A 144179-nucleotide genomic window follows, 5' to 3' on the forward strand; every position below is an offset into this window, starting at 1 on the left:
GGAGTTTGCATGTTCTCCCCATGTCTGCGTGGGTTTGCTCCGGTTTCCCCCACAGTCCAAAGACATGCAGGTTAGGTTAACTGGTGACTCTAAATTGACCGTAGGTGTGAATGTGAGTGTGAATGGTTGTCTGTGTCTATGTGTCAGCCCTGTGATGACCTGGCGACTTGTCCAGGGTGTACCCCGCCTTTCGCCCGTAGTCAGCTGGGATAGGCTCCAGCTTGCCTGCGACCCTGTAGAACAGGATAAAGCGGCTACAGATAATGAGATGAGATGAGATGAGAAACCGACCGTACAGTAGGTGTGAATGTGAGTGTGAATGGTTGTCTGTCTCTATGTGTCAGCCCTGTGATAACCTGGCGACTTGTCCAGGGTGTACCCCCGCCTCTCGCCCACCTCAACTAGGATAGGCTCCAGCTTTCCCACGACCCTCTAGAACAGGATAAGCGGCTACAGGTAATGGATGGATGGAGATGCAAATCCAGAAACTTATGTGGATAACGTAATTCCCAACATAACTCAAAAAGTAATGAACGGATCTGGATGAAAATTGGGGAACAGCTTTAGTATTATGTACACCAAAGTGGGCGTGGCATGTAACGGCTTGTGTCTGGTGTACTAGTAGACCTACTTGACTCTCGTGGGCAGATGTATTCGGGCATGCGCACTAAACGGACCCTCTTTTTTTTTTTTTTTTCAACCACGCTGCCAAATCCGCGCATGCTCAATAAAGCATCTGTCCAATCTGGCGTTTGGTAAATCTGCGCATGCGCAGTTACCGTCTCCTATTGTCTACTAGCAACAGCGGCGCCACGGCGGAGAGCAGCGCACCTGGACATAACCGCCAGCGGACGCGCGCGCCCTGACGCGCATTCACGCGCATGTTGACGGACACGCGCTTCCTCATGACATGTCATGGCCTGATATTCCGAGATCATTGGACTTGAAATGAACGGAAAGGGAGATTCCTGCGCTGTCAGTGTGCTGCGGACTCGTCCTCAGCGCTGCGGGATTTCTCATCGTTTCTGTCGTGATTTTGCTCAAACTGTCCTGTCAGTCACTTGACGAGGGCGTGCGTTGGTGTTTCTGCTCCGTTACATCTCCACTGGCCTTCCGTCTCTGAGTTATTTCCTATTTATAAGGCAGGGAGGTGAATTCTGTCCGACTCCATGATCCGACCGAGAGAACGGGCTCTCATGTCTCCCGGATCCAGCTGCTGCTCCAGACAGACTTGACAACCCGGATTATTATTATTATTTTATTTTTTTTAATTATTATTATTCACTCTGATCAATCTGTCATTGTTTTTTTTTTTTTCGGTAGAAAAATCCCCCTCGTTCGAGGGGCGACTCGACCCCTTTTATTTCGGTCGCATCCCCATCCCCTGTTCCCACCCCCGGTTTTTCCCAGCGCCCCATTTTCATATGGGGGGTAAGCAGAGCACGGCGGCCCGCCCGCGGCCCCCGTTTCCCGGTGTGTCCACAGACGACAGCGCGGTGCCGCCATCGGCCCACTTCAGCCACTTCCGGACGGCGGGGACGATGGGTCTCCGCAGCCGCTCGGTGAGCTCCGTGGCCGGTATGGGCATGGAACATAACGGCGCCGTGCCTTTCGGGTTTTACACCACTACTACCACTACTACTACCGCAGGCACACAGGCCGCCCCGCCCAGAGCCACAGAACCGGACCGGGCCGCGGCAGGACAGGGCTCCGGCTCGGGTTCGGACTCGGTGCGCGCTCACGGCTACCGTGAAACAGGCGGGGACGGGCGGCACGCGGACGGTGTGCTGTATCTGGGCTCGCGGGGATCACTGGCGGACACTCTGCCTCTGCACATCGCGCCCCGCTGGTTCAGCGCACACAGCGGTAAGCAGAATTCTTCATCATCATCATCATCATCATCACGCCGCTATGGCAACATGGCTGTCAAATACATGACCTCATCTCGAAATGATACAATTAGTTAAAATGTTTCCATCCTGGGCGGTGTAGTGGTTAGCACTGACGCCTCACAGCAAGAAGGTCCTGGGTTCGAGCTCAGCAGCCAGAGAGGGCCTTTCTGTGCGGAGTTTGCATGTTCTCCCCGTGTCTGCGTGGGTTTCCTCCGGGTGCTCCGGTTTCCCCCACAGTCCAAAGACATGCAGGTTAGGTTAACTGGCGACTCTAAATTGACCGTAGGTGTGAATGTGAGTGTGAATGGTTGTCTGTGTCTATGTGTCAGCCCTGTGATGACCTGGCGACTTGTCCAGGGTGTACCCCGCCTTTCGCCCGTAGTCAGCTGGGATAGGCTCCAGCTTGCCTGCGACCCTGTAGAAGGATAAAGCGGCTGGAAATAATGAGACGAGATGAGTTAAAATGTTTCCATCCTGGGCGGTGTAGTGGTTAGCACTGTCGCCTCACAGCAAGAAGGTCCTGGGTTCGAGCCCAGCAGCCAGAGAGGGCCTTTCTGTGTGGAGTTTGCATGTTCTCCCCGTGTCCGCGTGGGTTTCCTCCGGGTGCTCCGGTTTCCCCCACAGTCCAAAGACATGCAGGTTAGGTTAACTGGCGACTCTAAATTGACCGTGGGTGTGAATGTGAGTGTGAATGGTTGTCTGTGTCTATGTGTCAGCCCTGTGATGGCCTGGCGACTTGTCCAGGGTGTACCCCGCCTTTCCCCCGTAGTCAGCTGGGATAGGCTCCAGCTTGCCTGCGACCCTGTAGAAGGATAAAGCGGCTAGAGATAATGAGACGAGATGAGTTAAAATGTTTTCATCCTGGGCGGTGTAGTGGTTAGCACTGTCGCCTCACAGCAAGAAGGTCCTGGGTTCGAGCCCAGCAGCCAGAGAGGGCCTTTCTGTGTGGAGTTTGCATGTTCTCCCCGTGTCCGCATGGGTTTCCTCCAGGTGTTCCGACATGCAGGTTAGGTTAATTGGTGGTTCTAAATTGACCGTCGTTTGTCTCTGTGATGACCTGGCGACTTGTCCAGGGTGTCTCCCGCCTCTCACCCATAGTCAGCTGGGATAGGCTCCAGCCCGCCTGCGACCCTGTAGAACAGGATAAGCGGCTACAGATAATGGATGGATGGTTTCCATCCTGATCACTTAATCTTTCCTGCAAAGACACCTGTACACGACATCAGCTCATTTTCTCTTTCTCTCTCTCACACACACACACACACACACACACCAGGTTAAACCTGGTCTATCAGAACTGGATCAGTACTAAAATCTGCACTGCATTCACCTGCTTTTTCTCGCTCATCAAGTGTCTTAAACTGGCTTAACGCTAAAGCATATATTTGACATGCTCAAACTGACCCAGTTTTGCCTGCATATCCAGTTCGTAATATTAGGAGTGTACTGCTGATGACTGTATTTGTATAACAAACAGGACCAAGTCATTTATTTGTATATTAAGATCCGTTTTTGAATCAGGCATTCAGACTTCCGCTTGTTCATCCTGCCTGCAAAGGGTTTCATCTGGGTTCTCTGGTTTCCTTCCAGTTCAGAAAAATATGCATGGTGGTGGATTAGCTACATTAAATTGCTACTAGGGGGCGGCACGGTGGTGTAGTGGTTAGCACTGTCGCCTCACAGCAAGAAGGTCCTGGGTTTGAGCCCAGCGGCCGATGAGGGCCTTTCTGTGTGGACTTTGCATGTTCTCCCCATATCTGCGCAGGATTTATCTGGGTGCTCCGGTTTCCCCGACAGTCCAAACATGCAGGTTAGGCTAATTGGTGGCTCTAAATTGACCGTAGGTGTGAATGTGAACGTGAATGGTTGTCTGTGTCTATGTGTCAGCCTTGTGATGACCTGGCGACTTGTCCAGGGTGTACCCCGCCTCTCGCCCACCTCAGCTGGGATAGGATCCAGTTTGCCTGCGACCCTGCAGGACAGGATAAGCGGCTACAGATAATGGATGGATGGATGGATGGATGGATGGATGGAAATTGCTACTAGGTGTGTGTGTGTGTGTGTGTGTGTGTGTGTGAATGCACGCATGCACTTGTATGGTGCTCTGCAGTGTACTGGTATCCCATCTAGGGTGTATTCCTAGTTTTTATACCCAGCTTCAGCATTCCCCGGGATAGGATCTAGCACCACCGGAACCGTTACTAGGATAAAGCAGTTGTTGGAGAGCAATGAATGAATGAAGAACGCAGCTGTCTTGTTATAAACTAAATATTGTGATACATATTATATATCGTGCAAAAGACTTTAATGGTTGTGTTATATTTTTCCCACATAATTGTAGTTATGTTTTTCACTTTATTTTTTTTTTATTTTGAAAGATCTTCTAACATTTCTTACTGGTGTGTATATATTCTAATAAAATAATACAACATTAATATAACCAGATTTCCCAACCATCAAATGCAGAGACCATTTCTTTCATCATAATAAGAGTAACTTGGATTCAAATGGGGGGCGGCACGGTGGTGTCGTGGTTAGCACTGTTGCCTCACAGCAAGAAGGTCCTGGGTTCGAGTCCAGCAGCTGATGAGGGCCTTTCTGTGTGGAGTTTGCATGTTCTCCCCGTGTCTGCGTGGGTTTCCTCCAGGTGCTCTGGTTTCCCCAACAGTCCAAAGAAACGCAGGTTAGGCTAATTGGTGGCTCTAAATTGACCGTAGGTGTGAATGTGAGTTTGTCTCTATGTGTCAGCCCTGTGATGACCTGGCGACTTGTCTAGGGTGTACCCTGCCTCTTGCCCATAGTCAGCTGGGATAGGCTCCAGTTTGCCCATGACCCTGCACAGGACAAGCGGCTACAGATAATGGACAGATTCAAATGGCTTCAAAATTGTCAAACAGACATGAATTCCATCCATCCATTATCTGTAGCCGCTTATCCTGTTCTACAGGGTCACAGGCAAGCTGGAGCCTATCCCAGCTGACGATGGGCGAGAGGTGGGGTACACCCTGGACAAGTCGGCAGATCATCTCAGGGCTGACACAGAGACAAACAACTATTCATACTCATAGTCAATTTAGAGCCATCAATTAGCCTAACTTTGGACATGGGGAGAACATGCAAACTCCACACAGAAAGGCCCTCGCCGGCCACTGGGCTCAAACCCAGGACCTTCTTGCTGTGAGGCGACAGTGCTAACCACTACACCACCGTGCTACCCAGACGTAAATTCAGCTTTTTTTTCTGGTCAGGATGTCATATAAAGGCAAGTAGACACTGAGTCAGGTAAAAATAAATAAATAAATATGAGGACAAAAAGAATAAAGAAGCAGGACTGTGCAACACGAGCATAACTATACGGTTATAAGCAGTTTATGAGCATTGCAACCCACTTCCTGTATTTCACTGTTTCCGAGTTCTGGTCCTTGAGTTCCCTGAATTGTAGATTGAAGTGGGTTTTTTTTCCCTTTCTGCTTTAACCTCATGATTGGCTAATGACTTGAGTCAGGTGTCATAACAGCAGGGTTAAAAGATCAGGATTGGGCAACATGTTTGTACCAGACATACAGTCATGTGGCACTTAAGTGAATGAACATGGCTTACTGCTCGAATCCACATTTTAGTTTGTCCTGCTTTAACAGGGCTCCTGTACACCATGCAGGAGAGCAATGATTCAGTGCATGCAAATCCCAGGCGTTTACTTATTTTTTCTTTCTCCCTCTCTTTTCTTCACTGCCTAAATAAAAATATGGCATCTTAACTAGTCGTATTGCTTACAACATAATTCTACAGGTGCTCACTTGCTTTCTAGATATCGAGCACAGTCGGTTTTAGTTTCCAAAATCGAGTATTGCGGAATGTGATTAGACAGTCTAAGGTACGTAGGATTCTTATCTGCAGAAGATCGTAGTTAAGTGTGCCTTTTTTTTCTTCTCACCACCCAGTGTGTGGAGATGTCAACAAGGGCTTCATTGTGGTGGCGCAGACGAGCACGAAAAAGCTGTAAAATTAGCAACAGACAAGAAAATTCCTGCTTGCTAACCTGTTAAGGGTTGGTTGCTAGCGTGCTAACTGAGATGCCATCGATAAAAAACACAATGTTTTTGTAATTTTTGGGAAATCTCATGCCTGCACACGTACAGGTGTCCCATCCTGGATATATTCCCTGCTACACACCCAGCGTTCCTGGGACAAGCTCCAGATCCACCATGACCTTGAAGATAAAATGGATATCGATGATGAAATGAACCTGAAGTTCTGCTTAGGGGCAACCTTTAATCTTCGTGAAATCCTTTGAACGTTTCCCTGAAAAAGGCTAGAGGTACATCAAGTGCGTTTTGACTTGAGTGATGTCTGGAAAGCATGGAAAGTTGTGGTTTCTGTTTATCTTTGAACATCACTTGGTCTTTCCCTGTCAGTCTGTCACATCTGAACTCACTCCTCTGCTCCTTAAGAAGCTCTTCTTGCAGTCAAAACGAGCATGCTAAAACAGCAAAACCACTAATCAGTGATTTTCCTACTCTAACACGCCTGCTAAACCTGGCCCTTGATTGATGACTTGATTCTGGCATGTAGGAGCAAGAAAAGACAAAAATATTCAGAAGACGACGAAAGGATCAAGCTTCAGAAACACTAACTTGATTAGGGAGTAAAGCAGTCAGGGACAGATTCTTATCCTTTGGTTAATCTCACATGATGGAACATCGATGGGATGGTTTCCAAACCCTTATCCTTCTGTTCCCCTACACTGCACATACTCATGTTTTCTTGCTCTAACACGCTTGACTTGTCATCAGTTCGTCAGCACGTCTTCTGTAAGGTTAACACACCTTTTGGGTGTGTTAAAACAGGAAAGACACTAAACTGTGCAGCACACAGAGATGCCAGGATCAGGTTTGAGAACTGCTGGGTTTCCTGTGGTTCAAGCTAAGCCACAGCTCCCTTCGGTGCTCGTTAGCGGAAACCAAACGAGCTCTCCAGAGAGAGAGAGAGAGAGAGAGAGAGAGACACGAGTCAGATGTCAACATCTCCGAGTTTGTTTTTTTGACACTTCGTCAAAGGTCACACGTTGCCCCGTTCAGAAGAGCTTGAGCTCGGTTGATCAGTAATAGGTGAAGCTGCAGGTGAGGTAGTCATCCCTCGAACTGTTGCTCTGTCGAGAACAGCTTTTTGTAAGTGTTGGAGGTTAATGAGGGTTAACACACCCTGTGGGGTGAGATGGTGTACAGGGAGGAGTTCAAAACTCAGGCATGGAAGATGCTCTTATTTACTTAAATGCAAATTATGAAAGGAACCGATTCCTCTGTGTGTGTGTGTGTGTGTGTGTGTTTTTCATTTAGATGTTTCTTCAATTGGCCAAATTTATTATATAATCCGAACACGCATGATGTCAGCTCAGACCAGTCAAACCACAATTTGTTGCTTGTTCTTTGAATTCGTTAGAGATTAAAGGGGAACTGAAGGCAAAAAATTTTTTTATCATCAAAATTCTATTCAGGGTTTTTTCTAGAAATTTAGTATGAGGGCGCTCACCATGGCGAGGGAGCGAAGCGGGGGATGGTGCCGGTTGTCCCCCCCGCCGTGCAAAGCCTTTGAAAAATGCTCCAATGGGACATTCTGAGGCTATCTGAGAGGGAAATTGTAACAAATTGTCTGTCAACATTGAAAAAGAAAGAAGTAATCTTCTTCTGCCCCGGACAGTCTTTGGCTTTCTTCCGCTTCATGCCGCGGGATGACATCTTTAAATGCCCAAGTGTCAACAAAAACAACTCGCAAACAACTTCTGTCAAAAGCTCCTGCGCCGGTGGGTGAAAGGTCATTCAGTCTCGAGAAATCTCGCTCTACAAGTCAGCTGACCTTGTATGTAACCCATGTCAAATCTCGCGAGAGCAGCCGTGACAAGTAAACAACATGGCGCCTCGGTCTGGAAAACGCCAATTCGGATTGTTTTTGCACCGTCTGGCGGTGTATCTACTATGATTGGAATATTTTTGGAGCAATTATAATGTATTTGATGATCAGACGCATTGTCATGTAGTGTTGCTGGGATGTTTTCACGGAGTCGGTAAGGGGGCGCACGCCGAGAGTAAGAGGGCGCAGCGCCCCTGTTCCCCCGTTTAGACGAAAGCCTGCTATTTATCTCATTTTATTACCTCCACCAAGGAGGTTATGTTTTCGGTAGCGTTGGTTTATTTGTTGGTTTGTCTGTTAGCAACATTACGGAAAAAGTTATGAACGGATTGCTCTGAAATTTTTTCCAGAGGTGTGACTGGGCACAAGTAACAATCCATTACATTTTGGCGGTGATCCGGATCACAATCTGGATCCCGGAATTTTTTAAAGGATTCTTGGTGGAGGTCTGCGCTCTCCGAGTGCTTTTCTAGTTAAATATAGGAATGTATTTCTGACAGCTATTTTGTCACTGCTATAGCAAGTTCTGAGTGTTTGAAATATGCTCTGTAATATATCAGTCCATATGTCAAAGCAATGGCCGTAAACGAGATTCGCTGAGACCTGTGCGAGACATTGTAGGATGGAAGTAAAATGTACAGCGGAAATCAAAGTGACCAACATCTTCCAATGTTGTCAAAAGACGCGCACGCCCTCTTTTGAATGCTGACGTAATCAAGCCGGAAGTTTTCCCTGTGTCCGAAATCATTCCCTACTCACTATATAGGGCACTATATAGTGGGGACGCCATTTTGTAGTGCTGTCCGAAACCTTAATGAGGATTATGTGGGAAATGTGCTCAGTATAATGTATTTATCACAAAAATACATGCATGTATTTATTATTTTGAAAACCCACCAGCCGCCTGATCTTGCACGTTTTAATTGTGCGACAGTAATGATGTAAATACCAGCGCAACGGACTCGTCCTTATCCTGTCGTCTTTCCAACTCTTCTCTACTCCACGTTGGTTTGAAGTCGTATGGAATAATCTCTATCGCTGATGAAGCTGGCAAATCTCGAAATTAATCTAAATTGGAATGATATGGCGATCTGGCCACTGTGTAAACAGTTTTCAAAATGGCGGCGCTGACACTTCACGTTTGAAGTCTTGCACAAGTCTCGTGAAGATCGCACGGAGAAGCGATGCCTGTTGTGGACCAAACGAACTACATTCAACATGGCTAAAAACCGAAAAGGCCGATAAGTGTAATATAATATGCCAATACGAGTCACGATATAAGGTTAATAAAACCGAAAACGTAATTGAATAACACATTAATTAAGAAATAAAGCAAGTTTAAAAATGACGTCAGTTCCCCTTTAATACTGTTAATTTAATCAGTTTTGTGTCTTACCAGATCTCATCTCATCTCATTATCTCTAGCCGCTTTATCCTTCTACAGGGTTGCAGGCAAGCTGGAGCCTATCCCAGCTGACTACGGGCGAAAGGCGGGGTACACCCTGGACAAGTCGCCAGGTCATCACAGGGCTGAGACACAGACAACCATTCACACTCACATTCACACCTACGGTCAATTTAGAGTCACCAGTTAACCTAACCTGCATGTCTTTGGACTGTGGGGGAAACCGGAGCACCCGGAGGAAACCCACGCGGACACGGGGAGAACATGCAAACTCCGCACAGAAAGGCCCTCGCCGGCCCCGGGGCTCGAACCCGGACCTTCTTGCTGTGAGGCGACAGCGCTAACCACTACACCACCGTGCCGCCCGTCTTACCAGATGCTTTGTTTATATAAGGTTTACATATCCTGTTACTGTGAGTCGGCCTAGTAGTTCGCATGTCCGCCTCTCGACTGGGAGAACATGAGTTCTACTCATGGTCAGGCCATACCAGAGACCATCATAAAAATGGTACCTACTACCATTTGAGGACGTTGACAAAAAGTCACCAAGTCGATGACGAACATTGGCATTGCACTCCCATGAAAGCACATTATGTTTAGACATGGCTACCAAAATTGAATAAAAAGTTTTGTTTTTTTTTCCCCTCCGGCTGTTGAACCTACTTGTCCACCAGGTGACCATGATTACAATAAAATAGGAGCCTGGACACACAATCTGCCTGTTGGGCTCCAGGTTACTGTTTTATTCCCCCATGATATGGTATAGCCCAGATATTCCCAACATGTACTATTGTGGAAAGTAATACTGTGGAAAATGCAAGGTCTTCCCTGAAAGAGACGTCGTCTGGATGGGAGCATATGTTGCTCTAGAACCTGGATATACCTTTCAGCATTGATGGTGTCTTTCCAGATGTGTAAGCTGCCCATGCCACACACACTAATGCAACCCCATACCATCAGAGATGCAGGCTTCTGAACTGAGCGCTGATAACAACTTGGGTCGTCCTTCTCCTCTTTAGTCCGAATGACACGGCGTCCCTGATTTCCATAAAGAACTTCAAATTTTGATTCGTCTGACCACAGAACAGTTTTCCACTTTGCCACAGTCCATTTCAAATGAGCCTTGGCCCAGAGAAGACATCTGCGCTTCTGGATCATGTTTAGATACGGCTTCTTTGAGCTATAGAGTTTTAGCTGGCAATGGCGGATGGCACGGTGAATTGTGTTCACAGATAATGTTCTCTGGAAATATTCCTGAGCCCATTGTGATTTCCAATACAGAAGCATGCCTGTATGTGATGCAGTGCCGTCTAAGGGCCCGAAGATCACGGGCACCCAGTATGGTTTTCCGGCCTTGACCCTTACGCACAGAGATTCTTCCAGATTCTCTGAATCTTTTGATGATATTATGCACTGTAGATGATGATATGTTCAAACTCTTTGCAATTTTACACTGTCGAACTCCTTTCTGATATTGCTCCACTATTTGTCGGCGCAGAATTAGGGGGATTGGTGATCCTCTTCCCATCTTTACTTCTGAGAGCCGCTGCCACTCCAAGATGCTCTTTTTATACCCAGTCATGTTAATGACCTATTGCCAATTGACCTAATGAGTTGCAATTTGGTCCTCCAGCTGTTCCTTTTTTGTACCTTTAACTTTTCCAGCCTCTTATTGCCCCTGTCCCAACTTTTTTGAGATGTGTTGCTGTCATGAAATTTCAAATGAGCCAATATTTGGCATGAAATTTCAAAATGTCTCACTTTCGACATTTGATATGTTGTCTATGTTCTATTGTGAATACAATATCAGTTTTTGAGATTTGTAAATTATTGCATTCCATTTTTATTTACAATTTGTACTTTGTCCCAACTTTTTTGGAATCGGGGTTGTAGAGCCATGGTAGTTTTAGATTATTTACAACTAAGGAAAGGTGCTCCTTAATTGTATAGGGGTGGGTTTACCAAAAGCTTCTTAATGCTAAGAGCATCTTAACTAGTCGTTGTGATGCTTGCTCTACCATTTAACTATGATCTTTGTGCTACAACGCTTTTGGGAAACTCATCCTAGTTCGGTAGCAGTTATGTTTACACAAGTGTGCAGAGTAAGATATCATTCAGGTAAAAAAGCATACAATGCAAAGATACATTGCTCACGATGGAAAAAATACCACAGTAGGATAAAAACCTTCTGGAAAACATCCTCCTCGACCGAATGCAGCGTCTGAGTGCTGAGGGTTTGAGCTGCAATCTTGATATCTCAAACTTGATGTCAAACTGTTGTCTGATTATAACTGCCAACTGTCCGACAAGCTACTGGATTAATAAAACTGTTTGAACTAGTTTTATATGAAACTGTGGTAAGTATTTTCTGTAAAATGTGTTAGTAAATAATCCCACATTATTTTTTTAAGAAGCAAATTAAAAATAAGCGCCGGATAAAAGCCATCTATCTTATGTAAATATAGATAGAAATTTTGTTGTCAGGTGGTCAAGTGTTTGAGATGCGTTGCTTTGCACTTACAACTGGGTCCCTGATGGTAGTACATACATGTACATCGTTTTTATATATGTACCGACGTCATACAGTCACAAAAGCCATCAAAAGTCAGGTTGATGCATGCATTACTATATTTATCCCCCACCCAAACAAAGTTTGGCGAGGGATATAGAAACGGGTTCTGTCCGTCCGGTCATGCTTTCGTTTCTGGGCCATATCTTTAAAACTACTGAAGATATCTTCATGAAACTTTGTATACATCTCAGGCAACATGTGAACTGGTGCCTTTTGCTATTTTGGATTTTTGAAAAAAAAAAAAAGTATTTTTAAAATTTTTACATAAAAAATCGATTTCGACTCAGTTTCTAAGAGCAATGTTCGTTTCCGGAGCATATATCCAAAACTATTCACGATACGGATTTGAAACTTGGTATCCATGTTAACAAGGTGATGTAGATGTGCCTTTTCATACTAAGAAATTTGAGAAATTTAAATTTTTCATGTTTCCATAGAAACAATTTCAGACTCAGGTTAATCTTAGGGGTAGGTTTTGTTTCCGGAGCAGAACTTGAAAATTATGAGTGGTATGGTCTTGAAAGTTAGTATATGTGTTGATTAAGTAATGTATATGTGCCTTTCGATCCTAAGAAATGTGCAAAATTTTAATTTTTAGCTCACCTGGACCAAAGGTCCGGTGGGTTTATGCCATGGGCTGCTGAGGTCAGTGTAAAGAGGTAGGGTTGGTTTCCTGCAGCAGAACTTGAAAAATGTGACAAATAATATCTTGAAACTTGGTATATAGGGCGGGGGATATAGAGGACTCTGTCTTCTTGTCTTTTAAGTATGGAGCTTCGTTCTGCGTGCTTTGTGCGTAGGGAACTCCACTATAACACTTGAAGCCATGTTAAATGATGCACAAACTGTATCTAGGTTTGTGCAGGTTTTGCTAAGAAGTTGAACAACAGGAGGAAACAGTACAACATTAGTGCTACATTTAACTAAAGTGCTTGTTAAATGTGCCTGAGAGTCAGTTTAACGCTACGTTCCTGAGGTTCTTTTAAAAGTAAGCCATGTGGTTGGAATACAAAACGGCAGACTTTCCAAACCAGCCAATGGCATTTAAGATGCACTTTGCACACACACACACGCCACGCTTAAATAAACCTGAAGGTAATTTAACAGTAATTAAGCTAGTTAAGTGCAGAAAATAACAGACAATTTGAGATGAGTTAAAGGTAGACTGCCTTTCAGATTTTAAGTGTAGGTCATAAAAAGAATTTTCCCTGACATCCAATTATTTTTGTTTAGTGGACTGAAAGATACTGAATTCGAATCACAGACTTCCAATTTTATTTGTTTTGTTTTTTTTAAATAGAACAATTAATGAATTTGGGGCCATGTGACCCTAAATTCTCCGCTATTATTTCTTGCTTCACTGTGACGCAATACAAGATACTACGTCATGCATCACGTGGTAGGCTTTCCCCGTTCACGCAAGGCATTGTGGGATGCAAATTTGAAACAGGAGAGGAAAATGGAGGACGAGAGTGTGCGAATGAAACGTGAAAGACCGACTACAGTAACGGAAAGCGAGAAGAAAAGACGTTATGTTATATACGAAGGAAAGGAAACGCAGGACCAAACTAATAAATATCGGCGCTCAGCGAGCACCTCGGTGTGATCAGCTGTTCGTTTAGCGACAGAATGATGGAACTGTCAGTGCACGGTCAAAGGTAAACCTGTAGATGGCAGTAATGCAACACTGTGGATGCCAGCTGCTGTAAAACCCAAAAGAAGAAGAAGAAGGTAAACCTGTGCATGCGCACACGGACTTCCTCTGTCTGCCTGATTACACGAAGCGAGCGATTTCATGCACATTATTTGCTTTAATCCCTTCAAATTAAATCACTTCCCAGCCACAGAATGGTCTGGGTTTTTTTGAGATATTACAGAAATAAACCTATCACAATGACCAAATTTCAGAGAGAACTAAATTTCACCGATCTTATGAAAGCAAAAGGCCGTCTAGCTTTAATCTTCAAGTGTGGAGAATTTTTACACCTCCACCTTTGTCTACGCCTGTTAAATAAGTATTCTAGATGACAAGGACGCGTTTTTGGAGTGAAGCCATAGCTGCGAGAGTTTGTTTATGGCCTGAGCACAGAATGATTCAGCAAAAAATAACTTTTTTCCAGGAAATGAGGGAAAAAAAAGTGAAATTAATATGTCTATCTATGAAACAAAATTTTCAGTTCTTTGGGAGGTATGTGTGTGTCCACCGTTTGAAGAGATGGGTCTAAAACATCAGTTTTGTTTTTTGGTCGGTGCTTCAACATGGAACAAAACTAAAGTTATTTAAAATGGCTACTTGTTGACTTGACGAGGCTCACAGGCTCGCAATATGATCTTTGATCTGGAGTGATCCTCAGCTCCAGCTTTCTCACTAAAATCAATGCAAGAGCTGTTTATCTACATTATTTTTATAGAAACAAGTAACATGAAAACAATTTGAGAGAAAGATTGGTTTGGGAGATGTGGGTAGCGGGCTTGTAGTACTCGAGTCTGACTTGTGCCCTAATTTTAAGGACTTGTGACTCGACTTGGACTTGAGCACTGATGACTCGCATACATGTCAACCTATACGGAATGTCCGTATTTTATACGGATTTGATTCAATAAACGTAGTATACGGGCGTACAAATAAAGTTATACGGATTCTTTAAAAAAACTTCAATATTTATTTAGAGCTATAATCAATTCCCACGATGATAAAAGAGCGCATAACATTTACAAACGTACTGTACACCACACAAAGCACAGACAGCCAGTAAAGAGTCTTATGAAATCGCGCGTTATCTTGTGGTAGCGAGACTTCGTTCCACTTCTGATCATGCGCACACCGCATTGCGAGAATCCCGCCAACCGGGAAGTAACATTTTGTTTGAAAAGCGTATTTCCACCTGGGCGACTTTCACTAGCGACTGAAAAGATTCTGAATGGGCACTCCGGCAAGATCAACACAGACACTTGCTGTGACATGCAGCCTAGTGAGGTATTGGTGCAGACTGCTAAAAAAAGCTGTCATGGAGTACAATTCAGAACATTAGAGTGACACTTTGTGTTTTTGTCAAACATTGGAGCTTTGTATTCATTCTGAAGGTTTATTGTTATTAATATTGAATAAAAAGTAACTTGGATATATCATTGTTAATTATCATTCAAATTTTAGGTAAATTATTTTAATTTGCATCTTATAAGGATTTTATAAGGGAAATACGGATTTTGGAGGTTGGTTATACAGGTTTGATTGACCAAAGGTTGACATGTATGGACTCTGACTGGTGCATTAACTGCATTAGGACTCGTAAATTGAAGACGAGGACTCTGATTTTTTCTTTATTTTTTGTAACATGCCATAATAATTTGGCATAAGATATTTATATCTCCAGTAATTTTTGTACTAATTTCGTGCAAGAGTGTCACACCTGCGCGCCTTGGCGCGTGCATCAGATAGACTCTCAGGCGCACTCCGGACAGCGCACGTGCCAAGCAGACTCTCGCGCTCATGCCGTAAATGACTCGCACCTGCACAGTATTAAGGCGCAATCATCGCGCCTATATAAAAACTGTGAAAACGCACTTACTTTGCGAAGTATTGAGTTGCATTGCTGACACATGACCAAGCCTTATTTCCTTGTTTGGTTTCCTGATCCCTGATTTCCTGTTTCTCGTTTTTGATTCTGCCGAGTCTACGATAGCCTGTTTGTGTCTCGCTCGACCTATTGCCTGTTATACGATTTTGTCTGCCGTTCTGGATTGTTTTCGTGTCTTCACTTTTATTAATAAACACACCTTCTGCACTTACATCCGTCTCCCAACCATCTCTGACAGAATACTTCACACTCCCTGTATTCACCTGTTCATACGTCATGTTCAGGAACAAACTAATGTTAATGGTGCTAAAACAGCCACCGTCAAATGGTGCAGTTGGAGTCTTGTTCTTGGACTCGACTCGAATTTTTTTTTTAACGACTTGGACTTGAACACTGGGGACTCGAGACTGGACTCGAGATTTAGTGACTCAACTACGACACCTGTAGGTAGGAAAGATTATCTGCCTGTTCTGCAAAGAGAACTGGAGGTATACTGCAAAGAAACATAGCTGTTTTATACTGTGAGCCATCAGGAATTGTGTTTTTTATTTATAATTAGTCTGCAACAAAGAAATCGGTGCGAAAATCATGTAGTATGTATTCGGTATTAGAGAACTGTCTTATGAAACAAATGATTGAGTTAAGTGTCCTGTCCTAACATCCATTCCACTCCTAAATACTGCCGTTCATGAAATTTTTCATCACATCATATGTAGTGTAATGAGAGCATAAGAAATTAATATGGATATCGTGATATGAAATTCATTTTCTTTTATGCCTATTGTGTGCTTTAATATATTCCATGCTCGTCTACTTAGTATGGATGGTGCCTGAGAGAATACAGTAGTTTTATTGTTCAAAAGGTCTTTCGACTGTGAAGTCGAGCCAGCGCCTTGAGCCGGCGTCTCGCTGTTCCCCTTCGTCATGTGCAAAGTAAACACTGTCTCGCCAGTGACCATGCTTGGTAAAGCTCAGGTTCATCTCTTCAATATATCACAGATGCAACTTGATTTTTCTGTCTGGCGTGTGTTAACATGCCTCTCCTGCTCTTGAGGCTCACTGAGCTGTGTCTTTATTCTGCCTTCTGAATTGGGCAGCTTTTATCTCTGGAGCACAAAAACTGTCCAAAAGCGCAGCAACCTATAATACTGGCATTGATCTGTATATATTTTTAAGTGTCCACCATGAGCTACATTTTTGGCTCTTGTGTAATGAACATGTGTATCATTCTAAAGTTGTGTAGGCAGCCAAAGTAGGTACAGTCTCCAAAGGTTCCTGTGTCGCTGGGTGGCATTTTACTTGAATATTTACTTTAGTAGGCATCGTGTTCAGGATGGTCATGAGGTTGGTGGTGTTGTCAAAACCACCTAAACCAAGACCAAGTCACGACCGAGACTAGAGTGTATCAAGATCGAGACCTTGACGAGACCAAGACTTTGAGGGGTTGAGACCAAGTCAAGACCAAGATCAGATCAGTGGGTGTGAAAGGGGGTGGTGCGGGGTGATGGCTGTCAACGGTAATGAAAATTTCAAAGTAGCAATAAGTCACGTCATTGGTCGCATTTGAAGCAGGAAGTTTTGCATCCAATCAGAGTAACAATGTTAACAGATAAATCAGACAATGCATAGGCAATTTAGTGAAATCCCCATCGCTGTGGTCTTGGAAATAAAATCCTGAGTCTCTTTGTCTGAGACCGAGACAAGACTGAGTAAAAATGCGGTCAATTCCGAGAATTTCAAAAAGTGGTCTTGAGACCAGTCTCAAATACTACATGAGGGGCACATACTCAACTGTAGTAACAGGCACTCCGTCACACCAGGAAGCAGTTACAGGATTGGTACCTTGCTCAAGGGCACTTCAGCCATGATACAGAGGGAGGGGTAAGTGCTGTTCATTCACTCAACTCCCCTCATGTTTTTCCTGCCGGTCCCAGGACTTGAACCAGCAACCCTTTGGGCCTAAGGCTGCTTCTCTAACCTTCAGGCCATGGGATGTCTATTAGTTGGGGTCATGGAAAAAAACAGTGGTTGCACTGCACTATTCTCCAGTCCCACTCGGGTCACTCTTGAATGTGGCGGTCACAGCTTCTTTAGAGCTTGCCAGTGGTGCTTGCGAGCTGATCGAGGCCAATCCCAATATGGAGATGACCCAACTTCTGGGTTATTCTCAGCCTGCAAAAACCTGCTTGATGCTGCTATAGATATACTCCACTGAAGAAAGACTGGTTCTTGACGGACATGAGTTTTCATGCTGCATGCTCTCATTGGCAGAATCAACGCTTTCAGCTGAGTCACATCTGCCAGGTCATGTCCATGAGAACTTTAATATCTGATACATCCTTTAAACAGTGTAACATGATCAGCAAATTAAGATTAGTTTGCGCTTTTATTGCAATGATTTAATTATTGTTATTAATAGTGTAGTCTAAAAAGCCTTGTAGCCTCTGTAGAGCTTTTCATTACCTCTGCCAACAACTGTGTTGGAGGAGGTTATGATTTTGCTTCTGTTTCTTCCTGTTCCCAACATAACTCAAAAAGTAATTAACGGATTTGGATGAAATTTGGTAGACAGCTTTAGTATTATCCCAGGTTCAAGTGATTTGATTTCGATGTTGATAGTGTGTGGCTTGACAGAGATATGCACTCTACCCAAGTTTGGTTTGATGCCTTCTTCGCTGTTGTTTATTCACGTTGACTGCACTAATAGAATAGTCTAAAATTAGTGATGTCCTGAATCAGAATTGCTTTAGCTATGAAAGACCTAACTAATTAAATATTGTTTTACATTACTTGTCAACTAGTGGAAATTAAGTCGTGCAACCCGTGTTATAACCTTGAGCAAGATACACTGTTAAAAATAGGGGTCCAGTAGGAGTCAATTTCTGTCCCCCAACGTACAGTCGACCCTAATGTACCCCCTAGGGTTTATTATTGGACCTCAAGGTAACTATGTGTACCTTTTTAGGGCAAAAAGGTACATATATTTTCCCTAGTAGTATATAAAGGGTACAAATAAGTACCTTAGAGGGGACTACCCCAGTGACAAGCTGTTGTAGCCCTAAAGGTACAACGATGTACTGTACTTTGTTTTCTGAGAGTGTATGAAGGTGGATTATTATTATTATTATTATTATTATTTTGTTTATTCAGTACTGCTTGCCAGATTATCAGGTTAGATCCCAAATTTACAGCAGCTAATTTTCTTCTGCTTAAGACAAGATGAATAATGTGTGCTGAATATCATAATAATGTGTCTTGGAAAAGTCATGGAAAATTACATTTCATGTCCCGGATGTTGAAGTTTTGCAGTATTACAAAATATCTATTCAGGTTTGGAAAAAGTCAAAGAACTTTTTCATTAACTCCAATATTTTCATCAAGCTTGAAAGTAGTGTATTTTGGTCTAATGTTAAAAAGAGAACTGTGCAGCACAGGGGCCCAAGGAGACAATAATATCTCAGTTCTAAATCATGCAGAAAAAAATATTTTATTGTCAGAAAACTTTTGTCATTGGATCTTCACATGAGCTCTGACGTGTGACGTCTTGTCTCGACAACGTGCAATATTGTGACAATACTGAACACTCATTCTCCATTGGGTAGAGCGATAAGTGATATGATAATATTGCATGCCATCAATAAACCCGCTAGAAGGGAATAGAATACATGTTTTTATTCCATGGAAAAAGTGGCCTGTATGTATAATACTTAAATAATATTGGCTGGTGTTGAGTGGTATTTCAGATATATTCCATTCAGCTAGCATGATAATAATAAATGGACAAATTTATATACCGCCATATCTATGACTCTATGGCGCTTTACAATAATGATCAAAATTGACTGTGTACAATTAAAATAAATGTCTAAAAATTATATATACTTATGTAAAATCATAAGTTATTCATAAGCCATTCTAAAGAAATATGTTTTAAGTTCTTGTTTTGAACTGTTTGAGATTGGTTATGTTTTTTAAGTTCTTTGGAAGTGCATTCCATAGTTTAGGGCCAGCATACATAGAGTCGAAGATGAGTTCAGTATCATGCTTGCTGAATGGAATATATCTGCTAGACCATGAAAAAAAGCCTGCCAATATTATTATTTTTATTATTATTATATACACATTCCTTTCGGGTGTTCATCACGTCTTTCTCTTTCAAAATTCTCTCAAAATCTTCCATTTTTAACGAAGCAAACCTGGCGGCCATGTTTGTTTACAAATTGTCACAGTCGCTCGCTAGCACGGAAGTTTTACGTCTCCGACGTGTGACATGTTGTCTTGACAACCGTGCAATATCGTAAACCATATTCAACGCTCATTCCCCATTGAGTAGAGTGACGTAATACACGTAGAATAAATGATATGCTAACAATGTTGCATGCTATCGAACCAAATGAATGAAACTTGCTAGAAGGGAATAGAACACGTTTTTATTCCATCGAAAAAGTGTCCTGTATATATGCTAATTATATTTAAAGGGGGGATGAAATGAAACATTAGACCCAAATGGATAAGACGCATTTAAAACCCTTGTTAGCTTGTTTTCATAATTAAATTCTTCCCATTCGACAGCAGAAGAAAGAACAGTGCTGGGTTTTCCAGTTCGATTTCAGATTTTGTTCTGCCGCTACATGACAGAGCTTTAGTCGAAGCAGGTCACATCAGATAATTAGCAATTTGCTTGTCTGCTCCCAGCTTTTACCCTACCCAAGAACCTGAAGTGACTTCCTTTCCTTATGAGCAGTGATGAGGGAAATTGCATGTAGCTAGTATTGTAGCATTAAAAGAAACATTAGAGCAGAGAAAGACATGGGAATTAGCAGACTGACTGGTTTCTGGTGAGATAATTGCAGTTCTGGGCAGTCGCCCCAGACGTCTGCTCCGAGTGTCGGAAAAGGTTGGCCTGTAGTTAATTAGCACACAGCCGCCACAGAGCCATCAGCGTGATAAGACAGTAAAATGTGAGCGCATGTGAAAGGATATTTATTCAGGATTTAGACGTTAATGACAGGATTTAGTTGACATCAGTTATTTATATACGTTTTTGCTACATTAGTTTAGTTTGGCTGAGGCAGTGTATATACGTAGTTCTGTTTGTTATCCGGTAACCCACGTGTGCATTTCAGGTGGATGTTTTATATCTTTGAATTATTTATGCTGTGTGTTTTGAAATTGGAGACACCGAACTCATTCATGTGCATGACCGTGATGCGCCTAGTGCAAACATACAGTGTCTTGCAAAAGTATTCATCCCCCTTGGTGTTTGTCCTGTTTTGTCGCAGTACAAGCTGGAATTAAAATGGATTCTTAGAAGGTTAGCACCATTTGATTTACACAACATGCCTACCACTTTAAAGGTGCAAACTGCTGTTTTACTGTGACACAAACAATAATTAAAATAAAAAAACAGAAATCTGGAGTGTGCATAGGTATTCACCCCCAAAGTCAATACTTTGTAGAGCCACCTTTTGCAGCAATTACAGCTGCAAGTCTCTTGGGGTATGTCTCTATTAGCTTAGCATGTCTAGCCACTGGGAATTTTGCCCATTCCTCAAGGCAAAACTGCTCCAGCTCCTTTAAGTTAGATGGGTTGCGTTGGTGTACAACAATCTTCAAGTTATGCCACAGATTCTCAATTGGATTGAGGTCTGGGCTTTGATTAGGCCATTCCAAGACATTTAAATGTTTCCCTTTAAACCACTCCAGTGTTGCTTTAGCAGTATGTTTAGGGTCATCGTCCTGCTGGAGCATGAACCTTTGACCCAGTCTCAAAACTCTGGCTGACTCAAACAGGTTTTCCTCCAGAATTGCCCTGTATTTAGTGACATCCATCTTTCCTTCAGTCCTGACCAGCTTTCCTGTCCCTGCAGATGAAAAATATCCCCACAGCATGATGCTGCCACCACCATGCTTCACTGTAGGAATGGTGTTCTCAGGGTGTTGGGTTTGCACCACACATGGCATTTCCCATGATGGCCAAAAAGATCAATTTTTGTCTCATTTGACCAGAGAATCTTCTTCCATGTGTTTGGAGAGTCTGCCACATGCTGTTGGGTAAACTCCAAATGTATTTTCTTAAGCAATGACTTTTTTTCTGGCCACTCTTCCATAAAGCCCCACTCTTTGGAGTGTACAGCTTAAAGTGGTCCTATGGACAGATACTTCCATCTCCACTGTGGATCTTTGCAGCTCCTTCAGTATTAACTTTGCTGTCTTTGTTGCATCTCTGATTAATGCCCTCCTTGCCCGGTCTGTGAGTTTTGGTGGGCAGCTTTCTCTTGTCAGGTTTGTCATGGTTCTTTCCATCTTGCTATAATGGATTTAATGGTGCTCCGTAGGATATTCAAAGTTTGGGATATTTTTTTATAACCCAACCCTGATCTATACTTCTCCACAGCTTTGTCTCTGACCTGTTTGGATGCTCTTTGGTTTTCATGTTGCTTGTTTAGTAGTATTGCAGAGTCAGGGTCCTTCCAGAGCAGGTTGATTAATACAGACATCATGTGACAGATCATGTGACACTTTGATTGCACACAGGTGGCTCTTAATCAGCTAATTATGTGACTTATGAAGTGAATTGGTTGGACCAGCTCTTATTTAGGGGTTTCATGTGAAGGGGGGTGAATACTTATGCACACTCCAGATTTCTGGGTTTTTTTTCATCTTAATTATTGTTTGTGTCACAATGAAACAACAGTTTGCACCTTTAAAGTGGTAGGCATGTTGTGTAAATCAAATGGTGCTAACCCTGCAAAAATCCATTTTAATTCCAGCTTGTAATGCAGCAAAACAGGACAAACACCAAGGGGGACGAATACTTTTGCAAGACATTGTATATAAGGCACGTTGTCTGCAATCACACTTCACTTGGTGTTTGTTTTCCAGCAGGAGTGTTTGTAGGAGAGGTATACAGTGTATAGTTGCATGTCATTTCTGGTTTTAAGTGCTACGAAGGAACCCCAGTGGCCCAATTCACTGCTGTAGACGAGTGCAGCTCGGCGAGGGATCGCAAGAAGATCGCAGCCGATGGTTCTCATACGCTGCACCAGTTTTTTGGACTGTGCAGAGCAGCAGAGTTGAAAGTGTGACAGCAGCAGAAGAACAAATTAGGCAGGCTGTGTGGAAGCTTGTGTAACACTAGAGTTTCTCAAGTGATCTCAAGAGACCCATGCGATTAGATTTGGTCATCGTCAGTGAAAAGGCAGCTTCAGGGATTCAAACCGCCTTTTAAGTGACACGCTCCTGAGGTGCTCCTGCTGAAAGGTTGTCCACGGTGATGGAATAGGAATTACTAATAAGGAGGTGAATGGCAGATGGTGGCAGTCAATCAGTGTAGAAATTTACACACATCTTGTTTTTCTTTTTACGAGGGATGACAACGTGAAGCATCTGCTCTGATGTGTGGCAGCACAGTTCAGAAATATAGGTCACTTCCATTTACTTGCTTCCTCTTCATTTCTCCATCTCTCTTTCTCTCTCTCTTTTCCTTTAGCGCAGCACAGTATGTGAAACATTTATGCAAAGCCACACACATTCACATTCAAGCAGCCTGGGATGCACAACAGACTCGACCGACTTAATGAAGCAGCAGATCATATCTTCAGCCTCCCAGATACAGATGTTCACATGGGCATTATGTGCACATGATGTAAACAAACACACACAAGGCACACCAGGAAACACCCGTGACACACACGCACTGCAGGACTGAATAAGGTCAGATGTTGCTGTGACAACGTTGTCGATTGTTGTGTCGTTTTTCCGAGATGCTGAACCCTCAACTGGCATACGTATGGAGAAAGATAAAATAAGGGGTGATGGGGAATCAAGGGAAAACAAACGAGTGTCTCAGATCAGAGCAAAATGAAAAGGAGAAAGGAGAAGAGAAAGAAGGGGGAAAATACAGAGGAGTAGAAGGAGGGACAGTCTGAAATCGGAAAGAGAGCGACAGACAGAGAGAGAGAGAGAGAGTCTAAGATGAGAAAAAGAGATGAACAAAGAGAAAACTGGAGTATAAGTGAGTCTGAGATAAGTGAGAGAGAGAGAACCTGGGGAAAATGAGAGCATCTGAGATGATAGCGAGAGAGAGAGAGTCTAAGATGAGAAAAAGAGATGGATAAAGAAAACTGGAGTATGAGTGAGTCTGAGATAAGCGAGAGAGAGAGAACCTCGGGAAAATGAGAGCATCTGAGATGAGAGAGAGAAAAAAGAGAGTCTAAAATGAGAAAAAGAGATGGACAAAGAGAAAACTGGAGTATAAGTGAGTCTGGGATAAGCAAGAGAGAGAGAACCTGGGGAAAATGAGAGCGTCTGAGATGAGAGAGAGCGAGAGAGAGAGAGAGTCTAAGATGAGAAAAAGAGATGGACAAAGAGAAAACTGGAGTATAAGTGAGTCTAGGATAAGCAAGAGAGAGAGAGAACCTGGGGAAAATGAGAGCGTCTGAGATGAGAGAGTGAGTAGATGAGAAAAAGAGATGGACAAAGAGAAAACTGGAGTATAAGTGAGTCTGAGATAAGCAAGAAAGAGAACCTGGGGAAAATGAGAGCATCTGAGATGATTGAGAGAGAGAGAGAGAGAGAGAGAGATGGACAGAGAGGAACCAGGACACTGAGAGTTTGAAATGAAACAGACAGGTAAAACAGGATGATGAAAGAATTTTATAGGAGAGTGAGACAGACAGAAGGGGAAAATGAGAAAGGAGAGCGAGAGAGAGAGAGAGAGAAACAGACTGCCAGGGATGAGTGAGGATTAGAGACAGAGAAACAAACAGGGAACAAAAGACTTTCAGGGTCTTGGTGTCTCAGGATGCTCAGGGAAACAGGAAGTGGGATAAATGGTCTGGGATTTGAGAGAGAGAGATACAAGCTCTTTTCACACTGCCTGTTCGAAGCGGGAATGCTGCGCCTTTATTCCGACTCAGCAGTTGGGGTAAAATGGGTGGCACGGTGGTGTAGTGGTTAGCAGTGTTGCCTCACAGCAAGAAGGTTCTTGGCTCAAGACCAGTGGCCAGCACTGGCCTTTCTGTGTGGAGTTTGCCCCGTGTCTGCGTGGGTTTCCTCCGGGTGCTTCGGTTTCCCCCATGCAGTTAGGTTAACTGGCTCCACTAAATTGCCCATAGGTGTGACTGTTTTTTTCCCCAAGTCCAGAAATGGGAAGGTTACAGCAGATAGGGCATCCGGCGTAAACCAATGCTTCAATTAATATGACGTGTGGATCAGTAGGGTCCACATGGCACCAACCCCACACACCACACGTAAGTGGGACAAGCTGGAAGGAGTGAGTGAGCATTAGGGGTAAAATATATGGAATGGGGGCTCGTTTTGTCCCGCCTCTGAGCAGGAACAGTTGAGCCGGAATCAGTGTGTCTGTAAACAGGACAGCCGGCATGGCGGGACAGGGTGTGACGTTTTTGACATCAGCGTTCTTCTTTCTGAGACCAGCGCAAATTCAATACTCCGTCGAAGGTCCCTGTGCTTTTCTTTCTCCAATAGATTCCCCCTTCTCTTCAATTTCTCCTCCAGTATAATCCTGATCACACAAACATGTTGCCCAGCAACTTTGCTTGCTTTTGAAGAGCGGTATAAATGATAAATGTGCATGACTAGCAAAAGCACCTCAACACTCATTTCACCCACCGTTATTGTCTCCAAAACTACGTAAATCTACGTGTGCTCTGTAAAAACACACACCTGGGCAGCTTTATTACTGCGTTGTTTGGTTCAGTGTAAGCAACCAAAGCCGGTATGTTGAAGTGTCATCTTAACATCAATATTGCAGGATCTCTGTGTAAAAGGGACTACAGACACCCCGAAATCAGAGAAACGCGTGCAGACTGTGTGGAACTGTCTGAGATGAGGAAGAGAGAGTCAGGACATACAGAGAGAAATAAAAAGGGAGGATTAAAAAAATATGGATGACAAACAGGGGGAAGACGAGAGAGTCTGGAATAATACAAAAGTGGCAAGGAAAATGGATAAAGATGTGGGAGAGAGACAGTCTGAGATTAGAGTGCGAGAAAGAGTCGGAGATCAGGGTGAGGGACGAGAAGAAGCAAAAAGGATCTGAGACAAACATGGAAGTGAACGAGACTCTTGGGGATGAGTGGGACAGACATGGAAGCAAGTGAGACAGTTGGAGATGAGTGGGAGAGACAAGAAGAAAAAGGAGGGGGGACAGATGAATGGGAGGCAAGGCAGACAGTTGGAGATGAGAGACTGATGGAAGAGAGCGATGAATGCGAGACGGATTGTCAGAGATGATAGTGAGAGACGAGAAGAAGAAGATGCTGTCAGTGTTTCCCACAGACCAGGTAGCAATTTGTGGTGCTCCACTGTGCCGATGATGGAATCGTGCGCGGTGGTGTTGTGGAGTCGGTCATTGGGGTGTATGCAAAGTGTTTACAGCGGGCGGTGTTCAAACACACAGTATTTTTCTTCAGAGTCACCTGTTGGGACTATTTTAAAGCTACAAGAAGCATTTGAGATTATTCAGTTCAATCTAAATTTTTTTAAGTTCTTTAAGAGAAGACAGCTAAAACAATTTTTACCAGAACCCTGCCTGGTTTCATTCCTCGACCCAACTTTACAGTACAGGGCAGGCCATTAGTTTGCTGGGCTTGATGTTGGTGGAAAACCTGTCTTTTAAATTTATGAAAATTACTCACCAAAATTGAAGTTAAAGTTTAGTTTTTACCTTAGTTTTTTGCCTTTTTGGTGGCAATCTTTCAATCATTCTTTAGTTGACATTCAAGGAATAAATTGCAAAAAACAAGCTGGAGGTTTTTATTTGAACTCAACACTTACCTCAACCAATACTAAAATGAAATAAATAGTATAATGTAACAAAATAATAATAATAAAATTAGGCTAGTGGGAAATCCTTATTTACTGTGAATGTCAAGCCATTATTAATAACTTGCATGAATGCTGAAGCGGGATAAACGGGATAATGCAATAAGGCCGGTTCCTCGCGTCAAGCTGCTACTGTATGCATCAAAATTGGTTTATAGCCTGACTCAGGGATGTCCGTTTCATGTAAGCCAAGAAGGCTATGATAAAGCTCATCACGAGCACGACGTAGGCTACCTTTTAAAATAAGGGGTCGGAAGGCGAATCGGGAAGGCTGCGTTATTTTTAATTAACCTAACAGGCCTACTTGCAGTCCGGGTATATGCGCAACGGCAGGCCTGTGTACACGCCTCTCCGTCTCTCTCTCTCTCTCTCTCTCTCTCTCTCTCTCTCTCTCTGTGGGTGTGTGTGCGCGCGCGCGTGAACGAGAAGAAAGAGCACTATGAATGAACGGAACGATATGCAACGGATTTTTTTTTTTTCAAAATCGCAAGTCTGATTGTGTGGCGATAGGAATCCATTGTGTGGCGCTGCGCCACACAATGGTCTATGTATGGGAAACCCTGGCTGTGAGATGAATGTGAGAGAGACAGTTGGAGACGAGCGTGAGAGATGAAATGAAACAGAGAGGATATGAGCTGGATGAAAGTGAAAGACAGTTAGAGATGAAGGTGAGAGACAGATGGAAAGAAACGGGGAGGATGAGAGTCAGTCAAAGGTGTTGGAGAGACAGACAGTCTGAGATGAAGATGCAAGAGAGAAACTGCACTGAACTTCCTGTGTGTGTGTGTGTGTGTGTGTGTGTGTGTGTGAGGGCCACCAGAATTCCCGCCGTTACTGCAAACGAGCGGCCAATTAGGCAAGCCGAGCTCTGAGCGAGAGGCCATGACAACTGTTGCCATAGAGCTCATGGAGACTAAAGCTAAAGATAACGCATTGAGACACGCATACACAGAACAAGACTCGCTCTTTCATTCCGTAACATCTCCGCGTTTCCCACAATCCTTTGTGACGGCATCGTTACGGCTTCGTTTATGCTTCTGTCTGGAAGCTGAACGACAAAGACAGCAATCATCACAACAGCAGCGTCCTCGTACGGAGGAGAAACAATGAGGCCGTGTGCTGCTGTCATTGTCACCCAGCCCCCACCTTACACACACACACACACACACACACACACACACCCTGCTTTTCCTCTCCATGTCATTACCTCGCTCTCTCGTTCAGCTGTTGCCATGGAAACAGCTGTTCTTTTCCAGCTGAAGGTAAAAGATGCAGCAGAGAGAGAGAGAGAGGTGCTGTGATGTCATGGGAAGATCTATGTTTGGGCTGATTTTGCTCTTCCAGCTTGCGAAGTGGGCGGGGTTATATGACAAGTACATGATTGGCTGGGAAGGAGTGATCCAGAATGCAATAGCGTTACCCACCAAATCACACACAGCACGACACGAAGCATCACGCTGTCTATCCCAAATTCAATCTCAGCATGACCCACATTGTCACAAACATCACACACAGCTTGAAATATCGCAGCAGATTTAGCAGTGAGGCCAATTTTTACCGGTGTTGATTGATAGCACCAAATCGAATCTCCTCCCTTTTCACCATGTTGTATGTCGTCTACGTAACTGAAATACACGAGTCTACGTGTCCAGCTGATCTACAGTTCTGCTCTGCGTGTTAAAATCTCAATACTATCAAATTCTACACTTCCTCTTCCTGTACACTGTGAACTTTAAGATTGTGATCGACCACGATGTCATTTTTGTGCACCCTGTAGTGAAGTGTGTAGCGACATACTTCATGGTAATGACACTTACTGAGAACTGACACATACACATTCAAACATGTTGTAACTTTGATGGTCAACCTCAAATGTGACACAGGGTTTCGTCAATGTTTCCACATAACCATGTGTTTTTGATTCTGAAAGTCATTTTTCCCTGTTTGAACATGCATATTAATTTAAAACTTTTGTTCTGCGAAAGTCAGTAAGGTTTATTTTATTTATTTAGTTCTCCAAACCTACTTGTCCATGAGAAAACTGGGACCAAAAAACGAATAACCCAAACACTTTTTTGTGAGATGCTTTTCTGCTCACCATGGTTGTACAGTGGTTAATTGAGTTACTATCGCCTTCCTGTCAGCTGAAAACAAACTGGCCTGAGTTTCCCAAAAGCATCGCAGCACAAAGATCATCGTTAAATGATAGAACAAGCAAAACAACAAAGGCTCTCTTTCCAAGTTAAGATGCTCTTAGTGTTAAGAGGCTTTTGGGAAACCCATCACTGGCCGTTCTCCATTGTCTGTAGCCTAGCCGCTTATCCTGTGCAAGGTCGCAGGCAAGCTGGAGCCTACCCCAGCTGACTATGGACAAGAGGTAGGGTACACCCTGGACAAGTCGCCAGATCATTGTAGAGCTGACACATACAGGCAAACAACCATTCACACTCACATTCACACCTACGGTCAATTTAGAGCCACCAATTAGCCTAACCTGCATGTTTTTGGACTGTGGGGGAAACCAGAGCACTCATGCCCCTTTTCCACCAAAGCAGTTCCAGGGCTGGTTCGGGGCCAGTGCTTAGTTTGGAACCGGGTTTTCTGTTTCCACTGACAAAGAACTGGCTCTGGGGCCAGAAAAAACGGTTCCAGGCTAGCACCAACTCTTTGCTGGGCCAGAAGAAAGAACCGCTTACGTCAGCGGGGGGGCGGAGTTGTTAAGACCAACAACAATAACAAGATCGCAAAAGATCGCCATTTTTAAGCGACGAGAAGCAGCAGCTGTACAAACGTGAAGTCATCCATTATTATTATTGTTGTTGTTGCTGCTGCTGCTTCTTCCATGTTGTTTTTGCTTTGATATTCGCGCCAAGGTTTATGCAAACATAGCCACGTAACTGACGTATACAACGACGTAATGACGTGGCTTCCCTTAGCACCGCGAGCTATGGAAAAGCAAACTGGTTCTCAGCTGGCTTGCAAGTTGAACGAGTTGTGAACCAGCACCGGCCCAGAACCAGCCCTGGAACTGATTTAGTGGAAAAGGGGTACCAGAGGAAACCCACACAGACACGGGGAGAACATGCAAACTTTACACAGAAAGGCCCCCGTCAGCCACTGGGCTCAAACCCACGACCTTCTTGCTGTGAGGGGACAGAGCTAACCACTACACCACCATGCCACCATTTTTCAAACCATTCTGTGTAAACTCTGTTTGTGAAACATGAATACACAGGTATACATATATGTTCCTATTACAGTGGCTGGTGAGTGTTTTGGGTAAATGTTAATCGTCAGCGTATTGGTGACTCGTCTCTGCGATGGGCCAAATGTACCGGTACTAGGCCTTAATAATTTGTCAGCTTTGATGAATTAGCACAATTTCATGCATCTCTTTTTCAGTTTCAGCTGGGAAGAACTGTTCAAGAGTCAAAAAAAGTCAAAGTCCTTCCCGCACCATTTATGGCACGTTTGGCACTGCCGATCTCCATTTTGTAGCCCTCAGCTTCTCACCTATATTACATAGCTAGGGTTACAGTGGGGGGCTGGTCCTCTGGTAACTGCGAGAGTTTGACTCCCCACTCGCATCTGTATTGCAGCGTGCCTTGCCAGATGGCACCATTTTTATGATGGTCTTTGGTATGGCCCAACCATGAGTAGAACTCACAATCTCCTGAGTGAGAGGTGGACACGCTAACCACTAGGCCACTCGCCAGTTCAAGAGGGCATTTGGAAATAATTCAGCATCAGTGTTTCTTTCAAAACTATTTAACCCCTTCAATGCCCTTGGATGAGTCATGTACGTCATGAAATCTTTTACCACTGTGCCTTATGACGGAAGAATGTTTTAGGCATTGACTGTAATTCATATGTGCCACTGTGAAGTAAAAGTAATGTGCCATGTAATGTACATAAAAGGAGGTGTTTATGACGAGTAGCATACATCATAAGGCACAGCGGTAAAAGATTTCATGACGTACATGACTCGTCCAAGGGCATTGAAGGGGTTAAAAATGCCTTCAGGCAAATTGGTGCCATCCAAATTCATGTTTGTGTCTTAAATCCAAATGTCTGAGTCTTCTACCAGTTATTTACTAAACAAAGTTAAAGTCCATCCTGTGCCAGGACCTGGTCTTCCCAGATGGTCTCCTGTCCTAGTACTAACCAGGCCCTTATGGCGCGTTGGGCAGTGCCGATCTCTGTTTCTATAGTCCTCGGTCTCTTGCCTGTTACATAGCTGGGGTTACAGTGGGGGGCTGGTCCTCTGGTAGCCACAGGAGTTTGACTCCCTACTCACATCTGTATTGTGGCGTGCCTCGTCAGATGGCAGTAGGTACCTGTAGCGCGGACAATGCGTGGGTGGAGCACAGAGGACGGCAGGACAACGTTTGGAGGTAGTAACAGCGTATTTTATTCATAAACTTTTCAGTCTAAAAAGAACTCGCAGCACACAGACACACTCTCAGCCTCCACTCCCGGGTCGCGCTCCCTCTGCTCTCTCTCAGCCTCTTAAAATAGGGAGCGGTTTACTGGGAAAACACACACAAAACACAGGTTAATTACCGTCAGGTGTAGCGAATCTGCCACTCACCTTCCCCGGCTCCACCCTCCTGTCACAGACCGATGCTTGACCACGCCCCCGCTGCCACATACCCCCACCGCCCGACTCAGGCCGGGCGCCCGTCCGGCCCGCAGCCGACTCCCCCCCCCCTTGACGGGAGAGGAAGTCCGCCACGACCATCTGCGCCCCCGGCCTGTGGACCACCTTGAAGTTGAAGGGTTGGAGTGCCAGATACCAACGGGTGATCCGCGCGTTGGCATCCTTCATGCGGTGGAGCCACTGGAGGGGCACGTGGTCCGAACAGAGGGTGAAAGAGCGCCCCAGCAGGTAGTAACGGAGGGCGAGGACCGCCCACTTGATCGCCAGGCACTCCTTCTCAATGGTGCTGTAGCGCCCCTCACGCACTGACAGCTTGCGGCTGATGTATAGGACTGGGCGGTCCTCCCCCTCCACCTGCTGGGACAAAACGGCCCCCAGCCCTCTGTCCGACGCATCCGTCTGCAACAAAAAAGGGAGAGAGAAGTCAGGGGAGTGTAAGAGTGGCCCCCCACACAGTGCAGCCTTTACCTCAGAGAAAGCCCGCTGGCACTGCTCCGTCCACTGGACCAGATCTGGTGCCCCCTTTTTAGTGAGGTCAGTCAGCGGGCTGGTGACGTCCGAATAATTAGGTATAAACCTACGATAGTAGCCAGCCAGCCCCAGGAACTGTCTCACCCCCTTTTTGGTCTTGGGCCTCGGGCAGGCCGCAATCGCTGCAGTCTTATTAATTTGGGGACGCACCTGCCCGTTGCCCAAGTGGAAGCCCAGATACCGTACTTCCACCCGCCCAATCGCACACTTCTTCGGGTTGGCAGTGAGTCCCGCCCGCCTCAGCGACCTAAGGACGGCCCTCAGGTGTTGCAGGTGCCGCTGCCAGTCATTGCTATAAATGATGATGTCGTCTAGGTACGCGGCCGCATAGGTGGCGTGCGGCCGGAGGACCCGGTCCATCAGCCGCTGAAACGTAGCGGGCGCCCCAAACAGCCCAAATGGAAGTGTGACGAACTGGTGTAAGCCGAACGGTGTGGAAAAGGCCGTTTTCTCTCGGGATAATGGAGTCAAGGGGATCTGCCAATATCCCTTCGTCAAATCCAGTGTCGAGTAAAAGCGAGCCGTGCCTAGTCGATCGAGCAGCTCATCAATACGAGGCATTGGGTATGCGTCGAATTTAGACACCGCGTTGACTTTTCTATAGTCCGCACAGAACCGGACCGACCCGTCGGCCTTGGGAACCAAGACCACTGGGCTGCTCCAGTCACTGTGGGACTCCTCGACGATGCCCATTTCGAGCATGGCCTGAAGTTCTTCCCGAACCACCTTTTTTTTGTGTTCGGGTAGTCTATAAGGGCGGCTACGCACTACCACCCCCGGGGGCGTCTCTATGTGGTGTTCTATGAGGTTCGTGCGACCGGGCAGGGGCGAGAACACATCCGAAAACTCGGCCTGCAACTGGGCGACCTCCGCGAGTTGGGTCGGGGAGAGGTGGTCTCCACAGGGGACCGGAGAGGTACGTGATGCCAATGACCCTTTGGGGACCTCCGGCCCCAGCTCCGCCTTCTCCGGAACTACCGACACCAACGCCACGGGGACCTCCTCATTCCAGAGTTTCAGCAGATTGAGGTGGTAGATCTGTAGCGCCCCCTCCCTGTCCGTTCGCCTAACCTCGTAGTCGACGTCCCCGACTCGCCGTGTGACCTCAAAGGGTCCTTGCCACTTGGCGATTAATTTGGAGCTCGACGTGGGCAACAGGACGAGTACCTTCTCTCCCGGAGTGAACTCTCTAAGGCGCGTGCCCTTGTTGTACAGGCGGACTTGCCGTTCCTGGGCCTGCCGCAAATTCTCCTGAGTTAGGTGGGTGAGCGTGTGGAGTTTTGCGCGCAGATCCATAACGTACTGAATTTCGTTTTTGCTCTGTGAAGGTCCCTCCTCCCAATTTTCCCACAGTACATCTAAGATGCCGCGCGGCTTACGCCCGTATAATAATTCAAACGGGGAAAACCCCGTGGAGGCTTGGGGGACCTCTCGCACTGCAAACAACAAGGGTTCGAGCCACTTATCCCAGTTACGTGCGTCCTCACTTACGAATTTTTTAATAATATTCTTGAGGGTGCGATTGAACCGTTCAACTAAACCGTCCGTCTGTGGGTGATAAACGCTGGTGCGGATCGGCTTAATACCTAGTAGCCCATACAGTTCGCTCAGTGTTCGTGACATAAACGAGGTGCCTTGGTCAGTCAGAATCTCTTTCGGGATTCCAACCCGGGAGATGACGTGGAAGAGGGCCTCTGCAATACTGCGTGCTGAGATATTGCGAAGAGGCACCGCTTCCGGGTATCGCGTTGCATAGTCCACCAGGACTAATATAAAGCGGTACCCTCGTGTTGACCGATCTAATGGCCCAACGAGATCCATCCCAATTCTTTCGAACGGGGTCTCGATTAATGGTAGGGGGCGCAAGGGCGCTTTTGGAATGGCCGCTGGATTTACTAACTGGCATTCGCGGCACGCCGTACACCACTTACGGACGTCGCCGCGAATCCCCGGCCAATAGAATCGGGCCATTATCCGGGCGAGTGTCTTATCCTGCCCGAGGTGTCCAGCCATGGGATTAAAGTGGGCCGCCTGGAATACCAATTCCCGGCGGCTCTTTGGAATTAATAACTGGGTGACTCGCTCTTTCGTCTGAGTGTCCTGCGTCACTCGATATAATCTATCCTTCAAAATGGAAAAATAGGGGAAGGACGGGGTGGCGTTCGGCTGGAGCGTTTGACCATCGATTACTCTCACTTGGTCAAACGCGTGTCGCAGAGTCTCGTCTCACGATTGTTCCAGTGGGAAATCCACGAGGGATTCCCCAATAGAAAGAGGAGGGGCCGGCGGCTCCTCCCCCTGTCGCGGAGGTGACGTAGACGGCTCTGCGACCGCCGCTCCAGCCAAAGCGACACCGGGACCCTCCCCCATCAACCGGCAGGACCCACTCTTTACTAGGCGTGCCATTAAACCCCGAAATCCCGGCCAATCGGTCCCCAAGATCAAAGAGTGGGTAAGGCGAGGATTAACCGCCGCCTTCACTATAGATTTTTCCCCTCTAAAATATATGTGGACTGACACCAACGGGTAGCTGTGAATATCCCCGTGCACACACAACACCTTCACCCCTTGTGCTCCCCCCAATGCCTCGTCTTGCACCAGGCTTTGGCGGATCGAGGTCTGATTGCAGCCTGAATCCACCAACGCCTGATATGTAGCCCCTTGTACACTTACCGGTATGCGATACGCTCCGGCCCGATCGAGGGCAGCCTCTGGCGCGTCGGGGATCCGCACCACCGCCCCCACCTCCATCGCTGCACATTGTTGCTGCAGGTGGCCCGGTTCCCCGCAGCGCCAGCAAACCGGCCCGGGCCTCCCCTCTGCAACTGTGTTCTGGGGCTCACTCACCTGAGGGGGGGGAGAGACAGACACAGAAGGGAGAAACGGGAGGGCACCACGGGTGCGGCGGGCCGGCTGGGGTGGGGCCGGCCCCCGCCTCCGTGGTGGGGGAATGGGGCGAGGACGGGACACGGGAGGAGGGGGGGAAGACAGAGAGAGAGAAGAGGAGACAGAAGACGATGTCATCCGTTGTCCTGCCGCCGGTACAGCCGCCAGATGATCCTCCGCCAGTCCTACGGCCTGATCCAGCGACGCCGGGCGGTGGCACTGGACCCACTCCGCGGTTCCGGCTGGTAAGCGGGCAACGAACTGTTCCAGCGCCACCTGGTCGATGATTCCCTCGGCGTCGCAATCTTCGGCCCTCAGCCACCGCCAGCAGGCGTCCCGGAGCTGCTGGCCAAACGCGAACGGGCTGCCGGCTTCCTCCATCCGCAGCGCGCGGAAGCGCTGGCGCTGCTGCTCCGGCGTGCGCCCCACGCGCTGGAGGACGGCCCGGCGAAGGTCAGCGTAGGCCAGCCGGCGGTCGGCGGGGAGCTGTAATGCGGCCAGCTGCGCCTCTCCAGTCAGGAGGGGGAGGAGGCGCGCCGCGCGCTGCTCCATCGGCCACCCCGAGGCTTCGGCGACCTGCTCGAACAAGGTGATGAAAGCCTCGGGGTCATCCTGCGGGCCCATCTTGGTCACAGTGAGGGGAGACGGGCCCGCGGCCGGGGCGCTGGTGGACCCCGCCGACGCGAGGAGCCGCCGGAACGCCTCTCGATCTTCCTGTTGAGCCAGCACCAGGGCTTCGAAGCGGCGCTCCTGCTCCGTTCGGAGCGTGACGAGTGCCTGGTGCTGGCTCTGCTGAGCCGTGGCGAGGGCGTGGACCAAGTCCGCGAACGGGGAGGATTCCATGGAGCTGTAGCACTGGTGCTCCACCTTTTCCCGGGTTTTGGCACCACTGTAGCGCGGACAATGCGTGGGTGGAGCACAGAGGACGGCAGGACAACGTTTGGAGGTAGTAACAGCGTATTTTATTCATAAACTTTTCAGTCTAAAAAGAACTCGCAGCACACAGACACACTCTCAGCCTCCACTCCCGGGTCGCGCTCCCTCTGCTCTCTCTCAGCCTCTTAAAATAGGGAGCGGTTTACTGGGAAAACACACACAAAACACAGGTTAATTACCGTCAGGTGTAGCGAATCTGCCACTCACCTTCCCCGGCTCCACCCTCCTGTCACAGACCGATGCTTGACCACGCCCCCGCTGCCACAGTACCATTTTTATGATGGTCTTTGGTGTGACCTGACCGTGAGTAGAACTTGCAATTTCCCAGTCGAGAGGTGAACACGCAAATCGCTTGGCCAACTTGCGGTTCTACCAAACATTTCTTCTATCAGCCACATTACCCTCTAAAAGTATTGGAACAGCAAGTCCAATTCTTTTGTTTCTGCTATGCACTGAAGACATTTGGGGTTGAGATCAAAAGATGAATGAGACAGCAGATCAGAGTTTCAGCTTTCATTTCCTGATATATTGCATCTAGATGTGTTAAACAACTTCAAAAATGGCACCTTTGGCAGCAGCCCACCTAGGGGTCCCCCCCCCCGTTTTTAAAAGCAAAAGTATTGGAACAGATAGTCTCAAAGTAAATAACACTTCTTATTGTTTTCGCGGTCCAAATCCTGCACTCTGATTGGCTGGTGAGCATATCCTACGGTACGGACCCTGGTTACGGACCTCTGGCGACTTGCTTGTTCACAACAACAACCATAGTAGAATTTTTTGTCAACATTTATCTTTTTTATAAGATTTATTTATAAGATTATCAAAAATCTTATAAATTTTTGCCAGCATTTCTCAGGAGAATAGCATTAATTTTACAGCATGGATAGCGATAACGACAGTGTTCACAGCGAAAGCGAGTTTTAGTACCCTGAGGAAGAAGAAATAAAATAAAACTTTTCAGGAGAAAGCTAAAAACCTGTAATTTGCTAACACCGAGCAAAAACATGGCTGAATCCTGAATGACTCCTATTTGTATAAATAGGGGACTACATAGGCGGCAAAATGTAGTTTTTTTCCTGACATGAAAGTGCACTTGTATACCGAGGAGGAAGCAATTTGTATTACAGCTGTGAATGAGGATTCAAAATGGCGCCTCGGCTCGGTTTTCCCTTTCGGGCGCTCTCGTTTTCTGTTAGAATTTGGTAAAGAAAAAAATAAATATATTATTTACCAGCTTAAGGTCGGTCCGTATGGTGAAGTGCCGTGACCTCGGCCTTGAATACTGACCTCGGCCCAGAGAGCCTCGGTCAGTACTTTCAAGACCTCAGTCACGGTATTTCACGATACGGACCTCCCAGCTGGTAAATGACATATTTATTTTGGAGATGAAATGCATGCTCAATTGGGTTAAGGTCTGGTGATTGACTTGGCCAGTCTAAAACCTTCCACTCTTTCCCCCCCGATGAAGTCCTTTGTTGTGTTGTGTCATTGTCTTGCTGCATGATGAAGTTCCTCGCAGTAGTATTGGATGCATTTCTCTGTAAATTGGCAGTCAGAATGTTTCTGTAGGCTTCTCAATTCATTCTGCTGCTACCATCATGAGTTGCATCATCAATAAAGATTAATGAGCCCATTCCAGAAGCAGCCATGCAAGCCCAAGCGATGATATTACCTCCACCGTGCCTGTTCCAGAGTAGTCAATTATAATCACCTATTCATGACAGTCCTGTCTCAAACCCAAATATATTCACTGTCTAGCAAAAACAAAAGAATGGGCCTTGCCTTTCCAATACTTTTGGAGGGGAATGTATATGATAAGATCTTCATATCAAAGATTCTAAAGAACGTTTCCACCACCGGAAACCCCTGACTGCAGGTGTAACTGCAGAACGATAGAGTGTATAGGCCCTAGGTGTTTCAGTTGTTAATCTTCTTAGTGTGTGTGTATGTTTGTGTTTCATAATGGCATCTTTCAGGAACTTGGCCTCCTTCCTGTAGCAGTGCATGCGCTGTCAGTGAGAAATTGCAAGAGCTGCTTATCATTTAATTTGCATATGCTTTTGCAGCACTGGGTCAGTAGGTTCACTGGTGTGATGAATCAAATCTCAGAACATCAACTCATCCAAGGGAAAGGCTGCACAATATGTAGTTTATCCATCATTATTGCAATATTGGGCTTGTTCGTACAAATAATTACAAAAGCAGAACTGCAACAAATGAGCCTGATAAACAACTTCAAAATGTTCATACTTTTGCATCCACATATTTGCAAACACTTGCGCAGGCAGTTGCATGCTTGCACATAATGTGAATGTGTTCACGAGGGGCAGAAAAAGAAGAACACAATGGAAGTCTTTGCAGAATGAATAAAGAAAAAAGTGGATCAATGCTACTTGGTGCCAGGTTCTAAATCGGAGATACTGTGCTATTATGGGTATTAGTCAGCCAGATGTGGAACAGTTTGGGGTTTTTCAGATTTTCTCCAACAGAAAAAAAAAAACCCAAAACGCAATACAGATGATCGTGGATATCGCACATCAAAGAGAGAGGGAGAATATATATACTAATCCCCAGCCACTGCATGCTGTCTGTTAAATGGACAGGCTTTTACCGAACGCGTTTTAGCTAGCTGACTAAAATGAACAGAAACGCTGTATTTAATTTTTTTAGATGCGTATACACTCACCGGCCACTTTAATCGGAATTTGGTCTTGATTCAAAGATTCCTGTTCTTGGCTGGCAGGAGCGGAACCCAATGTGGTCTTCTGCTGTTGCATGCTGAGATGCTTTTCTGCTCACCACGGTTGTAAAGAGTTGCTATGAGTTACTATGGCAGCTCGAACCAGTCTGGCCATTTTCCTCTGACCTCTCTTATCAACAAGGCGTTTGTTTCCATCCACAGAACTGTCACTCATTCAACTCAATGTTTTTTGTTTTTCGCACCATTCTGTGTAAACTCTAGAGACTGTTGTGTGTGAAAACCCCAGGAGATCAGCAGTTTCTGAAATACTCAAACCAGTCCATCTGACTCAAACCAACACCCAGGCCACAGTGAAAGAAAGTCACACTTTGAGATCGCAATTTTTCTTATTCTGATGTTTGAAGTGAACATTAAAGGTAGACTGACTGAGATTTTTCAGGTTTAGGTCATAAAAATAATTTTCCCCGACACCGAATTATTTTTGTTTAATGGACCAAAAGCTACTGAATTGGAATCGCAGACTTCAAATTTTATTAGAGTTTTTTTTTTTTTTGGTAAATGGAACAATTAATGAATTTAGGGCCACATGGCCCTAAATTCTCTGCTATTATTTCTTGCTTCACCATGATGCAATACAAGATACTACGTCATGCATCATGTGGTGGGCTTTCCCCGTCCACGCAAGGCATTGTGGGATACAAATTTTAAACAGGAGGGGAAAATGGAGGACGTGAGTGTGCGAATGAAACCTGAAAGACCGACTACAGTAACGGAAAGCGAGAAGAAAAGATATGTTATATACAAAGGAAAGGAAACACAGGACCAAACTAATAAATATCGGCGGTCAGCGAGCACCTCGGTGTGATCAGCTGTTCGTTTAGCGACAGAATGATGTACACAGTCAAGGTAAACCTGTAGATGGCAGTAATGCAACACTGTGGATGCCAGCTGCTGTAAAACCCAAAAGAAGAAGAAGGTAAACCTGCGCATGCGCACACGGACTTCCTCTGTCTGCTTGACTGCGCGAAGCGAGCGATTTCATGCGCATTATTTGCTCGGGAATCCCCTCAAATTAAATAACTTCCCAGCCACAGAATGGCTGGATATTTTGTGAGATATTACAGAAATAAACATATATCACAATGACCAAATTTCAGAAGGAACTAAATTTCACCGGTTTTATGAAATCGAAAGGCCGTCTACTTTTAAAAGAAGCTCTTGATTCGTATCTGCATGATTTTATGCATTGTGCTGCTGTCAAGGGATCGGCTGATGAGAGAACTGCAAAAAACTGCAGGTGGATGTATGGGTGTTCCTTATAAAGTGGCTGGTGAGTATGTCTACATATCAGCGTTGTGTTGTTATGAGCAGTCAGTTAATGCTGGCTATTAATGAAGCTTTTATGTTCGACGTGGTTTTGTGGTGTATAAACATGGAATGCCTTAAGTGTGATGCTCCATCATGAGACATCCCCATTGTTGACAGCGCAGTGAGAAGGTAAACAAATTAATTGCATCTTGAATCATTTCTTTGGCTTACTGACTATCGATCCTGACGCAAGCAGCAGCAGGAGCACAGCTGTAAAGAAGCCACTGTGGGGTGTGGTTTTATTTATTTATTTATTTATTTTTAAACAGTCGCACTTGTTCAATATTGATCACATCTCATGCGTGTCTGTGTATCCTCTGGTGTGTGATTGGCCATTTGGAATGTTTATGAAGCGCGGATTCTCATGGACCGCTGCAGGGAGCGAGACGGATCAATGCACTCGCTCTAATGACGGTGCGATAAAGCTGTGCTGGTTCCACTCTGACACAATCCCGTACAAGCAATCTGTATGCTTATCTCTCTCTCTCTTTAGATCATGTGCATGGAAGCTTCGTCTTTGTGTCCATTCAGATGTTAAAGTCTGTGACATTTAGTAAATTGAATTGTTGTATGTTTCGGTTAGACATGTGCCAAGCATAATATTTATTACGCGCGATATGAATGTTCCATATGAGAGAGAGCTTTTAAGAAACGTCTGGTCTCCCTGGATAGTTTGTCCTGTTGAAAGGTGGCATAAGGACGGTTGTCAGTGGACAATTGTGAGTACCATTGCAACAAGCTAGCCAGCTAACATTCGTGATAACTCTAATGTTAATGATTACCTTCTAAGTATGGTGATCAGAAGCGATTGGCATGGTCAAGGTTATAGATTGAACCAGGTTACAAGTCTGTATATTAGGCATGTAACAATTCAGCCAGTACATGATTTGATTCGATTCATAATATTAGGTTAATGATTCAATTTTCCCACCATATTTTTTAAAATAAAATTAAATGAAGAACATTTTACTACCAAAAAAAGCAACATTTCCTTTCCTATTTTTAATCAACTTAAAGCTAGACAGCCTTTCGATTTCATAAAATCGGCGAAATTTAGTTCCCTTTGAAATTTGGTCATTGTAATATACGTTTATTTCTGTAATATCTCACAAAATATCAGGCCGTTCTGTGGCTGGGAAGTTATTTAATTTGAGAGGATTCCTGAGCAAATACTGTGCATGAAATTGCTCACTTCGTGCAGTCAGGCAGACAGAGGAAGTCTGTGTGCACATGCGCAGGTTTACCTTGTTCTTCTTTTGGGTTTTACGGCAGCTGGCATCCACAGTGTCGCATTACTGCCATCTACAGGTTTACTTTGACCATGCACTGACAGTTCCATCATTCTGTTGCTAAACAAACAGCTGATCACACCGAGGTGCTCGCCGACCGCCGATATTTATTAGTTTCGTCTTGCATTTCCTTTCCTTCGCAGCATAACGTCTTCTCGCTTTCCGTTACTGTAGTCGGTCTTTCACGTTTCATTTGCACACTCATGCCTTCCATTTTCCTCTCCTGTTTCAAATTTGTATCCCACAATGCCTTGCGCAAACATGGAAAGCCCACCACGTGATGCATGATGTAGCATCTTGAATTGAGTCATGGTGAAGCAGGAAAAAATAGTCGAGAATTTAGGGCCATGTGGCCCTAAATTCATTAACTGTTCTATTTTAAAAAACCTAATAAAATTGGAAGTCTGTGATTTGAATTCAGTAGCTTTCGGTCCACTAAACAGAATAATTGGGTGTCGGGGAAAATTCTTTTTATGACCTAAACTTGAAAAATCCAAAAGTCAGTCTACCTTTAAATATTCCTTTTGTTAAATTTAAAAAAAAAACATTTTATTTAATTTTCTTAATAACCAACAATAATTATTTGCCCACATTTGTAAAGGTTGGAGTAAAATATAATAGCTTATTAACTTAAAATATTCCTTTTATGAAAAATGAAAGTTAATAACAATTAGGCCTTTTCTTTTATGAACATTTCTACTACCTCCATTTACTTCTCTTTTCTTTTTCATCAGTTTGTAAAAAGAGCACTCTGATTTTTCCTATTGAATCTATTTGTACAGCTCTTTCCCATCTTACATCAATTTGTTTTAGCGGCATTAGAGCTGTGTTACTTCTGCCTAAGGTGAAGTCACATGTATTGCCACTATTGTATGTTATTGCAGTTTCTGCTGTCTAAACAACACAATTACAGTTAGGAAAAACTAACATTACACAACCTGATAATAATCATGATTCATTTTTTATTTCATCCATTCGAATCGTCATACATTTCTATCGCGATTTATCGTCGCCCGATATATCGTTATATACCTAATGTGCATTAATTGATCTAAATCCAATACTGCTATAAACTAATTTAAAAGTAGAGAAAGGGGACTTTACACTGTTCAGTGTGCGTGGCCATGTTGATTTGCAAAAAGACTATTTTTGAAAAACTGGTTTTATATGAGGAAATGCAAGTTGCAACTTTTCTCCTCAAACGCAGCATGATATTTAATATAGCTAACTTATGCTGTGTGTACCATGATTGCAATCAGTTTTGTTAAATTTATCTGTATTTGAGATCATCATAAATTGTGTAGCCCAGTCATTGATGTCCTTGTTTAAAAAAAAAAACGTTAAAAGTATGTATTAGAGATGGCACGGTGCCACTTTTTAGTTTCTGATACCGATACTGATCCCCATTTGATTTGTTTTCTTCAAGCTATTAGGCTTTAAAATGTGTTGGGTTTTTTTTTTTCGTTTGTTTTTTCCCAACTGAGGCACTTCACAGTTAAACACTTTCACTGTCCTTTTGCTGCCTTCGGATTGGGACGATGTGCTCAGCAGCCTCCTCCTAAACGGATGATCTGAATATCATGATGTATCATGTGAATGATTATCAGCACATGCCTAGAGCCAGCTAAAGGATCTGTGTGTGTTGGAGAATGCCAGAGCTACAGTGAAAGAATCAGTCTCCTGAGTCGCTCTTCACTTTTGTTATTGATCACTTTTTAGGACCATGACGTAAAATCAATCAGGCAGGTGAGTGTAATCAGCTGGATTGTTTCGGGATTTATTATTATTATTTTTTAAACATGAACGTCAGAAATGGATAGGATCTCCGCTGAATTGAAATTGAACCGAACAAAATGAAATTGACCTGATCCTTGGAGACAAGACTAAAGGTCGACAAGCTGGAGGCGATGTGAGGGGACAAGTCCGGTGTGACAGCAGCAGGCGATAGAGGCTGGAGAGTCTCGTCTGTGTAGCTGGTGAGGATTATGGATGAACACCTGATTGGGGTGTGTGGGTGTGATGGAGGGACTGTGATGCCATAACCTGAATTTTTGCTTTTTTTTTTGTTTGTTTGTTTCAGGTTTACAAACACGGGTAATTTTTATTGTCGGGTCTAAATAAAGACCCCGTCCACACGTAGTCGGGTATCTGCTAAATTGAAGATATTTTTCTACGTTTTGGCCTGTCATCCACATGAAAACACATCAAAAACGAATATTTAAAAAAACTCCGGGCAAAGTGAAGATTTTTGAAAACTCCGTGTATGCCTTTTCATGTAGACAGAGATAACCGGAGTTTTGCGTTTTAGAACGTCACAATCTGCGCCAAAAAAATGACAACAAATCTGCCCTGACGTCAAACGTGCGACCTTTGTTTACTGCAGAAGCCAGATTAAACATGGACAAAGAGTAATGGATCGGAGTAGTGCCTTGAAAGCGTTAATTATTGTGCAGGTGCTATTTACATGTTTAATTTTAGAAGCCCAACTACTGCTCCAAAAACAGGGTCAATATGTCCACATATTTGCTTTGACAAGATTCCCAATCAACGTTTTCTTGCGTCTTTTGAAGTTTATACTCCAAAATTGTGTTTAGAAGCAATTCTGTCTCCGAGTCTGTCCAGACGAACAAGCTTGGCGCCATGTTTTATGTTTAGGCGGAAGTGACGCCAACAGAGGGCTATTCTGATGTGATTAGGGGGTAGGATTTGGGGAAATAATGCCATCTGCAGGTTTGGAATGCTTATGAATGTGATTGAAAACGCAGATGTTCGGTTATGTGTGGAAGGGATTTTTTTCGAAGACGAGGTGGTAGGTGGTGTGGATAAAACATTTTTATAAACGGGGGGCGGAATGTTCGGTTTTAAAAATACCCGGCTACGTGTGTACATGGCCAAAGTGAAGACCATCTCTGTGATTTTTCTTTTTTTTAATCATTTGGTGTGTTGGTTTGAGATCAATTTGAGAATTGTCTGGGAAGGAATTCCCAGAGAAACTGGGAAACCTTCACTGTCGCAAAGTCAAAGCAGTCAGTGTAACACTGGTTTATAGTGTCTGGAAAATTAAAGTCTCAGCTTTACCTCCGACTTTAATAAAGCACTGACACTGGAGACTCCTTCCATAAATTCTCAATAAACATCTAACCGTTCAGATTCCATCCATCCATCCATTACCTGTAGCTGCTTATCCTGTTCGACAGGGTTGCAGGCAAGCTGGAGCCTATCCCAGCTGACTATGGGCGAGAGGCGGGGTATACCCTGGACAAGTCGCCAGGTCATCACAGGGCTGACACATAGAGACAAACAGCCATTCACATTCACATTACCGTTCAGATTGAAATTTAAAATAACTCATTTTGACCATTCCCCCCCACCATTTGTGAGTCATATAAGTATTGTTAGGATTTGGTCTCTCCAGGACAAGGTGTTTGATACCATTGAGCACATTTGCATTTTCTTTTTCACAGTTTGACTTAAGATTTGTTTGAATATGTGAAGCATTTGGATAGAGAGCAGAGATGCGATGCTGAGGATGCACTGGGCCAAATACCAAATCCAGAGTATCCGTTTCTTTGTTTATTGGCCAGTGACACTTGTTACCACTGCATAATTAAACAGTATCACACAAGAGGAAGTGCTGTTATATCAGCGGGCTTAGTGTTGTAGCTAATCGCAGCAGTGCTGATGTACACTACTGTTCAAAAGTTTGGGGTCACCCAGACAATTTTGTGTTTTCCATGAAAAGTCACACTTTTATTTACCACCATAAGTTGTAAAATGAATAGAAAATATAGTCAAGACATTTTTCTGGCCATTTTGAGCATTTAATCGACCCCACAAATGTGATGCCCCAGAAACTCAATCTGCTCAAAGGAAGGTCAGTTTTATAGCTTCTCTAAAGAGCTCAACTGTTTTCAGCTGTGCTAACATGATTGTACAAGGGTTTTCTAATCATCCATTAGCCTTCTGAGGCAATGAGCAAACACATTGTACCATTAGAACACTGGAGTGAGAGTTGCTGGAAATGGGCCTCTATACACCTATGGAGATATTGCACCAAAAACCAGACATTTGCAGCTAGAATAGTCATTTACCACATTAGCAATGTATAGAGTGTATTTCTGATTAGTTTAAAGTGATCTTCATTGGAAAGAACAGTGCTTTTCTTTCAAAAATAAGGAAATTTCAAAGTGACCCCAAACTTTTGAACGGTAGTGTACAACAGCATGACCCTGAGTGTGAGATTTCTTTTCTACAACACTTCTATAAATGAGAAATTAATCGAGAGTAAGTGACACATTTTGGACACGATATGGCCAAATGTTTATTTTTGTTCCACTACAGGAAGCCAGACTAAGAACATATCGGCTAGCTAGCTCACATATGACTTGTACATTTCTGTTAAAGGTGCTTCCGGTAAGCACCTTTTTCATCTTCGTCTGACGAACTTTCAGATTTTAAGTCAAAAGTTACATTCCTGAAATGTATCATTTGCCATGGCGGCACAGTGGTGTAGTGGTTAGCACTGTTGCCTCACAGCAAGAAGGTCTGGGTTCGAGCCCAGTGGCTGACGGGGGCCTTTCTGTGTGGAGTTTGCATGTTCTCCCCGTGTCTGCGTGGGTTTTCTCTGGGTGCTCCGGTTTCCCCCACAGTCCAAAGACATGCAGGTTAGGCTAATTGGTAGCTCTAAATTGACTGTAAGTGTGGATGTGAGTGTGAATGGTTGTTTGTCTCTTTGCGTCAACCCTGCAATGGCCTGGTGACTTGTCCAGAGCGTACCCCGCCTCTCACCCATAGTCAGCTGGGATAGGCTCCAGCTTGCCCGCGACCCTGTATAGGATAAAGCGGTTACGGGTTAATGTCCACTGATGATGTTGCAAACAATAACAGAGTAACTGTTTTGAACTACGAAATGGAATTTGACATTCAGGACACAGATGAGCAGAGTGATACACACATGCAAAATATCAGCACTCTTGGCACACCGCTCAACCAAATTAGTGAACCAGAACTAACTGTTCTATAATAGATATTATTCTATCCACACTCGCTGGATATGAGCAATCGCACGCTCTGATTGGCTACTCTACTACGAGACTATCAGCTCATATACTGTGAGTAGAGAAAAACAAAATGGCAGAGCGTCTTGCTGAACCAACCGAGGACGAAATAAAACTCTACTCAAGAACCAAACCCCCAAAAATACAAAAAAGCAACAAAAGATGGAATAAAAGTGTTTCATGGTAAGAACATAAATATATTTTTTATTTTTCAAGAATTATTATTATCGCATTTTTCACAAATTGCTAGTGTCATTTGGCCGGTTTGTTTACATTCTAAGCAGAAATGATTTTGTTAGACATTTTGTATTAAGTTTTTATTTATCAAATTTGCAAAAAATAAACATGTTCTCTTTCTCAAAATCCAGTGACTGTGGATAGAATAAAACAGTTATTCCAATCAATCGTGTCGTACATGGTTTATAGCCAACTTGACACTACGCGTCTCGTCGGCTATCAACTCATTTCGTGGAATAACTGTTAATTATTTTTTTCGCAGTCCGGTTTCCATCAAATCCTGCGCTCTGATTGGCTGGCGAGCGGACCCGTATCCTACAATACGGACCCCAGTTACAGACCCCGGTTACGGACCTCTGGCGACTCACTCGTTCACAACAACAACAAACATAGTAGTATTTTTTGTCAACATTTATCTTTTTTTTATAAGATTTATTTATAAGATTATCAAAAATCTTATAAATTTTTGCCAGCATTTCACAGGAGAATAGCATTAATTTTACAGCATGGATAGCGATAACGACAGTGTTCACAGCGAAAGCGAGTTTTACTGCCCTGAGGAAGAAGAAATAATAAAAGAAAACATTTCAGGAGAAAGCTAAAAACCTGTAACTGTTGCTAACGCCACAGACTTCCAGAAAACTGGCAGACATCTTAGCCAGAGAGGATCGTTCATTTTTGTCAACCTGGAACGGTTGACAAAATGACAGTTTTCTGTCAAGTGTATATAAGCATCATGGGTTTCCCACACTTGAAAGGGAAGGACTCTGACACAGGACTTCCAGAAAACTGGCAGACATCTTAGCCAGAGAGCATCGTTCATTTTTGAAGAATCCGAATCAGAATGCTGATGGCTGCATTGTAGGTGGCAGATAGATGTCTTAGACACCCACCTCTGTTCAGTGATGGCCGTTCCAGGTTGACAAAAATGAACGATCCTCTCTGGCTAAGGTGTCTGCCAGTTTTCTGTAGAAAACTGGCATTTTTAATAATAGTTTTAGTAGAATTGTATATAGTAGGGTTTTTCCAGAAGAAAAGGTAGAAGTAGAAGCAGAAGTGGAACCAGAAGTAGAAGTAGAAACAGGAGTAGAAAAACATGTCTGAATCCTGAATGACTCAATTTTGTATAAATAGGGGACTACATAGGCGGCAAAATGTAGTTTTTTTCCTGCCATGGAAGTGCACTTGTATACTGAGGAGGAAGCTATTTGCATTACAGCCGTGAATGAGGATTCAAAATGGCGCCTTGGCTCGGTTTTCCCTTTCGGGCACTCTCGTTTTCTGTTAGAATTTGGTAAAGAAAAAAATAAATATATTATTTACCAGCTTAAGGTCGGTCCATATGGTGAAATATCGTGACCTCGGCCTTGAATACTGACCTCAGCCCAGAGGGCTTCGCTCGGTACTTTCAAGACCTCGGTCACGGTATTTCATGATACGGACCTCCCAGCTGGTAAATAACATATATTTATTTTTGCTTTGATCTGTGCGTTTTGGTGAAACTACAATCTCACGAATCTTTTGGATTGTTAACGGTCAGAGAAACACTCCTTTATCTGAACACTTCAGAGTCATACTGTGTTATTGCACATATCTGTTTTGACAGAGTTTGGCTGAGCAAACCTGGGCATTTATAAAGATTTTATGACTGATTACCACTTGGGGCAAATGAAAAACAGCTGTACAAGCTGCACTCCACACTTGGTCACCTTTCATTTTTAGTCTGGTCAACCAAACATTCTCAAAAAATAAGCTTTTAATGGGGCCAGCTGAGTTTTTTTTTATACGCAGGTCATGACTTTTTAGTCACTGTTGCTCACTTTTATTTTGTGTATTGGTGGACAACATGGCAGAAAAAAACCCCAACATTTACATGTAGATGTGTGTTACTGTACTGAGTGCTGTTTTGTTCTCTGTTGGACTTCTTGGACCCTGACCTCCTGATTGGGGTGTAGTGATGACTCTCTTGTAATGATATTAAAGAATCTTTGGTCTTTGAAAAGTGGTGAGACTTCATCCTGTGATCCTGTGATTTTGTTGTTATTGCAGGTGGGTATGTTATTGAGACACTCCTGAATCAAATGAGTAAAGTGAAGCAGACTTGGCTATGGGTTTTGTTTTGTTTTGTTTGTTTGTTTTAATCCCTGCATTCATTGATGCTTTTACTCACTGTTTTGGGTGTCAGTGTTGAATTCCGCTTTGTCATCGTTCATTACTGCGTTCGTGTTCTGTACAGTGTCCTACTGATCTACAGCTGTTCCTCCACGACACCTAAAGTGAGTCACAGGGATTAAGGTCACACATACACACACTTTCCCAAAGCCCTCGAAACTCGGTGTCTCCTGTGTGACCTGCCTTGAGCTTATTAAGGTCCAGAGTTTCCCCCCCATAAGCTCTACTTCAAACAAGCAACACACAAAGGCTTGTATTACAGTCTTCAATAAGGACTTACCATTAACATGTGCATTAAATTCGCAACTAAATCCCAAAGCTAATATAAATACCTTATTAAAGTTTTGAAAAGTTATTTTTTTCTTTCTCAAAAAGATGATATCTGACTTGCTGAAAGCTAATAGTTGATGAGAAGGAAATATTATGGCCATCCCAACTTGGTCCACTTTACTGGATGTCTACCACGTCATAACTTTTTCCCACATTCCTTCATTATCATTCATTTGATTTCTGGAAAGTATGGTTTGCAAGATCTCCAACATAATACCTGGCATATTGTCTATATCTGCTATACAGTTTTATTTGTGTTTGTTTTCTTAGTGCCTCATCCCATATGTAGGAAAATAGACAATGCTTTGGCCCTCAACTTTATGCGAGACCTCCACATCATTGTCGTGCATCACCAGAATAAGTAAATGATCAATGATATTACAGGATATGATGCTTGTTGATTGTGCCACAAATTTTGAAATTTGTTTATTAGAAATCTGATTGATGTACAAAGAGCACAGCTGGAGTACTGTACCTCCTCCCCTTTCTAAACTACCAAACATTGTTGCTAGCGATGGCGCCACCAATGAGGAAACCATTATCAGGAACTGAAAATAAATAAATAAAACACGAAGTTAGTCATCAGTTCAGTGCCATTATAGCATGTTTACTTGTTTTTGTCATTTATCTCTTGCCATTTATACTTTCACTGTGGCATGAGTGTTGGTGCCAGATGGATTGGTTTGAGTATTTCATAAACTGCTGATCTCCTGGGGTTTTCACACACAACAGTCTCTAGAGTTTACACAGAATGGTGCGAAAAACAAGAAACACTGAGTTGAGTGAGGGACGGTTCTCGGTGTGGAAACGTCTTGTTGATAAGAGAGGTCAGAGGGAAATGGCCAGATTGGTTTGAGTTGCCAGGAAGGATACAGTAACTCATAGCAACTCTTTACAACCGTGGTGAGCAGAAAAGCATCTCAGTGTGCAACAGCAGAAGACCACATTGGGTTCCAGTCCTGCCAGCCAAGAACAGGAATCTTAAATGGGAATTGAAGTCATTTTTAAACTTGCTTTATTTCTTAATTAACGTGTTATTCAATTACGTTTTCGGTTTTAGTAACCTTATATCGTGACTCGTTTTGGCAACTAATTGCAATTAAATATTATACTTATCAGCCTATTCAGTTTTTAGCCGTGTTGAATTTAGTTCATTTGGTCCACGGCAGGCGTCACTTATCCGTGCGACAAAATATTGCACAAAAACGAGTTTAAATGACGATTACTGCCTACTTTTTTCAAACTTTCCTGATTGCTATCAAAACAAACAAAACTTCCGGCTTGATTACATCAGCATTCAAAAGAGGGCGCGCGCGTCTTTTGACAACCCCTGTGTCCGAAATTGCTCCCTACTCACAATATATCGGGTACTATATAGTGCAGACGCCATTTTGTAGTGCTGTCCGCGCTGAAAGAAATCAAACTAAAAGTCTCAAATTTGATTTAATAAAAGGCAGCGGCAAAGAAGAAAGTACTCAGCCTTGATTTAAAAGAACTGAAAGATGCAGGTACTTTGTATTGATTAATGTGGGAAATGCGCTCAGTATAATATTGATTTATCACAAAAACACATGCATGTATTTATTATTTTGAAAACCCACCAGCTGACTGACCTGGCACATTTTAATTGTACGACAGTAATGAGGTAAATACCAGCGCGACAGACTAGTGTCCGAAAGCGTTTTTTCATTTTACCAATGAGCTCACTATATAGTTCTCTATATAGTAATTCCCTATGTAGTGAGTAGTGAACGAGTGAGCGATTTTGGACACAGGGAACGTTGGCAGATGTTGGTCATTTGATTTCCGCTGTACGTTTTACTTCTGTCTTACGATGTCTCGCACAGGTCTCAGCAAATCTTGTTTACGGCCATTGCTTTGACATGGACTGATATATTACAGAGCATATTTCAAACACTCAACTTGCTATAGCAGTGACAAAATAGCGATCAAAAATGCATTCCTATATTTAATAAAATGAGATACATAGAATTTTGACAATAAAAAATGTGCCTTCAGTTCCCCTTTAAAATCAAGAACAAGTTCCTATTAAGGTGGCACGGTGGTGTAGTGGTTAGCGCTGTCGCCTCACAGCAAGAAGGTCCGGGTTCGAGCCCCGTGGCCGGCGAGGGCCTTTCTGTGCGGAGTTTGCATGTTCTCCCCGTGTCCGCGTGGGTTTCCTTCGGGTGCTCCGGTTTCCCCCACAGTCCAAAGACATGCAGGTTAGGTTAACTGCTGACTCTAAATTGACCGTAGGTGTGAATGTGAGTGTGAATGGTTGTCTGTGTCTATGTGTCAGCCCTGTGATGACCTGGCGACTTGTCCAGGGTGTACCCCGCCTTTCGCCCGTAGTCAGCTGGGATAGGCTCCAGCTTGCCTGCGACCCTGTAGAACAGGATAAAGCGGCTAGAGATAATGAGATGAGATGAGAAGTTCCTATTAAAGTGTCTGGTCAGTGTAGAGTGCATGATTAAAAATAGTGGCAAAAGAACAGAATTTGTGTCAGAAAGCTTACTTTATAAAACATGAATGAATACGTTGGTACACTACCGTTCAAAAGTTTGGGGTCACCCAGACAAATTTGTGTTTTCCATGAAAAGTCACACTTTTATTTACCACCATAAGCTGTAAAATGAATAGAAAATACAGTCAAGACATTTTTCTGGCCATTTTGAGCATTTAATCGACCCCACAAATGTGCTCCAGAAACTCAATCTGCTCAAAGGAAGGTCAGTTTTATAGCTTCTCTAAAGAGCTCAACTGTTTTCAGCTGTGCTAACATGATTGTACAAGGGTTTTCTAATCATCCATTAGCCTTCTGAGGCAATGAGCAAACACATTGTACCATTAGAACACTGGAGTGAGAGTTGCTGGAAATGGGCCTCTATACACCTATGGAGATATTGCACCAAAAACCAGACATTTGCAGCTAGAATAGTCATTTACCACATTAGCAATGTATAGAGTGTATTTCTGATTAGTTTAAAGTGATCTTCATTGGAAAGAACAGCGCTTTTCTTTCAAAAATAAGGAAATTTCAAAGTGACCCCAAACTTTTGAACGGTAGTGTATGTGTATTTGGTTGCATGTTTTAATATTGCTGCTGATGCTGTATAATTAGGTTTGTTTGTTTATTGATTTATTTTTAGGTTTTCGGTTCGAGTTAAGCAATGTGTTGGTGGGTAAACTCTTGCATAGGGCTGCCTATAGTCCAGAGACAGCCCTATGCTATAAACTTAACTCACAATCAGTGCTTGGCCCTCTTCATTGCTCTCTGCAGCTTTATTTCACTCACTATTTGCATCTCTTAGCTTGTCATAGAACATTTTCCTGAACATTTTTCCTTGTAATCCAGTAGACATTTGACTGCGCAAAGATCAAAACAAAGCTCACACGCCGAGCCGACAATGCACTTTACATATCTGTTTTGTACTAACAAGACCTGTCTTTCATAGTCTATGTGGCTACATGCTGTACTGTGTACATTATTAAATATTCATAACGATATTTTCAGGGTGAATATGATCCAGCACTCTTATCCTGCTGACTGTGTCTGGTCAGTCGGGATCACACACATGCGCATGGATAGTGTAAGAGGGTCATTCGAGGTCGTTTACTAATGAGTTTATGTCTAATTAGCTGATTAGCGTGTGCATGTTGCGTTAAGGCTTTCCTACTGTTGCTCAGTGTTTTGCGTCACACACTTCAGAATCATGAGATTGTCTTTGCTGATAAGGTCACAAGGAATGCTTTTGAACTTGGTCAAAATAAGAAAGCGTAGAAGAAAAAAAAATGCTTTAATTTGCCTTCGAATTTGACAAAGTTGTTAGATGATAGTGTGCAAACGCTGCCCAAATCATCCTCTTACTTAACCAGCCTCCTGGAGAATGGATAGTATTTTGAAATATCCTCGACATCATGACTTAATGATCCTGGAAGTATCTTGTATTACAGATATCTTCACAAATTGCTCTCTTTTGTTACTCTTTATTTCTCTCAGTCACCCTAATGTGCTAACCTGACATGATTTCTGAGAGAATTTTTATTTTACTACTAATGCGACCTATCTGGCTAACATAAACAAACCTGGCAGGAGTTATGAGAATTTTTAAGTCATTCTATTTTCCTAAAATTCTGAAATGTTCATATTAAGCTCACATGCTCGTGGTTTTTCACTGCATGTGAGACACTCGTGCTAGCTAGTTAGCAGGTCAGAACTAACCTGACAGGATTTCTCAGAGGATTTTTAAAGGAGATATGCAGAACCTTTATTTTTAAATACATTTCTGAGTGGATAGTATCTCTGTCCTTGACTCTTGTATGCTGCATAAATGGGAATTAAAAATATATATATTTTTGAGAGTTAAAATCGACCGCAAAGTTGGCATTCGAGCTGCTCCGCTGAGCCAGCCAACCCTGAGCGCGTGATGTCACAGTGGTAACCGGTTTTAAGGCCGAGGCCTTTGACAGCTATAGACCAAAGTCATATAAATAAAAATTTATGGTGAAAGTAAGAAATACCGTTACTGACTTGCTCAACTAAGACTGATTTGACCTCATTGATTGTGGGTTGACTCTTATTAAAACAGGATAGGTGTTATAACTTATGCAACATACATGTACATGCATGCATTTTCACGGATAAAACATAAAAGGCTAATTAAATAATCAGATGAACTGAGACAATCACATCCTGAAGCACATTAAATAATCTTATACCGATAACTTAAATACACAATACAAGTTACAGGTATTAATCTAAATGCAGGTAAACAATGTGTTGTTTTTGTTGTTTTTTATCCAAATGAGAGTCGGAGCTTACCCGTCTGTGTTCTCGCTTCTTGAAGGCCGGTTTTGTGGCCGATTGTTTTTGAAACAGTCTGACTTTCAGTTGTTCGTTCAGTTCTCCATTCATTCACTTCTTCCATGTAAGGGCGAGATGGCAGCAATATCCAGCGCAGAAATAAGATGGCTGGTCCATTCATTCTCCATTTTCTCCATTACTGAGTACTCCGCCATTACTGCTTGGCTTAGGCAATTACTAAAACCCGGGATGGAACAGGATGTCACTGGTTTTAGCAACAACCGCGGGGAGATCACTGCCCGAGCGATATGTCCCGTCCCGTCCCGTTCCGTCCCGCATTTTACCAACAACCCTCGGCTCACTCTGGGAGAACTGGTGCAACTGAACTCACTTTCCTTCAAAAAAAAAATTAAATAAATACTTTCCTTTTCTTGTTTTCTTTTTATGCCTCCACCACCTTAAGGTGCAGGAGGCATTATGTTTTCGGGTTGTCCGTGCATGCGTCCGTCCGTTCGTGCGTGCATCCGTGCGTGCGTCTGTCCCGAAACCTTGTGAACACGATATCTCAAAGGCTAATGAAAGGAATTTCACCAAACTTTCACCATTTGTGCGCTTTGGGATAAACATGAACTGATTAGATTTTGAGATCAAAAGGTCTAAGGTCAAGGTCACTGTGACGTCAAGTGTCTGTCCGAAAACCTTGTGAACACCATATTTCCAAGGCAAATTAAAGGAATTTCACCAAACTTTCACCATTTGTGCACTTTGGGACAAACATGAACTGATTAGATTTTGAGGTTAAAAGGTCACAGATCAAGATTACTGTGAGGTCAAATGTCCATCCTCAAACTTTGTGAACACCATATCTCAAAGACTAATGAAAGGAATTTCACCAAACTTTCACCATTTGTGCACTTTGGGACAAAGATGAAATGATTAGATTTTGAGATCAGAAGGTCTAAGGTCAAGGTCACTATGAGGTCAAATGTCTGTCCGAAAACCTTGTGAACACAATATCTCCAAGGCAAATGAAAGGAATTTCACCAAATTTTCACCATTTGTGCATTTGGGGACAAAGATAAAATGATTAGATTTTGAGATCAAAAGGTCTAAGGTCAAGGTCACTGTAAGGTCAAATGTCTGTCTGAAAACCTTGTGAACACAATATCTCCAAGGCAAATTAAAGGAATTTCACCAAATTTTCACCATTTGTGCGCTTTGGGACAAACATGAACTGATTAGATTTTGAAGTTAAAAGGTCACAGCTCAAGATTACTGTGAGGTCAAATGTCCATCCCCAAATCACAACTTAATAAGGCGTGTAGTCTACCAGGCGGAGGCATCCCCATCGACACCGTTGGCGTCGAGTTCTATCTAGTTCTTTAATTGTTGATACTGCACCCTCTTTCAATATGGGCTTATAGCCAACGGTCCTCAACAGATCAGAGGTCTCGTATGAGTCTTCAGTAAAATGTGCAGAGCAGAGGAGAGACCACTTCGTAGGCACCCAATGTGTCCGTGAACTTCTCGCAAAACGCGTCCAAATCTTTGCAGTTGGAATATTTTTTGGGCCATGAATGCAATGTAAATCCACCTTCTGTCGTGTTGCTGCACCCGCCAGCAACACATCTACGTGGCATGGTGATAAATTAGCTCATAATGGAGGATCGGCGTTGCAGTCAGCTCTGTGTTTTAGTGTAGCGGAAATGACGATGAGACCGATAGACTTCCTGCTGTGACATTACGGATGTCAAGGTCATTCACTCGGACCGCTACCTATATGAATCACTTTAATCGTAAAAATTACTATATTAGATTTATTGTTAACGCTTAAAACTATTCATGTGCCATTATTGAGGTCTCAAGGCATTTATAAACAAAAAGTGAGGCCACGGTTCTGCATATATGCTTTAAGTAATGGCTAAGATAAGCTAGCTTTAGGTGAGTGTGTAGATGTATGAGTGCTATGTCATATACAGACAACATAATTGCGTTCAAATATGTAAAGTTTTCTCAGATATCCATTTAAGTTAATGTTAGCCAGCCAGCTCCAAATAGGACCAACAAAATCCTCTCAGAAATCCTGTCAAAACAGCTAGCTGGCTAACACACGTTAGTGTTAGCAGTGGAGCTGGCTGGCTAACATTAACTTAAATGGATATCTGAGAAAACTTTACATCTTTGAACGCAATTATGAAATAACTTTAAAAAAAACTAACAATAGCCTATTTTACAATTAACAAATACAACTTTTGATATTTAGTGTTTATCTTCTTTGTTTACACTGCTAATCTTCACTGCTAACACTAACGTGTGTTAGCCAGCTAGCTGTTCTGACAGGATTTCTGAGAGGATTTTGTTGGTCCTATTTGGAGCTGGCTGGTTAACATTAACTTAAATGGATATCTGAGAAAACTTTACATCTTTGAACGCAATTATGAAACGACTTTTGTGGTAGAAGTTTGCAAATCAGTCCGTGAGTGTAGACCTTCAGACACATCCTTGTGTCTTTTTGTCCCGCTCTCATGCCACATTCAACCCAAATAAAGATTTTTTTTAATGTCCCCTCATTCACTTGATGTCTTTCTCTTCTTCTAATGCTAATCTCCACCTTGTAACCTAAAATGTTAATCATTTACTGTTATTATATCCTGCAGCTGTCTTTACTTTGTAGTGGGTCAGTATATCCATCTGTTTTTCTCTGAATACACTGTTGTACCACATTTTTGAAGCGATTGTGGGTTTGCCCAATATGATGCCTTGTTGTGGTTTACTAAACAGCTAACATTAGTCAGCTTGCTGTGTGGTGGGGTTTTTAAATTTTTTTTTTTTTTTAGAAAGTACAGAGTTGTGATCATTACTTAAAAGTGCCGGCAGTTTGATTCCACCAACATTCAATTAATCAGGACAATGAGGCATCTCCATTTGTCTGTTTTAGCCTTGGAGTGGGTTTTGAGGCTGTGGCTTGAACAGGAATGCTATAATTCCTTAGATCCACACGAGTGTTTTACTGGGAAATACACAACTGGTATTTTTCATACGAGCTACATCCGGGACATGGAAAACCAAAACCATGACATAAATATCTTTTTTTTTTTTTTTTTTTTGCGGTCCGGTTTCCATCAAATCCTGCGTTCTGATTGGCTGGCGAGCAAGTCCGTATCCTACGATACGGACCCTGGTTACGGACCCCGGTTATGGACCTCTGGCGACTTGCTCGTTCACAACAACAACAAACATAGTAGCATTTTTTGTCAACATTTATCTTTTTTTTATAAGATTTATTTATAAGATTATCAAAAATCTTATAAATTTTTGCCAGCATTTCTCAGGAGAATAGCATTAATTTTATAGCATGGATAGCGATAACGGCAGTGTTCACAGCGAAAGCGAGTTTTACTACCCTGAGGAAGAAGAAATAAAAGAAAACATTTCAGGAGAAAGCTAAAACCTGTAACTGTTGCTAACGCCAAGCAAAAACATGGCTGAATCCTGAATGACTCAATTTTGTATAAATAGGGGACTACATAGGCGGCAAAATTAATTATTTTTTTTCCTGCCATGGAAGTGCACTTGTATACCGAGGAGGAAGCCATTTGTATTACAGTCGTGAATGAGGATTCAAAATGGCGGCTTGGCTCGGTTTTCCCTTTCGGGCGCTCTTGTTTTCTGTTAGAATTTGGTAAAGAAAAAAATAAATATATTATTTACCAGCTTAAGGTCGGTCCGTATGGTGAAATACCGTGACCTCAGCCTTGAATACTGACCTTGACCCAGAGGGCCTCGGTCAGTACTTTCAAGACCTCGGTCACGGTATTTCACGATACGGACCTCCCAGCTGGTAAATAACATATATTTATTTTTTTCGCGGTCCAGTTTCCATTGAATCCTGCGCTCTGACTGGCTGGCGAGCGGGTCCGTATCCTATGATATGGACCCCAGTTACGGACCCCGGTTACGGACCTCTGGCGACTTGCTCTTTCACAACAACAACAACAAACGTAGCAATTTTTGTCAACATTTATTTTTGCATTTCTCAGGAGAATAGCATTAATTTTACATCATGGATAGCGATAACGACAGTCTTCACAGTGAAAGTGAGTTTTACTGCCCTGATGAAGACGAAATAAAAGAAAACATTTCAGGAAAAAGCTAAAAACCTATAACTGTTGCTAACGCCGAGCAAAAACATGGTTGAATCCTGAATGACTCAATTTTGTATAAATAGGGGACTACACAGGTGGCAAAATGTAGTTTTTGTCCTGCCATGGAAGTGCACTTGTATACTGAGGAGGAAGCCATTTGCATTACAGCCATGAATGAGGATTCAAAATGGCGCCTCGGCTCGGTTTTCCCTTTCGGGCGCTCTCGTTTTCTGTTAGAATTTGGTAAAAAAATAAATAAATATATTATTTACCAACTTAAGGTCGATCCGTATGGTGAAATACCGTGACCTTGGCCTTGAATACTGACCTCGGCCCAGTGAGCCTCGGTCAGTACTTTCAAGACCTCGGTCACAGTATTTCATGATACAGACCTCCCAGCTGGTAAACACACACACTATATATATATATATATATATATATATATATATATATATATATATATATATCAAGCTTGGCACTATTGTCTTCTGATGCTGTATGTACAGTGGGGCAAAAAAGTATTTAGTCAGCCACCAATTGTGCAAGTTCTCCCACTTAAAAAGATGAGAGAGGCCTGTAATTTTCATCATAGGTACACTTCAACTATGAGAGACAGAATGGGGGGAAAGAATCCAGGAAATCATATTGTAGGATTTTTAATGAATTAATTCGTAAATTCCTCTGTAAAATAAGTATTTGGTCACCTACAAACAAGCAAGATTTCTGGCTCTCACAGACTTGTAACTTCTTCTTTAATAGGCTCCTCTGTCCTCCATTCGTTACCTGTATTAATGGCACCTGTTTGAACTCGTTATCAGTATAAAAGACACCTGTCCACAACCTCAAACAGTCACACTCCAAACTCCACTATGGCCAAGACCAAAGAGCTGTCAAAGGACACCAGAAACAAAATTGTAGACCTGCACTAGGCTGGGAAAACTGAATCTGCAATAGGTAAGCAGCTTGGTGTGAAGAAATCAACTGTGGGAGCAATTATTAGAAAATGGAAGACATACAAGACCACTGATAATCTCCCTCGATCTGGGGCTCCACGCAAGATCTCACCCCGTGGGGTCAAAATGATCACAAGAACGGTGAGCAAAAATCCCAGAACCACACGGGGGGACCTAGTGAATGACCTGCAGAGAGCTGGGACCAAAGTAACAAAGGCTACCATCAGTAACACACTACGCCGCCAGGGACTCAAATCCTGCAGTGCCAGACGTGTCCCCCTGCTTAAGCCAGTACATGTCCAGGCCCGTCTGAAGTTTGCTAGAGAGCATTTGGATGATCCAGAAGAGGATTGGTAGAATGTCATATGGTCAGATGAAACCAAAATAGAACTTTTTGGTAAAAACTCAACTTGTCATGTTTGGAGGAAAAAGAATGCTGAGTTGCATCCAAAGAACACCATACCTACTGTGAAGCATGGGGGTGGAAACATCATGCTTTGGGACTGTTTTTCTGCAAAGGGACCAGGATGACTGATCCGTGTAAAGGAAAGAATGAATGGGGCCATATATTGTGAGATTTTGAGTGAAAACCTCCTTCCATCAGCAAGGGCATTGAAGATGAAACGTGGCTGGGTCTTTCAGCATGACAATGATCCCAAACACACCGCCCGGGCAATGAAGGAGTGGCTTCGTAAGAAGCATTTCAAGGTCCTGGAGTGGCCTAGCCAGTCTCCAGATCTCAACCCCATAGAAAATCTTTGGAGGGAGTTGAAAGTCCGTGTTGCCCAGCGACAGCCCCAAAACATCACTGCTCTAGAGGAGATCTGCATGGAGGAATGGGCCAAAATACCAGCAACAGTGTGTGAAAACCTTGTGAAGACTTACAGAAAACGTTTGACCTCTGTCATTGCCAACAAAGGGTATATAACAAAGTATTGAGATGAACTTTTGTTATTGACCAAATACTTATTTTCCACCATAATTTGAAAATAAATTCTTTAAAAATCAGACAATGTGATTTTCTGGATTTTTTTTTTCTCATTTTGTCTCTCATAGTTGAGGTATACCTATGATGAAAATTACAGGCCTCTCTCATCTTTTTAAGTGGGAGAACTTGCACAATTGGTGACTGACTAAATACTTTTTTGCCCCACTGTGTGTGTGTGTGTGTGTGTGTGTGTGTGTGTGTGTGTGTGTACTGTAATGTATGTCACTTGTGAGGAAATCGATGAATTGTTTTGGTACTCGATGAATAAATTTTGGTACTTTTTGTTTGTGACTGTGTCTATATAATAAAAAGAAAATTACATGTTGACTTGAAGATATGAAGTTTATTTCCTAGTGTTGGAAAAACTTGCATTTTTCATATGAAATACTTTGCGGATCTGAATGACATATTTAAATAATATTGGCTGGCGTTGAATAGGATATCAGATATATTCCATTCAGCTAGCATGATATTGAACGAGTCGAAGACGAGTAGCTGAATGGAATATATTTGATATACTATGAAAAAAGTCAGCCAATATTATTATTATACATACACATTCCTTTTGGTGTTCAACGCGTCTTTCTCTTTCAAAATTCTCTCAAAATCTTCCAAATTTAACAAAGCAAACCTGGTGGCCATGTTTGTTTACAAATTGTCACAGTCGCTCACTAGCACGGAAGTTTTATGTCTCCGATGTCACGTGTGACATCATGTTTTCTTGACAACCATGCAATATCATAAACCATATTCAACGCTGGCGGCACGGTGGTGTAGTGGTTAGCGCTGTCGCCTCACAGCAAGAAGGTCCTGGGTTCGAGCCCCGGGGCTGGCGAGGGCCTTTCTGTGTGGAGTTTGCATGTTCTCCCCGTGTCCGCGTGGGTTTCCTCCGGGTGCTCCGGTTTCCCCCACAGTCCAAAGACATGCAGGTTAGGTTAACTGGTGACTCTAAATTGACCGTAGGTGTGAATGTGAGTGTGAATGGTTGTCTATGTGTCAGCCCTGTGATGACCTGGCGACTTGTTCAGGGTGTACCCCGCCTTTCGCCCGTAGTCAGCTGGGATAGGCTCCAGCTTGCCTGCGACCCTGTAGAAGGATAAAGCGGCTAGAGATAATGAGATGAGATGAGATATTCAATGCTTATTCTCCATTGGGTAGAGTGACGTAATATACGTACATAGGATAAGCGGTATGCTAACAATATTGCATGCTATCGAACCAAATGAATGAAACCTGCAAGAAGGGAATAGAACACGTTTTTATTCCATCGAAAAAGTGTCCTGTATGTATAGTAATTCCCAATATTTCACTCCGATGATGTCACTCCCAGGGTTTTCCCACTGACTAGATGCGCGTTGTCAAAATGGCAAACCAGTTCAATATCAATTCTTTTGATTAACTTGTGTAATTTTTTTTTTTTTTTGGGGGGGGGGGATTTGTCCATATAATATAAAGAACATTACATTGTGGTGTGAAGATATGAAGTTTATCTTCTTGTGTTGAAATATATCACTTGTTTGCTTCGCTCATGTCACCCCTCAAAGATAAACATCATATGTATCTTCACGCAACTGTGTAATATCCTCTTTATAGATTCCACCAAAACCCCTGACCTTACTTTTAATAATTAGGAGGTCCTTATTTTTTCCTTCCAAATAAAGAGACCACAGACCAGCCTTTTTTTACTGGCTCATGCATCCAGTATTTGCAAGGTTAATGTTATATGAACTTGATTATTAAGCATGAAATTAACCTTTACCTGAAGCGAAATCGTTTTTCATGTTTCTATGTCCTTTAGCCTTCAAGTGAATTGGGTTTATGTAACCTTTAACGCTTATGAATATTTTTTTTCCCTTCAGGAATTTCATCCTTAAAATGCTTGTCTTTACTCATATCACTTTCCACTTCAATCTTACTTCAGTCTAATGCTCTTGTTGTGTGTTTTTCTCATACAACCTTCATCGTAAATTAATATTTCTCAGCCTTTGAGTATGTTTCTCACTTTCTGGTACTACTGATGTGTTTCTTGCATGTTCTAATCTTCATTCCTTGTTTGTTAGTCTTCTCTCCTTCTTCTGCCACTGTATCTCAGTTTCCTCCCTCTCTCTCTCTCTCTCGCTCTCTCTGTGTGTGTTGAATTAGCCGTCTTTTGTTAATGTGTCTCCTCATGCATTTGATGCATTTCTCCTAGTGCTAATACACTCTCTGGCTCTTGTTGCGTCCTGAAGGAGCTGCTGAAAATAGCAGCCGGGGGAAAGTGGGTCACTCGTTGGAGAGGAGACGGGAGCGTGTGTGTGTGTGTGTGTGTGTGTGTGTGTTTGTTTTAGAAGCAGGCTGGAGGTTTGAGGGGTGAAGGAGGGCAGCGTTGAGATTTTATCTCTCTCAAGGCTTTACAGCCAACTTAACACTGCATAAGTCACTAACATGCATATTTATTAATCCACTCTCCCAAAGGCCATCTCTGCTTCTGGGGCCCTTAGAGAATATAATAATATTATTATTGATCTAACCCCATTGTCTCACCTAAAGACAAAACGAAATAATGAATACAGACTGTCCCATGTGTGGCCCTAAGTCATGCAGTATAATAGAGAAATTGAGTGCAAAATGTTTCCTGTTTGACAGAATTTGGTGTGAGGCCAGTCTGTGTCACTGTAAAACACACATGCATTTTTTTTAATCACCTAATAATAATTAAGTTTATAATTTTTGCAAGAAAAACATTTTTGCTCTAAAACAAAATCTTTTATGGAAATACACTCACCAGCCACTTTAATAGGAACTTGTTCTTGATTCTAAGATTCCGGTTCTTGGTTGCAGGACTGGAACCCAATGTGGTCTTCTGCTGTTGCATGCTGAGATGCTTTTCTGCTCACCACGGTTGTAAAGTGTTATGAGTTACTATATCCTTCCTGGCAGTTCGAACCAATCTGGCCATTTCCCTCTGACCTCTCTTATCAACAAAGTGTTTCCATCCACAGAACTGTCGCCCCCTCACTCAGTGTTTTTTGTTTTTCGTACCATTCTGTGTAAACTCTAGAGACTGTTGTGTGTGAAAACCCCAGGAGATCAGGAGCAGTTTCTGAAATACTCAAACCTCATGCTCATCTGTCTTAAACCAACACCCATGCCACACTGAAAGAAAGTCACACTTTGAGATCACAATTTTTCCCATTCTGATGTTTGAAGTGAACATTATTAACCTGAAGCTCTTGATTTGTATCTGCATGATTTGATGCATTATGCTGCTGTCAAGGGACCGGCTGATTAGAGAACTGCATAAAACAGCAGGTGGATGGTGTTCCTAATAAAGTGGCCAGTGCCTGCACATGCTCTTGTCTTCATACACTTTTTTTTTTCCTAACACTGGAACAATAGGAATAGTAATAATCTATTTTTATTAACCTAAAACTGGAATTATATTATCATTAGGGATGTTCACAGGTATACAGATACCTGGTTAACAGCTTGAGGTGCCAGTATTTGAACACTGAAATCACTATTTATGTATTTGTTATGCAGGGTTCCTGCTGGGTTCTGAAAAATATTCTCCACTTTTTTCCTTGAAAAATCAAGTCAAAGAAATAGTATTCACTTTTTTTTTCTTCACTTAGTCTGTGTTTTTTCTTAGTTACTGACATATCAAAGTGGACTTAATACAGGTTTACTGTATACCAACCAAACTGGCACAATTCAAATATTTACAGTGCCTTGCAAAAGTATTCATACCCCTTGAACTTTTTCACATTTTTCCACCTTACAACCACAAACTTAAAAGTTTTTTATTGAGATTTTATGTGATAGACCAACACAGAGTAGCACATAATTGTGAAGTGAAACGAAAATGATAAATGGTCTTCAAAATTTTAAACAAATAAAAATCTGAAAAATGTGATGTGCATTAGTATTCAGCCCCCCTGCGTCAATACTTTGTAAAGCCACCTTTTGCTGCAATTACAGCTGCAAGTCTTTTGTGGTATGTCTCTATCAGCTTTGCACATCTAGACACTGAAATTTTTGCCCATTCTTCTTTGCAAAATAGCTCAAGCTCAGCCAGATCGGATGGAGAGCGTCTGTGAACAGCAATTTTCAAGTCTTGCCACAGATGCCCAATGGGATTTAGGTCTGGACTTTGACTGGGCCATTCTAACACATAAATATTCTTTGATATAAACCATTCCATTGTAGCTCTGGCTGTATGTTTAGGGTCATTGTCTTGCTGGAAGGTGAATCTCCTTCCCAGTCTCAAGTCTTTTGCAGCCTCCAACAGGTTTTCTTCCAGGATTGCCCTGTATTTAGCTCCATCCATCTTCCCATTAACTCTGACCAGCTTCCCTGTCCCTGCTGAAGAAAAGCATCCCCATAGCATGATGCTGCCACCACCATGTTTCACAGTGGGGATGGTGTGTGCAGGGTGATGAGCAGTGTTAGTTTTCCGCCACACATAGCGCTTTGCATTTAGGCCAAAAAGTTCAACTTTGGTCTTATCTGACCAAAGCACCTTCTTCCACATGTTTGCTGTGTCCCCTACATGGCTTCTTATGCCTGTCTTTCAACAATGGCTTTCTTCTTGCCACTCTTCCAAAAAGGCCAGATTTGTGGAGTGTACAACTTATAGCTGTCCTGTGCACAGATTCTCCCACCTGAGCTGTGGATTTCTGCAGCTCCTCCAGAGTGATCATGGGCCTCTTGGCTGCTTCTCTGACCAGTGCTCTCCTTGCTTGCTCTGTCAGTTTAGGTGGACGGCCATGTCTTGGTAGGTTCGCAGTTGTGCCATACTTTTTCCATTTTTGAATGATGGATTGAACAGTGCTTCTTGAGATGTTCAGAGCTTGGTATATTTTTTTATAACCTAACCCTGCTTTAAACTTCTCCAGAACTTTATCCCTGACCTGTCTGGTGAGTTATTTGGGCTTCATGATGCTGTTTGTTCTTCAGTGTTCTCTAACAAACCACTGAGGCCTTCACAGAACAAGTGTATTTATGCTGAGAGTAAATTACACACAGTAGGACTCTATTAACTAATTAGATGACTTCTGAAGGCAATTGATTGCACTGGATTGTATTTAGAGGTATCAGAGGACAGGGGGCTGAATACTAATGCACACCACATTTTTCAGATTTTTATTTGTTTAAAATTTTGAAGACCATTTATCATTTTCATTTCACTTCACAATTATGTGCTACTCTGTGTTGGTCTATCACATAAAATCTCAATAAAAAACTTTTAAGTTCGTGGTTGTAAGGTGGAGAAATGTGAAAAAGTTCAAGGGGTATGAATACTTTTGCAAGGCACTGTATGCAGATACAGCTCTCTTCATTACATATAAAATTTAGACTCCACTCCAGCCTCTAATAAGAAAGACGTGATTTTGGGCAGCCTGTGCACCATCAAGCTAAAATTTAACCTCTTTAATTTGAGCTTACTGAAGGTTATTTTAAGCAGGGAATTATTCAAAAAAGGTATTAGGACTCCCCTTTAGCCTTTACTCCAACACAAAACTTGATTTACAATTGAACAGAGTCAAGAAGGGTCTTGGACCAACCAGCGGTGAAGGAATCTGATTTTCCCATTGATTTATGAACTGAACATAGACTGACACCTCGCTTTTCATCATACATCCACCACGGGGACTCAACACGCCATGCTCCCTGAAACATGGCTCCCTTCAGTCATTTGCCGGCTGATGGCGCTTTCACTTTGGTGTTTTTTTTTTTTTTTTTAATCGACCCCTGTATTACTGACACTGTCCGATGTGCTCGTGGACAGTAGGGGCTCTGAGTGTGCCTCCGCCGTGCCTGTTTCACCCCTTAAATCATCTTCAGTGCTTGAAGAAGCCTGCCCAAAACACTTCGTCAACTTAGACTGCGACATTTTTTGGTTCATGTAGAGATAATCACACTACCACACCAGGCCAATTAAGACTCCTTGCAATTGGTCAAAAGCTTGGTGTTTGTTTGGTCATTATATGTAGTCGATTTTTATTGGTCACAAGCACATGCTCATTGTTTACACTCTGGCTTCCCGCTGTCTCTTCACTGTGGTTGGATTTCGGCAAATGGAGGGATTTCTGGAGGGGTTTCTCGAAAAGATGACTTACGATAACGATGACAAATACATTGGTCACTGTGACGACTGCTAGTAATTTTCTCTTCATCACTGACAGATTGACGAGTGCTCGCAGGAACCCTGGTTATGCATAGTATCTACCTGAAGTCAGTGAGATCGTGTAAGAGAAAATTGGCATCTGGCAATATTTTGAAACAGACATTTGATGTACTACACAAGTTAAAGGTGTGCACCAAAGTCTCGGGAGCAGGGGTTTTTACTCTCATGCTGGCAGGACTGAGTTGTCAGATATGAAGTTTGTTGAGCGGTTCTTGACAAAATATGGATTACTACAGTTGTGGAAAAGGGCTATTTACTGTATTTTTATTATTTACTATTTACTGTTTGATCTCAAATACATTAAGAAGGCAAGAAATTAATCCACTAATTAACTTTTGACGAGGTACGCCTGTTGAAAATCATTCCAGGTGGCTACCTCATGAAACTGGTTAAGATAGCGCCATTACTGTGCAAAGCATCATCAAGGTAAACGCTGGCTACTTTGAAGAATCTAAAATATGAAACATATTTTGTTTTTTTAAAAACTTTTTTTGTTTGTTTACCGCATAATTCTATATATGCTCCATGTGTTCTTTCATAGTTTTGAGGCTTTAGTATTGTTCTGCAATGCAGAAAACGGTCACAATACAGAAATGAATGAGTAGGGGTGTACAAACTTTTGACTGGTACTGTATATGTTGAAGTTTTGTTCATGATCATGGATTACAGTAAAGCCTAATGTGTCCTAAACTCCATGTAGACATGTATTTCTTGGAAAGATTTTGATTTCTTGGTAAAGCAATCCTTTAAGTTCACAAACCCTAAAGCTTAAAGTGCTGATGACACGTTTTTGACATCTTTGGCGATGTTTTATAACGTAAAAAGTAATTCCCGATGATCCATATATTAATTCACGAAGGCGCGTATTTTACAAGTTATGATAAAAAATGCGGCTATTTGGGCAAATTTGACAGGGCTGCAGCACCCAGGAGACGAAAGATGAGGAGGAGCTGTATGACGTCAGCGAAAGAACCTTCCTCCTAACTTACCAGTTTGTTGTTGATGCGACAGGTGTTCAGTTTGTCATTATTAGTATTATTATTATACATTATTGTATAATAATGTATAATAATAACTAATATATATATATATATATATATATATATATATATATATATATATATATATATATATAAATTAGTTATTATGCCTTTGCGTTGTGTTGCCGGCTTTTGCTCCAAAACCTACAAGGATGGGGTAAGTTTATTCAAGTTTCCCAGAGATCCCGAGCTGCATGCGAAGTGGGTGAAGCAAGTCAGGCGCACTCGTGACAAGTGGGAGCCCTCACCAACATCCGTCCTGTGCTCTGAACACTTCGATTTGGATTGTTTTGACACCTTTCCCAGCTTAAAAGAATCTCTTGGGTGTTCAGTTCAGCACAAACGTGTATTACTACCATCAGCAGTGCCTACACAGTGTTGCCAGATTGGGAGGTTTCCCGCCCAGTTGAGCGGTTTCAAGTGCATTTTGGTGGGTTTTGAACATATTTTGGGCTGGAAAACGTCAGCAGTATCTGTTGCCAGATACTGCTGAAGTTTTCCAGCCCAAAATATGTTCAAAACCCACCAAAATGCACTTGAAACCGCCCAACTGGGCGGGATTCCTCCCAATCTGGCAACACTGCCAGTATTCCGGAGGGGGTCTACTAGTGGCTATGCCGGATCCAAAGACAGTCCTCCTGTCAGAACATGTGTTGTGAAACGACATAAGATAAAGGTACGTAGAGCTATAGATTCTACATGATAATCATAAATGTAATCATAAAGTCGGCGTGATATCAGTCATGTATTTGCTTGTGAAAGCTTGCGGCTTTCATGTAACTGCCGCCTAGCAACGAGAGGCAAAGGGTAAAGAGGGTAGGCTATCATAGATTCTATTCGGAAGAGATCAACACAATTCTAGACTCCCAGAAGAGGAAGAGCTAGCACTAGAGAGTTCACCGGCGTTTTCATGCGCCATTTCCATTGAGTAGAACCAGAGTAGAACAGCCAGTGAACCGCAGCGTGTTCTCCCGCTGACGTCACAACATGGCCGCGAGCCACGGACCCAATTTTCTTGCGCTGTGCAATTAAAAGTTGGATATTTGCATAACAACAGCTTCTTTTCACGTAATTATAACAGAAATCTAACATGTTTGCCATGTTGTATAGTTTATTTAAGAAATTGCATAGAGTCATGTTCGTGTCATCAGCCCTTTAAACTTGGCTTGAATAAACAAAAGGGAGTCTTTAGAGTGCATACACACACACACACACACACACTGAAAGAGGACAAGCCAAAGGGTCTCCTCAAGGTCAGACCTGATATGTGATCCAGTCATTTTGAGGATACTGTATTTGTTCATTAAGACTAAAGCCCACACACACACACTTATTGCGCTCCAAAGCCATTGTCTATATTCCCATATGGTGTTTAGACTGAATCCATTGAGTTTAACACATCTCCTCAAAACTGCTTAGTCATGCTGAGTGGAGTGAGTGTGTGTGTATGAGAGAGAGAGAGAGGGAGAAAAACACTCATTTCACTGAAGTCTCATTAAACGAACAGACTTGTGGGATTGCCTTCTGCAAGGAGGACATGTAACATGCTTAAAATCTCATCTCATCTCATTATCTCTAGCCGCTTTATCCTGTTCTACAGGGTCGCAGGCAAGCTGGAGCCTATCCCAGCTGACTACGGGCGAAAGGCGGGGTACACCCTGGACAAGTCGCCAGGTCATCACAGGGCCGACACATAGACACAGACAACCATTCACACTCACATTCACACCTACGGTCAATTTAGAGTCACCAGTTAACCTAACCTGCATGTCTTTGGACTGTGGGGGAAACCGGAGCACCCAAGGAAACCCACGCGGACACGGGGAGAACATGCAAACTCCGCACAGAAAGGCCCTCGCCGGCCACGGGGCTCGAACCCGGACCTTCTTGCTGTGAGGCGACAGCGCTAACCACTACACCACCGTGCCGCCTGCTTCAAATTTGTTTAAAAAAAAAACAACAACAACCTTTAAAAGACAGCAGCCATTATACTGAGGCAAACAACAGTTCCAAGCCCAATATCTACAGCGTACTTTTGTATGGAACGGTAAATTAGTGTGTCTGATAATATGGTGTTGTATATACACTGCAAAAAATGATACCTTAGCAAGTGAAAATAATAATAATAATATACAATTTATTTAGCACCAATACAAATATGCTCTAAGCCAGAGATTCTCAAACTGTGGTACGCGTACCACTAGTGGTACACGGGCTCCATTCTAGTGGTACACCAAAGAATTACTTAATTAAATATAAATTTTAAAAAAAGTGAAATACTATCCATAATATCCGAATGGATGAAAATATCTTATCAACCGATGACAAGAAAATGAAAGGAAATACAAATTAAGTTAATAATTTAAAAAAGTTTGAAAGTGCTTCTGGGTAGCCATACGTAGCGTACGTACGCATTCCCGCCGGTTCCGCTGACAGACGGTTATCCGCCATTGGTAGACTCGGCTGTGATGGGAAAAGGTGGAGGTGGCTTTGCTAATTATGACGAGTACGACAAAATTACTGTCGTGGCTTAAATCCGCGAATGGGAGCGTGGATCAGGAGAGAGGGAGAACTGAAGAGGACGTGTGTGAGCCGAGCGCAGATGCTAACGACAGTGGCAAAACCAGCCCCAGAACTGCTAGCAAACGGCAGAAACCAGTGAGGAGGAAGTATGACGAAAAATACATAAAACTGGGATTCATTTGGAGCGGGACAGAGGCGCTGCCCAGGCCGCAGTGTGTTGTATGCGGGGACGTTCTGAGCAATGAGTCCATGAAACCATCGCATCTCAAACGGCATCTTACAACCAAACACACAGCACTAAAGGACAAACCAATGGATTTTTTTTTTTTTACGAAAACGTGATGAACTGAAGCAGTCCAAGTCCACCATTCTGTCCTATGGTACACCCGTAGCCAAAGCACAGGAAGCTTCATATCGTGCCAGCCTCCTGATCGCCAGAGCCGGTAAGCCGCACACAATCGGGGAACTGCTGTGTTTACCATTAGCCAGAGAGATGACACGTATCATGTGTGGAGAGAAAGCTGCCAGAGAGTTAAACTTTTATGTGCAAAATTTTATTTGATTCATTATTTAAGTACAGTGTTTTATTTTCCGATATTTAAACACAGTGTTACTGTTCAAAGTACTGTGTGTAATGTTACAGTGGCCAACAATATTAAATATACTTGTTAAATAAAACCTCCGCCTTGTTTTTAATGAATACTTAGACCTACTACGCTACTGTATTTTAATGTTGGTCATTATGGTGGTACTTGGAGAGCCAAGTATTTTCTGAGGTGGTACTTGGTGAAAAAAGTTTGAGAACCACTGCTCTAAGCGCTTTACAATCACAAACTAGTAAATAATAATTCAACAACTAATCAATAACTAATTAAAAAGGCTAATAACTGAAGACTAAACAGCTATAGATTAAAAGAGAGCCTAAACAGATGTGGCTTTGAAAACATTAACGTTCTCGGAAATGCACACATGGTCAGGCAATTTATTCCAAAGAAACGCAGCATGTGAAGAAAAAGACCGAAAACCATAATTGTTCAGTCTGTAGGAGACTGGGACAAGCCGGATAGCAGAAGTAGAGGAACGTAAGGTGGTTCTAGGTCTATACACTGTCAAAAGCTCTTGTACGTAGGAAGGCACAAGACCATTCAGACATTTAAAAGTAAGTAGATTAATCTTGAACGTAATTCTAAATTCAACTGGCAGCCAATTATTATTATTATATCCTTTATTTATCCAGGAATTTTCCCATTGAGATACAAGATCTCTTCTTCCAGGGAGTCCTGGCCAAGATGGCGCACAGATATTAACATAAATTACATACATACAGTAAAATACATACATCATACATAAAATCAACACAACACAAAAGAACGTGAGAAATGGAGTTATTGCAGTCAACAGTCACATCAGGTAAAACAGCTACATGTTTCCTGTAGGGCGGATTTTAACATTCCTTTGAAGGCATTTACAGTAGGAAGTGCTTCTAATGTAAAGATAACCTGCATCTCATTCCATATTAATGGTGCATAAAAGGAGAAGGCAGTTTTTCCAAGCTCTGACTGTACCATCAGAACATCCAAGAGCATCCTATTTGCTGCTCGCCTAGTATTATAGGTGCCTGTGTGGTAAGTTAAAAATCTTGAGATATACGTAGACCGGCAGTTTACCTAGTAAGGCCTTGAGAGTAAGAATCAACAAGTGCCATTTTCGCCTCTGATATAGAGAGGGCCAACCTAAAGATTCATATACAACCCCGATTCCAAAAAAGTTGGGACAAAGTAAAAATTGTAAATAAAAACGGAATGCAATAATTTACAAATCTCAAACACTGATATTGTATTCACAATAGAACATAGACAACATATCAAATGTCGAAAGTGAGACATTTTGAAATTTTGTGCCAAATATTGGCTCATTTGAAATTTCATGACAGCAACACATCTCAAAAAAGTTGGAACAGGGGCAATAAGAGGCTGGAAAAGTTAAAGGTACAAAAAAGGAACAGCTGGAGGACCAAATTGCAACTCATTAGGTCAATTGGCAATAGGTCATTAACATGACTGGGTATAAAAAGAGCATCTTGGAGTGGCAGCGGCTCTCAGAAGTAAAGATGGGAAGAGGATCACCAATCCCCCTAATTCTGCACCGACAAATAGTGGAACAATATCAGAAAGGAGTTCGACAGTGTAAAATTGCAAAGTTTGAACATATCATCATCTACAGTGCATAATATCATCAAAAGATTCAGAGAATCTGGAAGAATCTCTGTGCGTAAGGGTCAAGGCCGGAAAACCATACTGGGTGCCCGTGATCTTCAGGCCCTTAGACGGCACTGCGTCACATACAGGCATGCTTCTGTATTGGAAATCACAAAATGGGCTCAGGAATATTTCCAGAGAACATTATCTGTGAGCACAATTCACCGTGCCATCCGCCGTTGCCAGCTAAAACTCTATAGTTCAAAGAAGAAACCGTATCTAAACATGATCCAGAAGCACAGACGTCTTCTCTGGGCCAAGGCTCATTTAAAATAGACTGTGGCAAAGTGGAAAACTGTTCTGTGGTCAGATGAATCAAAATTTGAAGTTCTTTATGGAAATCAGGGATGCCGTGTCATTCGGACTAAAGAGGAGAAGGACGACCCAAGTTGTTATCAGCGCTCAGTTCAGAAGCCTGCATCTCTGATGGTATGGGGTTGCATTAGTGCGTGTGGCATGGGCAGCTTACACATCTGGAAAGACACCATCAATGCTGAAAGGTATATCCAGGTTCTAGAGCAACATATGCTCCCATCCAGACGACGTCTCTTTCAGGGAAGACCTTGCATTTTCCAACATGACAATGCCAAACCACATACTGCATCAATTACAGCATCATGGCTGTGTAGAAGAAGGGTCCGGGTACTGAACTGGCCAGCCTGCAGTCCAGATCTTTCACCCATAGAAAACATTTGGCGCATCATAAAACGGAAGATACGACAAAAAAGACCTAAGACAGTTGAGCAACTAGAATCCTACATTAGACAAGAATGGGTTAACATTCCTATCCCTAAACTTGAGCAACTTGTCTCCTCAGTCCCCAGACGTTTACAGACTGTTGTAAAGAGAAAAGGGGATGTCTCACAGTGGTAAACATGGCCTTGTCCCAACTTTTTTGAGATGTGTTGTTGTCATGAAATTTAAAATCACCTAATTTTTCTCTTTAAATGATACATTTTCTCAGTTTAAACATTTGATATGTCATCTATGCTCTATTCTGAATAAAATATGAAATTTTGAAACTTCCACATCATTGCATTCCGTTTTTATTTACAATTTGTACTTTGTCCCAACTTTTTTGGAATCAGGGTTGTAAAATGCAGTGATGTGTTCGTGAACCTGCATTTGTTACAAAACGTATTGCAGCATGATACAGAGAATCCAGCTTTTTTTATCATGGAAGAGGCTGCATGCATATATATCACATCACCAAAGACTAATACAGATAAAAAGGAGCTTTGCACTATTCTCTTTCTAGCCTCAAACGAAAAGCATTTTTTTAAACGAAAAAAAAAAGACCCAGTTTAGGCCTAAGCTTTCTCAACAAATTGTCAATATGCACATCAAAAGTCAACTTATCATCAAGCCATACACCCAGGTATTTGTAAAAAGCAACTCTTTCAAGACCGTCTAATGTCACAATAGTGGAAATTGGAGTAGCTGCTGTAGCTCGAGAGCGAGTAAAGGTCATATATTTGCTCTTCTTTAAATTAAGGACCAGTTTTAATTTGAGCAGGGAGTGCTGCAATGTTTAAAATGCACCCTGCAAAAGTTTTATGGCCTGATCTAAGGAGGATGCCACTGTATAGACAACCATGTCATCCGCATATAAGTGGAAAAGGGCTGGACTTATTCCACTACCTAGGTCATTTATAAAGATAGAAAATAAAATAGGGGCCAAAATAGAACCTTGGGGAACACCTTTGTTTCGAGGAAGAGAGGCTGAAGTATAGTTTACCACGATACACACTGGGTTCTACCAGATAGGTAGTTTTTAAACCAATTCAGAGCCATTTCACTAAGGCCTATGCAGCCAAGTCTCTGTAGTAATAGTTTATGATCCACAGAGTCAAATGATTTAGATAGATCAACAAACAATGCTGCACAGTGTTTTTTACTGTCTAAAAATCTGATGATATCATTTGTGACTAGCAGAGCCGCTGTTGTACTGTGGCCTGATCTGAAACCTGACTGAGACTCACTGAGAATATTCCTATTAGTCAAAAACCTTTTCAGCTGCTCATTTACAAGAGATTCAAAAACTTTGGCCATAACTGACAATCTAGAAACGGGACGATAATTATTCAAATCAGAAGGGTCACCACCCTTTCACAGAGGGAGAACCATCGCCGATTTCCATGAATTGGGTATTTTATTGGAGTGGAGACTAAGACTGAAAATAGAGGTGATTGGCTCTGCAATAATACCTGCAGCAGTTTTAAAGAAAAATGATTAATTAGATTAAGTAGATTAATCTTGAACGTAATTCTAAATTCAGCTGGCAGCCAAGGCAGCTCCTATAAGACAGGCGTAATGTGATCGTATTTGCCCTTCATATAAATAACCCGGGGGCGACACGGTGGTGTAGTGGTTAGCACTGTCGCCTCACAGCAAGAAGGTCCTGGGTTCGAGCCCCATGGCCGGCGAGGGCCTTTCTGTGCGGAGTTTGCATGTTCTCCCCGTGTCCGCGTGGGTTTCCTCCGGGTGCTCCGGTTTCCCCCACAGTCCAAAGACATGCAGGTTAGGTTAACTGGTGACTCTAAATTGACCGTAGGTGTGAATGTGAGTGTGAATGGTTGTCTGTGTCTATGTGTCAGCCCTGTGATGACCTGGCGACTTGTCCAGGGTGTACCCCGCCTTTCGCCCGTAGTCAGCTGGGATAGGCTCCAGCTTGCCTGCGACCCTGTAGAAGGATAAAGCGGCTAGAGATAATGAGATGAGATGAGATGAGATAATGAGATGAGATAAATAACCCGGGCTGCAGCGTTCTGGAACTGCAAGTTGGTTAGCGTGTCCGCCTCTCGATTGGGAGATCGCGAGTTCTATTCATGGTCGGGTCATACCAAAGACCATCATAAAAATGGTACCTACTGCCGTCTGGCAAGGCACGCTGCAATACAGATGCGAGTCGGGAGTCAAACTCTCACGGTTACCAGAGGACCCGCCCCCCCACTGTAACCCTAGCTATGTGAGAGGCTGAGGGCTACGGAAATGGAGATCAGCGCCACATAGTGTAGGAAGGGACTTTGCAACGTTCTGGACAGTCTGAAGTTTGTTGACTAAATATTTAGGATTATACATTTTATATACTGTATATAAATAGGATATGTAAATAAGGACATATAAATATTATAAGTAATTGAAACGATCTAGCATTTCAATCTATTAGAAGAATACAAGACACCAATTCTGAGATTATTAAACTTAGTTCTCGATTGCAACCAACTTATTCTAAGATGTCTTATCAAGTAAAAATATCTGTCCATGCAGCAAGATAAATTCACTAATATTCAGTAATTTTCTCCTCAAATTCAGTTTTCAATTTTTTGTGGAGTAGAAGTACACTATATCACTGTGTGTTTTTAGTGCTTTGTCAATTTACACTTTGTGTTGAGGGTTGATCCTCTTTCCTTTTCCTTTTTCCTGTCCCTCTTCTTCCTTCTCTTCCTCGTTTCCTCTGTTTCTCGTTCTCGCTCACTCCCAAAAGTGTTTTGGACCTCAGCAGCCTTCTCACGAATGAAACGGAAGATTGAAATGTCAGTGCGTTGTACAGGGCTGGAGATCATTTTTATGGTAATGGTATTCATGTGCACTGCTATTGAATGGCCGTCCTAATAGCAGTGATGTTTGCTGAGGTGTGTGTGTGTGTGTGTGTGTGTGTGTGTGTGTGTGTGTGTGTGTGTGTGTGTGTGTGTGTGTGTCAGAGGGTCAGAATGTCCCATAGCGGGTCAGTGAGCAGTATCAGTGCCACTGGGTATGTCTGGATGTATGTCTGTGGGTGACATAGCTGTGTGTGTGTGTGTGTGTGTGTGTGTGTGTGTGTGTGTGTGTGTGTGTGTGTGTGTGTGTGTGTTGCAGAGCAATGGAGGATGGCACAGTTTAGATTACGTGTGTGAATGACTCTGTAACACACTTCCCCTCCAGCCCCATCACTGATGCCATGCCAGAGTTGATCGTGTGTGTGTGTGTGTGTGTGTGTGTGTGTGTGTGTGGTGGTTTTTCCACGCTTTATTCAGGCCTAGCAGGCCCATTTGACCGAGATACTCAGCTTGTAGTCGACACTAGCTAAACAAAATGTGTGACAAAGAAAAAAAAATCACACTTTTTTTTTCTTCACTCATTACAAATGAAAAATTACAAACTACAAACAAATGCTTTTTCAAACAGTCAGAATCTGTGTTCGCTTTCTAATAAGTTGAATGGTACTCTTGGCTCCCAGCTGCAGGAAATAATTTGTGATGGCATGGACTTGAGCAAAGTTTCACCCACTTTTAAAATGAAGTGGGCGGGGCTTATTTTAGGTAACTCACCAGATAGTTCACCCCGAGATCACTAATCCTTCCCACAGAGTTTTTATTAAAACGACTGCGTGTCTTTATTTTTCAACACTCTTCTTCGAGTCTGTGCAGCCTTAAAAGGGCAATCATTCTAATATTTTTAATGTTCTATTTATTATTTTACATTGCATTGCAGCCTCTTGATGGACCGGTGACCTGTACAAGGCGTACCCCGCCTCTCACCCGTATTCAACCGGGATTGGCTCCAGCTCACATGGAGGGATGGGGTGGATGTTATATTCGTTGGCGCTGCAATAAAGTACAAATTAGATGGTTACTGAAAGTGCAGACTGGTCAAAAACCTGGCGATATTTCTGATGGATTTTGTTCTCATCTCATCTCATCTCATTATCTCTAGCCGCTTTATCCTGTTCTACAGGGTCGCAGGCGAGCTGGAGCCTATCCCAGCTGACTACGAGCGAAAGGCGGGGTACACCCTGGACAAGTCGCCAGGTCATCACAGGGCTGACACATAGACACAGACAACCATTCACACTCACATTCACACCTACGGTCAATTTAGAGTCACCAGTTAACCTAACCTGCATGTCTTTGGACTGTGGGGGAAACCAGAGCACCCGGAGGAAACCCACGCGGACATGGGGAGAACATGCAAACTCCACACAGAAAGGCCCTCGCTGGCCACGGGGCTCGAACCTGGACCTTCTTGCTGTGAGGCGACAGCGCTAATCACTACACCACCGTGCCGCCGGATTTTGTTCTATTTATTTAATTTATACAACACACTGTTGAATTAAAAATTCTGATTGGTCAGAATGTGCTTAAGTGTTTGAGTGCAAGAGTGGCGCAACAGAAAAGCAAGTTTGAATCCTGATTATGTCATAGTCTTCCATTGCCAGGAGCCTAAGAGTGCAAAATTGGCCTGTGTTCTCAGGGAGAAAGGGGTGGAATACACTCGCTCCCCTGTCAATTCCAGCGACCCGAGCCAGTCATGGGCGTGTGTGAGTGCGTGCATACGGAAGTGGGTGGATAGCGCTTTCCTCCGAGTGGCAACATTGCATAAGCATCAGTTGGAAAAGATGTGGTCGGCCAGCATCACATGTCTCTGAGGAAGCACACGATGACCTTCGTCCTCCTTGTTGGGTGGGAGTTGGTTATGACTAAATTAGGGAGAAAATTAGGGGTATCTATATCGTTTCTGTAGTAACAACCTGCACAGTTATTATTCAGTTCGTTAAAATTCAGCAACGACAAAGTTGATATAGTGAAGCTTTCTGTAAGGAGCCGCTTATTTATCAGCGTCATTCAGGGAAAGTCTTCAGGTCTTGTTCATTTCAAGAGAGAGAAAAAAAGACTGGTGAGGGAATGACTGTTTATAAAACTTAGGGACACAAGGTTATTGGAAAATAATCAAGTTTCAAGTTTATTTGTACAGCGCTTTTAACAATAAACATTGTCGCAAAGCAGCTTTACAGAATTTGAACGACTTAAAACATGAGCTAATTTTATCCCTAATCTATCCCCAATGAGCAAGCCTGTGGCGACGGTGGCAAGGAAAAACTCCCTCAGACGACATGAGGAAGAAACCTCGAGAGGAACCAGACTCAAAAGGGAACCCATCCTCATTTGGGCAACAACAGACAGCCTGACTATAATATTAACAGTTTTAACAGGTATAACCCTCAACTGTCCTCATGGGGCCGTCCTTCACAGGAGCGGTGCGATAAAACTCCGACCAGACACAGGGCACCAGGATGGATCAAGCAGGTCCGAGGGGCAGAAGAGGCCAGCATCTCAATCCCAGGATCAACATGTAACTCAGAGGGACAGATGGGGGGGGAGAGAAAGAAAACACGTTGTTAGGTATGCCCTAAAAATGACAAGTATTAAATCTGTGTGGTAGGCTCGCAGAGACAAGAGTCTTTATAAAATAATCAACTTTCAGCTACTAACGGGAACTCCGCTTTGCGTCAGGTCACCTCACAGCAACCTCATCTCATCATCTCTAGCCGCTTTATCCTTCTACAGGGTCGCAGGCAAGCTGGAGCCTATCCCAGCTGACTACGGGCGAAAGGCGGGGTACACCCTGGACAAGTCGCCAGGTCATCACAGGGCTGACACATAGACACAGACAACCATTCACACTAATCAAAATTCTGTTTATCTCATTTTATTAAATATAGAAATGCATTTTTTATCGCTATTTTGTCACTGCTATAGCAAGTTCTGAGTGTTTGAAATATGCTCTGTAATATATCAGTCCATATGTCAAAGAAATGGCCGTAAACGAGATTCCTTGAGACCTGTACGAGACATCGTAGGACGGAAGTAAAACGTACAGCGGAAATCAAAGTGACCAACATCTGCCAACGTCGTCAAAAGACGCGTGCGCCCTCTTTCGAATGCTGATGTAATCAAGCCGGAAGTTTTGCTTGTTTTGATAGCAGTCAGGAAAGTTTGAAAAAAGTAGGCAGTAATCGTCATTTAAACTCGTTTTTGTGCAATATTTCGTTTGGAAAACAGTTTTCAAAATGGCGGCGCTGACACCTGGCTGACACTTCACGTTTCGAAGTCTCGCACAAGTCTGGTGAAGATCGCGCGGATAAGCGACGCCTGCCGTGGACCAAACGAACTAAATTCAACATGGCTAAAAACCGAATAGGCCGATAAGTATAATATTTAATTGCAATTAGTTGCCAATACGAGTCACGATATAAGGTTACTAAAACCGAAAACGTACTTGAATAACACGTTAATTAAGAAATAAAGCAAGTTTAAAAATGACTTCAGTTCTCCTTTAAATTTCCCAAACATCCATCAGAGATTCTTGTTAGCGCAGTGCTTGAATGTTTTTGTTTGTAGGATTTATATGGAATTCTCACTGTAACCAGCAAACGAACTGATTCCATTTTGGATTTGATTCAGACAGGGTGAAGGTCACAGCAAGGTCAAAGGTCTGATGGTTTTTCTTCAGTAGCTTCTTTCATGTGTGAAGTAGTTTTGAAAAGTAGTTCTGACATGCAAATTAATAGCAAAAAAAGGACGAGACATCATGCTGTTGGTCATCGTTTTAATCTTCTGTGAAAATATCCATTAAGTTTAAAATCTTTTTCTCAGACACACACCAATGAGTTTATGTAAATGTGTGTGATTATGAGCCAGTTATGAGCAGTTATACAGATTTATTGTAAGTAGTTATAGTTTCATACATAACACTACTTTATAAAGCATTTAAATATAAAGCATATTAAGTGTTCTTGTGAATACAGTAGCAGGCATTAAAACTTGTATTAACAGAAATTATCTCAGAGCTTGGCGGCACGGTGGTGTAGTGGTTAGCGCTGTCGCCTCACAGCAAGAAGGTCCGGGTTCGAGCCCCGTGGCCGGCGAGGGTCTTTCTGTGTGGAGTTTGCATGTTCTCCCCGTGTCCACGTGGGTTTCCTCCGGGTGCTCCGGTTTCCCCCACAGTCCAAAGACATGCAGGTTAGGTTAACTGGTGACTCTAAATTGACCGTAGGTGTGAATGTGAGTGTGAATGGTTGTCTGTGTCTATGTGTCAGCCCTGTGATGACCTGGCGACTTGTCCAGGGTGTACCCCGCCTTTCGCCCGTAGTCAGCTGGGATAGGCTCCAGCTTGCCTGCGACCCTGTAGAACAGGATAAAGCGGCTAGAGATAATGAGATGAGATGAGATCTCAGAGCTTGTCGTTAGTGCATTATAACAATATGGCTTTGATCTTCTTATTAAATAAAGCATAATCTACAGCGAGGTGGTCATTATTTAACAATTATTCACCGAAGGCAAAGTGAATATCAGTGAATAATATCTGAGATGAAGTCGAGGTTGTTATTCACCAATATTCATTGAGTCTGAGGCGGATAATTGTTTCAGTAAAAATACACAGGTGATTATTTAAAAAATTTGTATTAAAAGCATAATTTATTTCAAACTTCAAAAGCGGCATGCAAATGTAATAACGGTGCAGCGCAGACTTGTGTCACTTATCTATGCCAAGTCACATAAAATACTTTGTTTTGAAATCGATAAAATAAATCACAGTCCCACCGCACCTTTGAATAGTTTTAGGCCAAACTTCATAGCATCTTCAGTGCTTTTAGGAACAGCATTTTCTTTCATAATGTGTAATTCTTCCTCACTTACAGTGACGAAGTGATTGGCCGCCATTTTGCCAAGTTGCTCGAGGTGATTATCGAGAAATAGTCCGAATTTCCCGACCAATCAGCGTACACGATTTCCTATACTAATGTGAAATAAACCATGACAGGGTGATGCTGGATCTTGATGCGAAGCTGAAGGATGTTGACTCACCGTGAACAGGTTTATTTTGAGTTATTATATGGCATGAGCGACTTCTGCTAAAATCATGCGCTCTGATTGGTTCCTTGGCATGCAGAATTTCCCCATAATGCCTGTGGGCGATTATAGACTTTCTTTCCAAGGTGCTTTCTGGCTTTCAATGTTGTTTAAAAAAAAAAAGATGCAGTGGAAAAAACAGAATCAAAAATGGCCGAAAGACAAACAAGTCACAGTGTTATTCGAGAAATGAGCAAGGAAGAGCATTCAGAAACTGCTAACCGCTAACAGAAATTCAGTTCTGAAACTGCTAGCCGTTTATTCTGCATGCGTGACTCAACTACGTTACAAATATGATGCAACTGAAACCAACGTCAGGCCTCATTATAATGACGATCTATTTTAATCTTAGAAATAAAAAAGCCATATAATAAACTCCTTATTAACCTCGCTTGCTCGGTCTTTATGGGAGAATATCGGACCTCCTCTGTCTTTTTGTGCGGACCGAGCCATGCTGTCAAGACCTCAGTCTGATATTTAGATATTTATATAGGCTGAACAAGTGAGGTTAATAAATGGTTAATAATGACCAGGGGTGGGTTTCCCAAAAGCATCACAGCACAAAGATCATCATTAAATGGTAGAGCAAGCATCACAATGAACGCTCTGTCTCCTAGTTAAGATGCTCTTAGTGTTAAGAGGCTTTTGGGAAACCCACCGCAGCTCAGTGTACATTATTCTGCTTATTACGTAGCTACTTAGAAAATAAATTGTTATTTTGAGACAAAATATTGATTTTTAAAAAAGGATTTTATAACGGAGTGTAGAATGCCATAATTGACCAATCAGAATTGAGTATTCAAATGAACCGTGTAATGACATGAATTATAATGCATTTTGTAGGGTAACAATATCAAGTTATACAAGTGTTGCCAGGCAAAACAAACCTCGCCCGGTAGCACTTATGATGAATATGAAGGAAGATATCGCGAAAAAAAAAAAGGTACCCTATTGGTGCATGTGGCTACTGCTTATAAATAAAACTGTTTTCAGATCCCATGTCCATACAGTAAATATAGCATATATATTTACTCTATGAGGCAGTCACCACAAAAATGACGCGTAATCCAAAAATGAACAATTTAAAAATCACAGAAGTAAAATATACCAAATGTCAGTACTTTATATTATTCGACTCTTACCTCTTACAGTTTTCGAAACTGAAACCTCCGAATCGAGGCTGATATACACACGCTGTCGCCATGACCCAAACTCTTATTTCCCGAAAATGGCCCGGTGCTAGAGCTCAGTGGAACGCACTTTCCCTCTGTAATTAGCATAAACATGTCTGAAAGCGATTTCTTTAGTCTAGTCCATTTATTTCGAATGGCGAACCGAATTGTATACACTCACCGGCCATTTTAATCGGAACACGTGTATGTGCATGCGCAGTGCACGACTGTTACATTCTTACAGCACAATGACATAGTGGCTAGCGCTGCGATATGAAGCAGTAGCCACAACAAAAACAATTTTGACCTTTTTGGTGACCTTAACCGGATGACCCTCAAAATGTTGGAGGTACTATTTGAAGGAAAAAAAGCTTTTACAGTGTCTTGCAAAAGTATTCATCCCCCTTGGTGTTTGTCCTGTTTTGTCGCATTACAAGCTGGAATTAAAATGGATTTTTAGAGGGTTAGCACCATTTGATTTACACAACATGCCTACCGCTTTAAAGATGCACATTGTTTCATTGTGACAAACAATAATTAAGATGAAAAAACTGAAATCTGGAGTGTGCATAGGTATTCACCCCCCCAGAGTCAATACTTTATAGAGCCACCTTTTGCAGCAATTACAGCTGCAAGTCTCTTGGGGTATGTCTCTATTAGCTTAGCACATCTAGCCACTGGGATTTTTGCCTATTCCTCAAGGCCAAACTGCTCCAACTCCTTCAAGTTAGATGGGTTGTGTTGGTGTACAGGAATCTTCAAGCTATGCCACAGATTCTCAATTGGATTGAGGTCTGGGCTTTGATTAGGCCATTCCAGGACCTAAATGTTTCCCTTTAAACCACTCCAGTGTAGCTTCAGCAGTATGTTTAGGGTCCTTGTCCTGCTGGAACGTAAACCTTCATCCCAGTCTCAAACCTCTGGCCGACTCAAACAGGTTTTCCTCCAGAATTGCCCTGTATATAGTGCCATCCATCTTTCCTTCAGTCCTGACCAGCTTTCCTGTCCCTGCAGATGAAAAATATCCCCACAGCATGATGCTGCCACCACCATGCTTCACTGTAGGAATGGTGTTCTCAGGGTGTTGGGTTTGGGCCACACATGGCATTTCTCATGATGGCCAAAAAGATCAATTTTAGTCTCATCTGACCAGAGAATCTTCTTCCATGTGTTTGGGGAGTCTGCCACATCCTGTTGGGCAAACTCTAAACGTGTTTTCTTAAGCAATGACTTTTTCCTGGTCACTCTTCCATAAAGCCCCACTCTGTGGAGTGTACAACTTAAAGTGGTCCTATGAACAGATACTCCCATCTCCGCTGTGGATCTTTGCAGCTCCTTCAGTGTTATCTTTGGTGTCTTTGTTGCATCTCTGATTAATGCCCTCCTTGCCCGGTCTGTGAGTTTTGGTGGGCGGCCTTCTCTTGTCAGGTTTGTAGTGGTGCCATATTCTTTCCATCTTGCTATAATGGATTTAACGGTGCTCCGTGGGATAGTCAAAGTTTGGGACATTTTTTTATAGCCCAACCCTGATCTATACTTCTCCACAACTTTTGTCTCTGACCTGTTTGGAGGCTCCTTGGTTTTCATGTTGCTTGCTAAATAGTGTTGCAGAGTCAGGGTCCTTCTAGAACAGGTTGATTTATCCATACATCATGTGACAGATCATGTGACACTTTTATTGCAGATCTTAGTGGATCTTAGTTAACTAATTATGTGACTTATGAAGTGAATTGGTTGGACCAGCTCTTATTTAGGGGTTTCATACGAAAGGAGGTGAATACTTATGCACACTCCAGATTTCTGTTTTTTCATCTTAATTATTGTTTGTATCACAATAAAACAACAGTTTGCACCTTTAAAGTTGTAGGCATGTTGTGTAAATCAAATGGTGCTAACCCTCCAAAAATCCATTTTAATTCCAGCTTGTAATGCGACAAAACAGGACAAACACCAAAGGGGATGAATACTTTTGCAAGACACTGTACTTGTGTCAGTAATCTAAAAGCTTTCCCAGCGTGTGGATTTCAGGACAGACTGTGGGCACTGACTGTCTTATTTCCTCCCAACTTTCTGTGAAAGAACAAGAATTCATTTTTTGAATCATTCAGTCCTTAGGAATATTGTGAAGAGAAAGTTTCAGTAAGTTAAAATAAACTGGTGAGCTAGCAATGTGTCATGGCTAAAGATTGTCCTGCATTCATCTACGACCTAAACGAATCGTTTCAGCTGTCTAATGATGAACACGTGATATGTCTCGCAGCCGTTCCTGACTGCCGACTGATGGTGTTGATGGGCCCGTTGATGTTCCAGGTGACTGCGTATCAGCATGTTGCAGGCTTGTGACACTACTGGAACAAAACCAGAGTTGACACATTTGAACACCTGTTGCGCAGTTGACGCACTTAATCTACTCAAGTACGTCACTCGTGCACCTGTCAGCGAGATGAGACGTTTAAATCGGACACGTTAACCTAGTTTAGCAGTTAATGTGTCGTAATGGAGGATGGGAAACTCGACATTAACTGCAATTCCGAGTAATTTCTGAGAATTCAACACAGCCTTTGTTGCAGATTGTTTGTTGTTTTCCAACAAACCTGACGTTGCTTTTGTGCTTTCTGATTTGATTTTGTCTGTGCACACTGAGAGCTGGTTTGCTGTGATTATTGGTTGTGTTATTGACTGTGAGCTCAGTGCCGTCCTGTTAAAGTAATGAAACGATCCTCAAAGGAGCAGTGTGGCTAGAAATGAAACGTACAGATTCCTGAGTAGTGCAACAGAAAAGCGTTCACGCAGTTGTGAGGAGTTTGAATTTTGACCGTGCCACAGTGGGGAATTGACCCCGCTGTCGGGGGGGAGGGATAGGGATGGTATTACTCACTCCAGTGTCAGTCAGTGTGTGGGCATCAGTGAGCTCATGTATGTGGAAGTTAGCACTTGTTCGGCTGTCCTGTGATGCAGCTTGAAAAGATATGATTGCTGGATTCATGTTTTCCGGAGGAATATTAGTTATTTCCAGAGGCTGGGAATTTGGCACATGACCAAACTGAGGGAATAATTAATAATTTACAAAAACAGCCTCAATGAGGCTGGAGCTCATACAAGTCACTGTTGTTGTGTGAGAGTTTGAAATTCGATCAGTCCTGTGGGAGGAGTAGCGATTATTATTATGGGTGGCACGGTGGTGTAGTGGTTAGCGCTGTCGCCTCACAGCAAGAAGGTCCGGGTTCAAGCCCCACGGCCGGCGAGGGCCTTTCTGTGCGGAGTTTGCATGTTCTCCCCGTGTCCGCGTGGGTTTCCTCCGGGCGCTCCAGTTTCCCCCACAGTCCAAAGACATGCAGGTTAGGTTAACTGGTGACTCTAAATTGACCGTAGGTGTGAATATGAATGGTTGTCTGTGTCTATGTGTCAGCCCTGTGATGACCTGGCGACTTGTCCAGGGTGTACCCCGCCTTTCGCCCGTAGTCAGCTGGGATAGGCTCCAGCTTGCCTGCGACCCTGTAGAACAGGATAAAGCGGCTAGAGATAATGAGATGAGATGAGATTTTTGTGAAATTGCATATGACCCCTCTGTAGCCTCATCCATGGCAAGTGCCGCCACCTGGTGAATAACTCTTGTTGGAATATGTCTTTAGAGTCTTCTGGGTGAGTTTCAGTGAAAACATCCTAGCAGTTTACGAAGAGTAGTGTTTAATGTGACGAGTCACCCAAAAATTTCAGCCGCCCATAAAATTGTAAATATGATAGGTGGCGCCACCTTCTTGACAACTTTTATCCATGCCAACCTGGGGAACATTGGATGTGAGTTTGATCAAAATCCGATCACTCCTGTAGGAGGAGTAGCGATTTTTTGTGAAATTGCACGTGACCCCTCTGTAGCCGCATCCATGGTAGGTGGCACCACCTGGTGAACAACTCTTGTTAGAATATGTCTTTAGAGTGTTCTGGGTGAGTTTCAGTGAAAACATCCTAGCAGTTTACGAAGAGTAGTGTTTAATGTGACGAGTCACCCAAAAATTTCAGCCGCCCATAAAATGTTAAATATGACAGGTGGTGCTACTGTCTCGACAACTTTTATACATACCAACCTGGGGAACATTCCATATGAGTTTGATCAAAATCCAATCTCTCCTGTAGGACGAGTAGCGGTTTTCAGGGAATTGCACATGACCCCTGTGTAGCCGCGTCCATAGCTGGTGGCGCCACTTGGTGAACAACTCTTGTTGGAATATGTCCTTAGAGTCTTCTGGGTGAGTTTCAGTAAAAACATCCCAGCAGTTTATGAACAGTAGTGTTTTATGTGACGAGTCACCCAAAAATTTCAGACGTACATAAAATCGTAAATATGAGAGGTGGCGCCACTGTTTCGACAAGTTTTATGCACACCCACCTGGGGAACATTGGCTGTAAGTTTGATCGAAATCCAATCAATCCTGTAGAAGGCGTAGTGATTTTTGTAAATTGTGGATGGATGGACAATGACGGACGGACGGACGACACACGATCGCGTAAGCTCGTCTGGCCTGGCCTACAACTGGATGAGCTAAAAAAATGCTAGAAATGAAATGCTCACCATTTTCCAAATATAGAATATGGAACTATGGGTCACTGCTGTTAATAATTAAAGGAAGCATATAGCTACCAGGTAATCATGGTGCAAACTGCATCACTAAATCACACCCTCACCTCAAGGTGTTGACTTGTTCAATATTTTAACATTTTGTAAAATGGACAAAATGAAGTTGTCGAAATAAAAACACCAGCAGGTCATCCATAGATTGCAATTTCGAATCCCGATGATGCCACAGTCATCCTTGGTCAGGAGCACTCAGGGAGGGAAGGAGGTGTGGCATACTCTCTCTCGCCAGTCAACTACTGCGACACTAGTCAGTCATGGGTGCCTGTGAGTTCATGCATACGGAAGTGGACGGATAGCACTTTCCTCCGAAAATGTTACGCCGCCCCTAATGTTGTATAAGCAGCAGTTCGAAACAATGCAGTCAGCAGGTTTCGTATACCTCAGAGGAAGCATGTGATGAACTTCGCCTTCCCTGGTTGGTAGCTGTTGTGTGATAGGTGAGAGCTGTCTGGTGGGAGGGAATTGACCACATGTAAATTAGGGAGGAAAAAAAAAACAACCTACCAGCCCTTGTTGGTGGCACAGTGGTGTAGTGGTTAGCACCGTCGCCTCACAATAAGAAGGTTCTGGGTTTGAGCCCAGTGACTGATGGGGGGCTTTCTGTGTGGAGTTTGCATGTTCTCCCCATGTCTGTGTGGGTTTCCTCCGGGTGCTCCGGTTTCCCCCACAGTCCAAAGACATGCGGTTAGGTTAACTGGTGGCTCTAAATTGACCGTAGGTGTGACTGTGAATGGTTGTTTGTCTCTATGTGTCAGCCCTGTGATGATCTGGCGACTTGTCCAGGGTGTACCCCGCCTCTCACCCATAGTCAGCTGGAATAGGTTCCAGCTTGCCTGCGACCCTGCACAGGATAAGCAGCTACAGATAATGGATGGATGGATGTGAATGTGTCTAAGTGTGCAGAAAGGAACTGGCCACCCTACTGCTGCAATTCTGGCCAAGTCAACCAAACATGGTTCACCTTATACCCAGATAGGGTTTGGCAGTGACGATGATGACCAGCCATCACACAACAATCACGTTGTGCCAAACTCTGCAAAAGTGTTAATCTCCAATAGAGGATGTGTGCTCTGAGTTCCAAAACATGGCAGTTGGTGGACTGACTGGTGTAAATTGCCCCTAGTTGTGAATGAGGGTGTGAATGTGTTTGCACATGGTACCATGCGATGGGCTCAAGGTCTGATCCATGGATCCAATTTATAGCCTCACCCTGAATTGTCTCGGGGTTTGCGTTATTTATTATTATTATTATTATTATTCGCTCACACGGCCATAGGCCATGTGCTATTGCCATCACATGGTGTCCGTCGTCCGTCCGTCTGTCCACAATTCACAAAAATTGTTACTCCTCCCTGAGTTTTCAATGGATTTTGATTCTGATTGTTTTGTTTTGAAGATCCAATTGTCCTAATTGTTCTCATGTAGAGCAACTACGCTAATTATAAACGAGTCTGGTTTCTCATGGTACAGCCATGTGAGCTACTGCGTCGCTGACGCTCTGGTTATTATTATTATTATTATTATTATTATTTATACAACAAATGTTAAACTAGCAGCTGTATGCTTTCCTTGTTTGTTAGCCTACTTGGTCTTGCTGTCAGTAGAACCTGAAAACCCAATCATGCACTGGCCGAAGTGGAAAATTGTGTGCATATGTTACTTTAACATTGAGACAGATTCCAAAAAATGGCCTACTAAAAAGTGTATTAGGACGGCGGGAGCAGAGTTTTGGTTTCTGATCAGCTGTGCCGTTTGATTGACAGCATGCCCTAACTATCGATTGGCTCTTACATGTTCCTGTCTGTGTCTTTCAGGCTTCAAGTGTCCTGTTTGCTCCAAGTCGGTGGCATCCAATGAAATGGAGGTTCACTTCATCATGTGTCTCAGTAAGCCCCGCCTCTCCTACAATGGTAAGCCACACCTCTCAGCGCACCCCACGTCCTGTACACTTGCCACTTGTCGCCACTCTGTTCATCCATCTTTCTATTTTAGTCCTCTGTTAATGATGTCTCTTTTTCCATCTCTTTCATGACGCACTGATGAGTGCCTCTGTCTATGAACTCTGTGTGACCCCCAGTCATTGTCCCCACTGTCCCCGTCTCTCTGTTTCTCTCTTTGTAGTTCTTTCTCTATACAATATAAGATTTTGCTAGCTCTGTTTACAATTTGATTTTTAGAAATCTTGCATGCTTAACAGAATTATAGGAATGGCTTTTCCAAAAAAGGATGGTCGAGCATAACATAAACAGCTTTCTCTACACACGGTCATGACAGTATTTTAAACCCATATTGATTAACAATGAGCTATCATCATGATCTGGTATGCACAAAATGAAACATTATCAAGCCCACCCAAAAGTCAATAAGTCACTGGCCAGAGTTTGGGCTATGAACTGTCCTCATGTCACACTTCTAAGGTGTTCAAGTCTGTCAAGTGTCTTTATTTTCAGGCAATATGTTTAAAGGTGCTGACTGCAAAGTCATCTGAAATTAAATTTTTTTTTTTATTATGCATGGCATTTTCCTATGTCTCGCAAGAACAATGTCATGTGGACGAGATGTGATCATTCTGATGTCCTGAAGGTTACTTTTCTCCAGTAACCTTTCTCTTTTCATCATCTAACCTTGCTCTATCTTGCGGTTGCACTCACTAGGCAGGCTTTCCTTTTCTTTTCTGCTGGCGGGAGAACGGAGTCCGCCATGTTGGCCAATGCCAACTTGTTTTGGTTAAAAGTAGGTCAGACACGCCCCACGGTGGTCACAGTTCTCACTTCCTTCGGCAGTCTCCGGAATCATAAAATGTGGGATGTGTTTTATCTCGGCAAAACATTTACACCTAGGATACACGGTGTGTGTGTACAGCAGCAAAACATCTCAAACTCCAACAGCAATAGAAATAGAATATTTTGCCCAGAATTCAACTTTGCAGGCAGAACCTTTAACTGAGGGTGGTGCAGTGGACATTACTGTTGCCTCACGGCAAGATGGTTCTGGGTTCAAATCTCATGGCAGACTGGGGCTGACCTAGCCTGGGAAATCCCATGCTGCTTTGCACAATCGTTCCGATCTGAAAAGACAGCATGGAAACTATGGTCTAAAGGCTCGCCTGAGTTAGGGAGCCAATCAGAGAGTGGGGAGGGGTGGAAAGACGGTGACGCGTACTACTCGACAAACGGAAGCTTGTAGTTTATTTGGGACTGTTTACGGATCACATTTAACATGGCAGCGAGCGATACGAACCAAACTTTCGATCAAGCTTTAGACACTGTTCTGAATAGTTTAGAGCGAAAGTTTGTTTTAAAAAAAGAACAGCGTTTGGCGTTAGTCTTTCTTCGCCTCTTCGTCTTCTTCGTCGCTCTAACTACGTCACCGGGTACAACTGCCATGATTGGCCATGGGCTACGTATACGCCAAATGATAGACATTCACAATGTCCAATAAACGGCCGTTGACAATCGTAAACCACACCTCCTCTACGAGAAATTCAATAGGCGGATTCCAGACCATATTTCACTTGTGATATGGTCTGGTGTTAACCAGATTAGGGCTGACCTGCATAACCGTTTTGTTTTGCTTGGTTTCATCAATGTGTCCATGGAGTCATCTGTTCACAGTTATTAATTAAAAATTAATAGATTCTTAAATCATTCTCCCATTGTTCTGCCTTGGCCAATGTGTGTAGAGCAGCAGGTGGTGAGATTTCATACGAGTAGTGTAGTTTTACAAAAAACAATCTCTGCTAATACAGTGTATACTTATTATTAAAGGAGAACTGAAGGCAAATTTTTTATTATCAAAATTCTCATTATCTCATCTCATTATCTCTAGCCGCTTTATCCTTCTACAGGGTCGCAGGCAAGCTGGAGCCTATCCCAGCTGACTACGGGCGAAAGGCGGGGTACACCCTGGACAAGTCGCCAGGTCATACACATAGACACAAACAACCATTCACACTCACATTCACACCTACGGTCAATTTAGAGTCACCAGTTAACCTAACCTGCATGTCTTTGGACTGTGGGGGAAACCGGAGCACCCGGAGGAAACCCACGCGGACACGGGGAGAACATGCAAACTCCACACAGAAAGGCTCTCGCCGGCCACGGGGTTCAAACCCCGACCTTCTTGCTGTGAGGCGACAGCGCTAACCACTACACCACCGTGCTGCCTCAACTCTCTGTTTCTGTCTCAATTGGTAATCGGTCCATCTCCTTTTCTTGCACACTCTCTCTCTCTCTGTTCTTTCTTCTCACTCTAGTAATGAAATGTAAATTCTGCTTTTCAGAGATATCGTGCACTGGTCAGCTTACCTGGGCTTTTCAGAACACATACACACACACAGTCACAATCACGACTTTAAGTTGATTCTATACTGACTGGTGTCCAAAACCAGCACAGTATCATCACAGTTAGTCACTGGCCGAGACGAAACACTCATAACAAGAACTGTAATATTTTAGTCCAATACGATCACAATACAGCACTGTAAAAACATTTCAACTGAAAAGGCGTCCTGGAAGCGCAACACTCATTCTGCCCTGTTTTTCAGCACCTTCCCAGTGTCATTTGTCCTTACAGGACAGCTGTCCTTGTGCAGTATTCTCAATGGTATGGACTTTACCCCAAGAGCAGAAAACGATACACAAAATAATAACCATCTGTCTACAGTTTGAGAGTCTGTTACCTTGGCTATCACACAATAAATTCAGCCATTTTGCTTCGTTGTCAGATTTCGCTGTACTGAGCCAAGCTTACTAGCAAGAGCTGGACATTTCTCAGGTGGATCTTCACCTTGTACATGTTCCTAAACTACCGTATTTTCTGGACTATAGAGCGCACCTGTATATAAGCCGCATCCGCTCTATTTTTTTAAAAAAATTTAAAAAAAGATATACAAGCCGCACCGGGCTATAAGCCGCAGATATCTATGTTGAAAAATTAGATATTTACTGCATGTACAGAACGATTTTGTACTGTAAATGTACATGTATGTACCTGAACAGATTCTTTCCGAACAGTGCCTTTTAACACAGCAGCAACTTTGCTGATTAAAACGGAACAGAACCAAGAGAAAATAACCGGTATTTATTTACCTTCATTTCTCCTGTGTTTGAAACCACAAGTCACTTTAATCATCTTCGCTGGATTTGAAAATAATTACCAGTTAGTAATTTGTCGTGCGTGTTCTATCTGCTAAAGATCTGCTAATTCTTCTTTGCATTGATTTTTCGTCTATCTTATTTTTGATTCTACTTCCGGTTAGAGCGCCCCTAGCGGTGGAAGAAAAATCCACAGAATAGCCGCACCTTTGTATAAGCCGCATGGTTCAAAACCTAGGAAAAAAGTAGCGGCTTATAGTCCAGAAAATACGGTATGTGCTGCTCTCTGGGGATCCATGACTGGTGTAAAAAGTTCCACCTGGATCACGCTTGAGCCTACTTTTTGAAGAAAGTTACACGTTTGCCTACAGCCTGGCACACACGGGCGATTTTCCGTCGCTTGGTCGTGCAATGTTTTGACACAAGCGAAAAATTGCTTCATGTGTGGGTATTTGCGATTGGTGATTTTTGGTTGCTTGTGACAGATCGCAGGTATCAAACATGTTTGATAATCCATCCATCCTTTATCTGTAGCTGCTTATCCTGTTCTATACGGTCGCAGGCAAGCTGGAGCCTATCCCAGCTGACTACGGGCGAAAGGCGGGGTACACCCTGGACAAGTCGCCAGGTCATCACAGGGCTGACACATAGACACAGACAACCATTCACACTCACATTCACACCTACGGTCAATTTAGAGCCACCAACATGCAAACTCCACACAGAAAGGCCCTCGTCGGCCACTGGGCTCAAACCCAGGACCTTCTTGCTGTGAGGCAACAGTACTAACCACTACACCACCGTGCCATCCCTTGCTTGATAATCTGTAATTTAAAATAAAAATAAAAAATCGCCGGTTGCTGATTTGTTGCAGAGATATCGCCGTGTGTGCGTCTTTGCCATAACGAAGCGATCACCTCCAAAGGTTAAGCCAATCCCCGCCCACAAAGTAGTCGCGTGATTTCCACATGACTTGTATCCCCACCCGTGAAGTAGTCATGTGATTTCCATGTGACTTGCATCCCCCTCCCCAAATCGCCCACTGGTCGCAGATAACATGCACACGCAGCTACCTGAGAGGGAAGACTTGTGTGCAAGAATCGCAATACGTTTGCGACAGGAAATCGCCCGTGTGCGCCCGGCTTAACTTGCCTTTTTTCTTTCTTTTTTTTGTAAATTCTCAGCTAATCTTTTTTTTCTAACATGAGCTAGGCCGAATGGAACTGCTAGCTTTAGATTGATGCTTGCACACATGGATTAATAGTATAAAGAAGGTGGGGGAAAACGATAATGATAAATATTTTCAGGGGCTATTTAAAAAAAAATAAAAAAAATACAGGCAGGCCACAGTCAAATAAAGCCTGCCTTCAACCTAACACATGCAAAAGAAATACATTACTTCATTATATTACACATCCTTAAAGGAACAGTCCACCGTATTTCCATAATGAAATATGCTTTTATCTGAATTGAGACGAGCTGCTCCGTACCTCTCCGAGCTTTGCGCGACCTCCCAGTCAGTCAGACGCAGTCAGACGCGCTGTCACTCCTGTTAGCAATGTAGCTAGGCTCAGCATGGCCAATGGTATTTTTTGGGGCTGTAGTTAGATGCGACCAAACTCTTCCGCGTTTTTCCTGTTTACATAGGTTTATATGACCAGTGATATGAAACAAGTTCAGTTACACAAATTGAAACGTAGCGATTTTCTATGCTATGGAAAGTCCGCACTATAATGACAGGCGTACTAACACCTTCTGCGCACTTCGGCAGTGCACTGATATCTGAGCTCCGTATCAATGCGCTGCCGAAGCGCGCAGAAGGTGTTAGTACGCCTCTCATTATAGTGCGGACTTTCCATAGCATAGAAAATCGCTACGTTTCAATTTGTGTAACTGAACTTGTTTCATATCACTGGTCATATAAACCTATGTAAACAGGAAAAACGCGGAAGAGTTTGGTCGCATCTAACTACAGCCCCAAAAAATACCATTGGCCATACTGAGCCTAGCTACATTGCTAACAGGAGTGACAGCGCGTCTGACTGCGTCTGACTGACTGGGAGGTCGCGCAAAACTCGGATAGGTATGGAGCAGCTCGTCTCAATTCAGATAAGGGCATATTTCATTATGGAAATACGGTGGACTGTTCCTTTAATGAGTGTTTGACTAGTTTCAGTGATGCACAGAAGGCAGTCTTACCTCTGACTGGCTTCATTCTTGCTTTTCACCTCACAAACTCATTCACCAACTCAACAAAGTCTGACCCTGTGTCCGAAATCGCTCCCTACTCACTATATAGGGCACTATATAGTGGGGACGCCATTTTGCAGTGCTGTCCGAAACGATAGTGAGGATGATTACACCCTATATACATAGTGCACTCAATGTATCCCACAATGCATCACGGAACGTAGCGTACAATGATGGTCACTAACTAAAGCAATATATCCCATCATGCATTGTGGTCACGCTGAAAGAAATAAAATTAAAAGTCTCAAATTTGATTTAATAAAAGGCAGCGGCAAAGAAGAAAGTATTCAGTCTTGATTTTAAAAAAAAACCTGAAAGATGCAGGTACTTTGTATTGATTAATGTGGGAAATGCGCTCAGTATAATATGGATTTATCACAAAAACACATGCATGTATTTATTATTCTGAAAACCTACCAGCCAACTGATCTGGCACGTTTTAATTGTGCGGCGGTAATGATGTAAATACCAGCGCGACGGACTAGTGTCGAAAGCGTTTCCCCCCATTTTACCAATGAGCTCACTATACAGTCCTCTATATAGTAATTCCCTATTTCGGGAGTAGGGAGTAGTGAACGAGTGAGCGATTTCAGACACCGGGCAAATTTATAAACGGTACGTATATTAAAAACAAAACAAAAACTCACTTTTTCAGTGCTTGTGCACATACATTTGGGTATCTGGAGCCTACCAAGCCACAAACTCTGAAATAAGACACCCAGTCAGTTTCTTTTTTTTCTGCCTATTTCAGAAACCATGAGCTTCAACAAGCCGATCAGATTTGTGTCCTCTTTCTATGTCACAAGGTGAGGTCATTAGAATAATCCCGCCCCCTCATCTGAGTATCTCCACTCATGGCTTGAGTACTGCCTTTGTGGATAAATATTCGCGAGGAATGTGCAACCTGATTGGCCAGCCAAAGAGTGGGGTGGGGTGAGCAGTGGCTCATTATCATTTAAAGGAACAGGTGCTCAAATCAGCTGTTTTGAACAGGGTGAGAAGGGAGCTGTGGTGTTTTATCCTTGTGGTATTTGGACCAAAGTATGACACAGACGTTTCATTAAGACCTCAGGGATTTGGGTCAACTTGTGGAAAAGGGGTGTAATGTATCACCTTTAACATGCTCAGACTTGATGTCTAGCAGTGACTACATGCCGAGTCATAGTCCTCTTCAGCACCATTTCGGTTCAGAATTTGGGCTTGTCTTGTCTTTCGTTTTTAAGATCACTGACACACTTGGTGTGGTTTTACAGTTATCCATATTTATTTCCCATATCTGTTGATCTAATTCTAATCCAGTCAACCAAACTGACTCCTCATTGGTTACAAATTCAGAACCACACACCAAGAACATTTCAGATTCTGCGATGTGGCATCAGTTGGCTTGTTTTCTACTGTATGTGTTCTGTAGTGGTGTGTGTGTGTGTGTGTGTGTGTGTGTGTGTGTGTGTGTGTGTGTGTGTGTGTGTGTGATATGGAGTAATGGCGTAATCGTACACTTCAAATATATGTGATTCGAGGGCCTCCGAGTTGCCACGTCCCCAGCGCCCAGTAATTCCAGTCAGTAATCCGTCCTTGACCAACATCCATAACAGCCATAAAGCTTACATGAATTCACTTGACTCGAAACCTTCCTCGAACTGAAATCCTTTGCCTGTGGTCCCATCTGACCCAAAACAATTTCTTGGTATGCTTGCTCTCAGGCTTTGCCTCTGCTCCAGCCAATATACAGTACACATAATGTAATGATATCAGTCAATATGTAGGTAATTCGGAAATGTGGGTACTGGCAGCAAAATTAATGTGATGGGGGGAAAAACTTTTGCAGACTTATTTTTAACCACAGTAAGGTTTTTATACCTCACTATTTTGCACCACAAACGCCAGAGAAAGTATGAAATGGAGAAAGAGACAGAGGAACAGGAAGAGGGAGCAAAACAAAGAAAAACAAACAGGGAAATAGGGACGTGTTGAAGGAGAACTGAAGTCATTTTTAAACTTGCTTTATTTCTTAATTAACGCGTTATTCAATTACGTTTTCAGTTTTAGTAACCTTATATCATGACTTGTATTGGCAACTAATTGCAATTAAATATTATACTTATCGGCCTATTCGGCTTTTAGCCGTGTTGAATTTAGTTCGTATGGTCCACGGCAGGCGTCGCTTATCCGCGCGATCTTCACGAGACTTGTGCGAGACTTCGAAATGTTAAGTGTCAGCCAGGTGCCAGCGCCACCATTTTGAAAACTGTTTTCCAAATGAAATGTTGCACAAAAACGAGTTTAAATGACGATTACTGCCTACTTTTTTCAAACTTTCCTGATTGCTATCAAAACAAATAAAACTTCCGGCTTGATTACATCATCATTCGAAAAAGGGCGCGCGCGTCTTTTGACAATGTTGGCAGATGTTGGTCACTTTGATTTCCGCTGTACGTTTTACTTCCGTCCTACGATGTCTCGCACAGGTCTCAGCGAATCTCGTTTACGGCCATTGCTTTGACATATGGACTGATATATTACAGAGCATATTTCAAACACTCATAACTTACTATAGCAGTGACAGAATAGCGATCAAAAATGCATTCCTATATTTAATAAAATTAGATAAATAGAATTTTGATAGGCGGCATGGTGGTGTAGTGGTTAGTGCTGTCGCCTCACAGCAAGAAGGTCCGGGTTCGAGCCCCGTGGCCGGCGAGGGCCTTTCTGTGTGGAGTTTGCATGTTCTCCCCGTGTCTGCGTGGGTTTCCTCCGGGTGCTCCGGTTTCCCCCACAGTCCAAAGATATGCAGGTTAGGTTAACTGGTGACTCTAAATTGACCGTAGGTGTGAATGTGAGTGTGAATGGTTGTCTGTGTCTATGTGTCAGCCCTGTGATGACCTGGCGACTTGTCCAGGGTGTACCCTGCCTTTCGCCCGTAGTCAGCTGGGGTAGGCTCCAGCTTGCCTGCGACCCTGTAGAAGGATAAAGCGGCTACAGATAATGAGATGAGATGAGACAGAGAGTTGAGTTCGGACAGGAAGAGAATGCAAGAAAAGGAGATCAACAGATTGAGACAGAGACAGAGGTGAGTACACAGAGCGAGAGCGAGAGAGAAATAGAAGGAGAGAAAGAGTACAAGAAAGGGAGAGACAAAGAGGTGAGTACAGATAGAGGAAAAGAAGAAGAGGAAAGGAAGATAGATTGCGACAGAGACAGAGAGGTGAGTACAGAGAGAGAGAAACAGAAGGAGAGAGAGTGCAAGAAAAGGAGATAGACTGATCGAGATAGAGAGAGACAGACAGACAGAGATCGAGAGAGAGAGAGCAAGAGAGAGGGGGACAGACAGACAGACAGACAGGCAGAGACCCCAGGCTTTATTGATGATGCTGATGGAATGAAGCAGGTCTGAACACGCTGTGAATCTGAGACCTTTGCTCTGTTTCAGTCAGCTCTAACTAACACACACACACACACACACACACTCCAGTAAATTCACAAATGCCCTACATATGAACATCTATTTACAGTGAGTAGAGACATTCCAGTCAATTTACTCACTGCTCCTTTTACGCTGCTGTGGAAAGCAAGACGTTTAACTGGGAATAAAGAAATCAGTGATTTGGAGCGGCGAGACCCTGCACTGCTCATTAACATCACAGCGCGAACCAGCACCCTGTGGGTTTGAGACGACGCCTGATGAAATGTCCTGATATCAGAGAATGACGGAGGTGAAGTGAAGTCTGTTATTTTCAGGCATCAGGGGGTTTTCTTATTTCTACCCTTCCTACTGACATCTGATTAAACACGGAGGCTTCGTTCAGCTTCCTCATGATCTCATGGAAGATCGTTATATCGAATACATTTCCTGTTTATACACACACACACACACACACACACACACACACACGCGCGCGCACGCGCATTTGTAGTCAACCGTTCTCCAGCTGTTGCAGTGGTTACGTCTTAGAGGCTCATATTGCTCTTCAAATTAAAACGAGTCCAAGCACTGACACCCACGAGCATATAATCCACTTTATCTCTGTAAACAGTATATTTTGTTTATTTAATTCCAGGTTAGTGACAGCAGTAGTGAAGAGAATGTGGGCCTGGCTTAAAGTGTTATTTCTGCTTGTTGTCATGGTTACAAAGTATGAGGGATGTTTATTGAAAGTGAATTTAGTTCTGATTACGTTTTTGACCTAGAGTAGACGAGTCCAGACTCTTTTAATCTCTCTCTCTGTCTCTTTCTTCAACTTTCTCCCTCTTAGGTACTGTCCATCTGTTTGTCCTCTGTTGCTTTCTTTCTATCTCAATTTCTGTCACTGTCTTTCTCTCTCTCTCTCTCTCTCTCTCGTCTGTATCTCCTTTTCTTGCACTCTCTCTCTTCCAGTCTGTATCTCCTTTTCGTGCACTCTCTCTCCTTCTGTTTCTCTCTCCCTGTCTGCATCTCCTTTTCTTGCACGCTCTCTCTCTTTCTCTCTCCCCATCTGTATCTCCTTTTCTTGCACTCTCTTTCCTTGTTTCTCTCTCTCTCCCCATCTGTATCTCCTTTTCTTGCACTCTTTCTTTCCTTATTTCTCTCTCTCTCGCTTTCTCTCTCCCATCTATATCTCCTTGCACTCTCTTTCCTTGTTTCTCTCTCTCTCTTCCCATCTGTATCTCCTTTTCGTGCACTCTCTCTCCTTATTTCTCCCTCTCTCTCCCCGTCTGTATCTCCTTTTCTTGCACTCTCTCTCCTTGTTTCTCTCTCTCTCTCCCTGTCTGTATCTCCTTTTCTTGCACTCTCTCTCCTTGTTTCTCTCTCTCTCTCCCCGTCTGTATCTCCTTTTCTTGCACTCTCTCTCCTTATTTCTCCCTCTCTCTCCCCGTCTGTATCTCCTTTTCTTGCACTCTCTCTCCTTGTTTCTCTCTCTCTCTCCCCGTCTGTATCTCCTTTTCTTGCACTCTCTCTCCTTGTTTCTCTCTCTCTCTCCCTGTCTGTATCTCCTTTTCTTGCACTCTCTCTCCTTGTTTCTCTCTCTCTCTCCCCGTCTATATCTCCTTTTCTTGCACTCTCTCTCCTTGTTTCTCTCTCTCTCTCCCTGTCTGTATCTCCTTTTCTTGCACACTCTCTCTCCGTCTATATCTCCTTTTCCTGCACTCTCTCTCCTTATTTCTCTCTCTCTCCCTGTCTGTATCTCCTTTTCTTGCACTCTTTCTCTCTCCATCAGTATCTCCTTTTCTTGCACTCTCTCTCTCTCTCTCTCTCCTCTCACGTCTGTATCTCCTTTTCGTGCACTCTCTTTCTCTCCTTATTTCTCTCTCTCCTCTCACGTCTGTATCTCCTTTTCGTGCACTCTCTTTCTCTCCTTATTTCTCTCTCTATCTCCCTCTCCCCGTCTGTATCTCCTTTTCTTGCACTCTCTCTCCTTGTTTCTCTCTCTCTCCCTGTCTGTATCTCCTTTTCTTGCACTCTCTCTCCCCGTCTATATCTCCTTTTCGTGCACTCTCTCTCCTTATTTCTCTCTCTCCTCTCACGTCTGTATCTCCTTTTCTTGCACTCTCTCCATCTGTATCTCCTTTTCTTGCACTCTCTTTCCCTCCTTGTTTCTCTCTCTCCCCGTCTGTATCTCCTTTTCTTGCACTCTCTCTCCTTGTTTCTCTTTCTCTCTCCCCGTCTATATCTACTTTTCTTGCACTCTCTCTCCTTGTTTCTCTTTCTCTCTCCCCGTCTATATCTACTTTTCTTGCACTCTCTCTCTCTCTCTCCCTCTCCCCGTCTGTATCTCCTTTTCGTGCACTCTCTCTCCTTGTTTCTCTCTCTCTCTCCCTGTCTATATCTCCTTTTCTTGCACTCTCTCTCCTTGTTTCTCTCTCTCTCTCCCTGTCTATATCTCCTTTTCTTGCACTCTCTCTCCTTGTTTCTCTCTCTCTCTCTCTCTCTCTCTGTCTGTATCTCCTTTTCTTGCACACTCTCTCTCTCTCCCCGTCTATATCTCCTTTTCCTGCACTCTCTCTCCTTATTTCTCTCTCTCTCCCCATCTGTATCTCCTTTTCTTGCACACTCTCTCTCCGTCTATATCTCCTTTTCCTGCACTCTCTCTCCTTATTTCTCTCTCTCTCCCTGTCTGTATCTCCTTTTCTTGCACTCTTTCTCTCTCCATCAGTATCTCCTTTTCTTGCACTCTCTCTCTCTCTCCTCTCACGTCTGTATCTCCTTTTCGTGCACTCTCTTTCTCTCCTTATTTCTCTCTCTCCTCTCACGTCTGTATCTCCTTTTCGTGCACTCTCTTTCTCTCCTTATTTCTCTCTCTATCTCCCTCTCCCCGTCTGTATCTCCTTTTCTTGCACTCTTTCTCTCTCCATCAGTATCTCCTTTTCTTGCACTCTCTCTCTCCTCTCACGTCTGTATCTCCTTTTCGTGCACTCTCTCTCCTTATTTCTCTCTCTCCTCTCACGTCTGTATCTCCTTTTCATGCACTCTCTTTCTCTCCTTATTTCTCTCTCTATCTCCCTCTCCCCGTCTGTATCTCCTTTTCTTGCACTCTCTCTCCTTGTTTCTCTCTCTCTCCCTGTCTGTATCTCCTTTTCTTGCACTCTCTCTCCCCGTCTATATCTCCTTTTCGTGCACTCTCTCTCCTTATTTCTCTCTCTCCTCTCACGTCTGTATCTCCTTTTCTTGCACTCTCTCCATCTGTATCTCCTTTTCTTGCACTCTCTTTCCCTCCTTGTTTCTCTCTCTCCCCGTCTGTATCTCCTTTTCTTGCACTCTCTCTCCTTGTTTCTCTTTCTCTCTCCCCGTCTATATCTACTTTTCTTGCACTCTCTCTCTCTCTCTCCCTCTCCCCGTCTGTATCTCCTTTTCGTGCACTCTCTCTCCTTGTTTCTCTCTCTCTCTCCCTGTCTATATCTCCTTTTCTTGCACTCTCTCTCCTTGTTTCTCTCTCTCTCTCCCTGTCTATATCTCCTTTTCTTGCACTCTCTCTCCTTGTTTCTCTCTCTCTCTCCCTGTCTATATCTCCTTTTCTTGCACTCTCTCTCCTTGTTTCTCTCTCTCTCTCTCTCTCTCTCTCTCTCTCTCTCTGTCTGTATCTCCTTTTCTTGCACACTCTCTCTCCCCGTCTATATCTCCTTTTCCTGCACTCTCTCTCCTTATTTCTCTCTCTCTCCCCATCTGTATCTCCTTTTCTTGCACTCTTTCTCTCTCCATCTGTATCTCCTTTTCTTGCGCTCTCTCTCCTTGTTTCTCTCTCTTCCCATCTGTATCTCCTTTTCTTGCACTCTCTCTCTCTCTCTCATGTCTGTATCTCCTTTTCGTGCACTCTCTCTCCTTGTTTCTCTCTCTCTCTCTCTCTCTCTGTCTGTATCTCCTTTTTGTGCACTCTCTCTCCTTATTTCTCTCTCTCCTCTCACGTCTGTATCTCCTTTTCTTGCACTCTCTCCATCTGTATCTCCTTTCCTTGCACTCTCTTTCCCTCCTTGTTTCTCTCTCTCTCCACGTCTGTATCTCCTTTTCTTGCACTCTTTCTTGCCTTGTTTCTCTTTCTCGCTCTCTCTCCCCGTCTGTATCTCCTTTTCTTGCACTCTCTTTCTCTCCTTGTTTCTCTTTCTCTCTCCCCGTCTATATCTCCTTTTCGTGCACTCTCTCTCCGTCTCCCCGTCTGTATCTCCTTTTCGTGCTCTCTCTCTCTCCCTGTCTATATCTCCTTTTCTTGCACTCTCTCTCCTTGTTTCTCTCTCTCTCTCCCCGTCTGTATCTCCTTTTCTTGCACCCTCTTTTTCTCCTTCTCTCTCTCATTCACGTTTCTCTTCCCACTCGAAATGTAAATTCTGTTACACACACCCACCCACCCACACACACACACACCCACACACACACGGGGCTCAGTTTGTATGTGAATCATACACTCGTGGGGTTAAAAATGTAACAAAAATAATTACTCTTGCAAAACTTAATGTTGTAGCTGCACTTGACGTGTCAGGAGTGTGTGAGATCGCACCCCAGTGTAGGAAAACATGTGTACCTACTGAGCAGGAGGAAGTCTCTCAGGGTAGGACAGCTGCTTATTAGCCACTTCTTCATTGCACACTTCCTGACACACTTACATCCAGTAAAGGAAACACAGAAAGGCTAAGAACGAAAACACACACCCCTCTCTTTGTACAGGCTAAGTCACAGGCTCCAAGAGCATTGTAAGCTCAAGTCAGTGTGTGTCATTCATCCACCTCTCTGAGTGTGAGATGAAACTTTTTTTTTGTGCACAAAATGCTGTGAAAGTGGAACTCCATATTGGATTAGTCTATAGGAGGAGAAATTGTCTGGAGCCAATCAGCCTGAATTGTTCCTTTACTTACTAATTTGCATAAAATTGAGAATCTCAGTTCAGATGATTGGTGGCTCGTTGCTGCTCATCTACACAGGAAATCATTTTTTTCCTCGACCTTTGTTGCTTGTTCCTGTGAACTGTTGTTGTTGTTGTTGTCTTTGTAACAGTGTTGTACCTTTCTCACTCTCCATCTGTCTCCTGCCCCTTTCACCCCAACTGCCTCAACATCTCGCACTATTGCCTTTTGTTTTTGGACTTTAGTCACTATTTTGTCAGTGTTGTTTTTTTGTAGAACTGTAAATGAATAAATAATGATGGACATGGGGTGTCGTGGCTCGGGTGGCTAAGGCGCCATACCATAAATCCGGGGACCCGGGTTCGATTCCGACCCGAGGTCATTTCCCGATCCTTCCCTGTCTCTCTCTCCCACTCATTTCCTGTCCTGTCTCTACACTGTCCTATCAATTAAAGGTGAAAAAAGCCCCCAAAAATCTTTAAAATAAAAAAATAATGATAGACATAACATTGAACAGGGCGGTGGTGTAGTGGTTAGCGCTGTCGCCTCACAGCAAGAAGGTCCGGGTTCGAGCCCCGTGGCTGGCGAGGGCCTTTCTGTGCGAAATTTGCATGTTCTCCCCGTGTCCGCATGGGTTTCCTCCGGGTGCTCCGGTTTCCCCCACAGTCCAAAGACATGCAGGTTAGGTTAACTGGTGACTCTAGATTGACTGTGGGTGTGAATGTGAGTGTGAATGGTTGTCTGTGTCTATGTGTCAGCCCTGTGATGACCTGGCGACTTGTCCAGGGTGTACCCCGCCTTTCGCCCGTAGTCAGCTGGGATAGGCTCCAGCTTGCCTGCGACCCTGTAGAACAGGATAAAGCGGCTAGAGATAATGAGAATGGGATGAGAACATTGAATAAAAAATGTTCTTATTAAAAGGGCATTTCTCTCTCTCTGTTAGTGGTGTAACTAAATACTCGCGCATTATTTGGTTTGAGCATCCGAAATGAATACAGATCAATTAGTCGGCGGAGTATTATTTGTTGTTGTTGTTGTTGTTAGGAGTCTTCCAAATAAGCACGTGCACCAGAATCCTGCAGGATGAACCAAACCAAGCTGTGTGAGGATGAGGTTTTGACTTTAATATGAAACTCAAAGAATAGCTTGCTCATAGCCCATGTTGCCAGGTTTCATGACAATCCCACAAAATCAAAATCCGCACAGAAAGGCATGAAACTATGACGACAAAGGAAACCGTAGACCCAGTGTCCCTCCTTATCTCAGTCTTGTTTTCAGAGAAATAAATTAACATTTTTGCACATTTCTGATTTTCAGTACATGGATGTTATGCGCAGAACCTGGCAACCCTGATCTCTGAACAAATACCAAGTTCATTAACGTTATACGAACAGGAGACGTACTGTTCGGTTTCAACCCAACCGAAGCACTGCCGAAATAAATCATATTGCGTGTTCAGACAGGATATTGAGCCGCTGCTCAGCTGTAAAACTTGTACATTCATTCTGAAGTAAATCCTGTAAAATATTATTAGGTGGTTATTTTTATCAGCTGTTTATGTTGTTATTTTGGGAAAGGCGTTGTTGTTGTTTTGAAGCATAGGTAGTGTTCTTATTCAGTCACATGAAACAGAAGATAGAAAGCTTTCCAGACACTTCAAGAGGACGTCGGGTTCCACAGTTGAATACAGTTCTCATCTCATCTCATCATCTGTAGCCGCTTTATCCTGTTCTACAGGGTCGCAGGCAAGCTGGAGCCTATCCCAGCTGACTACGGGCGAAAGGCGGGGTACACCCTGGACAAGTCGCCAGGTCATCACAGGGCTGACACATAGACACAGACAACCATTCACACTCACATTCACACCTACGCTCAATTTAGAGTCACCAGTTAACCTAACCTGCATGTCTTTGGACTGTGGGGGGAAACCGGAGCACCCGGAGGAAACCCACGCGGACACGGGGAGAACATGCAAACTCCACACAGAAAGGCCCTCGCCGGCCACGGGGCTCGAACCCGGACCTTCTTGCTGTAGCGCTAACCACTCCACCACCGTGCCGCCCCTGAATACAGTTCTGTTCTGCAAATTGCTGTTTATTATAATTTGTAAAGGAAAATGTTTTCAGTTTTGAGAACATAGTGATAGGGTTCAGAAGACACTTTATTTTCAGGAGGTTAATAACCAGTGTAGCTCACGCTAATTTTACACTGGGCCTGCTGTCTATCCGGGCTTGGGTCCGGTGCTGAGTACACACTGCCTTGTACAACCCCAGTGGCTGGGTATTTTACCCAATCTGCATGTCTTTGAACATTAAAACCTCAGGTATAGAGCAGACGCAGCGCTGGTTTCAATCCCACTTTGGATAAAAAGATATATTTTGAGCACTAAAAAGATACTGGCATTGTGTTACACTTCGACTAACTAGCTACTTGTCGGTCTGTCTGTCTATAACTGTCTACATATCTGTCTGTCAGTCTGTGTGTCAGTCTGTCTCTATCTATCTATCTACTGTACCTGTCTGTCTGTAACTGTCTACATATGTCTTTATCTACCAGTCTGTCTGTTTTTATGTACCTGTCTGTAACTATCTATATATCTGTCTGTCTCTGTCTGTATCAGTCTGTCTGTCTGTCTTTAATTATCTATATATCTGTCTGTCTCTATCTACCTGTCTGTCTGTCTGTCTGTCTGTCTGTCTGTCTTTATCTACCTGTCTGTCTGTAACTATCTACATATCTGTCTCTCTGTCTCTATCTATATTGGTCTGTCAGTCCATCTGTCTCTGTCTGTCTGTCTGTCTGTCTGTCTGTCTGTCTGTCTGTCTGTAACTATCTATATATCTGTCTGTCTCTATCTGTATTGGTCTATTGGTCTCTATCTACCTGTCCATCTGTAACTGTCTGTCTCTGTCTGTCTGTCACTTTCTATATACCTGTCTGTCTGTCACTATTGATATATCTTTCTGTATCTATCTGTCTGTCTACCTGTCTCTATCTGTATCGGTCTGTCTGTCTGTCTCTATCTACCTGTCAGTCTGTAATTATCTGTCTCTGTCTGTCACTATCTATATATCTGTCTGTCTGTCTGTCTGTCTGTCTGTCTACCTGTCTGTAACTATCTATATGTCTGTCTGTCTATCTGTCTGTCTCTATCTACCTGTCCATCTGTAACTGTCTGTATCTGTCTGTCTGTCTGTCTCTATCTACCTGCCTGTAACTATTTACATATCTGTCTCTGTCTTTTACCTTTAGAACTCTCTATTACACACACACACACACACACACACACACACACACACACTGTCTTGACTTCTATCTGTCCTTTATTTTGAGTTCTCTCTCTCTGTCTCTCTAATAAAGTGTGTAAAGATGGCATACTGTACCACTGACCTCAGAAGATAAAAGCAGTGCAGATGAGATTCTGCCAATTTTAAGAAGGGGTGTGTGTGTGTGTGTGTGTGTGTGTGTGTGTGTGTGTGTGTGCGCGCGTGCACGTGCTCATAGCATTTACAGTTAGCTTGTGACTTAACTTCCAAATATAGAATTCCTCTAGGCTGCATTAGCAGTTAACCTAATTCTAACCTGGTCTGTCAACACACACACACACACACACACACACAGCCACACAGGTGTTTTCAAGGGAAGTGGTGAGTCCTTAAAAAAAGAATGTGTGGTATGTGTGGTGTGGGTCGTTGTTCTTGTATGTTTCCTGGCTTTGAAAAAACATGTTTACCAGTAGTGATGCAGAGTGTGTGTGTGTGTGTGTGTATGATCTTAGATATCAGCTTAGAGCGAAATAACTGCAGGTTTCAACATGCATCTGAGGATAAATATTCGTTCTCTTCACCACACATATAACTATGAAGATTCAGGATTGTTCTCCACACCGCCCCCTGCTGTCAGCACAGTCTCAGTTCAGCTTACACACCACACCACACACACCACACCACACACACAGCGTTTCAGCTGATAATGATGATCATGATGAAATTAACTGATCATGAAGTGTGTAATTAAAGGGCAGGGGGTGATGTGCTAACCTTCTGCTAACCTTTTCCACTGGTCACAGATACGGTCAGCTGTGTATGGTTTCAGTTGGAAAAAGGCCTCAGGGTTGCAAGCGTGTGACATTGATCTGATTTGGCCTTTTGCAGTAAAGTACATGAGTCTTTATCACAGATTGGAGCCTGCAGGAATTTATTCAGTAGTTTCTCTCTGATCCTTCAGGACGGGGTGATGAATAATGCTGTATTTTACACAGACACGTTTCTTAAACTGTTAATAAACTGACAAGTAGACATGTTAAAAGTCACGATATTGGGTTCATGATTTGATTTTCCCATGATATGTTTGAAAAAAAATTAAATGAAGAAACTTTTATTACCAAAAATGATGTAGCATTGTCTTTTTATTTATATTAATCAACTTAAATATTCAGGGTGGCACGGTGGTGTAGTGGTTAGCGCTGTCGCCTCACAGCAAGAAGGTCCGGGTTCGAGCCCCGTGGCCGGCGAGGGCCTTTCTGTGCGGAGTTTGCATGTTCTCCCCGTGTCCGCGTGGGTTTCCTCCGGGTGCTCCGGTTTCCCCCACAGTCCAAAGACATGCAGGTTAGGTTAACTGGTGACTCTAAATTGAGTGTGAATGGTTGTCTGTGTCTATGTGTCAGCCCTGCGATGACCTGGTGACTTGTCCAGGGTGTACCCCGCCTTTTGCCCGTAGTCAGCTGGGATAGGCTCCAGCTTGCCTGCGGCCCTGTAGAACAGGATAAAGCGGCTAGAGATAATGAGACAGCGAGAACTTAAATATTCATTTTATAAAATAATAAAAAAAAAACTTTTATTTCCTTTTCTTAACCCTCTGGGGTCTGAGGGTTCTTTCTGGCACTAATGATTTTGGCATGCTCCGATGATGTTGTCAGTTTCCACAGATCCTAGCAGTATTTTCAAAATCATATGACTTTTTTGTATTCAGCACAAGTTCAGCTACAATAATATCTATGTAGTTTGTATGTCATGATTGTACTTTAAGAAAAACAGATAAATGAAGATGCTGTAAAAAGCAGTTGGAATGTGTGGGGAAAAAAATACATGACCTTACCCATCGTGTCGAACCATTTTGATCACTTGAGGTGATTCTGTTCAGTCTTAGGAATGGATCAAGCACAAAAACTTAAATTGGCTCCATTGATTTGGACAATTAACTAGCCATCAAAAAATTTATGTCCTATTGTTTTGGGATAAAGGGTTGGCAGTGGGAGGGGGATTCAATAAGAAGAGTAAAAAATTCCATTCCATTCAATCAGAAGAGTGAAAACTCCTCCCACTGCCAACTCTTAATCCCATCAGGTCAAGTGATCAAAACAGTTCCTCACAATGGGTAAGGTCATACGAGCCAGTACAGTAAGTATGGAAGCCCTTATCACAGCCTCCCAACTTCATTAGGCTGGACATATCTGGCGCATGCCTGACATGCAACGACCCAAAGCCGTTTTCTTTGAACGGAGAACTGAGTCAAAGAAAGAGGAGACAAGGACGACAGAAACTGAGGTACAAGGACGTCTTGAAGAGGAACATGAAGAATGCCGGAGTTATCGATCAGACGTGGGAAAGATTAGATTAGATAAAACTTTATTGATCCCTTTGGGAGGGTTCCCTCAGGGAAATTAAGATTCCAGCAGCATCATTACAGATAAACAGAGAAAAGAAACAGAGAAAACTTCTAGATAAATTAAAATAAATTAAGTATTTACATATACAAATATAAAAAGAATAAGATATGGGGAAGAGAGGAAGGGGGGAGAGGGGGAAAAGGGGAGGGGGCAGCAGGAGAGATATTGCACATTATATTGCACATTGTCCGGTATTGCTTATTGTTAGGCTAGGCTACTGCTCCTTCCCGTCCTCTGTCCTCCTGTTACTCCTCCTCCCCCCCAGAGAGGAGTTGTACAGTCTGATGGCGTGAGGGACAAAGGAGTTTTTGAGTCTGTTCGTCCTGCACTTGGGAAGGATCATTCTGTCACTGAACAGGCTCCTCTGGTTGCTGATGACAGTGTGCAGAGGGTGACGGGCATCGTCCATGATGTTCAATAATTTGTCCATAGATCTCTTCTCTGCCACCGTCACCAGAGAGTCCAGCTTCATGCCGACCACAGAGCCAGCCCGCCTGATCAGTTTGTCCAGTCTGGATGTATCCAAGGGATGCCTTGGATAGAGCAACATGGCGAAGCATACAGTAGTTAAAAGCTCAGTGTCTGCAATTGAAGACAAGTGTCAAAGGGAGTATACAAGGGCTCACGAAACCAGACATTCCATAGAAGCTCAACCAGGTCATTCATGCCACCACTGTGGATGACTCTGTCGTTCTGGTGCATCTGCGTTTCTGCGCATCCTAATGCTAGTGATGGACAGCCATTGACAATTTTTGTCACATTAGAGCTGCATTACTTCTGCCTAGCATGAAGTCATGTACATTCCCACTATTGTACATCCATCCATCAATCCATCCATCATTATCTGTAACCGCTTATCCTGTTCGACAGGGTCGCAGGCAAGCTGGAGCCTATCCCAGCTGACTATGGGCAAGAGGCGGGGTACACCCTGGACAAGTTGCCAGGTCATCACAGGGCTGACACATAGACATAGACAAGCGTTCACACTCACATTCACACCTACGGACAATTTGGAGCCACCAATTAACCTAACCTGCATGTCTTTGGACTGTGGGGGAAACCAGAGCACCCAGAGGAAACCCACGTGGACACAGGGAAAGCATGCAAATGCCACACAGAAAGGCCCTTGTCAGCCGCTGGGCTCGAACCCAGGACCTTCTTGGTGTGAGGCAACAGCGCTAACCACTACGCCACCCCACTATTGTACAACCCCGATTTCAAAAAAGTTGGGACAAAGTACAAATTGTAAATAAAAACGGAATGCAATAATTTACAAATCTCAAAAACTGATATTGTATTCACAATAGAACATAGACAACATATCAAATGTCGAAAGTGAGACATTTTGAAATTTCATGCCAAATATTGGCTCATTTGAAATTTCATGACAGCAACACATCTCAAAAAAGTTGGGGCAGGGGCAATAAGAGGCTGGAAAAGTTAAAGGTACAAAAAAGGAACAGCTGGAGGACCAAATTGCAACTCATTAGGTCAATTGGCAATAGGTCATTAACATGACTGGGTATAAAAAGAGCATCTTGGAGTGGCAGCGGCTCTCAGAAGTAAAGATGGGAAGAGGATCACCAATCCCCCTAATTCTGCGCCGACAAATAGTGGAGCAATATCAGAAAGGAGTTCGACAGTGTAAAATTGCAAAGAGTTTGAACATATCATCATCTACAGTGCATAATATCATCAAAAGATTCAGAGAATCTGGAAGAATCTCTGTGCGTAAGGGTCAAGGCCGGAAAACCATACTGGGTGCCCGTGATCTTCAGGCCCTTAGACGGCACTGCGTCACATACAGGCATGCTTCTGTATTGGAAATCACAAAATGGGCTGAGCAATATTTCCAGAGAACATTATCTGTGAACACAATTCACCGTGCCATCCGCCATTGCCAGCTAAAACTCTATAGTTCAAAGAAGAAGCCGTATCTAAACATGATCCAGAAGCACAGACGTCTTCTCTGGGCCAAGGCTCATTTAAAATGGACTGTGGCAAAGTGGAAAACTGTTCTGTGGTCAGACGAATCAAAACTTGAAGTTCTTTATGGAAATCAGGGACGCCGTGTCATTCGGACTAAAGAGGAGAAGGACGACCCAAGTTGTTATCAGCACTCAGTTCAGAAGCCTGCGTCTCTGATGGTATGGGGTTGCATTAGTGCGTGTGGGATGGGCAGCTTACACATCTGGAAAGACACCATCAATGCTGAAAGGTATATCCAGGTTCTAGAGCAACATATGCTCCCATCCAGACGACGTCTCTTTTAGGGAAGACCTTGCATTTTCCAACATGACAATGCCAAACCACATACTGCATCAATTACAGCATCATGGCTGCGTAGAAGAAGGGTCCGGGTACTGAACTGGCCAGCCTGCAGTCCAGATCTTTCACCCATAGAAACATTTGGCGCATCATAAAACGGAAGATATGACAAAAAAGACCTAAGACAGTTGAGCAACTAGAATCCTACATTAGACAAGAATGGGTTAACATTCCTATCCCTAAACTTGAGCAACTTGTCTCCTCAGTCCCCAGACGTTTACAGACTGTTGTTAAGAGAAAAGGGGATGTCTCACAGTGGTAAACAAGGCCTTGTCCCAACTTTTTTGAGATGTGGTGTTGTCATGAAATTTAAAATCACCTAATTTTTCTCTTTAAATGATACATTTTCTCAGTTTAAACATTTGATATGTCATCTATGCTCTATTCTGAATAAAATATGGAATTTTGAAACTTCCACATCATTGCATTCCGTTTTTATTTGCAATTTGTACTTTGTCCCAACTTTTTTGGAATCGGTTTTGGTTGTACATTATTATTATTCCTTCTGCTGTCTAAACAACACAGTTACAGCTAGGAAAAACGAAAAGATTTAATAATCGTGGTCATAATTGTGATTCTGTTTCTTATCAATTTAAATCATCGTAAATTTGTATTATGATTTATCATTGCACAATATATCGTTACATGCCTTCTGACAAGGTTAGAGAACAACCGTTCATTTTATCTCCCGTCACTAAAAGAGAGGTGTGTGTGTGTGTGTGTGTGTAGATGACGTGCTGGCAAGAGACGCAGGCGAGTGTGTGATCTGCCTGGAGGAGCTGCAACAAGGAGACACCATTGCCAGACTGCCGTGCCTCTGCATCTATCACAAAAGGTAAACACAATCATGAAACTACTTTTTTCCCCCCCTCTTCAGTTGTCTGAACTTTATTCCAGATAACGTTCATTCTTTTGTAACGCCACTTCTATCTAGCCAGCGTAGCGCCATATTGTATTGTTCGCTCCTCCTCAGTAGGAAAGAGTCATGATCAGACAGATATTATTATTATTATTACATTAGTGATCCTGATATGGTAGCGGTTTCTTATACCTGAGATTCCGATAAGATTCATACTACAATTCTATATCATATGGAAAATGTGAGAGAATCTATAGATCTATGGATTTCGCAGTTAAATCAGAGTCCTGAGCAGTGATCCTGAGAAGCAGGGGATCTGCAAGAACTGTTTATATAAACGTGATTCAAATTCAGACCCGATTATCCTCGAGTGAGTCCCAGGCATTAGTGTGTGTACCTCTGATACGAGTCGAGTAGGTACACTGCGTGGAGAAACTATTAACCAAGCAAAAATCTCCACGAAGCAGCAGTGCTGTGTTCAGGAACAGACGCTGGTAAAGGGTCAAGAATGATACACACATTGTGCAGTGAAAAAGATCGAAGAATTATAGTCTAGGAGTCTGACTTTACTTTATTATTTTCTCTGATATTCAAATAATATTGGCTGACTTTGAGTGCTATATCAGATATATTCCATTCAGCTAGCATGATATTCAACAAGTCAAAGATGAGTAGCTGAATGGAATATATCTTATATATCTTATATATAACAATAATACTATTATTATTATTATTAGACATACACATTCTCTTCATATCAGCATTCTTGAAAGCCAACGCGAGCTTAACCGCCATCAGTGCAGCAGTGAAGTCACCTTCCAGCCGGTGTACAGTTCATCAGTAGTGTTAGCAAATGCTAATAAAACAGTTAAGCCAGGGCTATCTATCGAGAGCAAGTAGCACAGGCTAACAATCGAGAAACTAAGATTTCTGTCTCCAGACTCTTCTTCCATGCTGCACGCTCACTACAGTATTTTTCACTCAGACTTAAAGGGCAACTGAAGGCAAATTTTTTATCATCAAAATTCTATTTCTCATTTTATTAAATATAGGAATGCATTTTTGATCGCTATTTTGTCACTGCTATAGCAAGTTCTGAGTGTTTGAAATATGCTCTGTAATATATCAGTCCGTATGTCAAAGCAACGGCCGTAAACGAGATTCGCTGAGACCTGTGCGAGACATCGTAGGACGGAAGTAAAACGTACAGCGGAAATCAAAGTCACCAACATCTGCCAACGTTGTCAAAAGACGCGCGTGCCCTCTTTCGAATGCTGATGTAATCAAGCCGGAAGTTTTGTTTGTTTTGATAGCAATCAGGAAAGTTTGAAAAAAGTAGGCAGTAATCGTCATTTAAACTCGTTTTTGTGCAATATATCGTTTGGAAAACAGGTTTCAAAATGGCGGCACTGACACCTGGCTGACACTTCACGTTTAAAAGTCTCGCAAAAGTCTCGTGAAGATCGCGCGGATAAGCGACGCCTGCCGTGGACCAAACGAACTAAATTCAACACGGCTAAAAACCGAATCAGCCGATAAGTATAATATTTAATTGCAATTAGTTGCCAATACGAGTCACGATATAAGGTTACTGAAACCGAAAACGTAATTGAATAACGCGTTAATGAAGAAATAAAGCAAGTTTAAAAATGACTTCAGTTCTCCTTTAAGTATTCACTTCTCTGTGTAATTTACTTAGTTACTTTTAAAATCAACATCAACAACTACACACAACGGCGTGACCTGGCAGCCTGACGCTAATCCCTTACAAAATCCTTTGCCCTGTTGGTTTTTTTGGTGTCTGGCTAAGTTTTGGCTGAGCTCAATTCCCAACTCTAAGAGTAAATAGTTCATCATTGCTTGTAAATGTGTGTGAAGAATCTCAAAAGAAGTTTTGGTAGCCTTTCAGGTGTTCAACGTGTCCTCCTCTTTCCTGGCGGACAAAGAAATGGTTGAGCATAGAGTATTTCAATGATATAAACCCTTGAATGATCATTTGTCATGTATGGTAATATGTTTTCTATGATATCACTTTTTGTTTTTTTATCCCCCGCCACGAAGTGCGCAGGAGAATATAGGAATGGAGTCCGTCCGTACTTCCATCTGTCCGTTTCAATCTGGACAAGTCTTCTCAGAAACTCCATAAGCTGCATCAATGAAACTTTGCGTGCTCCTATTACGATTCATGATCCAAGTTGAGTTTGAAAATCTTTTACAATTAATTATTATTTTCAGATTTATGGCCCTTGATTTTCGTTATTGGACTTTGTACAAGTGGACTCAATCTGGACAAGTTTTCTCAGAAACTACATGAGCTACATCACTGAAACTTTGCGTGCTCATGCTACCGAAAAAACCTGGGTAGCGTTTTATGAAGGTGTCATACCACTTATGACATCATAAGTCAATATTAATGCAATATAAGGGCGTAACTGTTAAGCGGTCTCCATAAAATGCTCGTGGCGGGCGATAGTGATGACCATGTCTTCTTGGAGGGTTTTTTTCTGTTTTTTTTTTTCTTTTTTCATTTTCTTTCTTACTTGCACAAACAAATGCACAATAACGTATTCATATAAAATTTATAACCGTGTTAAAACCCCCAATAAAGAGAAGTTTAAAAAAATGTTTTTTAATGATGGTGCACATGCGCAGCAGAAAACTCTCATTGGATATTCGCGTCAGCTCCGACATGTGACGTCATGTTGTCTTGACAACCATGCAATATTGTAAACCATATTCAACGCGCATTCTCCATTGGGGAGAGTGACGTAATACGCGTAGAATAAGCAATATGCTAACAATATTGCATGCTATTGAACCAAATTAATGAAACCTGCTAGAAGGGAATAGAACACGTTTTTATTCCATCGAAAAAATGTCCTGTATGTATAATAAATCACCAACACACACTCACTCTCTGTGTGTGTGTGTGTGTAGCTGTATAGACACATGGTTTGAGATCAACCGCTCTTGCCCAGAGCATCCTTCTGACTGACCTCCATTCCCTCTTACTACTGCTGAGAAAGGTGAGATTTTTCAGGAACACTCACAGATCAGGACATTCCACATCATTTATACTGATACACAACAAAGACATGTGCGCGTGTATATTTAAACCCAATATATTCATATACTCTCTCTCTCTCTCTCTCTCTCTCTCTCTCTCTCAGGGCACTTTATGGACCTACACCTGGCTATCTGGACACTGATGTAACCAAATAAAACAATCAGTCCTATTTATTCGATCAGATTGGATCAAACCTGCGGCAATGGCGACACGGAAACCAAATATGAGAACAGAACACACGGTCGAGTGTTACTTTCACACGTATCCCACAATCCCCTTTGCCTGCTATACTAGCTAGCAACTGTGCTACGCGCAAACTGCCCCTCATTTTAGTGACCGACGCTGGATCTTTGTCCCCTGGAGTCTCGGGTCTTCAGGGCTCTCCCATGTTTCTCTGACCTACCTGTCCAACAGGAAGATGGCTAAAGGGCTCACAGCTGGAGGAGGGGGCAGGGCCAGATTGGGGGGGGGGGGGGGGGGGAATCAGATGGGTGTGCCAGTTGTGCAATATGTTGATTAGATGGGTGTTGCTTGTGCTTCATGTTGTCCTTATTTGGAAATGGGGTGGGGTTAGGTGTAGAGGCATAGCTGGGTTGGAATTCGTGTGGGTGTGTTCTGTGCGCCAAACCAGGGTGTGTGTGTGTGGGTGTGTGTGTGTGTGTGTAGATTATTTTGCTGCACTATGAAGGGTTCAGTCTGGGGGGGGGGCGGGGTGGCAGCATTGGGAATTGAAATTTCCCTCACTGAGTCACATTGGCCCGTTTACTGATTTTTCATTGACGTTTTCAATTTACAGTGTCACTCCAATTCCCCCGTAAGGGCGTGTGTGTTTGTGTGCGTGTGTGTGTATGTATGTATGTATGTATATGTGTGCTTGTACACATTTAGAAAGCTGCTTAACGTCTGGATTTGGACCCACAGACAGACTGGTGTGAAACTGTTGCGAGATACGATCTTCCTCTTTTTTTTTCTCTTTACAATCCTGTGAGAAAACTCACAAAAAAAAAACAAAAATGAACTCTTGAAGCTCCTGGATGCCTCTGCTGTATAAAGAACATCCGCTGTTAGAAAATGTGAGAATTGTAAGAAAAAAAAAAAATCTGCAAGGGAAATACGATGGACAGAAACAGCCTGAAAAGGACTGAAGGGTAAGGGGTGGGGCTATGCAAACTGACCAATCACAGGCAGTCCTGACCCTGCTGTTGTGATGAGGTGGGTGTTGCTTGTGCTTCATGTTCCCTTCATTGGGAAATAGAGGTGTGGGGTGAGGATGGAAATGATCGCAAAGCGAACTAGAAGGCAGGAAACGCGTAGTTGGTGACCATGGAGCGTCGCTAAGGGACGCTTTCGTTTCCTGCTTTCTTTCCTTTCATGTTTTTTTTTCTTTTGTTTTTTTTATGGTAATACATTTCTGAAGATGTGAATGGACGCCTGTTTTTAGGATGTACAAACTTAATTGTCTGATGACCTTGATGTGCAGTCTGTGGGCTGAGTAATACTGATAATGATATATCTAATTAAAAAAAATGAAATAATGGACTTTACATTTGTTTCTTTCTCTGAGTGCATCGCAGTATTACATTTACATTAATGGCATTTAGCAGGCAGTCTTATCCAGAGCGACGTACAACATACCCAGAGCCGTAGAGGGTTAAGGCCCGGTCCTACAATACTGACAACTATAACTACAACTAGTATAACGATAACTAAAATTTTTCGGTCCCCTGCAGTTTGTGCGCTTGGTGATCACACCAGACCGATAACGATCCCTATAGCCCAGGCCTGGGTTTATCCATATCGGTGAGATTGCTTCTGGAGCCATTTTTCCAGGCCCTGGACCTGATCCGATAAAACGTCTGACCAATCAGCTAATTGTTTACATGTGATGTTGTCTGAGCACGTGCTATTTTTCCCCCAGGGATCTTTGTACATCCATGTTGCATCATCAAGTCACGAAATACAGATTCACGGAAAATAAGAAATATAATACAAAGCACAGATCTTTGATTCATGGATATGTGATATTTTCCATGAAATATCAATAGTAAATTAATAAAATAAACATAAATGCAGGTAAGATATTTTAATTATGAACTTAGGTAGTCCAAACATTTAACTGTTTTAGACTTGTTAATTTTTTTATCCGTGATGCATCATCCGTATGAAATCCGTAACGAATCAGTAATATACTGAAATGTCCGTGACCAATCCGTAAATTATTAGCATCAGTATTAAAATCCGTAACCACTCTGTATTTTGTATCCTTTTTTATTACATTTCCGTAATCCATGACCTATCCGTATTTTATCAACCACCGGAGTGTGTACATGGGTTGTTTTGAAGTCCAGGCTGTACAGTATGACTCGGAATAATGTGCTACTACTTGGAAAAAACTTCCATGACTATTCCTAAGTTGCATGCGTTTATCTCCCAGAGTGGCAGGACCAACCGATCTCATCTCATTATCTCTAGCCGCTTTATCCTGTTCTACAGGGTCGCAGGCAAGCTGGAGCCTATCCCAGCTGACTACGGGCGAAAGGCGGGGTACACCCTGGACAAGTCGCCAGGTCATCACAGGGTTGACACATAGACACAGACAACCATTCACACTCACATTCACACCTACGGTCAATTTAGAGTCACCAGTTAACCTAGCCTGCATGTCTTTGGACTGTGGGAGAAATCGGAGCACCCGGAGGAAACCCACGCGGACACGGGGAGAACATGCAAACTCCGCACAGAAAGGCCCTCACCGGCCACGGGGCTCGAACCCAGACCTTCTTGCTGTGAGGCGACAGCGCTAACCACTACACCACCGTGCCACCGGACCAAGCGATATTCTAGTTATAGTGTGACCACTCCAGACTGGAACTAAATTCAGGCAGCGGTATAAGTTATCAGTATTGTAGGACTGGGTCCTTAGGTGCCTTGCTCAAGGGCACTTCAGCCATTCCTGTTATTCCAGGGAATCAAACCAACAACCTTTTGGTCCCAAAGCTGCTTCTCTAACCATTAGGCCATGGCCTCCCCAATGTACATCATTCGGTTCGGTTTTCACTCTGGAAATTGCAGACAGTCCAAATGAAGACATTATTAAACAATTAACAAGCCACCCACATGAGGAGAGAAAGAAAGAGGGGGTGTGGATAATTAATAAACGACTTCAAAATGTGAGGAGTCGTAAAGATATTTGGACTTGTCGGGTAAGTCAAGATTGCCAGCCTGAGAGGAGAATCACAAATGACCTAATTTTCTCAAATGAGAGAAAGTGGGCCAGTTTGCCAAGCCAAAGATAATAAGACAGGATGTCAGCAAAGTCTCTCTCTCTCTCTCTCTCTCTCTCTCTCCAGAAAAAAATATTCATCTGCATTTCTCCATTTTCCCAGTAGGGCTGTAGAAAACTCAAAGAAGTTGCTTCATCTCTACCAATTTCTCTCATTTTTCATCTTGTCAATACGTTAAATCTGCCAGATGTGAAAAAATGTGGTACAAATTTTTAAACCATAGATGTGATTTAAAAAAAAAATGTGCCACCCAATCACAGTTAAAGGTTATCTTTATGTTCCTGCATAATGAGCAGTAATGTGATCACAAGTGTTGCCAGGCAAAACAAACTTTGCCCAGCAGCACTTATTTTATACCTATATGTTAATAATGGTAATATTTCTCAATCATCAGCTGTCAGGTTATAGTCCTATGAAAATCCATGACCTTGAGTTTGACATTTCAAAAGTCATCCAAGGTCAAAGGTCATGACAGCAACTGAAAGCCCATATGAGACTTCCTATATGTTGAGAATGGTAAACATCTGGCTATCATGAACCATTTTAACAGTTATAACCCTTTGAAAACCCATGACCTTCAGTTTGACCTTTCAAGGTTAAAGATCATGGTGCCAAATGAAAGCCCATATGGCACTTCCTATAAGTTGATACTGGTAAATATCTGTCTACCATCAACCATTTAAGTTACAGCCCTGTGAAAATCCATGACCTTGAGTTTGACCTTTCAGGGTCACTCAAGGTCAAAGATCATGGTGCCAAATGAAAAGCCATATGGGAGTTCCTATATGCTCATAATAGACAGACATCGGTCTATCAGCAACTGTTTGAGTTATGATGGAAAATATGGTATTTTGACGGAAAGGTTGACCTTTCCGGTGACCTTGACCCGATTATCCCCAAAATTTGAAGTCAATCGGTGTAACTGTCTAGACGCGAGATTGTTAACAGAGACACACACAAACAAACAAACAAACAAACCACACTGATTACCTCGCCCCGCTGACTCCATCGTGGGTGAAGGAACAATAAGGCCATGTCACTTTTACTGAAACATACTGAGAACTGTTGTGCTACAAAATGAAGGGGAATAAATTGCGTGTCATATTTTGCTCATGTGAAGAGTGTACAAAAGGTGATTAGGCATGCATGGGATTAAGCATAATACCAACATAGGGCTCCCAAGTGGTGCAATGGAAAAGCGGTCACCCTGTCAACCAGAGTTCGCAAGTTCAAATCCCAATGATGCCACAGCCATCCATGGAGACAGAGCACTATTGGCTGTGCTCTCATGCCTCAGTAGTAGTTTGATGCCAAGTGTAGAAAGTCTAATAAGGATGGAGTCAGCGTTCCAATTCACCCCACTTAGCATCTTTGAGATGAAGCCAGAGTTCTTCCACTTCCCAAATAAAATTATTGATAGATTCTTCAGTCAGACTATAAAATTGTCCAATTGCTCGGCTACTCAGGGGTTTTTTTGCAACCAGGTTGCATGCATCTTTGTTTTCAAGCTCTGAAAGGGTGCATTGTACAGTACATACTTTACATATCACATTATTTGCAGCTTTCACAGAGAGTTAACTGCAAACGAATCTTGTAACTATTATAAGTTTCAGTTATTGAAATGTAAGGTTGGATTATAGAATATAATTTAAACTCTAGTAATACTTTCCATCCATGAAGGAAGTGCCAGTAAACAACGTTATGATCTACTGGGATTTATTATATAGACACGAGTGTTTTACTGGGAAATACGCCACTCGTATTTTTCATACGATCTACATCCAGGACATTGAGTAATGCATATTTTCAAAAATCCTCACTCGTGAGGAAATCAATGAATTGTTTTGATAAATTTCGGTACTTTTTGTTCGTGAATGTGTCTATAAAACAAAAAGAAAACTCATGTTGGCTTGAAGATATTAAGTTTATCTTCTCATGTTGAAAAACTTGTATTTTTCATATGAAATACATCACGGATCTGAGTGATGTATTTAAATAATATTGGCTGGCTTTGTGTGGTATATCAGATGTATTGCATTCAGCTAGCATGATATTGAACAAGTCGAAGACGAGTAGCTGAATGGAATACATTTGATATACCATGAAAAAAGCCAGCCAATATTATTATTATACATACATACATACATACACACACACTTTTCATATCAGCATTCTCGAAGGCCAATACAAGCTTAACCAAGACTTGGTGCCGTCAGCACAGCAGTGAAGTCACCTTCCAGTTGGTGTAGCGTTCATCAGTAGTGTTAGCAAATGCTAATAAAGCAGTCAAACCAGTGCTATCGATCAAGAGCAAGTAGCACAGGTTAACGACTGAGAAACTACAATTTCTGTCTCCAGACTCTTCCACGCACACTATTTTTCACTCAGACTTAATTATTCATTTCCCTGTGTAATTTCCTTAGTTACTCTTAAAATCAACATCGACAACTACACACAACAGCGCGACCTGGCAGCTTGCTGCTAATCCCTTGAAAAATCCTTTGCCCTGTTGCTTTTTTTGTGCCTCGCTAAGTTTTGGCTGAGCTCAAGTCCCAGCTCTAATACTAATGGTTCACCACTGCTTGTAAATACGCGGGAAGAATATCTAAAGGTAGCCTTTCAGGTGTTCAATGTGTCTTTCCCTGTGAACAAAGAAATGCTTCTGTGCATGCAGAGCAGAAAACTCTCATATTGGATATTTGCATCAGCTCCGACGTGTGACGTCACACTGTCTTGACAACCATGCAATATCGTAAACCATATTCAACGCCCATTCTCCATTGGGTAGAGTGACATAATACACGTAGGATAAGTGATATGCTAACAATATTGCATGCTATTGAACCAAATTAATGGATCCTGCTAGAAGGGAATAGGATACAGTGGTGCTTGAAAGTTTGTGAACCCTTTAGAATTTTCAATATTTCTGCATAAATATGACCTAAAACATCATCAGATTTCCACACAAGTCCTAAAAGTAGATAAAGAGAACCCAGTTAAACAAAGGAGACAAAAATATTCTACTTGGTCATTTATTTATTGAGGAAAATGATCCAGTATTACATATCTGTGAGTGGCAAAAGTATGTGAACCTCTAGGATTAGCAGTAAATTTAAAGGTGAAATTAGAGTCAGGTGTTGTCAATCAATGGGATGACAATCAGGTGTGAGTGGGCACCCTGTTTTATTTAAAGAACAGGGATCTATCAAAGTCTGATCTTCACAACACATGTTTGTGGAAGTGTATCATGGCACGAACAAAGGAGATTTCTGAGGACCTCAGAAAAAGCGTTGTTGATGCTCATCAGGCAGGAAAAGGTTACAAAACCATCTCTAAAGAGTTTGGACTCCACCAATCTACAGTCAGACAGATTGTGTACAAATGGATGAAATTCAAGACCATTGTTACCCTCCCCAGGAGTGGTCGACCAGCAAAGATCACTCCAAGAGCAAGGCGTGTAATAGTCGGCAAGGTCACAAAGGACCCCAGGGTAACTTCTAAGCAACTGAAGGCCTCTCTCACATTGGCTAATGTTAAGGTTCATGAGTCCACCATCAGGAGAACACTGAACAACAATGGTGTGCATGGCAGGGTTGCAAGGAGAAAGCCACTGCTCTCCAAAAAGAACATTGCTGCTCGTCTGCAGTTTGCAAAAGATCACGTGGACAAGCCAGAAGGTTATTGGAAAAAAGTTTTGTGGACGGATGAGACCAAAATATAACTTTTTGGTTTAAATGAGAAGCGTTATGTTTGGAGAAAGGAAAGCACTGCATTCCAGCATCAGAACCTTATCCCATCTGTGAAACATGGTGGTGGTAGGATCATGGTTTGGGCCTGTTTTACTGCATCTGGGCCAGGACGGCTTGCCATCATTGATGGAACAATGAATTTTGAATTATACCTGCGAATTCTAAAGGAAAATGTCAGGACATCTGTCCATGAAATGAATCTCAAGAGAAGGTGGATCATGCAACAAGACAACAACCCTAAGCACACAAGTCGTTCTACCAAAGAATGGTTAAAGAGGGATAAAGTTAATGTTTTGGAATGGCCAAGTCAAAGTCCTGACCTTAATCCAATGGAAATGTTGTGGAAGGACCTGAAGCGAGCAGTTCATGTGAGGAAACCCACCAACATCCCAGAGTTGAAGCTGTTCTGTACGGAGGAACGGGCTAAAATTCCTCCAAGCCGGTGTGCAGGACTGATCAACAGTTACCGCAAACGTTTAGTTGCAGTTATTGCTGCACAAGGGGGTCACACCAGATACTGAAAGCAAAGGTTCACATACTTTTGCCACTCACAGATGTGTAATATTGGATCATTTTCCTCAATAAATAAATGACCAAGTATAATATTGTTGTCTCATTTGTTTAACTGGGTTCTCTTTATCTACTTTTAGGACTTGTGTGAAAATCTGATGTTGTTTTAGGTCATATTTATGCAGAAATATAGAAAATTCTAAAGGGTTCACAAACTTTCAAGCGCCACTGTACATGTTTTTATTCCATGGGAAAAAAAAAGTGTCCTGTATGTATAATAATTCCCAATATTTCACTTTGATGATGTCACTCCCAATGTTTTCCCGCTGACTAGACACGTGTTGTCAAAATGGCGAAACGGTTGAAAATTAAAATTGTTTTGATTAACTTGTGGGTTTTTTTGTTGTTGTGGATGTGTCCATATAATCTAAAGAACAATACACAGTGGTGCGAAGATATTGAGTGTTGAAAAATATTTCGCTCGTTCACTACTCGAAGATAAACTTAATATCTTCGCTCCACCATGTAATATCCTCTATATATTATATTAAAAAATACCTTTTTAAAAATAGTTTGACTCATTCCATGTTTGCAATTAAATTAAAACCCAAGTTAAATGTATTGTTAGTGGAAATGCTTTAAGTGATCTCTGCTTCCATTTGCTAATGAGCTTCCTCAGTAGACAGCGTTTTTGAGATAAAGTGTCCTTTATGGAAAGCAGTAAGAACACGGCTGCCTTCCTTTATCTTCAACACTTCAGAGAAAGCAACTGAGTGAACGGATAGTGGAAGGCTAATTACCATTTCTCCAAAAAAAAAAGAAAAAAGCTAGCTTAGAAGCATAAAGATATGAAACATGTATGATGTCACTATTCCATCTCTCATTCTTCCAATTCAATTCAGTTTTATTTGTATAGAGCTCTTAACAATGGACACAGTCACAAATCAGCTTTCCAGAAATGTATACATTCCAGACATAAATTTTACATTTAAACATTTATCCAAACCATGCGCCATTCACAAAGTTGTCATAAAACATTTAAAGTGATTTATTGTAGTTTAAACAATGCTTAAATGTGTACATTATGACTTATTTCATTATGTCATCCATTAAAGGCTAAACGGACTGACGGCCGTTTATAATGAATCTTTTCAAAGTTGAATTGATTCACTGCCGTTTATACTGAATCTTTTCAAACGTGAATGGTTTCATTGGCATTTATAGTAAATCCTTTAAAGGCTAAATTAACTCACGGTCATCTGTAGCTTTAATTATTTCAAGGCTGAATGGACTCCTTGCCATCATGTACAGGCTAAACTGAGTCACCGTCATCCACAGTGATCCATTTAAAGGCTAAACTGTGCCAATGTCAATGCCAATTTTAGTGAGTCGTTTGAAAGCTGAATTGACTCGCTGTCTTAAAGGCTAAAATCATTCACTGCTATATATAGTTAATCCTTTAAAAGTCAAATCGACTCCCTGCCATTTATATCAATCAATCAATCAATCAGCAAATGCCATGTGACAGGGATCCTACCTGATTTGATTATGGGTAATACACACACAGTCACACAGTCTCAGCCACAGAGAAGACCGCAGTATGAACACCTCACAATAAACAACCATCAAGTCTTATGAGAACCATCCTGATGTGTTTTAATGTTTGATCAAGAACACTACACTAGTAATCTAGCATTTGAGATGACGTGATGTACACTCTGCTTCTGAGCACACACTGAAAGGTCACCTACAGGATTTTCCCAGGGTTCATGAGGTTTTTGGGATCCAGTGTGGCTTTGAGGTCCTGCATCACCTTCATGGTCATAGGGCACAACTCCTCCCGCAGCACAGCCCTTTTCCCCAAACCCACACCGTGTTCTCCTGTACACGTCCCGTGAACCAACAGAGCCCTCCTGTAAGGGGGAGGGACAGTACTAATTAGAATCCATAATAATGAGAATGAACGAGATCCAGTCAGGTCCAAAAGTCCACCAGGTTTAATACACATTTTATTTTATTTTATTCAGCTGGCCGTTATTATTTAAGAACGTCTTTAAGGCTGTCAGAGAAGTCTGTATGTGTAACTCACACTGTTTACAGATCTCGGTCGTCTTTCTTAACTACTGCAAATCAAACATGTATATTTAATTGAGACAATAATGACTTTAGACTCAACACAGCAGTTAAATTTCCATTAGCCTTATTTTATGGCTTGCCTTAAGCACATAATTGTGTTAATATTTGTCAATTAAAACTGTTTCCACTCTAGCATTCTCCCAGTTCAACCAAGGTCAGTTTTATAGCTTCTCTAAAGAGCTCAACTGTTTTCAGCTGTGCTAACATGATTGTACAAGCGTTTTCTAATCATCCATTAGCCTTCTGAGGCAATGAGCAAACACATTGTACCATTAGAACACTGGAGTGAGAGTTGCTGGAAATGGGCCTCTATACACCTATGGAGATATTGCACCAAAAACCAGACATTTGCAGCTAGAATAGTCATTTACCACATTAGCAATGTATAGAGTGGATTTCTGATTAGTTTAAAGTGATCTTCATTGAAAAGAACAGTGCTTTTCTTACAAAAATAAGGAAACTTCAAAGTGACCCCAAACTTTTGAACGGTAGTGTATAACTAAATAGGTTGGGGTTTTTTTTGTTGGTTTTTTTAAAAGTTACATTTTCACAACTGGTGGCACAGTGGTGTAGTGGTTAGCACTGTCGCCTCATGGCAAGAAGGTTCTGGGTTCAAGCCAACCGGCCGACGGGAGCCTTTCAGTGTGGATAGTCTCCCTGTGTCTGTGTGAGTTTCCCCCACAGTCCAAAGACATGCAGGTTAGGCTAATCGGTGGCTCTAAATTGACCATAGGTGTGAATGTGAATGGTTGTCTGTGTCTGTGTGTCAGCCTGGCAACTTGTCCAGGGTGTACCCCGCCTCTCGCCCATAGTCAGCTGGGATAGGATCCAGCTTGCTTGCAACCCTATGCAGGATAAGCAGCTACAGATAATGGATGGATTGATTTTCACAACTGATCAAATAAAAGGAGACTTGGCAGTGGACTTGGACTTTTGGAGCTGGCTATATGCATATAGATTCACATGGAAGCTGACAGACAGAGATGTTCAGACCTGGCCAGTCTAGCTAAGAATTCATGGACACTCTGCACTTCATCAGGGTCAAACACCATGAAACAGTGGAAGTTCCCATCTCCCACATGACCTGCAATTGGACCTGACACAGCAACATCACACCACACACACACACACACACACACACACACTTCTAAAACACCCCACACAAATGTATGCATGTGTAATTGTTGATATGGTGAAGTTGTGGTGTTATTTATTTTTAGGAGACCATGTTAAATAAATGTCCAGTCCTCTTCAAAAGTATTGGAATGGCAAGGCCCTTTTTTGGGGTTTAAGATCAAAAGATGAATATGAGATGATTGATCAGAAGTTCAGCTTTCACTTCCTGATCTATATACACACACACACACCTCTTGAAGTGTTAAACAATTTAGAACAGGGCACCTTTTTGTTTGAATCCACCCATTTTTCAAGTGATCAAAAATACTGGAACATGTGACTGCCTGGGGGGGGGTCCCCATCTTAATTATCGTTTGTGTCACAATAAAACTGTAAGTTGCACCTTTAAAGTGGTAGGCATGGTGTGTAAATCAAATTGTGCTAACCCTCCAAAAATCCGTTTTAATTCTAGCTTGTAATGCAACAAAACAGGACAAACGCCAAGGGGGATGAATACTTTTGCAAGTCACTGTAAATATCAGGAAACGAAAGCTAAAATCCTGATCTATTTTCTCACTTTTTTTAGTTTCAAACCAAAAGGGCTCCAGTGTGTAACAGAAAGAGACTTGGCCTTGCCGTACCGATAATTTTGGAGGGGACTGGATGTGTGAGACAGGGTTCTGACAAATAGGTAAAGCTGCAACTTATTGTCAGCTGTAAACAGCTCTAAGCTGTTTTCCTACACATTAAACTCTTCAGGACCAAGGTCTTTACAGTTTTGTATTAAATAATAATAATAATAAAAATAAATTCTTAATACCAAACAATTATTTACCTAAATTTGTAAAGGGTGGAGTAAAATATAATGGACTATTAACTAAAATAGAACTTATGACAAAGTTAATAAATAGGCCTTTTCTTAATAAACATTGATGAAGATTTATGAAAGTTGTAGTCAGGTTTAAACATAAAATAACTACCTCCATTTACTTCTCTTTTCTTTAGATTTCGGCAGACTGTAAGAAGAGAACTCCGATTTCTTGTTAAATCTATTTGTACAGCCAATTGCACAACAGCACTTCCCCACTTTAGATCTGGTGTTTTTTGTGTGTGTATTTTTATGGCATTTGAGCTGAGTTACTTCCACCTACAGTGCAGTCAAGCGCATTCCATCAATTGCACGTCCCTCTTCTGTCTAAACAATGCACGTAGAGCTAGGAAAAGCTAAAAGATTATGCAACCTGATAATCACAATTTTTTATTATTATTTCATCAATTTGGATAGTCATAAATTTGTATCGCAATTTATCGTCACACAATACATCGTTGCATGTCTAAAAATTATAACATAGCTCTTTAATTAGTTAGTTAAATCAATCAGTGCATTTTAAAAATATTAAATAATTGACAAATTGTTGTGGTATAAAACACTGTTGTAGGAAAAATAATCAATTTTAACACTGTATTCCTTACACAACATCTCCAATATTGTAACCTGGTCAGCAGCTCGCTAACAAGCAAGACAGCACTTTCTAGAAATGAACACATTCAGCTGAAGAGAGCACAGTGACGTTTTGTGACCTACAGAAATGTTACAGGAAGCCGAGCTAACTGTACACTTTATTTCTTCACACAATTTAATCTTCAGGTCACATCTGTAATCAAATATGTATTTGGAACACAGTGAACATGTGTATACCTGTAAGATTGTTTCTGATTATGTCATCTTTGGTTTCCATGATGACCTGAGGCAGATGGGAGATTGGCACACATACGTCCGTGCAGTACACCTGCATAGTAAACAAGAGAAACAGAGAAAATGATGAGCTCCATTATAGAGTCAGGTTTATATACTGGTCTGTTTTGGGTTTTAGCCACCATGAGCCATGTATCCATCTCTCTCCACTTTAAAGGTAGACTACCTTTCAGATTGCTCAAGTGTAGTTCATAAAAAGAATTTTCCCCGACACCCAAATATTTTTGTTTAATGGACCGAAAGCTACTGAATTCGAATCACAGACTTCCAATTTTATTGTTTTTTTTTTTTTAAATAGAACAATTAATGAATTTGGGGCCATGTGGCCCTAAATTCTCCACTATTTTTTTTAAGTGGGTGCTGATGTTTCTCATTAATTAATGGCACCCTGTTGGGATTTAATACCTTCCAGGATATCATGTGTTAGCCCTCATCCAACATTCAGATACTTTCCGAAGCCTGGGAATGAAACTTAAAAAATAAATAAATAAATAAATAAATAAAAATGGATGAAATTTTGTGAACAAGAATGAGCTAATTTTATAATGATGTGATATAAAAATGAAATCTAGCTGAATTTTAAAACCAAGACTGTTAGGTATTCCAGGGCAGATGAAAACGGAAATATGCTGAATATCACAGCGATAAATATGACACACTCATGAAGTTTCGGTGGACATCAGCCAGCAGGAGAAGTGCAGTTTACCATCAACCAAATGTTAACATGGATCGTCGTAGGAAGTAAAATACTTTACGACAGTTCCATGGAAAATATTTAAAGGTAGACTGCCTTTCAGATTTTTTTAAGTGTAGGTCATAGAAAGAATTTTCCCCGACACCCAATTATTTTTGTTTAGTGGACTGAAAGCTACTGAATTTGAATCACAGACTTCCAATTTTATTAGTTTTTTTAAAATAGAACAATTAATGAATTTAGAGCCATGTGACCCTAAATTCTCCGCCATTTTTTCCTGCTTCACCATGACCCAGTACAAGATACTACGTCATGCATCACGTGGTGGGCTTTCCCCGTTCACGCAAGGCATTGTGGGATACAAATTTGAAACAGGAGAGAAAAATGGAGGACATGAGTGAAACGTGAAAGACCGACTGCAGTAACGGAAAGCGAGAAGAAAAGACGTTGTTTTATATGTGAAGGAAAGGAAACGCAGGACCAAACTAATAAATAAATATCGGCGGTCAGCGAGCACCTCGGTGTGATCAGCTGTTCGTTTAGCGACAGAATGATGGAACTGTCAGTGCACGGTCAAAGGTAAACCTGTAGATGGCAGTAATGCAACACTGTGGATGCCAGCTGCTGTAAAACCCAAAAGAAGGTAAACCTGCGCATGCACACACGGACTTCCTCTGTCTGCTTGACTGCGTGAAGCGAGCGATTTCATGTGCATTATTCGCTCAGGAATCCCCTCAAATTAAATAACTTCCCAGCCACAGAATGGCCTGATATTTTGTGAGATATTACAGAAATAAACATATATCACAATGACCAAATTTCAGAGGGAACTAAATTTTACTGACGTTATGAAATCAAAAGGCTTTAATTAATTTCAAAAAAAGTCTTCAAATAAAGACGAATGATCAACACCAGGCCTGGAATTTCGTCATTTTAGGGGCAAGGCCACTTGGCCTTTTGTACTGTCAATTTTTTGAGGGCACGAAGGCCAAAAGCCAGGGCACCAAGGCCATAAAATAAAACAATGATTTTAAGTTCACGTCTATAATGAATTTAATTTAAGGACTAATGACTCTTCTGAGGAAGACTGGAGTCTCAGTCGAAACTATCAGGTAAAGAAACATCTCCTACACTATGTCTGAAGATAAGAAAATACTGAACACATCTAAACTTATCAATCCATCACTCACTTCAAAAATTGTAAAACTTATTAAACCTATATCCTCCCATAATTTTTGTTCAATTGACACCGAATGTGCAAGAGCATCTTCAGACTGTACGACTACGCAGATTTTTGATTAATCAAAATTGAGCCTGGAGTGCATCAAAATGTTTGATTGTAAATGGAACATATACTAGCATGCAGGCTACTGATTAACCCAGAAGAGCCCAGACCGATTTCTCAATCAAGGAAAATTATTGAGGAAATAAAATGAACTAAATAGACGACAAAGAAGACATTTCTGACCTTTTATTTTTTAAAATAGCACTTTCATGTCTCAAGATCTGAAATAAATTGCAAATTTGCAGAACACTGCAACAGTATTACACTGTTAACCCGAAAGTTCATTCTATGCAAACAGTTTGAGTAAATGCCATTTTTAAAGATTAGTTTTATTGCATTACTTAAACAGTACGAGTATATGAAGAGTATATGAGACAGTCATTGGGTGTACTCATTTTTGAAATTTAAACAAACTTAAACTATCATGTTTTACGTACCTCAGGCCACAGTGCTGCCCTGTTGTGATTGGCTCAAAACTCAAGACAAGTCTGTGCTTGTCCGTTGACGGCTACAGAGGAAGTTGCGCCATTTTCTAATTTACACAGAGCAATTTAAGGTCTTTGCACTTTTGACAACAAGCTAATTAGCATTTGTTACCGGCTACAGTCGGTACTCGGCACGTTAAAAGTGGGTCAACGTTGTAACGACATAACATTACTGTACAAGCAATGCTTATTTAACGGTAACAAACTTAAGCCCTATATGTTGAAATTCCTATCTTATTCGTTCGTTAATTTATCACACAGTCTTAGTTAACTTTTTCCCTCCTTCTGTGAAAATTCAACGTCTCAGACGCGGACACAAGTGGGCGGGGGATGCATTTGATTAAGTCTCCTGGTTGTCTGGTAATAGACTGGTGTCATTATAGTACGTCGGAGTGGTTCATGCCAGGCTCGAGTCCGATCCACCACTGATGAGTTGCCCAATAAGAATCCAGAATGTCATCAAAAGACGTATTTTTTTCTCAATAGACACAGGTGATGTTAAAGCCTATTGGCAGTCACGAGGCAGACTACAAAACCGCAGGGCATCAAGGCCACTGTGGCCTTACGGCAGATATTTTTTTTTCCAAGGGCACAAGGCCAAATTGAGAGGGCATGAGGGCCATGGCCCTCGTGGCCCTCGTGAAATTCCTGCCCTGATCAACACACACACACACAAAAAAAAATCTCATTAACAATTTCTATTTTTTATTTTCAAATTTTAACACAAACACAAAAATTATAAATCACACTGAGTGGGGAGAGAGAAAACGAATAATGGAGAGATACAGAAATAAAGAAATAGTATTTCTTGTGTGCATGATTTCTCACCTCACAGCCCGGCCGCAGTGCCTTTGCGGCGTACCAGGCATGATGGCGAGCTTTCCATAACTGTGAACGTGTGTCTTCATCCTCAGCCCAGGTGAAGTCCGAGCCACTGTTCTCCCTTGCAATTGCCTCTGGACACACACACACACACACAATCATCATCATCATCATCATTATTATTATTATTATTATTAGTAGTAGTAGTAGTATATAATATACCGTTTATTAAATTATACACTATATAACCAAAAGTATGTGGACACCTGACCATCACACCCATACATGGTTCTTCCCCAAACTGCTGCCACAAAATTGAAAGCACACAATTGTCCATCATGACTTCATATGCTGTAGGATTACAATTTCCCTTCACTGGAACCAAGTGACCCAAATCTGTTCCAGCATGACAAATGCCCCTGTGCATGAAGCGAGCTCCATGAAGACATGGTGTGCCAATGGAGTGGAAGAGAGTGTCCTGCACAGAGCCCTGACCTCAACCCTACCAATGGGGCCAAAAATCAATGGAAGCCTATGGAGGTAAAAAGAGATGCGTGAAAACCAAGGAAAAGACGAGTGCAGGTCTCAGATGAGGGGATGGATCTGTGCGGGGACTTGGCCTGAGGCATCAAGTGAAGTTTCTTGAAGTTTGGTCACTTGATTAAAAAAAATTGATGGAGAGTGAAAGTTTTTCTCCTGAAACACCATTCATTTTCAATGGGGCCAAAAATCAATGCAAGCCTACGGAGGAAAAAGGGATGAGCAAAAAGAAAGGAAAAATATGAGTGCAGGTCAGAACCGATTGCATGTATGTGTCGGGGGAGTTGGCCTGAAGTATCACATGAGGTTTGGTGCATCTGCGATGGAGCGTGTCCGAGTAGGACGATTCGATTCATGAGCCCTATTCATTCTCTATGGGAAAAAAACAAAAGAAAAACGACAAGGGTGCATTGATCCAAAAGCTGTATACAAGCACACTACACCACTTCGGGCCAGACGTCTCAGAGTTGGAACGGTGTCTCTATCTCGAACGCCCTAGGAGGAGTAGTGGATCCAAAAAACGTGTCGGAATAAGGCAGAATAAGTAAACTTAAGAACAATAGTGCAAGCACACTAATAAAAAAAATTTTTTTTTCAAGAAGTCGGATCTCGCTGCAACCTTTTGGCTCAAACGCAAAATCTAATCAGTTCATATGTAAATCCTACAAACATTCAACCACTTGTTTGAGATATTGTGCTAACAGGACTCCAAGAGACACACAAACAACCTGAGAACTAACTACCTCCACCACATAGAGGGGAGACAGAAAAAAGGTAAATGTAATATTTAATACCTCGGAGTTTTAAAAGGTTTAAATCTTAAAAATGGAAATATACTGTAGCAAAGTGAGCTGCACTGATTGAACCACTTTGCTAAGTACTATTTTATCGACTTGACTTTAACTGGGCTCTGTTTCAGCTTTGCTAACAATCTGGAGATTAGAACTGGAAAGAGAAATCTCTGTGTCTGAGAACTTTTAATAATTATGAGAAAAGCTTATGTGGTGGGTGGCACGGTGGTGTAGTGGTTAGCGCTGTTGCCTCACAGCAAGAAGGTCCTGGGTTCGAGCCCCGTGGCCGGCGAGGGCCTTTCTGTGTGGAGTTTGCATGTTCTCCCCGTGTCCGCGTGGGTTTCCTCCGGGTGCTCCGGTTTCCCCCACAGTCCAAAGACATGCAGGTTAGGTTAACTGGTGACTCTAAATTGACCGTAGGTGTGAATGTGAGTGTGAATGGTTGTCTGTGTCTATGTGTCAGCCAGCCCTGTGATGACCTGGTGACTTGTCCAGGGTGTACCCCGCCTTTCGCCCGTAGTCAGCTGGGATAGGCTCCAGCTTGCCTGCGACCCTGTAGAAGGATGGAGCGGCTGGAGATGATGAGATGAGATGAGCTTATGTGGTGATCCATAATAGTAGAAAATACTCCACATACTTCATATTCATTTCCTGTCAATTTGAGCATCGACTTTATTTTCATAATAATAGCCAAAAGCTAAAAGATGTATTTCAGAATTTATTTACTACTATATTGGCTTTTCAGTGGGTAAAAATGTTATTATTCTATCCACATTCACTGGATGTGAGCGATCGGGCATTCTGATTGGCTACTCTACTACTAGGATATCTACTCACGGTATGTGAGCTGAGAAAAACAAAAAGGGCGGAGCGTGTTGCTGAACCAACTGAGGACGAAATAAAAATTCTACTCGAAAAACAAAACCCCCAAAAAATACAAGAAAAAAAATGGAATAACTTATTTTAATAAGAATGCGTCTCTTTTTTTGAAGAACAAGAATTATTATAGCATTTTTCACAAATTGCTACCATCATTTCGCCAGTTTGTTTACATTCTGAGCGGAAATGATTGTTGGACATTTTGTATAAATTTTTTATTTATTGAATTTGCAAAAAATAAAAATGCTCCGTTTCTCAAAAATCCAGTGAACATGGATAGAATAGAATACCTATTCCACTCAATCTCGTCATACATGGCTTATAGCCAACTCTGCGCCCGCAGCTCATGCACGACTCGATTTCGTGGAATAACTGTTAATACAGGAATACACCATGCTTGTATTTGGTGGCATTGCCTTTTAATCGTTTGCACTTGAATCAAACATAAGGAATCGCCTTCCACAAGGTTCTCACAATACTTTCACAGGGTTTTTGCCCATTCCTCCTGACAGAACTGGTTTAACACAGTCAGGTTTGTGGACCGGGCGGCACAGTGGTGTAGTGGTTAGCACTGTTGCCTCACAGCAAGAAGGTCCGGGTTCGAGCCCTGTGGCCGGCGAGGGCCTTTCTGTGTGGAGTTTGCATGTTCTCCCCGTGTCTGCGTGGGTTTCCTCCGGGTGCTCCGGTTTCCCCCACAGTCCAAAGACATGCAGGTTAGGTTAACTGGTGACTCTAAATTGACCGTAGGTGTGAATGTGAGTGTGAATGGTTGTCTGTGTCTATGTGTCAGCCCTGTGATGACCTGGCGACTTGTCCAGGGTGTACCCCGCCTTTCGCCCGCAGTCAGCTGGGATAGGCTCCAGCTTGCCTGCGGCCCTGTAGAACAGGATAAAGCGGCTAGAGATGATAAGATGAGATGAGGTACAGTCACTAAAGGTAGGCCACAGGTGTAGTTCCAGTTAACTCCCAATTATGACAAATGGGCAATCAGAAGCTTCTAAATGTCATTTCATCAATTTCTGGAATCTTCCAGACTATTTTAAGAGACAGTCAAGTTGGTGTATGTAAATGTTTGACACATTAGAATTCTGATATAGTGAATTAAAGCTGAAATAAATCTGTCTTATTAATTGTTTTCAAATCACCTCTGAAGTGAACGAAGTGTGTGAGAAGTGTGGAGTTGTGAAAAACTGATACTGAATAACTTTAGCCTAAGTGTATGTCAAATATTACCGTTTATTCAGACAATAATCCATATAAAAATCTGCACTGAAAACAATTACAGTACAAATACAGAGTTTGAAACCGTATACCATGACCCTGATCACGGAATTTTTTTTTTTCTTGGTCTAGAATTTTGCTTTTTGGTTTCTAACCAGATCACAGCTGAAGATTAATGATCTAGGGCAATACCTGATGGATAATCACTGTTATTCCATTCACATTCACTGGATATGAGCAATCGTGTGCTCTGATTGGCTAATCTACTACTAGGATATCAGCTCATATACCGTGAGTAGAGAAAAACAAAATGGCAGAGCGTGTTGCTGAACCAACCGAGGATGAAATAAAAACTCTACTTGAAAACAAAACCCCAAAAATTGTTAAAGTATTTAAAAGAAACAGAAATGGCTAAAAGAATACTGTGCGCGAGTGCGTGTCCCGCCCCAAATATCTCTGGTTCCACACTCCAGCCCAGTCAGTGTTGGTAATGCACCTTTAAGTTGGTTTGCCGATCGCTAAAAAACTCTAAAGAAGAAGAAACAACCCCCTAAAAATACAATAAAGCACAAAATATGGAATAAAAGTATTTGATGGTAAGAACGCAGCTTTTTTAAAAATTTTTCAAGAATTATTATTGCATTTTTCACAAATTGCTATTGTCATTTCGCCAGTTTGTTTACATTCTAAGCGGAAATGATTGTCAGACGTTTTGGATAAAGTTTTTATTTATTGAATTTGCAAAAAATTAAAATGCTCCGTTTCTCAAAATCCAGTGACTGTGGATAGACTATTCCACTCAATCTCATCGTACATGGCTTATAGCCGACTCAGCGTTATGCATCTCGTTGGCCATCAGCTCATGTCCGACTCGATTTCATGGAATAACTGCGAACTAGACAACCATTTCTTCACAATTCTCCCAAGTTAACAAACAAACAATCAGATGATAGGTCATGTAATTTATAGGTTATGCTCCAAGGCAATGTGACTAGTAGCATAATTTCATAATTGATTTTCCCCCTTCTTATCTTTCTTGCTATTCATTATTTCACGTATGGTGCTTTTATTATAAACAAAATAGTTTCGTTAATATAATCATTTTACATTCATGATATTTCAATATTCATATGCAGCACTTTTAAATTCAGGATTCCCATATTTGTGCAAAGCTCACATGTACATCAGGGTTCATGCAATTTTAACTCTGCTACACCAATCAAATGTGCTTTGGCAAAACACACACACACCTGTGATAGACACCTGCTCTTCAAGACTCCTTGAACTGCCGTGGAACTCGAGGAAGAGCGTAGGCAGGACCGGGTAGGACAGAGAGTTGAAGCGGTTACAGGCACTGATCATCACATCGTCCAGGAACTCTGTAATAGGACACTGTGCCTTTTAAAATCGACCAACACAATTACAGCCAAAAATTATAACCTGTTAAAATAGGACCCTGAAAACTATCCCTGTGTCTGAAATCGCTCACTCGTTCCCTACTCCCTATATAGGGAATTACTGTATAGAGGACTATATAGTCAGCTCATTGGTAAAATGAAAAAACGCTTTTGGACACTCGTCCATCACGCTGGTATTTACATCATTACTGTCGCACAATTAAACCATGCCAGATCAGTCGGCTGGTGGGTTTTCAAAATAATAAATGCATGCATGTATTTTTGTGATAAATCCATATTATACTGAGCGTATTTCCCATATTAATCAATACAAAGTCAGTTCTTTTTTTAAAATCAAGGCTGAACACTTTCGTCTTTGCCGCTGCCTTTTATTAAATCAAATTTGAGAATTTGATTTCTTTCAGCGCGACTGCAATGCATGATGGGACATATTGCTTTGGTTAGTGACCATCGTTGTAAACTATTTTTCATGATGCATTGTGGGATACTTTGAGTGCACTATATAGGGTGTATATAATCCTCACTAAGGTTTCGGACAGCACTACAAAATGGCGTCCTCACTATATAGTGAGTAGGGAGTGATTTCGGACACGGGTTATTATTCTGGATGTGCAGATAGATGATGCTGTGTGGACTCTCTGTGCTCCTCACTGCTCACCTACCGATGCGAGCGATGGGCACCCCGGCCTGCAGCACCTGCACCGTGCTGTCCACGGCTGCCTGAACCGAGGGGAAAGAGCAGACAGCCGACACCACGGACTCCGGAATGCCATAAAGCCGGAGAGTGGCTTTGGTCAGGATCCCCAATGTCCCCTCAGAGCCCACAAACAGGTTTGTCAAGTTATAACCTGCCGCTGTCTTTCTACAAACAAGTTATTGTTTTTGGATGAATGATCTATCCATCATTATTGTTCACTTGTTTTGTATTGTTTTGTAGCTTTCCAAATTAAGCTTATTATTAATAATAATAATAATAATAATAATAATAATATCATTAAGACCCCCGTCACACTTATTCGGAATTAGCAGGAATCAAGCAGAACCAGCCGGAATGAAAAATCTTTCAAAATTCATGCCACATTCGGGCGGAAATTTCAAACTGACCAACATTCTTACAGCTTTGTAAGAATGCCATTCGAATACTTAGAATGCGCTTCGAACCCGCCTCGAATGATTCTTGCACATTCCGGGTGTATTAGCTTTTGAATGCAGTTCAAATGTAGTTGGAACACAACAGGAATACCTAGAATGCTGTTAGAATGCAGTAAGAATATTAAGAATGCACTTCGAATGCCGTACGAGTGCGGTTCGATTGCTGCCCGAATACCACCTGAAGTCTGGTCGGAAGGTGCCTCGAATGCTGTACAAATTCACCTCAAATGCAGTCAGAACGCTCCCGGAATAGCCGCCGAATATGTTTTGAACGTCTAAGAATTCAAAGAGAATGCAGCTCGAATACTTAGAATGTACTTCGAATATCCCGGAATATACGAAGAATTTTCATTCCGACAGCATTCCGGCTCATTCGAGGTACATTCGGGACATTCTGGCAGGATATGAAGTGGCTTGCCATTTCGATTTTTCCCCTCGAACGCGACCAGAAATGTTTCGAATGCTGTTGGAACGCCGTAAGAATATTTAGAATGCAGTCAGAATACACTTCGAATGCTGTTCGATATTTCTCCTCTTCGACTGCACCTCGAATGTTTTGAGCATGAGCAAAACATTCGGGCCGGCCACAAGAACGGACCCGAATGTTTGGAATGCACTCAGAATGCAGTCAGAATTTTTAGAATGCACTTCGAATATCCCGGAATATACAAAGAATTTTCATTCCGACGGCATTCCGGCTCATTCCGCTTCTAGTGTGACTCCCCTATAAAGGAGAACTGAAGTCATTTTTAAACTTGCTTTATTTCTTAATTAATGCGCTATTCAATTACGTTTTCGGTTTTAGTAACCTTATATCGTGACTCGTATTGGCAACTAATTGCAATTAAATATTATACTTATCGGCCTATTTGGTTTTTAGCCATGTTGAATTTAGTTCGTTTGGTCCACGGCAGGCGTCGCTTATCCGCGCGATCTTCACGAGACTTGTGCGAGACTTCGAAACGTGAAGTGTCAGCCAGGTGTCAGTGCTGCCATTTTGAAAACTGTTTTCCAAACAAAATATTGCACAAAAACGAGTTTAAATGACGATTACTGCCTACTTTTTTCAAACTTTCCTGACTGCTATCAGAACAAACAAAACTTCCGGCTTGATGACGTCAGCATTCGAAAGAGGGCGCGTGCGTCTTTTAACAACATTGGCAGATGTTGGTGACTTTGATTTCCGCTGCAAGTTTTACTTCCGTCCTACGATGTCTCGCACAGGCCTCAATGAATCTCATTTATGGCCATTGCTTTGACATATGGACTGATATATTACAGAGCATATTTCAAACACTCATAACTTGCTATAGCAGTGACAAAATAGCGATCAAAAATGCATTCCTATATTTAATAAAATGAGATAAACAGAATTTTGATAATAAAAAAATTTGCCTTCAGTTCTCCTTTAATAATGTCAAGATGCAGGATGCGTGTGTGTGTAATACCTTGTGCGCCGTCCCTTGCCTGCCGTGTGTATGACCGTCCCATCCGCCAGCACCACCTCCAGATTAAGGATGTTCTCACGCATGGTACCGTAGCGCACAGCGTTAGTGCCTGACGCACTGGTGGCAGCCATGCCGCAAAGAGACGCATCAGCACCAGGGTCTGTCAACACACACACACACACACACTTGATACACTAAAAGATGCACTGATTGACATCCAGCTCCATCATCACACAGCACAGCCACACATCCTGCACCGAACCACTCATGATGAAGATCTGTCTATACACTCAGTATTAAAGTGAGTCTCACCCACAGGAAACCACAGGCCTGTGTCACGCAAATAGGAATTGAGTCCTTTGCGTGTGATGCCAGGCTCCACGGTCACATCAAAATCCTCTGGGTGCAAATCCAGCACCTGGTCCATCTTCCTGAGACTGAAACACACACCACCCTGCAGCACAATGTTTCGTTAATCAAAAACTGAAGAATTAAAAATGTAGTCGAAGCTTAAGTAATGTTTCTTTACCAAAAACTTAATCTGGACGACTAGAAACACGAACAAAACTTCACTGTGGAACTGAACACTGGAATGTTATGGGGGATTTAAGAAATGACACTCACAATGGACTCTCACGCTCACCTTCACAGCATTCACTCCTCCTTCCATACCCGTTCCTGTGCCAAAAGGGATGATGGGTAATTGGTGACGGTAGCAGATTTTGGCTAGCTCACTGACCTCCTCCACACACTGAGGGAACACTACAATGTCTGGGGGGTGACATCTGACACAGCAGAAAGAAATACTGCTTTATTCTAGCTACGGTACATTCACTGGATATGAGCAATCGTGTGTTCTGATTGGCTACTCTATTACTAGGCTATCAGCTCATATACCATGAGTAGAGAAAAACAAAACAGTGGCGTGTGTTGCTGAACCAACCGAGGACGAAATAAAAACTGTACTCGGAAACCTCAAAAAATACCAAAAAGTATTTGATAGTCAGAATGTATCCTTTATTTTTCAATAATTATTATAGCATTTTTCACAAATTACTCCTGTCATTTCGCTGGCTTGTTTACATTCTAAGCAGAAATTATTTTGTCGGACATTTTGTATAATAGTTTTTATTGAATGTGCAAAAATTTTAAATAAAAATGCTCTGTTTCTCAAAATCCAGTGAATGTGGATAGAATAAAACAGTTATTCCACTCAATCTAGTCATACATGGCTTACAGCCAACTTGGTGCTACGCGCCTTGTCGGCTATCAGCTCATGTACGACTTGATTTCGTGGAATAACTGTTAAATATAAGGTAGAGATAACAAAACCTACCTTGTGTAATGAGTCAGAAGTATAGAATTATGCTAAACAATAAATAAGGTAAAAATAAGATTATAACACATCTAGTTACTACAGTATGCTTTACGACATGGCAACATCTCGGGCTCCCAAGTTTTTTCTAGGCACAAAATCACACAACAGGATCTTTATCTGCTTCGTGAAAGGAGATTCAGTTGATCCTTAACTTCTCGTGACTCACCTATGTACCGACTCGTCTTTCCCGTGCTGTTGTCGCACTGCCAAACCCGTAGACACACCGTCATCACCACTGACCGAGCGGAAAGCTGCTACGACCTGCTCGAGAGCTGCACTCTACAGACGATGAGAACAGTTAAAACACACAATGCCTTTAAAAACACATTATACAACACTGTGCAAAAGTCTTAGGCACATGTAAAGAAATGCTGTCGACCAAAAATGGCTTTAAAAAAATAATGAAAATATTTCAACATTTAAAAAAAATATATTGAATTGAATTTATTTATTTATTTCGAACATGTATTAAAAAAATGTAACTATTTGTACATACAAAAGAAAGAACACGAGAAAGTGACAAAAAAAATAATAAATAAAATGCATAAAGAGCTAAGACATTACAATACACCGCACATTGTTCGAAAAAGGAGTGGGAAGAAGTACAATACTTTTTTTTAAATTTCCCACCCCCTTTTTAACTACCCCGAAATCCAAACTTCATTAATACACCTATAAAAATATATACCATATATACACTTCATGAATATCTTTATAATTACAAAAATAAATATATACTACACACCATATATATATATATATATATATATATATATATATATATATATATATATACATATATATATATATATATATATATACACACTTCCTAAATATCTATATAAATATTTAATTACAAAATAAATATATACTACATTCCATATACACACTTCACAAATATATATATATATATATATATATATATATATATATACACCACATATACACTTCATAAATCTCATCTCATCTCATTATCTCTAGCCGCTTTATCCTTCTACAGGGTCGCAGGCAAGCTGGAGCCTATCCCAGCTGACTACGGGCGAAAGGCGGGGTACACCCTGGACAAGTCGCCAGGTCATCACAGGGCTGACACATAGACACAGACAACCATTCACACTCACATTCACACCTACGGTCAATTTAGAGTCACCAGTTAACCTAACCTGCATGTCTTTGGACTGTGGGGGAAACCGGAGCACCCGGAGGAAACCCACGCGGACACGGGGAGAACATGCAAACTCCACACAGAAAGGCCCTCGCCGGCCACGGGGCTCGAACCCAGGACCTTCTTGCTGTGAGGCGACAGCGCTAACCACTACACCACCGTGCCGCCCACTTCATAAATATCTATATAAATATATAATTACAAAAATAAATATCTACTACATACCTATCCCTGTAAATATGAATATATAAACTATCCCCATAAATAAATACATACCATATATACCATATACTAAGTTAGTTCTAATATAACAATCAACTCTATTCTATTTATCCCTCATCATCCTCCATTGACATACTTCCTCTTCTATATACTTGTTTAAAAATATTTTTTGTACCTTTTTTCAAACAGATTTATATTTGCACTTTGTTTTATTTCTGTCTCCAGTCTGTTCCATAAAGTCACCCCACAGCTCGATACGCACATGCGTCTCATATTTGTTCGAACCTTCGGTTTTTTAAAATTTAGGTCTCCCCTTAGATTATATCCCCCCTCTCTCTCACGAAACATTCCTTGTATATTTTTTGGCAATAGATTATTTCTCGCTTTATACATTATTTGTGCTGTTCTGAATTTGACCAGATCCATAAATTTCAACATGTGTGATTTTATGAATAGTGGGTTTGTGTGATCTCTGTATCCTGTTTTGTTTATTGTCCTTATTGCTCTTTTCTGTATTGTACATATCGGCTGCAGAGTGGTTTTGTAGGTGTTTCCCCAGACTTCGACACAGTAAGTCAGATATGGCAAAAATAACGCGTAATATAGAGTCTGCAAAGATTTGCAATCAAGAATATGTTTTGTTTTCCACAGAATTGCCGAGCACTTTGCCAGTTTTGCTCGTACGTATCCTACATGTGTTAGGACTGGGACTGTTTTGGCCTCTAGAGGCCGCTGTTATTTCCTTTTCTGGTCATGTTTGTTTTGGCCTCTAGAGGTCACCACTGTGTTCTGTGTTTTGTTTTTGTCTTATTGCCTGTTTCCTGCCCCGCCCTGTCCTTAATTAGTTTGTGTATTTATACCCCTGAGTTCAGTCCTCTTGTCACGGAGTCTTTGTGCTGTTATGTTTAGCTCCAGTTACGGTACCTCTGTTCCTTGCATTTGTCTTTTTGGTTTTGCACATTGCTTTTCTTTTTGGACCTGGTATTTACTGTTTTTTGGATCTTCTGAGCATTGGTATTTTTGCCTTTTCTTTTCTGGTTTTTTGGCTTTTTTTTATTTGACTTTGAACTTTTGGATATTTTATTTTTCCCTTCATCTTCTGAGCGTTTTTTGGATTATATTTTTTGTACTGTAAATATTGTAAATAAACTTGATACTTTTTTTCTACTTCTGTCTCATGCCTCTGCACTTGAGTCATTCCCCTGGTGGCCTAGTGGGGGTTTGCTGGATTATCACACCAGCGAACCAGGTTCACATCCCAGCAAAACCCTAACAGAGAGACTCCGTCATGACCGACTCAGCAGAGGCTTCATCTGTCTACCCGGCCAACCTTCAGGGAATGATGGCTGCGTTAACACGCCTCGGATCCACCATGGACGGACTCTCGCAAACCAATACGTGAGACAGTGTCGCAAGACCTGGAGCAAGGTCAGGAGGACACTCCTCCAGACCTCCAGTACCAACCAGACTCAGGCCACACTTTCTGCCCTGGGCAGCGGGTTTGGCTGTCCACCAAGGACCTTCTGCTGCGGGTGGAGAACTGTAAGCTTGCTCCTCGCTACATTGGCCCCTTCAAGGTTGTACGCAGAGTTAACCCTGTCTCCTACCGGCTCCAGTTACCACATACGCTAAGGATTAACCCCACATTCCATGTTTCCCTGTTGCGGCCCGTACTGACGTCCACGTATGCCCCTGCCCCTAGGAACCCCCCCCGCATCTTCCAGGGTCAGACTGTTTTCACTGTGCACCGTCTGCTGGACTCCTGCCGGGTTCGCGGGGCTCTCCAATATCTTGTGGACTGGGAGGGCTATGGCCCTGAGGAGCGGTGCTGGGTCCCAGCTTGGGACATACTAGACAAGAACTTTGTCGGGACTTCCATTCGGCCCATCCTGATCGTCCTGGGAACGTCAGGAGACGCTCCTGGGGGGTCCTGTTAGGACTGGGACTGTTTTGGCTTCTAGAGGCTGCTGTTATTTCCTTTTCTGGTCATGTTTGTTTTGGCCTCTAGAGGTCACCTGTGTTTTTGTCTTATTGCCTGTTTCCTGCCCTGCCCGGTCCTTAATTAGTTTGTGTATTTATACCCCTGAGTTCAGTCCTCTTGTCAGTCTTTGTGCTGTTTGTTTAGCTCCAGTTACCTCTGTTCCGTGTTCCTTCCATTTGTCTTTTTGGTTTTGCACATTACCAGGTCCAAAAAGAAAAAGCATTTACTGTGTTTTGGATCTTCTGAGCGTTGGTATTTTTGCCTTTTCTGGTTTTGGCTTTTTTTTATTTGACTGAACTTTTGGATATTTTTCCCTTCAGCTTATGAGCATTTTTTGGATTATTTTTTTTTTGGGACTGTAAATATTGTAAATAAACTTTGATACTTTTCTACTTCCGTCTCATGCCTCTGCACTTGAGTCATTCCCCTGGTGGCCTAGTGGGGGTTTGCTGGATTATCACACCAGCGAACCAGGTTCGCGTTCCAGCAAAACCCTAACATGAGGTTTCCAGCAGACTTTATGATCCAAAATCACACCAAGAAATTTAATTTCCTGTACCATTTCTTAGTATTGTCTATCAACTCTACATTACAATCTAGTTTGTGTCTCCCAAACATGATCTTTGTTTTGCTTAGATTTAATAATTTATTTTTGTCAAACCATAGTTTTAGTTTATTTCAGTTGTGATCGTCTCTAGTCCGCTGCAAATTCTCACCGGAACAAAAATATTGGTGTCATCTGCAAACAAAAATTTCAGTACTCGCGAAATTCTACACGTCATTAATATATATGAATAATTTCGGACCTAATATTGACCCCTGTGGTACCCCGCATGTAATGTTCATGAAATGAGACTTATGGTCACCTATCTGCACAAACTGTTGCCTGTTTCTTAGATAGCTCGACAGCCAGCTCCACCCAACTCCCCTAACACTACACTTCTAGTTTACTTAATATACTATGATCAATGGTATCGAATGCTTTTTTTTATTTTTAGGTCCACAAATACTCCAATTGCTTTTTTTTTTTTTTTTGTCTATACATTGTGATTTCCTCTATTGGTGCCATCGATGTTGATCTGTTCTGAATCCATATTGACTGTAAGGAGGTTGTTTTTCAATGAATTTGTCCAGTCTATCTGAAAAAAGATTTGAGAATTGGGGGAGTAAAGAAACAGGCCTGTAGTTTGTGAAATGGTGTCTATCTCCGGTTTTAAACAATGGTATCACTTTTGCAATTTTCATTTTGTCTGGAAATGTACCTGATTGAAAAGATAAATTGCAGATGTGGGTGAGTGGCTTCACAATTCCCTCAATAACTGTCTTTACTGTTAACATGTCTATCATTCCAGTCGGCAGAGGTTTTGTTTTTACATTTTCTTACAATTTGGATAATTTCTTCATCAGTTGCAGTTAGAAAAATTGTACTTGGATTTCTATCCTCCATATCTTCTATGTCCCCACATTGTGTTGTCTCGGGTTCCTTTATTTTTGCCACTAAATTTGGTCCCACATTTACAAAGAATTGGTTAAAACCATTCACCATATCCTCCATATTTTTTATATCATTTTCAGTGTAGTACTCCGGGTAATTTGTAGTTTTGGATCCATTTCTCACAATACCATTTAGTACAGTCCATATACTTTTAATATTTTTCTCCACTAATTTATTATAAGTCTTTCTTACATATCCTCATAGTTAATGTATTTTTATATTTTTCCTCTGCCTCTATAGTTCGATGCTTTAAGAATTGTCTGTATAATATATTTTCTTTTTGCAGGCATTTTGTAGCCCCTTGGTGACCAACGGACTATTTGTATATTTATGTATATTACTGTATTTCTTTATAGGACAAACAAAAATACTATAAACAGTAATCAGTAAGCCATAATAAATGAAACAAAGTCAATATTTGGTATGAGACGACCCTTTGCTTTAAAAAATAAAAACAGTCTCAGGTACAGTGAGTGCAGTTTGATAAGGAAATGAGCTGTAGGTTTTACTGAGCATCTTACAGAACCAGCCACAGTTCTTCTGGACACTTTGACTGTCACACACGCTTCTTCATTTTGCACTAAAAACCCGGCAGGCTTCATTATGTTTTCTTTTTTAATCTGAAAAGTGCTCTCTTATATAATATGCTGCTCAGATACAAACTTTTTTTTGTCCTGTAACATTTAATTTTGTGCTGGAAAATGAAAGTTTTGAACTCTAAAATATTTTTGTTCTGACTTAATAATGAAGTCATAAAATAGAAATCTATAACAAAGTTTGTATGAAAAAAAATTAGGTGCCTAAGACTTTTGCACAGTACTGTATTTACACTATAGGTACATTTTCACTAACTGAAGTTTAATTTGGTGTCCCTGATACACTCAGTGTCAGTAGTGGTCCAGGGTGGGACAGTAGAGCAGAGGGAAGTGGTACCACCTCACACTCACAGCTCCAGGGTCCCTGGTCTGATTCTAAGCTCAGGTTATGGTCTGTGCCTCTAGATGTAAATGTACAGTGGTGCTTGAAAGTTTGTGAACCCTTTAGAATTTTCTATATTTCTGAATAAATATGACCTAAAACATCATCTGATTTTCACACAAGTCCTAAAAGTAGATAAAGAGAACCCAGTTAAACAAATGAGACAAAAATATTATGCTTGGTCATTTAGTTATTGAGGAAAATGATCCAATATTACATATCTGTGAGTGGCAAAAGTATGTGAACCTTTGCTTTCAGTATCTGGTGTGACCCCCTTGTGCAGCAATAACTGCAACTAAACGTTTGCGGTAACTGTTGATCAGTCCTGCACACCGGCTTGGAGGAATTTTAGCCCATTCCTCCA

At 42.4% G+C, this 144179-nt stretch overlaps 2 protein-coding genes across 3 annotated transcripts in view; one reads left to right on the top strand and one right to left on the bottom strand.

The window, feature by feature from the left end:
* Positions 1-786: 786 nt before the first annotated feature.
* Positions 787-114854, top strand: znrf1 (zinc and ring finger 1). Of its 2 annotated transcripts, XM_060928227.1 has the most exons (5): positions 787-1866; positions 87547-87642; positions 110114-110219; positions 113181-113269; positions 113414-114854. In XM_060928227.1, exons 1-4 carry the CDS (start codon positions 1425-1427, stop codon positions 113236-113238), a joined length of 702 nt encoding a protein of 233 aa, XP_060784210.1. In that variant the 5' UTR covers positions 787-1424; the 3' UTR covers positions 113239-113269; positions 113414-114854. The 2 variants fall into 2 exon arrangements, with proteins under 2 accessions (XP_060784210.1, XP_060784209.1); XM_060928226.1 differs by lacking the exon at positions 113414-114854 and having other exon boundaries at positions 112305-113265.
* A 6882-nt stretch (positions 114855-121736) lies between these two features.
* The window catches only part of ldhd (lactate dehydrogenase D), a 41456-nt gene continuing 19013 nt past the window's right edge, over positions 121737-144179 (bottom strand). The window contains exons 2-11 of the mRNA XM_060928228.1: positions 138141-138253; positions 137240-137381; positions 136909-137050; positions 136597-136756; positions 134659-134858; positions 133829-133957; positions 129154-129281; positions 125805-125895; positions 123983-124085; positions 121737-122766 (exon numbers count right to left, since the gene is read on the bottom strand). Coding sequence (XP_060784211.1) covers positions 122601-122766; positions 123983-124085; positions 125805-125895; positions 129154-129281; positions 133829-133957; positions 134659-134858; positions 136597-136756; positions 136909-137050; positions 137240-137381; positions 138141-138253 — 1374 coding nt within the window. The 3' untranslated portion in view covers positions 121737-122600. The remainder of the gene's footprint in view (positions 122767-123982; positions 124086-125804; positions 125896-129153; positions 129282-133828; positions 133958-134658; positions 134859-136596; positions 136757-136908; positions 137051-137239; positions 137382-138140; positions 138254-144179) is intronic.

Source organism: Neoarius graeffei, chromosome 8 (assembly GCF_027579695.1).
Source record: "Neoarius graeffei isolate fNeoGra1 chromosome 8, fNeoGra1.pri, whole genome shotgun sequence".
In the NCBI taxonomy this organism is placed as follows: Eukaryota; Metazoa; Chordata; class Actinopteri; order Siluriformes; family Ariidae; genus Neoarius; species Neoarius graeffei.

Coding starts and splice junctions, on each gene's coding strand:
- znrf1 (XM_060928226.1), top strand. CDS start 1,425: ATGGGGGGTAAGCAGAGCACGGCGGCCCGCCCGCGGCCCCCGTTTCCC. Junction 1,867..87,546: donor CTGGTTCAGCGCACACAGCG/GTAAGCAGAATT, acceptor TGTGTCTTTCAG/GCTTCAAGTGTCCTGTTTGC. Junction 87,643..110,113: donor GCCCCGCCTCTCCTACAATG/GTAAGCCACACC, acceptor GTGTGTGTGTAG/ATGACGTGCTGGCAAGAGAC.